This window comes from Sceloporus occidentalis, unplaced genomic scaffold, assembly GCF_023333645.1.
Source record: "Sceloporus occidentalis isolate IW3139 unplaced genomic scaffold, rSceOcc1.0.p SCAF_221, whole genome shotgun sequence".
Taxonomy (NCBI): domain Eukaryota; kingdom Metazoa; phylum Chordata; class Lepidosauria; order Squamata; family Phrynosomatidae; genus Sceloporus; species Sceloporus occidentalis.
In genome coordinates this window covers 1-127,167 of record NW_028317201.1, presented here as the reverse complement: position 1 = coordinate 127,167, position 127,167 = coordinate 1, and the positions used below count along the sequence as shown (strand labels likewise).

Sequence of the window (127,167 nt, the reverse complement as noted above, 5' to 3'; positions counted from 1 at the left end):
CCAGCGACGTATACCGCAACAACCCCCCCCCTCCAGCGACGTATACCGCAACAACCCCCCCCCCCTCCAGCGACGTAAACAGCAAGCTAATTCGGCATAGTTAAAAAAACGTGGTTTTATTTCTTTTTGTTCCAAACTGTCCGTCATGTGATATTTTACGTGACTTTACTCTGATCAAACACAACATCGAGCTGCTTCTTTGTGGCAATGGTAATAAATTCCTCCACAGACTTTCAGAGAGTGATTAAGACTGAGCCATTCTATTGTTTGCCATGCAGCATTATGATAAGGAGCCAATGAGTTTGTCTAGTAGTTCGGGCTCAGATAACAGAGCGATAACTCATGCAGATAGCTAACATGCAGCTGCCGGAAAACGTGATGCACAAACTCGAACAGAAAAAAAAACAGCACAATAGTTTTAAAAAGGTATTTTATTTTTAATCTGACGCTCATGATAAAAATAGCGTGTTTCCCTTTTAAAAGTGCTTCCAATAATCCTAATTTGTATTTTTTATAAAACATATACAGTCCGTAACCCAATGAGGGTTTAAGGCGAGGACTCTTAAACCTCTGCTGATAAACTGAATTCCAAATATACGTCCAGGGCTCTAATTACTAAACGAGGCAAAAAATGCCCCAAAAGCAGGTACAAAATAAATGTATTTTTTTTCTGGGACAACCATATAATAGTTCAAGCTTTTGATCCAACAAGGATAGACCCGACACGGACAAGACGTGAGCACCCGCTCGCCCTACCCCAATAACCCGCTTGTGATTCTAGAGCCACATAGACGGAGGTCTCCAAGAGCAAAGACCCCCGATGATTTTACAGCTCCCTGGGCCAGCCAAGGAAAGATCAAATGATCCCCTCTGCCTACAAAAGCCAGAGGAGTGAGCAGCTAACCGACAATCAGGACTGTCCCTCAAGAATCGTAACTGTTGGGAGGTATGCGAATTGTTAGACATGGCTACAACTACAATAGAGTCACTGATCGAGACTGAGACAAGCCCAAGGGGGCAATGACCTCAGTACAACCGCCCCCCTTCCACGCACAAATACCCCCAAGGAGGCTGCTGTCATAAGGGCACTTTTCATACACCCACTGGCCCTGGCAACCAAAGGCTCGCTCCTAAAATGCAGCCTGACAGGGGGCTCAGCTCTTATTCAAACTGACCATTACCTCAACTGCTCACGGCTTATAAACCCCAAACGCCATCACACCTAACGCCATCACACCTAACGCCATCACACCTACACGGACCAACACGGAACCATCACTACCCGCACACGGATCACAAAATACCCCTTCTCACTGAGATTCACAACAATACTACGGAGAAATGATCCTTTATTACACATGAAAAGACCATGGGGTATATTTACCCAAAGAGGTCTGCTATGACATCATAACTTCACTTTCCAGCTGTCACAGTTTACTAATACGTTGATGAGATAATGGAATATTTATTAATGTCGGGGGGCAAACCTGTAGGTGCCCTAACGAAGTACACCGGTTTCAGTGGTATTTATCTCCAAACACATCCAATCACAGGGGTAGGAAATGCCTGGTAACGGGGGCCGGCGGGCATCTATACACTCACTGCAACTCAACGTGATCCAACACATGGGGCAAAACAACTCCATTCTCCTGCTCTGGAACCAAATGCATCCTCTGCTATGATGTCACATCTACGGGGTATATGGAGTTGACACTCCTGGCCCATTTCTCTTTACTAGACCCATCAGTCACGGCTGAGTGTATTGAGAGCTTGTTTTTTTTTTGTTTTTTTTTACAGGGTGTGATGTCATAGTCACCCCAAAATACAAGGGAAGTGCTAGCAGGCCAGATATATTCACGCCCACAGACCCCTTAAATCCAGAGGGACAAAAACAGCTCCGCCTGCCCCAACACCGCCGACGTCCTGAGAAAAGGGGGTCCCAAAACCCACCAGAAGGTCTCGGGTCAGAGAATGGCTGCCAGAAGGTCCAATCGTGTCATCGCCCCACTCCAGAACCGGTTAACCTTAACGAATAAAGCTGCCGACCCAGCTCCCCCCCACCCCGATCACCGTCATCTCTCACCCATCGCACCGTTTAGCAGACGTAACCCACCATTAAAAGCTTCAGTCTCCGACATCACATATTCACCGTAAATAAGGCTTTCGGCGCGAAGTATAGAACATACAGAACGGGGGTTTTCACAATAAGCTCCCTTCAGGGCGCAAAATTCTCCACGTATGTCAGGAATGTATGTAAAAAACACACACGCCGACAGCTGTGCTCACAACGACAATCAACGTCGATATTCCAAAGTATGCACGGAACACACCTTACCCCCAAACCGCGAGCCACGCACTTACCCTCCGCGAACACCAAGGAACAGAACCAGACCCATTCCGCCCCAAGACTCACATGCGTGTTTAAATTCCGTCACTGCGTTAACCTCTACCACATCGGCTGGGCGACTGTTTCACTTATCTACTACTCTTAGTAAAAATGACAAAGGGGTAAGTTACACCTTTTAATAAATAGTACAGCCCTTTACCTATGTTGTAAACATGAAGTACAGGACAGTCCGAGTGTTTTGAAATGGTCATACGCGTGCGCTAAACACGCTAGGTACACGTAAAGATACGTGTAGGTTTTTATCGGGACAGACCTTACGGCTTCAGAGGATCAAAGCTTTAAAATACAAACAACGTGACTTCTTCCCGATTTGAGACGCTCGAGAACGCAGCGGCTGCAAGAAATCTAGAACCGAGAATTCTAGAGCGTTTTGGTCCCCCCCCCCCCAGATTCAGTTCTATTTGGTCCCCGACGCGTTCCTGTTTCACGCTCTCTCATCACCAACGCGCTCACCAGGATTAATACTCAGAGGCTAGAATGGAGCGTGTTAACCCATTGTTGTCTGCTTCTAGTAATGATTTACAGCTCGGGACGGACGACGTGTTAGCGGGAGAGACGTGAAGTTTGTAGAGAGGCAGGCAGGCTAGAACACGCCTGGAAGAGAGATAGGAAGAGGTGGGGGGGGTTAAATATTTTGGCCTACATAATATGGACAAAGTTTACAAAACTGGAACGAGGAAGAGGAGAGAGACGCAGGAGTGTGAGTGAGATGCACAGAGAGGGCGAGCAAGACACACAAACACACACAAGGGGGGCACACACAGAAGGGGGGGCACACACACACACAGAAGGGGGCGCGCACACAGAAGGGGGCGCGCGCGCACACACACACAGAAGGGGGGGCGCACACACACAGAAAGGGGGCGCACACACACACAAAAAGGGGGCGCACACACACACAAAAAGGGGGCGCACACACACACACAAAAAGGGGGCGCACACACACACAAAAAGGGGGGGCGCACACACAGAAGGGGGGGCGCACACACAGAAGGGGGGGCGCACACACAGAAGGGGGGGCGCACACACACACACAGAAGGGGGGGCGCACACACACACACAGAAGGGGGGGCACACACACACACACAGAAGGGGGGGCACACACACACAGAAGGGGGGGCACACACACACACAGAAGGGGGGGCACACACACACACAGAAGGGGGGGCACACACACACACAGAAGGGGGGGCACACACACACACAGAAGGGGGGGCACACACACACACAGAAGGGGGGGCACACACACACACAGAAGGGGGGGCACACACACACACACACACACACTAATCCCTTAATCTGTAAAATGGGGTGATGCCCAGATCCACCATACAAAGTAACCCCTCCCATCACACTCAGACCACGGGCAGTAATGGGGGCCTACATCCCACTACCTCGCTAAAATACCCCCCCCATGCCCCGATTCACGGAGACTGCCGTGTATAGATGCCCTGGTACCAGCACTCACCTTGTTCTAACCCCCAAGGGGATACTTCTAGGCTTCCGTCTCTTTTTGGACCCCCCTCACATAGAGGGGGGGTTCTAGGCGTATTTGGGGTTTCAGCCTGTGACCAGGACCTGCTTCTCACCATGCGAGGTACCCCTAACGCCCCCCAGGCCGGGAAGTTTGTGCTCTCCTTGGATTGAGGTTCACGCCCGGCCGGCACAGCTCCCTCCTCCCCTCCGCCTGTGTGCAGCCATCCCCGGGGGCGGGCACTGTCTGTACACCACAGTGTGTCACTCAACCGACTTGCACCTCCCACTCCCCGTCACTCAAACTATGTCTCCTCCCATATTGTCTACCAGTCGGCTAGGTTTCTAGCTATCCGCGCTCAAAACGTGCGCCACGCTCCGTCAATGGTGACTCCGATGGCCCACACTCCTTGTCACTCATATAGTTGAGCCCGCCTACTCTATAATAAAACCTGTCAATCCAGCTGTGTGCCCCTCCCACAGTGTGTCTGTATCCCCCCCCGTCACTCACATTCTCTGCCCTACCCCTCCTGTATCTATTTGCAGCCCACCCTGCCCGACCCTTAAGCGAAATATTACCCTGGAATGTAACTGCCCCTGGGCCTTCCTATTGCCCCTATTTGCCAGCTATCTGTCAATCTGTGCATTCCACACGCCACTCATTCAAAAGCCCTCCTCCACGGGCGTTACTCACCCTACTTCCCCTCCCCTAAGTCATTCAGTTTGTTGCCCCCTCTCCTACTTTCCCCCTCTAGTATAGTGTATTTACCCATTATATGCCCCTCATTGTGCCCCAGAGCTGCACTCTCTCCCCCTTTCCCTCCCCCAGCAACCAGTCAGTAACTCCCCTCCCTTGTCTCCATCCCCTCTTCCCCCCTATCTCTTCTTTATGTTGTACTGCCCCTCCCTCACGTGCATCCCCCATCACTTTCCTCCCCCTCCCCCCCTTTCCCTATCTGAGCCTCTCTTTCCTTTTCTCTCCTTCTTTCATTCTTCCCCAGTGAATAGGAGTCTTGATTCAGTGAAGGAATGAGCCATCCTTCTGTGCACAAAGAATGACACACAAAGATACATTCATCTATACACGTATATGATATCCAAGAACCTCTGCGCCACATGAGTCTCTTTATAACATGGATTCAAATAAATGGCATAGATTTTTATACTAAATGTTTTTTTTAGGTGAAAAACATCTATTTTACATAAAAAAATATTCAGATTTTTGCATTTGCTCATTATGTAGCCCTCTTTTCTCTCCTCAAACTTGTACATATTGAGATCCCTAACTCTCATCATACTCAGCCTATGCTGTGCCAGTGCGTCTGCCAGTTCCTTGATGTCACGAGAGGACATGAGAAGGAATGAGTCAGACCTCTCTACTTCACAGACTAGTAAGCCACAGACGATGCCGTCACGCTGTACATCCCCTAAAGCTGCAGCCGACTGCCAGCCGACGACTACCTGGTGTGACTCTCCGATTCCTGAATTAAAGGGCACCTGCCATAAAAAGATGACTTCTGGTCTGTAACGGGGGGGGGGGGGCTTTCTGTCCTCACGACGAGGTGGCGATGGTGTGTGTAGATGAAATGTGGTTTGCTGAGGCTTTCGGATGCCAGCTGCAGAATACCCAGAATGCACCATGCCTGATGTATAGGTGAGGTCAGGTAACACGTCGAGCTATTCCGTGCGTAGTAACTGCTCAGGAAGTGGCATCGTCCTGGATGCATAACCAGCCCTGTGTGGTTTTTAGAGGCAGAATGTTCCCAAATTCTGGAGAACACTGGAGAAACATGTATATACAAGAAGAATCCCCTGTTACCAGGGCCGTCACTTTGATGGGGCAAGAGGGACAGCTGGCCCAGGCTGAGGGGCATGCTCGAGTCATCTGGTGCCCCCACCTTCCATCTCCTTCTGCCTCCAGAAGTAGATATGATGTCAGCGCAGAGTAGTCCCCCCAAGAACCCTAGTTATAGCTCTAGAACCTTACATTGGTTGCATAAGATCTAGAGCACCTGGGGGTGGACAGGACGCTTAAAATGTAGACAATTAATTGAACGGTCACACAAATAGTGGCTTCGGTCTTCACATCATCAAAGACATGTCAGCTGCTGCACCTCCTGATCAGACAAAGGAACCATAAAGGCCGAGGACCTTTTAGAACAAGTTATAGAGACAAAAGAGTGGGTGGTGGGGAAACTTCAAAAGGAGCTCACATTTTCCTCGTATATACGTAATTAAGTAGAAGAAGGTGAAGCCCACACCTAGACGTAGGTATACGGGGTCACCATCATCAACAGAGCCTCCCAGGCACCGGCCAAAACACAATAACCTGGACATCTGCAAAGGCTGAGGAGGTGGTCAGCGTTCACACATCGCCGTGTCAGCGAATGATTGACCCTGATGGTCCACCAATTGCCAAAGTTGGGTGCTTTGTCTAAGACGTTGTGGGGTCAGTCTGGAGGCTGCTGTGTGTCCATCACACGGTGCTCGGGAAGAATGACGAGACCTGCGTTTCGTTTCTCTGTTCTTGGAAATCTATTTTGCGATTGTTGCATTCACATTTTCCCTGCCTGCTAAGTGCTTGTCTGAACACGCAGAGTGCTCCGCGTTATTTTCCAGTGCATTGCCTGAAACCGGAGACCGTCAGACAGCCCTCTCTTCAAGGTCTTCTTCTAACCCCATAGAACAGTTCCTTGGTGTTAAGGAACGTGCATAGACCTCCTCTAATAGGCACTTTGATATATTATGAAGACTGGCCATGGACAACAGTTTAAGAATCCCCAAATGTCGGCCCTATCTGTGGACCAGCGGTAACACGAGACATATCTTCACTCTCAGATGCCTGTCACTGGTTTTCCATTCCAGGGTTGAGTGGTGCTAAACAGGGGAGGGCTGGCACCTTTTGGCCTGTGGGACAGGTAAAGCTGAGTGGCCCCATCGGCCCCTTGCCCCCCCCTTGTAACTCACATACGCACTGGTGCAGATATTTACACACAAGCTCACATTTACACACTTACACTAAAACACACTTACACATACACATTCATGCTGACACACAAACACTCATCCACACACCCTTACTCTAAAAACATGCATTCATCCGTACAAGCATACTCCCTCTTCCCTTAGCCTCTCACTCACCCTGTTGCCTCATTTGCAGCTTTTCTACCTGGCTGCACTCACAATACATCCAAACAATAGGAGGTTGAGTGGGTGTGGGAATGTAGTTATTAATGGTGTTTCTCCCACTGCCTGGCGGCCACTATACAACGCATTTAGATGTTTTTTACACGTTTCATCTCTGGACCATTTTAACAACATTTAGACCACTCGGTTACCTCTCGGTAAGCATACAGCTGATTACCATACAGTCAAGTGGAAAGCTTTTAGGGTAGCAGACGGTACGAAACCTGAATTTTACCACTTCTGCGTCTCAGACACACGCAAACCATGATTAACCTTTTCAGCGCCATTAACCCTCTATCTGGAAGTCCGCAGTAATTAACCTCTTCCCTAGTAATCAGCCTATCAACTCATACATGGATAGTCCTGGACAGCGGGAATTATTTATACATCCTTAATAATTACAGGGCAGACCCTTTCCTGCAAGGAATACATCAGGGGCGTCCAACGTGCGGCCCTCCAGCTGCTGCAGGACTACATCTCCCAAAATGCTCTTTCAGCTAAGGGGCTGGCTGAGGAGTATGGGAGATGTAGTCCTGCAGCAACTGGAGGGCCGCACATTGGACGCCCCTGGAATACATAAACTAAGGGCCTCAATGCTTACAGCTTCTCATATTAAAACATTATGTTCCGTTACACATAGTGCCTCTCACACACTTACACATACACATTCATGCTTACACACAAACACTTATCCACACACCCAATTTTGCCATTTTTTTATGTTATACTTTGGGAGCCTTAGTAGATTACGATAGAGGTCTGGTGAAGATTAGTGGGATTTCGTACAGTCACATGGTCCTTCTTAATGCGCCCCATGCCTGACCTTTCGGTGTTTTACCCATACAATGAATCATATTTGTTGTGGATTAAAAAAAAATCCCCAAAGCATGTGATACCACCGCAGCGGCCAACCTCAAATATACATTACAGAATACACCGATTGTATATTTTACAATGATGATGGTCTGAGGTTCCTAAAATACATTTAATAAACGATCAATGGACTGACCTGGAACTCTTTATAATAAGGAATAAATCATTTCCTTCTCTATAACTAGAGATAAAGGTTATAAGATCATATACGCGCATGACATATACAACAATATCAGCACCCGTAGTGATAAATGTAAATAATAAATCAAAGACAGAGATGCGACAGCTACATTTGAAATTCAATCGCAAATTGCGATGGCTGAGAATAGGGGGCCGAGTCACATACACGTTATTTGGGAGACAATCTTATTTTTTTTTATTTATTTTTTTAAGAGGCACAAAACGATTTAATTGTGAATTAATGTGTAAATTAAATTGTATCATTGATGAAGAATATATATATATAATTATATTTACACCGATTTACCTATATATATTTATAATTATTATATTTATACTGATTTAGATATTTATTATATTTATACTGATTTAGATATATATAAAACAGCACAAAATAAATGTGATATTTAAATTAACTGTCTATATAAACTCTTATGTATTACACACATAAGGCATTCAATGCACTGAAACAAACACATTTTATTACAGTTTAATAATTTTATATAATGTACAAATTATAAAATAATAATAAAATAAAAACAAAGCAAAAAAACCCAAACTAGTTTGTGTTTTGTGTAGTATATGTGCACACAGATAAAATTGAGTGTTGAGTCTGCAGGAAGGGGCTTGGGATAAGTACCCAGCCCTTGTGAGGCTGCGGGGGGCTTTTGTCGATCCCCCTATATCACCGCTTCTTCTTTGTCTCTTTCTTTTGTTTCTTCCCAGGGGCTGCTGCTGGTATTTTGGGTTTCCTTGACACCTCTGAGCTTTTCGGTTCTGGTTCATGTTCCTGGAAGAAGGAAATACGGAATGGTTCAGTTCCAAAGTCTATTTTTGGAGGAATGACACATCCTTTCCCAATAAGATAGCGGAGATACCGACACACAATCGGCTGAATAAACACACTTATTCCATAGAAAAGCAGATCCCCGACCTACGGAACGATATTTCTCACCGTGTCGTGTCCTTTGCTTCCGGGGAAAATAATGGCCAGCACGCAGATCAGCTGGAAGATGGCACCACAGAAGAGCCCATAGCGAAGGAGGGTCTCAAAGAGACCTGCTTCTGGGATCTCTGGAGGTGAAAGGTCAAGCGGTTCTGGCATGGCGCAGGAGGGACTGGACCTGGGAGAAGGTGCGCAAATCACTACACGTAAGAGGTTAATAAAGAAAAACAATTCTGTACAAACGACTTGAGTAATTGCTTGTTAATGATGCTGAACACAAAAGTCAACACAGACAGAAAGCGCTCAGGAAAAAGCAGTAATTATTATAAAAAACATGTCTGACGGCAGATCAGACCCATTCAGCCCCGTCGAGTCTGTCTGATCTCCTGCTGCAAAGACCTTAATCAGTCTTAGATCCAGGAGCCATACGCCTGTCCCATGCATGTTTAAATCCCATGTTAGCGTCTACTACTTATGCTGGGAGGCTGCTCCATTTATCTACCACCCGCTCGGTAAAGTAAAACTTCCTCATTTGAAAGAAACTCTGTATTTAAATGTTTCAATCGCATCTCCTCTCTCTCTTCTCCAAGAGACCCCCAGTCTTTACCAACATTGCTTATCCTGCAAACCATTCACTATATATATATATATTTATTTATTTATATATATATATATTTATTTATAATGCCACTATATTATATATATATATATCGCAGCCGTCAGCCCCTGATATATCCCGATCTTTTAGTGTATGTTTGTTATGTAACTGGCTATTGAAATTGTACAGCGCTGCACTTAATAAATATATATATATATATATATATATATATATATATATACATACATACGGTATATAGACATTGCCTAATTACTTTGATACAGGCCTTATGCCCCCTTAGTTAATAAGAGCCCCTCCATGTCAGGGGTAGTTGGTATGGGTATATAAGTAGGAAGGGATTCGTGGATGCTGGGGCTATAGTAGGGGTTAATAAAACGGGTGTTGGGAAGCCAGGCAGTGGGTAACCATGGAGACCGCAATCAATATGAAGTGATACAGTGTATAGGGTGCTGGCTGGTACTCACGGGGTCAAACCGGTTGGCAATAAAAATATACTGTTATCATAAACTTACAGACAATGGGCATCCAGAGCTCAAACCGGAAGGCGTTCTATCTACAGACCGGACGTGACGCACCCCCGCTGTCACAGACGTAGCAACCACCCACGCTTACACGGTTGTTATGGAGCGTCTGAGCGCTAGTAACGAGACTAAACTCTGCCGATATGTCTCTGTTGATAATCAGGGTCCTGTCCAAATGGGTACGTCTGCCCGGAAACAAATATTGATTAAGGTTCCGCCATAATGGTTCCTGTAATAAATACGTGGCCATGCCGTTGTGTTGTGTCTCTTGTGTATAACGCTCGACGCAGTTCGCTTCCAATTCTATGAATTACATACTTTGGACGGTATGGAAAAAAGTAACCCTTTCACTCCCTGATACTAACGTTGGAATATCTGCTAAATGGCGAAAAATCATCCAGTTTCACATCAGTAGACATAGATTGGAATAGAAAATGTCTCTATAGTAAAATATTCTGATTCAGTTGTTTCATAAATAACCAAGATATCATTAAAAACATGGAATAACAAAGAATATTGTGCATAATATTATTATATATAATGTATCTGAATTCTTATTTTTTGGTCACCATTGGCATCAAAGTCTGTCTGTGCTGAGCCAGACCACAAAGATCACAGTGGATTCATTTATATCCCCAGATGATTTTTATCTATATTTTCTATATATTTCCGTTTATATTAAACAAATCATTATAATTGGATAATCAAGTTTGGGATCAGGCCAGGGCTGGCCACCTGGCACACCAGGCAAATGCCCCGCGGACTGCTGCCCGCCTCACCCCATACGCACCCGATCGGATGCTGCACGGCCACCGGCTGGATATACCTGGCCACGAGCCATGTGAGCATAAAACCATACCCAATGCTACCCATGTTATACAGCGCTGCGGAATATGATGGCGCTATATAACTCAATAAATAATAGTAACTCCTGCTCTTTATGATGCCCGCTCCCCCTACCAGCCTAACACCCCCAATTCTAAGCACATCCGCATCTCAAGTAGGTGAGTCAAGAGTTAACATGCAATTTAAAGAATGGATTCTTGTCGTTGTACAGCGCCGCAGAACATGATGACGCTATATAAAACAATTAATAATAATAAAAATAATAATAATAATAAATAATTCTCAGAGTTTAACCCCTTCGCGACCTTTGCCGGTTCAGGACCGTCATAACAAGAAGGTCACTAAATGACCTTTGACGGTCCTGAACCGTCAAAAAATTAAATAAGCTTAGAAAGTGATCAAGGATCACTTTCTTCACTTAAACGGCCTTGCTGCAATGCCTCGATGTCGAGGCATTCAGCAAGGCCGAGATCGGCATCGGGGGCCATGTCTGGCCCCTCCCCGGGGCGTCAACAGCCGCCATACATTGTATGGCGGCGGACGCCAGTTTTAAAAGCGTTTAGGAGGCGATCAACGATCGCCTCCTAAACTTAAATGGTGTCGCTGGAATGCCTCGATCAGGAGGCATCCAGCGACACCAAACACTTACCTCTGGGTGGGCTGTGACCGCTCCGGAGAGCGGTCACAGCCGCCGCTGCCGGTGATCTTCGCCATCAAGCAAGATGGCGGCGGCCCGGGAAATAAAACAATAAAGACGAAAAAGTTCGCTAGAGGGTCTCCAGACCCTCTAGAGAACTGGCTCCACTTGCTGGTTGAATACAGGTACTGCATTCAACCATGCAAGTCAATGGAGCCCAGCTTTCTAATCACTATGTGATTAGTAAAATATTCAAAAAAATTAAAAAAAAATAAAAAATGGAAAAAAAAATTAAAAAAAAATGTGCTAACATTTAAAAATAATTATGCAGTGATGTCACTAGATGAACCATCCAGTACCAGCAAAATGTGTAAAAAAATATATAAAAAAAGTATTAAAAAAATAAAATAAAATTAAAAAATAAAGTTTATTATTTTGAGCAAGTGCTAAAATTTCTCAAAAATCTCAACAAAGAGTTAAAATAAAAGCACTTCAAATACCCAAGGGGTGTCTAATATATAAAAAAAATGGCTGATGGGGTAAATTGGAGTGGCCTAGCTCAAAGATAGGGCATAGGTACAGACTGACCAAAATGGAGAAAAAAAGCGCACTTCCCAAATGTGGCATTTTAAATCTGAAACAACCCGACAAACCCATGCATGTCGGGTATCACTGCACTCAGGAGATGTTCCTGAACACACATTGGGGTGTTGTTTGACAGTGACATATACCAGAACCTGTATATCTATAACTAAAGTACAATTTGTGTGAAAAAAAAATAAAAAAAATTACTATTACAAAGTTTGACAAAGTGTAGTTCTATAATTGGTGCATGGAAAGGGTTAAAATAACAGCATTTGGAATACCCTGGGGTGTCTAGTTTTCAAAAATATATGGTTTGAATGGGTTAAATTGAGTTAACCGGCTTCAAAGATATTCCAAAGAGGAGAGGGAGGCACAATGACCAAATGACCACCTGAATTACGCATGCCCCAAAAGTAGCCTTTTACCAGCCAAACAATCTGACGAACCCATGCATGTGGGGTATCGCTGTACTCAGGAGATGTTCCTGAACACATATTGGGGGGTTGTTTGACAGTGACATATACCAGCACCTGTATATCTATAACTAAAGTACAATTTGTGTGGGAAAAAAAATAAAAAAAATTACTATTACAAAGTTTGACAAAGTGTAGTTGTATAATTGGTGCATGGAAAGGGTTAAAATAACAGCATTTGGAATACCCTGGGGTGTCTAGTTTTCCAAAATATATGGTTTGAATGGGTTAAATTGAGTTAACCGGCTTCAAAGATGTTCCAAAGAGGAGATGGAGGCAGACTGACCAGATTTGTTAAAAAAGATTTGGAAATCATAAAACGCTGCTTGTACTTATTGCCCTATAACTTACAAAAAACAGCAAAAAAACATAAAAACATTGGGTATTTCTAAACTCAGGACAAGTAGTAGAATCTATTTAGCTAGTTTTTTTACTTGCTTTTTTAGGTGAGTAAAAGATTTTTCAAATAAAAGTCATAAAATGTGGTTTTTTTTCAATTTTTCACCATGTTTTTTTAATTTTTTTTATAGTAAATAAGATGATACGATCAAAATAATGGTATCTGAAGAAAGCCCATCTTGTCCTGAAAAAAACAATATATAACTTATGTGGGTACACTAAATGGGTGAGGAGAAAATTACAGCTGAACACAAGCACCACAAAAGTGTCAAAACAGCCTCGGTCCCACAGGGTACAAAACGAAAAATGAGCCCGGTCCTTAAGGGGTTAATGTGGTTTTTTTACCCATTTGGACGGTGTTGTGAGGCGCCGGCCAGCAGAGGGGGCTGTAGAGCTGCTCACAGTATGCTGGTGTTAGAGGATTTATTGAATGGGGTACATGCCCCTCTTCTAATATCATATAATACTGCAGCGCCCCTCACCCCCCATCAGACACAAACTAAATGTATCCCTGAGAGCCAACCCCAAAAGGCCGCGGCCCGATGAGACCGGAAATAAATGCCGGCTTAATCTCTTTTTATCTCGTTTTACGTTTAAGGCTCTCGAAAACCAGTTTTGGTTGATTTATTTTGAGAGAGGAGAACAAGTCCTTTCCAACTACAACAAGTGGTCATAGTAACTACTGGGTCAGAAGCTTAGATGTAATGTAAAGGAAGTTATACATCACTGAGAAGGTGGAAGATAAGTGGAACAGTCTCCCAGCAGAAGTGGTAGAGGTTAATACAGTGAGGGAATGTAAACATCCATGGGGTAGGCGTATGGGAATCTAAGATGAGGCCACGACTGATTAAGCTTTGAGTCTTTACAGCAGGAGAAACGGGCCGAATGGGGCCGATCTGCCGTCAGATTCTATGTTTCTGCATATGTGGTTGGAGAGGCTGTCCCTGATTTAACCCTCTCCAGCGCTGCTCGGTTTTTATACACAGGTATTCCTCTCCTTGCCGGATATATATCTCTGTGAGAGACACCGAGTGCATCCATCCTCGCCTTCTGGCCGCCAGTCCCGCATTCTTCCAATACTTTCACATTCTGGAAACCTTATATTCGATTAGAACAATGGCGCAATACACCACCTCTGCCCGGCTCCCAAACATGCTGGGGCATCGCAGGACTCTTTAATCCTCCCGTGAGAGGCCATGCAGGGTGTGGAGAGCTTGTACATGTTTAATCCAGCCAGTGTAGCTGCCAACAGTCCTGAATACGCCAGAACAGTCCTAATAATGTGAGCACAATATCCAGTGTTATCCCATGTCATATATTATTATTATTACAACTTTGTGTTTGGGTGCAGGATAGTTGGTAGGTATGAAGGAATGCGTTCTTCATACTGCTGTGCAATAATTGACTATTGGAACGCCTCTAACCAAACACAATATTGGCTGAGGGTGATGGGGTTTATGGTGGGCGGTTGATGATATCCAGCTTACCAAACTCTAATCTTAACCCCCAAATACTCGAACATTGCTCGTACAATGACACTTATACAAAATATATTCATATACACTGATAATATATGTGTCACGTGGCTTTTCAGTGTCTCTCTCCCTTTTTCCTCCCCTGACGCCCCTCTTTTCTTGGAGCTCAGAATGTTTGCTGGGTATGAAGGTACCGGAGGGTTCTACTGCCATAAGAGCCCGAAGTATGTTGTTTACAAACAGCAGGTAATGTTTATAAATTAACAGCGTAAACAAATACACCGATACAAATAAACAAATACAAAGAAGACGACAAATTCAGTGACATAAATCTTTATTAATAGGTCACACAGTCACATTATAGCCCTGCCCCTGGCCACGCCTCTAACCACGCCCCTGGGGGGGAATCATCATTCTGTAATGTAAAGGGACAGGTGATGGCAGCCCTGAGAGTTGTCCTCTAAGCAGATCTTGCAACGAGGTGTAGAAACGGTCCATTTAACACAAGACGGTTATAAACCTCCATCAGAGAGACACAGAATGCCCCGGCGGATCGGCCCCATCGGCCCCTGTCTAGTCCACCTCTTTATTCTGCTGTAAAGACTCATCCCTCTATCAGTTGTTGGTCTCGATTCCGGAGCCGTATGCCTACCCCACGCGTGTTTACAGTTCCTCACTATAGTAGCCTCTATCGCTTCTGCTGGGAGGCTGTTCCACTTATCTACCACCCTCTCAGCAAAGTAAAACTTCTTGGCATTAAACCTAAAATAAGCGTCAATCATCTAAACGCGCTCCCGTTGAAAGGGTTGACCCGACTTTAGCGATATTCTAAATAACATTACTGTATGAGCTCGTGTTTTATATACATCCGGTCTTAACGCAATATTTTTATTCATTAAATATACTCTGCGCTGTACAAGGATGCTGGGTGCGTCTACACAATGAGCGATGAACTACCCTGTATAACGGTGCTGAGTATCTGCGCAGGCTGAACGTACTGTGCTGTAATCCCGATCCCTCGCCGTCACTTACAGATCTGTCCGAGATGTGTGTGCAAGTGGATAATTACCCCGCATATACGTCACCCCCTCCTCTTCTTCTGTCTCCAGTCCCCCAGCACCGGGGGTATATAAGGATGGGAGTTTTTATCTAAGAAAATCTAAAACATATATCTCCCGCTGGCTGCCGCTGCACGCACTCAAGGAGAGGAGGCGACCGTGACCCCCAAATCCTCATCCTAGAGGAAAGCAGAGGACGAGGAGGGACAAGAGGATCCATTAACCCCGACACTGTAAGTAACTCTGACCGGGGTCACATATTCCAGAGACGAATCTTTCATATCCCGCTTTGATTTAATGACATCTGAGCATCCCAGCGGCTGCCCTTCTCGCTGCTTTATCACAGATCAAACCTCCTGCTTGAATACAGGTGACTTCATTCGGAAAACCATTACCTTCTGAGATGTTAAGGTTTTCAATAGAATCTTAGTGACGGCCTAATGAAGGGTTAATATTTAAAGGGTCTTAGGCTAGCTCATTTAGAAATGCAGCCCACCAAATGCTACAGCCCGTCTCATGAATGTGCCCCAGAGCTGGTCCTCCAGCTGCTTTCGAACCACAACATAGTCCCATCCCGACCAACTCAAGGAGGAGCGCTAACAACTGGAACTGCAACCCCAAAACAGCCGGCGGGGTGAATGGAAGGCGGGTTGAACTTGGTGTGTGTTTTACTCATTGCATTATTACTGTAGAGGGGGGTATGACGAGGCTTAAGAAGTAAGAGATGACCGAACGAGGTCCTCTCCTCCGCTGAGATGGTCGGACGCTGATACAAATGTCTTCCGTTACAGGACGATGCACCTGTTCCTTTACCTGGTGCTGTTTCAGGTCGGATGGGGTGTTCGGTGCAACGTGCTGTACCCGGATTACAACAGGTAGGTATTCTACCCCCCGGGGCGCAGCGGAGCTCCCCCCGCACTCAGCCAGATACGTGGTGGCTTTAGAAAGGTGGCGCAAGAGAATGTTCTTATGTGAAAGGAGGTTCATCGATGACAAATAATAAAAAGTTAGCACAGGTATATATATATATATATGTGGGTTAGTGAATAGATGTAGGAGTTATGGAGAACAGGGTGCATCAGGTGAAACACTGGCCATCGGTCACCGGTGACACGGAAGCCCGAGCCAGAAGATAGACATGCGTCTGAGGAACAGGCTGGATGGTCTAACGCTCCTGCGCTGCACGTGTTAATACGTTGTATTTTCTCGGCGTAGTTACAATGTAACCCATCTCTTCGGCGAGATGCTATGCGTGCGCCGTCTCGAGTGGGGTCGCCTTGACCCTGCTTTGAAGATCCGCACCTCTTCCTCCTTCTTCAGAGCTCCATCTTCCCAACCAAACCTCGAAAGCCTTTCATCTTTGTAGCGAGTAATACAAGAAATGACAGCAATCATTTAAAGAGAAAGGGGGGGTTGTACGTAGCAACGGGAGAAGTTAAATCGAGTGGTTTTATGGAGTCATTGGAAGCTCTGCTTCCAGATGCAACGTGAAAAAAAAATGGAGAAGTCAAGAGGGCCTATAGAGCGGTAAAAAAAACGTGAGAGAGGGGGTTTACGGGCACGGCCGGGGGCAGAGCTGGCAAGAATCCACGTCGGGGCAAGTGGTCCTACAAAAAGCAACCCCAAATACGCTTCATGGATAAGAGACGCTCTCCACAGATACCAAAAGGGACGGTATCAGAGGCATGAAAGATCAGAGAAAGAGACCAGTCTGAGATGCTCCTCACACTCCATGTTATCATCAGGAACTAAAACTCACAAGAGGTTCAGGTAGTGGCCCAAAAGCCGACAGGGGCAGCTTATTCCCTATACCCTTTACCTGGATTGCGCAATAAGACAGTTATTGCCCTGCACAGCTCTCTTGGTACCTTCTATGTGTAAGAAGAACATGTCCTTCTGAGATGCTTTCTAGGTCTGACAGATCTTCTCCCGCAGGCTTAAGGCATGAAAGAGATAGGGTTTCCTTAAATCTTCTGATCCCCCTTTACAGGGGTATGGAAAGCTAGCGAGTTTTAAGGGGGTCCCAGCTGATCGCGGGGATCAAGATGTTGCATAGTCTTGGTTTTTGGGAACGGAGAAGGGTTAGATGTCAAGTTTACGAGGTTAGATGAAAGAAGCACTTCCCCGTTCCTCATAGAACACAACAAAGTAATAAAACAAGCTGTCGCATGAAGCTTTTACTTTATTGTTGGATTTAGATTGTTACTTCTAGGGCGTGCGTCACCATTCCGTGTGTTTTGTTTACTTGCAGTTATAAGCAAAACCCTAAATCCATCAGAGAGCTCCGTTTCCAGACAATGGCCGCGGGTCCCATGCAGAGTAACGACTGGTCAATGGACGAGCAGGAGGGCGACTTTGTGAGAGGGCTTTCTGAAAACAGGTGGGTTTCACAGCGGCAATCGCTAATTTCTAATGTTCTCACGCTACGCCGGGGCATGCCGACGCGCACGAGGACAGAGCGCCACACAATAATCACCCTCCATGGCTATACGATACAGTGAAATCTACCCCCTGTCTAGGATGGAGAGACACGTGGATGCCATATTTACCAATACCTACAGAAAGTTCCTGGGACAGATCTCGGCAAGGCGCTACTTACAAAACATGATGGGAAAACGGTTGGGGTGAGTAGGAGTCGGTGGGTGGGGACCCTATAAAGTGCATCTATTGGGAGGAAACATTGTGACCCCAAACACACAGATGATCTTCAGTCATACACATGAGCTCTAACTATTGGGGTATTTACAACACATGCATGAAAAGTGACACGGCCATACATTCGGGGAGGAAAGTTCTTTGCCGTCGGCTCTAAATATACATTTTCTCTGCTCCCAGGCAAGAAGGTCTGGATGGGAAAGGACAAGAACCAGGCGACAACGACAGGACACTCAGGGACGCCTTACTGGCAGCCCTGAGGGACAGGTGAGCTACTGTTCAAAGTCATTTTTAGGGTTCCCTACCATGTTTTTTGCCTGGTATCTCCCATCAATGAGCCTAAGGTAATCTGAACTAGAACTACAGGCGAACACAAAACCAGTCATTTAACAACGGAGGGCGAGACGGACGATCCCTACCTCTAGGGAGTAATAAGCGGATAGAGTAATGGATTCAGGCATTCCGAGCGGAGTTCTGAGTTTTATTCCTCTGAGCCCAGGCTGGGCGGTTAAATCAATAAAAGAATACCCATCGGTACTCTGATACCCGTGTACCCGGTTACAATACTTTGTGTCTTTGCAGTGACGTTCCAGAAAGGAGAGAAGAGCAGCCTCAGTATTACCGGCTGTGACCGCGTCTCCCCTGTCTGAAGCGATAAAAGGGGAGCCATACATTCTAGAAGAACCATTAAGACCGCGCCGCTTGATTCTCCTGGCACCAGAAGCTGCTGCAAGAACGAACGCTGGTGGGGAAAGTAAGGCCCCCCCGATTGCTTGGGGCTGATAACTTATTCAGGAAGGCAAACCAGGGGCTTTAAGATACTTTCTGCTGTGTTTGGAAATTCCATTTATGCATTCTATTCAATGTCCATCCGTGTGCCATGAAATGGTTAATGTATATATATATATATATATACATACAAGATCTGCATTTGAAATAAAACATTTTACTGAACTCAGTGGGGTTCGGAACTTTTCCTTGTACGGAGTAGCTTAGCATTCATAGCCTAGGAACAGGCAATACGGCACAAGCTATTAACCCATTGTATGGCTTAATAAACGCCACTCACCAGTTGCTTTACATTAGCCCCTTACGGCAACGTCTGCCATGTCACCTAAACCCCCTCACGTACCCGTCAGTACTGCCCATTAGTATCAGATGAGCAGCGACCGATTGGACATCCATAACATATGAACAAAAGGAACCATCTAGTAAAATTTCTATTTTTTAACTCATTTTCAAGCCCATTTTAAGTCGTCGATGCATTTAAAATAATAAATAAAAAAAAAACACGATTCCCTCTCACCTTCCACTTTATTGTCAGCGGTAAAAACATACCAATTCACAGATTTCCGTGTCCAAACCCCCCCCCCCCGCCAGCCCACAATGAAAATGAGTCCTACATCCCCCCCACCCCCCCGGCAATGTTCGAGGTTTCATTGGAGATCTGCTCTCCGGTCATCGAGTGGCTCGCCACCTCCCCGAGCTCGATATATTACGTCCGTGTAAATTGGCCATGATTAATTTCATAATGGCTTTGCCCGAGAGATGCAGTCACTGGTCAATCAGTGCGGGGGAAAAATAAAAATCGGGGGATGAAAAAAAAATATAGAAAAGAAAAAAAATTTAACAAAAACAGACTGCAGTTTGAACTTGTACAAATGTTTGAGTGAATGCTTCTTCATAAGTTCCTCTCCATTCTTGGTCTAGACTCATTTCTCCGACCTGGCAATGAGAAGAGACGCTTAGCTTCATATAACAAGGAAATGGTTAAATAGCCAGCCCCAGGCTTATCACACGCGTTCACACTTATAAATCCCGCTTTTTACAGAAAGCCACAGAACTGACACTCTTTTGGGGTTATGACGACACAATGTTATTAGTGAGATGCGGGAAAAAACGTTTCCGTGATTAAACAGGCATCTTTCTAAAAAAAAAAAAAATATATAACAAAATAAGGTTTGGGTTCTATTATCCCAAGTTACCCCGCAGATTGAAATGAATTACGTGAGGAATAAGGGATTTAAACTGTACGACGTACAGATTCGTCATGCCCGTCTGCAACTTGATACGCATTTGCAGTTAATTCCTAGTGGTGCCCAGGAGAGGATACATTGAATGGGTTACTGGAAGGGTTAATGTGTGCGACTGTCCAACTCAGACCACTGACAGGGTTATCGAGTTCAGCCGCAACCAGCACAGGAAGCAAGACAAGGACATCTGTTAGTGATGGAACCCTGCGTCGCATCGTGTTATACGCTCCTCTCACTCTCGGGCTGGTTAACGCGACGTAACCTTCAAGATCGTTGTGTCTTGTCTCCTGTGATGTTTACGGGTAAAGACTAAAATGGTGGATGAGGAACACGGCAGGCATGTGGACGGTGGAGCAAAGCATGCATGTTTTGGACGCTGGGGATGGTAATGGCACGAGGCAGGTTTGAAAAGGCAGCCTTACTTTACACCACGTGCTCCAAGATTACCGAAGCGTTCTATACTTTGCCAACCTACTGCTCTGCTCAGCCGCAGTCCTGAGTGGGAGAGGTGAGAGAGAGAGAGAGAGAGAGAGAGAGAGAGAGAGAGAGGCGAGGAGCAGAAGGTGAGAAGAAGGCATAGAAGATTGGAGGGAGAAAGCGGTCAGTACACGCACACGCCACTGGAAAATAATCGCATAGAAACCCGAGTGTTGTAAGAGAAGTAGCTGACAAACACACTTGTTGTGCCATACTAATAATCCAGGAACAGAGAAAAAGGTCCTAAAACATCACACTATAGAAGCAGAAACTGGCGTATACAGCTTAATCAACATAATTACGCGAGCAAAAGCCAAAGTACGATAACCAAGGGCAAACTGCCTGTGAGAAATCCTTCCCAAACCCCTTTAACGCCAAACCGACTGCAGGATAGAGGATTTTTCTCTGGATGGCAAAGAGCTGTTGGGCAGCGTGACATAAGCGGCTCGAGAATGCGGCAAAGTTACTTGTTTTACCTTTTGACTGCTTTGTGAGCGAGCATTCGGTTCCCCGCCAGGAAGGTGATGGAGCCCAAAATGGCCAAGTACTTCAAAGTCTGAAACATGTCCAACTGCGTCCAATACACATACATCAGGCCTAGCATGGCTGCGGAAACAGGGAATGGAAAATGTGAGACTTTGCCACAAACCCCGCTTCTCATTACGTGCCAGGATCGGAAAAGTCATCGAAATTCTGACAACCTGGGCCAAAACAGTAACAAGGAAAATAAGGACATTCTGCAAAATTGCGCTGGAAGCCTATTAAATATCTTATTTTATATCACGCTGCATGCAATCGCAGGTCTGGATTAAGATTAGTGACTCTTGAAGGTCCAGCAGGTCAATGTGTGTCGTTTTGCTGCAGCTACAATGGGGTAAATTCGGAGGTTTGTGCCGTTCTAGGCTGCGCGCTGGAGAGCACTGGACGTACCTGCATGTCCCAAGTGGAAAATGATGGTGCTGGGAGAGAAGCTGATGTTTGAGATGTTCACGCCAACCTTTACCCACTGCAGAGAGAAAAGAGCAAAAAAAATAACGGAAATATTTAACTCGCGCCCAGCGTACGTGCCTTTGGTGCAAGGATCTCATAAAGCAGGGTAATTAAACGTAGACGTTTGCTATTTGTGTTGGAAGGGTTGCCGTCTCCAATACACAGTAACTAATGACTGATATGGAGCAAACATACAATTACACTCCCTCTACTTCTAGTCAGATGCTGGTGGGTTAAACATTTTGGTGAATAAGAAGGTTTGACAGGGGGCCGGTGTATTGAGAGGAGGCAAAATTAGTGATACCCATTACTATATTACTCACAATGATGAAGAGCAGCAGCAGAGGAGCCACGACCAATGCAGTGAAGGTGTTCGACACGACAGTGGGGGGTCTCTTTTCAGGCTCCCTAAATAAGTGCTGGGAAAAAAAAAAAGTGATCATAAATTCATCTGGATTGTTGTAAGGGCTTCAGCTCCTTGGCACTAGTATCAGCGGTGTGTTCTGACCGAGGCATATGGAGACAGGGTCCCGGGTGGCGGCAGCCCCACCGCGGCATAACAGGGAGCCAGATTACCTTCTTGGGCGATCAGTCTCCTTGAACCGCGACTATTCAGTGGGCTCAAGGGGAGATGACGGAACTCCCCTATCGACCTATTAACACTTTGGAAGACTGTGTTGTATTCAGCAGGTATAATAAACTACAAAACTTAGCCCGTGGATGATGTGAGTTGTAATGTACCTGTGTATGATCTGTAACTAAGCTGGGACCCTGAGTCCGATGAGCCCGGCATGAACAGGACTTTTGTTTTCATTTGGTAATAGGGGAATCCCCTTGAATTTGGGTGGTGTTTAGAAATAATCTATAAGCACTTGTGTTGCTCTACCCCATGTAAAGCGCAGTTACCTGTATGTCTGGTTTGGGGGTAAACAGGTTCTTGGACTGGACTGGACTTGGTGAGTCCTCCTCAGGGAATTTAATAACCACATCAGCCTGGAAAAGAACATAAGGGATTAGCAACGAGAATCCATGACCCACTCCAACATACATAAATCCATGCAATCATTTAGAAGTACATACAACATTCCACAGGATGGGGTTCTCCAGGGTGGCATCTCCTACAATCAGGTAGAGCGTGTACGTTCCAGATGCAGAGTCAAACTCTGATTTTCTTTCAGACGGGTCAAGTTCAAACCTGTAGGTGTTCTTGGAGTCCGGCTCAGCCACAAAGACAACTTCCTGGCCGGTCTTCTGGTTGTGGAGTCGGACAAAGGTCTAAAAGAACGGTGGGGACGGAAATCAGTAAAGCCGACGTAACAGAACCAAACAAAACATGCACTTAAAGCCGTGCATGTTATCCAGAAGCTGTAGCTGGGCACTTCTGATGCTGGAACCAGCTAAAGGCACGATTTAGGTGTATTTAGTACCTGGTGTGGTGTGAGGGCAGCCCCAGTGTTCACATCTGTGAGCTGGAAGGACAGGGCAAAGTTCTGGTGGCTATCAGCAGTGAAGGAGCCTTTGGATTTGGATGGAAACACGACTCTGCGGAAAGAAATGTCTCTCAATCTCTAGCACCTGTTGAAGGCTCGCTTAATCCCCTGCACGGGGCTTGTGTTCTTACCTAACAGTCTTCGGAGACATGCTCTGGTCTTTGTCTACAACGGAGAGGTCAACATTTCCGATTCCAACTTCTGTAGACACTTTAACCTTGAGCTGTGACATGAAAACGTGGAGTGAAGAGAACAGTTCCAGTAACCACCCTCAGCCTACTCAGATACAGGCCAATATTATTGTAAACCAAAGCAGTAAGACTACATAGGATGTAGAATTATAGAAGAAATAAAACAAATATTTGTTGTTCACTGCGTTCACACATTATCACAAAACCCCACAAAAAACTAGGGATTTTTTTGTGAAAAACGTCCACTTTCAGAGAATATTTCCTGCAGTAGAGACCCCCTACGGGTTTACATGATTTCACTCAACTCGTCCATGTGCTAACTCATTCCTACAGCTGTCATCTCAAGAGGCTGCAAAATAGGAGACACAAGGGGCCGCTGCATCCTCTCTGCACCCCTCCAATTACATAGTGACAACCCAAGTGGATCATTAGGAGAATTAGGCCCGCACACTTCAAACACTGTGAGGTTTGGAAAGCTCTCTAGATGGTATTCGGAAGCACAATCACAATGACCGACCAGACTGATTAAAAAAACACTTTTGCAGAGACATAATAATCTCTACCTATTATTAGACTACAACTCCCAGCATGCTAAGTGTTACATAAGGTATACGGCCAATACTGGCAAGCCCAGGGTAAAACGCCACTCACATCCACTTGGCTTGCCATGTAGCGGCTGTCTCCCTCCACACTGATCGAGAAGTCGTAATAGCCGCTGGCTGGCTTGGCATCCATAAAGTTCAGCTCAAAAGAATCCCTGTGGAGGAGGAATAATGATAATTATAAGAAAGGTTTACTGAAGAGAGCCACAAAAACGTATACAGGTAGTTGGGATGAGTCAGGAAAATGAGAGCCGACGTGACATCATGGTTAATAGTGCCTCCAGTATTACGTTTAATGAGGTGGGCTGTTATATCGTCCCCATGCAAACCTGAAACTGATTGACAGAGGTGACTTAGTGGTCAGAGACAGACTAGACAAAGGTAATGTAGGCCAGAGTTTGTTGTACAATAAATACCGGAGAACGAGACTCACAGCCATTGTTCCTCTGCAAGCTAAGGCACAGGGTGTAGCGACAGCACGCAGCCTAAGTCACTCCATTAATACAATAGACAAACCCTTGAGATATCCATATCCAGTCTTACCCAGATGAAGAGAATGCCGCTTGTTGGAGGACTGTGGCTTTGGTGCTGGAAGATTTGGCATGGATGACCTTAACTTTGGCTTCGGTCAGGGGCTGAGAGAGGACATTGGTGACCAGCAACTGCAGATAAACGCAAGGGTTAGAGCAAAGTCTTGATGATAAACAACAACCGTATGTTACACCAAACTGTAACCAAGGGTATTCTGTAAAAATAATTTAAAAGATCATAAGGAAATGGTCTACACACAAGAGATATGCATATCTCCAAGTTATGAGAGGTATTTCATCTCACATGTTCACCAAAACATGCTACCTCCCATCCTCGATAGTCTGCCCCATTCAATTAGAAAATGAACCGAAAACAACCTTAATTAGCTAAAGATTGGAGACATTTGTCAAAGACATCACTGTAGGGAGTGTAAAGTGGGCCCCAAATAAATCGCCTGGACTTTGCTGTCCATTGGCCTGATAATTTTTGCCAAAAAGAGTTTGGTCGCTTACCCGCAGGAGAGGTTGTTTATGGGACACAGAGGCTGGGCCATCGGGCACCACAATAAGTGGGATATGGTAACGGTTGTGGGAAAGTGCGGAGGCTGCCACAGCCACGCTGAAGGCTTCTGAGAGGGAGTCAAAGTTCTTCCTGCTGAAGATTGCATTCATCAGCTGGACGATCTGGTCCTAAAAAGGTGGAAAGAATCAACGTGAAGAGCGAGAAGAGGTAAAGAGTCTGCCGGATACAGCTTGAAGATCAATGCAAAAAAAACTATTGTCCCAGGCTGCGCAAGCAACGGACAGAAGATAAGGAAATATGACCCAAAAGTCAGTGTAGCAAACAGACCTAGAGATTAAACAGCTCTACTCACCTCTTTTAGGACTGGCTCCACACCAACGTGGTCAGAGAGTTTGTATGTAGCAGCCACAAACAAAGCGGTGGCTTCCAGACCTTCCTCGAACTGCAGGTACTGACCGCCCAAGTCATCGAGACGTGCTACCAGATCCTGCGAGAGAAATCAGACAGGTCATTCTCCATGCAAGAAAATGGACACTTCCAATCGACTGTCGGCGTTGGCAGGGTAAGGATGTAGAGGGAGGCGATTCCATGAATGGGGTTAGCATTTTAAACTGCTTTCCGAATGCTTTGAGGAAAACGTAAGAGGGTGGTAAAGCCTCCCAGCAGAAGTGGTAGAGGCCAATACAGTGAGGGTATTTAAACAGGCATGTGATGTTTCTATTAGAATGCGAGTACATATAATTTAATAGTCAGATTTAAGGTGTACGTGCCAAAAAAGCCAATATACCGAGGGGTTCAAGATGACCAGACAGAAGGACCAAAACACTATAACCGGGCCCTAAAGACTACAGCGAAAAACGTATAGCAGAGGTTGAACACAAAGCGATATGCAAGTTTTGTTTAATGAAATCTATATACCTCTATCTCCTCGACGATGCCACGGAGGTCTGCTTGCTGGGACAGAAATGAAGCAGTGAGGAGGGCTTCGACGGTTCTGTAGAGAGAAGCATGAGGGTACGAGATGGTGAGTTCCTGGCAGCGGAGGGGTTATCGTGCGATTCGGAGAACGTGGTAAGTGGGACGGGCACAGCACACGCCGATTATTGTCACTTTATAGCGCCATTATCCTGCATTGTCATGCATATGAGAGCCCTCATCTTTACAGGCGCCCCCTGAAAGGGCAGTACGCACCTTTTTACGTGGGAAGGATCTCACCTTGAAAGGTAAATCATCCTACGTTCAGCTGACAGTGTCATTTCCATAATAATGCAAAAGGCTCTCCTGGGGGTGGCGGCGGGGGACACCTCAAGCTGAGACAGAATGACAGACCTGTCCACATCTGAGTAACGCAAGTAAAAGATTTCTGGGCATGACGGTTTTCTGCTGTCACTTGGGATACCGCCATTATCACTACTACAATGAGCGTTTTAAAGCGCATCTTGTAAATTGCATCTGCATTCCTACTTGGAATTAAACACGTTGTTTAGCTGCCCTATTTATATGGAGATTAGTGGTATTCATTACACGCACAAAGCAACCTCACGCAGAAAGAGATTGAGATTAACTTTTTATTGCCTCCAGCCCCGTAGGACGATACACAGAGCCACGTCGTGGAAATATTCTAACGCCGGTCCTGGGGGAGGCTTTTGTGACACTTCTTGGGAAGAACAGAACTCTCTATTCCTACCCTACAAGTTCCATGCAAGTCGTTTCTTTGCCCAGCACAAGCAGCTCAATTAAATTGGTTAAGTGTATTAATTCACTTGAGTTCAACCGAGGACATGGAGAATTACTGCCGGCGAGTCCGACACCTGTATATGTTCATATATTTCTAATCTTCCTGATCTTGGGCTTTTTAATGGGCTAAAAATTGCGATTGCCAAAGAACGGCTGAGAATTCTGGGGATTTGGCAACTTCACGCAGATAGTCTGTCCGCTTTCTTTGCTCGTAATGCACGCGCTCGTCTCAGCGCCAGGTTATCTGAATAATATAAGTGAGCGAGCAATCAAGAGGAAATTACTATAAGTGGCTTCGCTACACGGGTCACGCGTTTGACAGGCTTCTCGCTGACTACTAAATTGTCAACTTAAAAGGCACATTACCGCAGATTATTTCTTGGACGCCCCAAGGAAGAACCAATTCATTTGTCTAAAACAGGGACAGGAAAAAAACAGCCATCATCGCTTAGGACTGTCATGTCACCTGTGGGTCCAGGTAGACGCACAGCCATGAAACGTTTTATTTAAAGCAATAAGCTGCATTTTAATTAGACTGTGCACCCAGCGTACGTTGGACCAAGCACTGCTAATAAATAAAATCCATGGGCGAAGCCAGCAAATAATTTACATCTGCTATAAGGAGTATTTTAAGACATAAAAAAAAAAGGTATGACCCCAACCAAAGGGATTTACCAAATCATTTTATATTACCTTTTGTTTCGAGTGTTAACCAATAGCCTGCATTTTCTCCCCACATTTTGTGTTTACTGTACTCGTGGCTTTCATTGCAATCCATACATCATAAGCACAGCATTCAGTACCGCAACTATTCTGCACACTCATAAGATCCAAAACCCTCCTGATATTAATATTATGCATTTTTACATGAAACTCCTCAAAACCTCTATGCTAGTCTGACGTCTGGGCATCCAAAGAGCCAGGATACCTCCCGACACAATAAAATGTGGTATTTCAGGTTACCATTAGCAAAGTCCAGCCATTCTGTACAAAAAAAGTATACATATAAAACATTGTTTATGTTTTCCAATGTTAAATGTTTACAGTCATTTCTGAGGCCGGGTGACCATCATCCCACTCAACAGGAACATATGAAACATCTGCCCCATTGACTGACATGCATCGGTCCAGAATGATATAAGATCATTAAAGAATACTCAGACTTACGCCAGGACATTCTCCTCCTTGCTGAGTCGGGTGGTGAGGGCACCGACGACTTCTTGCGAGGCCAGGGGAAGGCCAAAGCCAGCGAGGGCTCCCACGGCATGGTATATTTGTGTGACCGAGGAGTCCTCGCTCACAGCTCCAAGCAGCAAGTCCCTGGTTTCATTGGAGAGTACCACCTGTAGGAACAGATATGTTAGATTAGCAAACCGTCCCCACCCATTTTTACAATGAACTAAATGTGCTGGGAATAAATACTCTTAGCGGGACACAAACGAGATCAGTAACATACTAATGACATCATCTAACACCAGTCTCGTCAGTCTCACTTACCTCACACTTGGATAAGGCCTGTCTAGATTGAGCTGCATAGAAGAGCGAATCCACGCTACTATAATCCACGTTGGAGCGGACAAAGTCACACGCAGCCTGCGTAGAAAGGAAAGTAATCAGATACTGAAAATCTTAGCCCAAAGAGGCAGCAGGAGGGAAGAAAAAAAAGACAAAAGTTACAGATTTTCAAGCAATGAATGGCCTGATGGCGATTAACTGTAATGTAGAGAACTGGCTACCACCAGAACTAAACTAAAAAACATACAAATAAACAAGAGACCATGTATGATGTGACAGCTCTCAGCCTGAGGTCACCACCTTCTCTGGGCGCGTGGGAATCTGTCCTTAATTTGGTGTATTAGAGGCCCTTTAATTCGGATTGCCGTGCCCTCTCTCTGTCCTGTTTTTTTTTTTCTGTTCGCTTCCTAGATGAGAATTGTTATTTTTCGGAATTGGCCCAATTTGCCATCTCAAACTTAAGAGGTTCCCCAGCAAGTGGAACTCGATGGACTTCAATGGTAAGCCTGTCCATTGCAGCCAGATTCAAGAGGAGCTCCCAATCCCAGCTGCCATGCGCTCCTTCTTAAACTCAGCTGCTGGGTCTGGCCACCACAATGAACACGTTTAAGTGGAAAGTTAAGATTAATCCCACAAGAGTTTAGGAACTTCCCAAATTTTATTGAATTTTAGCACTTTCCATTAAATAGGTTTAATGTATATACAGCCCTGTCAATGAAAACACAAAGCACCGCTCCATCTAGTGGAAAGTCTTGCAGTAGGAAACGATAGAGTGGTCTGCAAGCAAGGAGAATGTTTGCATGGGAAATCAGTCTTTTATTTTTAACTATACCAACTTTTTTTTTTTTTTAAACTAGCTTTGCGAACCCACCTGTTCATCCGGCAAACTGGCACCAAGCTGCTGAAACCCTACGATGTAGTAGTACGCAGACTGCAGGTCGGATACAGGCTTCCCCAAGGCTTCTTTCAGTCTCTCCACGTTGTCTCGGCTCAGGTAATGGCTGGGGGACAGGGCTTGGGTGCTTGCCAATAGCGCGAGGGCCCAGATGAAAACGAAACGTGGAACTAAAACAAAATAAATAGGATTAGGGAAAGAATAGGACCAAAAGAATTTATTTCATTCTTCTAATAGGTTCCCCGAGTTATATCTACAGGCTGAACAGAAGTGATGGGTTGCAGGCATTGGATGTATGATTGGAGTATATATATATATATATATATATATATCTGTACACTCAATAAAGTTACACTGCCCTGTGCATGCACAGAAAGCACTCCTATTGATTGCAATGGGAGCGTTTTCCTGCCACCGATTGGGCGCCTCAAACCACGGAGGGCCAGCAGGTTTGCGGCTACTACACCAGTTAAGTGGTTTATTCATGGTTTTCCCCTTCTTGTAAACAATGGAGATTAAAGTATTCGTAAAGTACTTTAATATGCATTTGGTTTACTGGGGCTGTCCCTTTAAACGGCCAATACAGCCAGCATGCACTTTAATGCATACGACGGCTTAACCTCCCTTTACGTTAATGGTTATTAATTCGGCATTCGGCCAGGAATCACAAAACACCATAAGACGCGTTCTTTGTGAGGCTGCACGGAGTATCACTCCAGAAACAGAAGTTTCATCTTTATTGGAGACGGAAAGCATTCAGTCTCGTTTTCCTTCTCACCTTCCTGCTTCTCCTGTAGCACACGTGCAACGGCATACACGGGAGCTGCGACCGCCACGCATGTCAGGAACTACCGTGTGCATGCGTAGGTATCTAAGCTGACCGCTACAGGGGAAAACCGTCGGGGGATGACCAGAAGATCCTAACGTAGCGCATGCGGTGCACTTTGCACATCATGAACGGGTACTAAAAATATTCTTGGGACTGGGATACACGTTTACTTTCTGTCGCTGCTTTAGGATCAGCCTCTTCTGCCGAGTCCGCCACCCCCTCAGCGATTCGTCATTTTCTACCCCGAAAGATTCCACTGTAGTTCTGCATTGTTTTAAATACACTGCTCTCTTCTGCATGGCATCAATCAACTTTATTTAAACATCTTGCTGGTGTCAGTAGCGGCTGATCATATATGATACATAGAATTCGCCGGCAGATCGGACGCGTCTGGCCCGTCTAATTGCCCGGTTTCCTGCTGTTAAGACTCAGACCTTAATCAGGCGTTGGTCTCGTCTTAGATTCAGCAGCCTATCCCATGCACAGTAACCTCTACCACTTCTGTTGGGAGGCTGCTCCACTTATCCACCATCCTCTCAGTAAAGTAAAACTTCCGGGTAATATCATACTTGGAAAGAAGCATACAATGGCACATGCTGGCCTATGGAGATGGCAGAAAGTGGCATACTCTGGGATACAGTAGATTACGACTAACTCCATGTTGCAGGGCCAGGCCTGCTGGAAGAGACAGAATGCATTAATATGGGAAGGAGGGAGTGACAACCCTTAAAGGACAGGGTCACTATACTGTGACAGGGCTCCTGGGGCAGTAGACACCGCCGGGCCCCACTGGCTCTGAGGGGGTAACACTGTCATACCCTGACAGGAGGTGCTGAAAGGCCTTAAGAGCAGATGCAGACAATGACAGGCGGCAAGCTTTATTAACACACAGCAGGTACCACCAGCCCGTCCACGGCTCTCAGCAGGCCCAAGGACCCCACGGCTCCATTCATTACCCCCGAAAAACCCCAATCAATACTCACCCGCCGCCATGTTGCTATATCCCACCCCTTGCAACGTCACTGACACACACCGGCTAACACTTCCGGCGCGACCAAGACGGACACGCGGAATAGGCGGGATTAGGGTACAACCAAATACAAATTTGGGGGCACGCAGGATTTAAGCAACTCGGAAACACATTGCCTCGCTAAAGATCACCATTTCAGGCTTTAGGTGGATATCGCGAACTCGAGCGACAAAAGGAAAGGAAGCAACGCGCACAGAGGACCGTGCTCTGATGTTTCCTCCCTACAGTATGCTACACATGGATCAGTCCAAGTAAGGGCGGGAACGTGGTGAGCATGTGTCCGTGTCTGATTGGACTGATCAGCTGCCTATCAAAGCAAGAGGCTGCGCTAAATCAGAACGAAGGGGATCGTCAGAGAGGAAGTAACCATTCACGTGCCGGACTGGATTGAGGGCGGGTCTGTATGAGTTGTGAAGTCACTCTGTACAACTAATGATGTCATGCAATTAATACAGAATTTATGATGTGCTGTTAACCCATAGCTCTCTGTGTATTTCAGGATCATTTACTAAACCAGTAGAGGTATAGAGAGGTTGACTACATTCTAACGTCAGAAGCCTAGTAGGCAGTGCATGCAAACCAGGTAATTACTTTGCAGTAATATGGAAAGTCGCCAGGACCAGGAAATCTTTCCGAACCTGTATCTGATTAAAAAAATTCATTTAAATAAATAGGTATAGCGCCATCATATTCCGCAGCGCCGTCAAATACAAGTGTAACATCATTAACATTCTGGGTTGAGACAGAACTCGCTGATGATGTCACTCTCTTACATCAATATTATTATATAAAACGGCATCATGTTCTGTAGCGCTGTACAATGGGTAGACAGGGGATAGCAAGTAGTATATGGATTATGAAGACCGATCCCTAATAAGGGGCAGGAAGCACCACGCTGGCCCTGTATACTGTATAGTTAAATCTGTAAGATCTCTTCAAAGTCTCTTAAGTCACCTAAGTCTTTTCTTCTCTAGGCTTTGACATGGCGGCGTCTCACACGGAGGTAGAAGGAGCCATCTTGACCGTAGTAAGATGCTTCTTTGAACACGCTAAAGCAGAGGGCAGGCGGGAAACACTGAGCTTTCCAGAGTTCACCATGCTGGTCACCAAAGAACTCCCGCACCTGATGAAGGACGCGTGTCTGGAGGAAAAGATGAAGGAGCTGGATATTGACAAGGACAACGAGCTGAAGTTTAATGAGTACTGGAGGCTGCTGGGAGAACTGGCTAAAGGGGTTAAGGAAGATGTCAAAGGCAAAAAGTAACGAGACGATCCATAACACCCACTTTTTACTAGAATCGGGGGAAAAGCAGCCACTGGGAATTTGCATTAAAAAACAAAAAATCCTCGGGGGATGAATAAAAACTGCATTTCAATCAGAATAATATATTTATATTGTCTATATATTTATTTTCTTCGCATGCTTTCTGTTGTACGCTTTGGTTAACGATGCAGCCAAGATGACCCTCCAGCCTAAAGCTCTACATCTAACCTCGTTCTCTATCTAAAAGGGTCCACGATACCTGCATTGTGAATCCCCCCTTGGTGTGACCACCGTCCCAGTCATTTATAGACCACACAGAGGTCCCAATCCAAATCAAATGGTTCATAGTTTGCAAATGTTATGTTACGGGGCAGGAACGAGCAGCTCACATCGAGATGTGTTTTAGAAATGGTAGCACCCATCTTAAACCGGGATTTCTTTGATTATTCCTCCCGCTAAGTCCTCTGCCGTTCTGAATGATAGCTCTTTTGGCTCAAGCAGTCTTTGTAAAGTTCAGGTGAGGGCATGTGAGGTGAGTTAAGGACAGGAAACCAATTGTTAAAATTGTTTTACCATCTCACGGCCCTCTTGGTTTTAAAACAAAATTTCAAGCAATTACGCAGATTAACCAACACAGCGCAAGCTATAGGTAGATTTAACAAACGCTGTGTTGTGTTGAGGGTGATAGTTAGATGTCCAGCAGAGGGAGCCCTCTGCTATGGGATCCAACTGCATGTCACTATGGCTGGTGTTCCATGTGCTCTGATGATTGCATTTGCTTTATGAATTTGATGCACCATGAGTGTTACTAAAAGCCAAGGTGCTGCCTGTATTACCCCTCATACCAACTTCATACCCCTGCCTGTGCATTAGGAAAGTATATTGTAGTGCAGTAGCCAAAAGCAACAGGCAATTAGCCAAAGACTGAAGATGACCTGCTTGATTTACTGCCCCAGACTGAGTTAAGTGTCCTATACCTCCCCTCCCTCTGCATACAGTTCCCCCAAGGGGGCTGATGTACCTTAAGTATCCATACGGCTATGGTATCCATAGTTATTTTGCCGCGTCTTTCACTTCTGTCTCGTCGCCCACAATATTCAGATACGTACTCAACAGCAACAAAAATATTTCAATGCAGACTGATGTTTCAACGCCATCGGGGGGGCATTTAAGGCCAATGTTACCCTTTTTTTAATTTCACGTAAACACATGGGTTGCGCAACTACCCAAAATGCTAATTTTGTTTAAAAAAACTATATATTAAAAAATAAAGTTTACATTTTTAAAAATGTGTTTTCTATATGTGAAGCTACATTATTCATATTTTCTTAATTATCCATATTGGCCGTTTGAGAACGTTTTTCAAACTTTGTACATCTGTGTCTCTTTTTTTTTTTTTTTCTACTTTCCTGTTCCGTACACTCCTTTTTCCTTTCTCACTTATTCCTCCCCCTCTTTTTTCTTTCATTTTTTTCCTCCAAATTATTTTTTTCCTTCTCTCTTTCTACCCTTAACCCTCCCTTACTGTTTTGTTCCTCCCCTTAGAAATGAATGTTACCTTTCTATGTGAACATGTGTTGCACATGTGTTCTATATGCAGTAATGTAGATTATGCTCCGGCCAAGCACTCTGCATTTACGTGTTTGTGTGTTTAATGCATGGTATGAGTTTGAGCATCTGTCCATTTTGTTTCCATTTTCAATCTCAGGTTTCATGAAATTCCTCCCCATTTTCATTGGTGACCCCCCCCAATAATCACCCAGTATCTGTATTCGCCTCTTCTCTTCCAATATTTTCTTCCCTCCCCTTGTCTCCCTCTCCCTTCTCTCCAATTATTATTCCCCCCACCTTCTTTTGCTGTCTCCGCAGGACACACAGGAATTTCATCTCCCCCTGCGGAGATGCAATCTCTTGATAGCCTCAAATTTTCATTCCCCAGAGCCTCAAATTAACCAAAAAACATAAACCAGAGTCCCTCACCCCCCCCATTACCCTTACCTCCCTCTTCCCCTATATACATGTCTACTTCACCTCCCCCCGACTCCCTTTTCACGCTAACGCTGCATTCTTGTGACCGACAGCTGAAAAATGTTAAAATTTAAAATACAGAGCTGGAGTCCCCCCCCCCATTCTTCACGGAACCCATCAGCCCCCTTAGTATCTGCCCCACAACCTAACCTCAGCTATATAGAAATGTGCACGTATACATCTGAAATTCATACACACGTGTGCTCTCGTGTACAGATAGATATATGTGTGTGTGTGTATATATGCATGTATATCACATGTCCTCTGCCGTACGTTGCACCTCACTCTACACATGCCATAAGCATGTGTAGAGTGGCATATATGGCACATACACAGTCTCAGGCAAGCTGCTGCGCAGGTACGCCGGTCACGCGAGCAGAGGCCGTAGCAGACCACGGCACACCTGCACACACGGAGCAGCTCTCCGCATCCCGTGACACACGCTCTGATGCGCAGCCAACGCTTTAATGGAAACCAGCGAAGCCAGGAGAAATTTACAGCTCCCAGGACGGAGCTCACCTCCATTCTCACTCTGACTTCCTGTTCTCCACATCCCCCCTCATCCCTCGTCCCTCCCTCACTCCCTCCCTCTCCCCATCCCCTCTAAATCCATGGCTAACCCAACATTTAAATCTATTTCATTTTTTTTTTAGCCCTGTCCTTTCTCAGATCCACTTTTTCTTTCTCTGTAAATCCCTCTTCCCTTCTCTCTATCTGACCCTCCGTGCCTCTTTTATTTCTGGCATTGTCTGCTTTCTGTCTTTCTGTCTCTCGCTTCTATGACTTTTCTTGTAATGGTTTCTTGGGGGGGGGGTGTCCTAATGTGTAATAAACTGGACACTTCTTACTCAACAGTAAAAGCATCTCAGTTCCCCGGGTGGAATTGTAGTAAAATCCCATAACCTAGCCACTCTTGAGCGTTTCTTCCCACAAGCTTACTGCACAACTTCTAAGCTCTCCATGCTCCTAGTGTATGAGTTTGAGTAGAAGGCACCTCCTGCTTCTCCTGATAATGAGGACAATGGATATAGCGTGTTGATCATCTGCGATCTTAGTGGCCATTAGCAAACCCTCCACTACATAACGCGTCTCCTCCACAAGTCATCCTTAACTTCCCACCCTTCAATTTTATTGTCCAGACACCATCGAGGCTCTTGGAATGTTTCATTGATGTTTCCACGAGCTAATGATGACGTTATCAGTAGATGATAAATTTCACCTGATAGATAGGCTGAATATATGGGGGACCTGGTCACTTCTCCAAGATGTTTGGTATCTGATCTGAAAGGAACCCACCGTTTCCTATACCTGGACCACAGGCTGACAACACGACATACTCACCCAATCTGGCGCTATAGTGTCAGATCCCAGTGGCTGGATATTCCTGGTGCAATGCTTTTGTTGCCTTTCTACCTCTGGTTGATGATCGGATGATATAGTGCACCATGCATCCTCGCTAACAAAGAATGCATATCAAACACCATGTAATATACATTCATTAAACATGTAGGGAAAAAAGGAGAAAGATCTGAGAAGGTAACAGTTTTCTGTTGAGCTCAATGTCAAGAGGTGCCTGGAAAAGCCATCATTTTATGTAAAATAACAAAGTGCCAATAAGATGATCTCATTTAATATCCAAATCCAATTAAATCCAATATAATTTCGCTCTTAAAGGAATGTTTGATTATACAGACCAAACCAGAAGGGGACATGAGTCAAGATGAGAGGAAAGGAGGTTTTAGATGAAGCAAGTAGACGGGGACCTTTCCATATAGAGAGGTGAAGTTATGGAATGTATAATCAAGGGAAGCCGTGATGAAAGATACAGTGGAGAATGTTAAGAAAGAATTGAACTTTTTGTTGTTTGGCAAAAAGGGGCACATATCCTGTTATACTAATGTAATTTGATTAAAGCTTTTGATCCAGGGAGTAATTTTACTGCCATTGTCGGGTCAGGAAGGCATTTGGCTCCTTCAATGAGCTTTTTGTTTTGCATTTTTTTTGGATCAACATACGGAGGAAATGGAAGTGGCTGGATATGATGAATTTGGTTCTTTTGTTTTCCTTTTCAACATCACCAAGTAGGCAGTTGAGCCTGGTGATATATATATAACTTCCATGCAATTCTGTAAATTGTCTGTGTAGGGATTCTGGAGATAGAAAGATGACCCTAAACATAGCATATTTATTGTTCTCGTGCATTGGTGAACATGTGGTCCGGTTGTTATCTTCAGCTTGGCTCATTTGATTTGAAGAATATAAAAAAATGTTCTTCCTCCTTAATCAAATCCCTCTGTCCCAGATCAACCAGCAACTTTTCCGGCAGCCTCCACATACCCCCTTCTCTCTGATCCCGCTCCAAGAAGAATCTCATAATAAACCATGCTACGGTCTGTCCGGCCCAGACCTGAGGCATGATCTCCAACATTCAGCTGTCTTAGCATCAGCAGTTCATCCAGACAGCTTATGCGTACAAGAGTACTCCCTTGATCAAGGATGATCCAGTTCCCTAGACTACAATATCCCCTGCAAACTCTTCCTGTCTGTCTTAGAACCAGAGATGTTGGATTTAAGAACAGGTTGCCAAAGTCTTTACTGGGGATAGACAAAAAACCCTATATGACCTTCAGAAACTGGATTACGAAGTTTGAGTGTTCTGGAATTCAAAACTTCCACCTTGTCCTCTTACATCGTTACCAGGATATTTCGGTCAATAGGTTATGTACTAAAGTGGTTGTACTTGTACACTTATCATCTCAGACGTTTTCTGACCTCTTCTTTGGACTACCTCCGAAGCATGGTGGAAGCCATCAATGTTTGGAGTACAAAGCAAAGCCTCCATATTTCTTTCCATCAGTAGTTGTCGGATGACTACCATATACTTATCACCTATAAAGGTCTTCTGGACAAAGTCTGTCCGGTCACCTTGGATCTTCTCTATTACCAGCATATTGAGAATTACTTCTGACTACCGTCCTTCCTCAATGCCGCTTACGTGGCTAGTTCTGTTGATGGACCCATGTTCCCAGGAACCACCACCTAGCTTGCTACATGTATTTTCTATCAGCATTTTCTGTTTTCACCACATATAAAGTCTGATGACTTCTATTACCACTGAGGACCTTTGATACCTTCCAACACAAACAAAGAATGTACCAGGTTCCTACATGGATTTCGCATATAAAGTTCCAAATATTTTATCTATTTTAGACTTTTCACACATTTAGGAACTTTTAAAAAAAACCTGAAAACACTCTACGTGAAACACAGTTTTATTTCACTGACTAATGGTGTTCCTCCAACCTTTCCTCCTTCTACAAACGTAGCCCAAAATATTCCATTTCCACTAAAAGATTATGGTCTTCTCTGTGGGTGATCTCTTCTATGTTCTTGTATCCAATTATTGGATCTCTTGTATCCAATTACTTCTCTAAAAACAAAAATCTATATTATCACCAGCTTACATGGCCTCCTGGAAACCAGTCCCCTCTCTTCGATATGGTATACCACCCATTATAAGTGTTATAAAACACAAAGTAACTTTGGCATTTGTGAGTCATCTGGCCATATAGCGTATTATAACATCTTCATCACTTATACCACAATCCTCTCGTATTCAGACCATAGTCTGATCCACCCGTCCTACCGCGAAAATGAAGGCCAGGTTTCAAAGGCAATATCGGTCCCTGCCTATATTTAAAAATTTATAGCCACAGTGTCTTCATGTAGAGTGTAAGCTCTATGGGATGCAGCCACATACACTAAAACACGTAACCTACTCATTGAGTACAGTAGCATATCATAGCGGATAATCAGAAGCCCTCTGTGCCTCAAGCTCCCATTACAGGAGTAATGCTAGTTACACCGTTCACATGCCTGTAATGTTGATTTTAAAACGGAAATATCATTAATTATGAAAAACAATGGTTTCCTGTAGTTTAAAATGTATATAATCCCACAGCCAGGCCGGGGGGGGGGGGATGCCTGATTGAAATGGTATGTAAATATTTTGTTAAGACATTTTGGGTAAGTATTTCACAACCTACCCATTTTAGCAATTATAGCCACCGCATAATGGAAAATGTGAAAGCCCGCAGCATTCAGTGTACCGATCCCTTTTTTTTTTTTTTTGGTATCACTCAACATTGGGAGCGCCCTTGGGTTTTATCTGCCGGGGAGAGATTTCCATGATAAATAAGTGGTATTTTAAGAGAATTTATATTATTTCAGCTCCCTTCAAATAAAATAAACATATTCTCAGTAACTTCTTCTAGGGCATGATCTGGACATGCCCATGAAAGTCTAAGTAAATTCTGTGCTCGCCTGGAAACCTGCTCTGTTTTCTTTATTCTGTATGTTTAATTTATCCTCGCTCCTTTAACGACTCTTTGAAATCTGGTGGGTAATTTTGAGAAAGGGGTACACTGTACCTTTTGAGGCTGCCAGACCTCCCTTTAATCTTAAGCATGAAGACCACGTGAACGAGACCCACACAACCTTCTCTCTGTTCTTTGACCGACGTATGACATCACACACAAACACAAACATGAAATTTGATTCTGAATTTAATACATTCCTTATGCACAACTAGAAAGGTACTTAAATCATGCAAACTCGTTGTGTCTATGTGACATCAACACTGAGTGTGTGTGTTAGTACACGGAAACCCCCCATCACCCACCACCTCTTCTAAAAAGATAGTGTGGAACTTCAGTATCCAAAACGGGATATCTATGAAGTTTTAGATGGGCTTATTTCTAAACTTTAGCCAGTAAAACAAAATATAAGCACTATTGCTCCTTTATCCATGGAAACATTCAGAGAACCCATGGCCCGGCCAAGCTACACATCCTAACAGGACCTTTGCCCAAATTCCTCACTCCTAACCAATTTTCAGCTACTCGTGCTAACCCCTTAGAGAAAGCTTGTTCTATAAATAAACGTTGAACCAAATAAGTACACTCAATATTTACCGTGGGGCAGATGTGCGAAAATGTCAATACTTTGGATAGCCGTGAAGTTGGCTTTTTGAGGCAACCGGATAAATTCAGCCAAATTATGGTTGGACTTTGCAGATTGCAGAATCTCGTATAAATTCCACAGTCCTCCCATGGCTTACACGGGAACTTTTAACTATTCATTACTAGTTACAAGCTGTCTTGGCCCCAATTGACTCAATGGCCATGGAGATGGTCTACAGTGGCTTAACTATAAAGGGTGAAGGACCCTTGACCACAAGTGGTCTAGGAGATCATGCAGTTTAAGTTCATACTTCAGTAAAGTTAGGCAAGGAAGCGAAAAATGAACATCCTGTAGTATTTGAGGCATAGAACTTCTTGCTCCTCCAGCTAGGCCACCAACTTTTGTTTGGATCATACCACCCTAGAAGGGGGGGGGCTGCAATTTTGTTTTGTGACATGACATGCCCTGTTGCATACTTCTGCCCTTGATAATGTAATTCACTTTGCATCTGTGGCATTCTGGGGCAGACGGTAATCAATCCTGTATGCATTGCATTGGTGGGATTGCATAATAAAAATCAACATTTCCAAGAAATGCCATCCTAAATCTATTAGGTTTGGCTCCCGGTGGTGGATATGTAGGCCCATGACATTATGGTTTCAATTATTTCATGATGGGGGAAAAAATGCTTTCTAATGAAAAATAGGATAATTCACTTGAGACAAAAGTTGCTTCCAAATATCCCAAATGTAAACGTTTAAAAAAAAAAAAAATTCGGAAATGCTAAGTATTTTCACATTTGTTGCAAATGGCAAATCGTCGGATGTTTCTGAACCGTAAAAAATTTCTTTAGAGTATTTTGACTGTGGTTTTAAAAAAAAAAAATGCCATGACGTCTTTCTTCCATTAAACCCTGGGATTTAAATTATGTACATTACAATTTACGACAGCAGAGGTGCATTTTGATTTTATATGGCAGGAGTGACTGATGGGTGGTGTCTGGTTGAGGCAGAGGGGCAGACAGACGAAAGGCCTAGCGGTGCAGATATCTGTGGTCCGGGTAGAGGAGGTAAGGGGTAAGCGTGCCAAGCCAAGGGAGGCAGCAAACCATCCCTAACGAGGAGCGCTACCGCTAAACAAAGGAGGCAGCTGAAGGAATGTGGGAATCCTTCAAGTTCTAGACCTTCGTTGAAGTGTGATACATTTCATATGGCCACATAGAAAAAAATTCAAGTCACAAAAGCTTTTAGGACCTCGGAGGTCCATTCCTCAGATTGAATACCTGAGCAGAGACTTCTTCCTCGAGTGGAATGCCCTTACGTTTTGAGGAGGTGACTTCTGATGACATATGTTTTATATCTTTGCCAATAAAAGGTATTGACTTGGACTAAAGACTCCATCTTCTCATGGGCCGATACGCCTGATCTTGTTCTTGATGACATACATATTAAAGTGCCTCTGCCCTCCTATAACAAATGTTCCACTTGAAGCTGGGAAATTTGATAAAGATGATATCTTTATTGGCTAACTGACGTACAATGGATTGCAAGGTTTAGAGGCTATCTAGGTCTCTTCTTCAGGCCTAAAGAAGAGACCTAGATAGGTTGGAAAGCTTGCAATCCATTATACGTCAGTAAGCCAATAAAGGTATCATCTTTACCAAATTTACTTTCTCTCTTGCCATGGCTGACACGCTCCAACTCCGGCTCTGCAGTAACCTTGGGTTGGCATTGATCTCCTGCATCAAACCTTTTCCAACCAAGTGGCCATAACATTTCTTTAGCACGTACCCACTAATAACCGTTTCCTACATTAATCACATCAAACAAGTTCTCCTCAAAAAAGCCCCCAACGATACACCTGTCCCAACATTTTCCTACACCAAAGAACCTCTTTTCTGGTTATGTAAAAAAAGTATAACGACCCGTGACACATTAAATGAAAGAGTTTTTAAATTTGGAGCAATCACCTTTGAAACCATGGAATGTTCTTACCAGATTTACCGCTTTTTTAAAATAAATATGTTACATTGTTACTTTAATCCGAAAGGCTCTCTCAATAGCGGCTGGCATAAGTTAATTGCTATATATCTTAAATTCTCTAACGTCGTCTTTCTGGCTCCTACATTTTATGAACCTAGATGTCTCAATTATTCTCCATATTTATCTTTTTTCATCACCTCGTCTCTTAACATCTCCGATATCTATATATTAAACTCCGTGAAAGGAAAACATTCCGCGTACTGCATTCTAACCATCTTACCTTCGGGCCAAAATTATAAATAAACACTGTCTTAAGTTCATGTGTTAACTGCCAAATAGCAGAGAAAATATGCGTTCATGGGAATCCTGGAAAGAATGCTGGCCATAAAAAAAAAAAACAATAAATATGAAAAGGGATGACTAAATCAATTAATACAGACCACTTTAGGAAATCATGTATCTGCACATCTCCTTCCAGGCTAACAGGAACTCATTTTATCATTTAACTTAATTAAATAATGACAAACCTTCTCTCAACCTTCTCATACGGAATCTTGGAGGACACAATGGTCATCCCACCAGCCTTCGTGTCATCACAAGCCGGCAGGATGAGCACTTGTGGTGCCATAAAAACAAAGTTAAGGTCAAAATGTGACCCCTGTGAACTTGTGAGTGTGGATTCATGTAGAGGATGGTCAAGATTGGTCAATGAATCAGTTGGGTATTCCATAAATTAAAGACAAGGTTCTCTTGAGCTCAGCGGGATCCTTCAACATCTTGGACTTTGTCCAGAGTTGCGCGTATGAACTGCTGGGCTCGTCTGAACTTGGTGGATATTCTCCATCTCCGAGTTTGGAGCAAATTCTCACTATACTCTGTTGGAAGCCTAGGTTCCTGAAGTCAGAGGTATAGCTTGTGAGGTTAAATCTGGTTAAATGTTTCCATATGGAGGAAAGGTGCAATAGATATATTTAAAACTGGAGTTAAATCATAAATATAATTTATAATTAAGATGTTTCTTATATTAGATATGACTACGGATTGAGTTTGTGGGACTTTTGCCTTCTACTGTGTTTTGGCACAAAGTGACCACCGATACGCCCCTCAGGCGTTGAGCGTTCAGAAGGAATGTCTGGGTCCCCCCTAAATGCGTCCAGCGCTCATTGGGATGTTATGAAGAATGAGACCTGTGAGGGCCGACAATACAATATCTGCAGACAAAATACTACAGCTCACCTCCCGAGGAATCCAGACAATGGGACAGGCATCTGAGAACTGCAAAGGGAGCTTATCCTTAATCCCAATATAATACAGATACACCGCTCTGCGTATAATACAGATACACCGCTCTGCGTATAATACAGATACACCGCTCCGCGTATAATACAGATACACCGCTCTGCGTATAATACAGATACACCGCTCTGCGTATAATACAGATACACGCCGCTCCGCGTATAATACAGATACACCGCTCTGCGTATAATACAGATACACGCCGCTCTGCGTATAATACAGATACACGGCGCTCCGCGTATAATACAGATACACGCCGCTCCGCGTATAATACAGATACACCGCTCCGCGTATAATACAGATACACCGCTCTGCGTATAATACAGATACACGCCGCTCCGCGTATAATACAGATACACGCCGCTCTGCATATAATACAGATATACGCCGCTCTGCGTATAATACAGATACACGCCGCTCTGCATATAATACAGATACACGCCGCTCTGCGTATTATACAGATACACGCCGCTCTGCGTATAATACAGATACACGGCGCTCTGCGTATAATACAAATACACGGCGCTCTGCGTATAATACAGATACACGCCGCTCCGCGTATAATACAGATACACCGCTCTGCGTATAATACAGATACACGCCGCTCTGCGTATAATACAGATACACGGCGCTCTGCGTATAATACAGATACACGCCGCTCCGCGTATAATACAGATACACTCCGCTCTGCTTATAATACAGATATACGCCGCTCTGCGTATAATACAGATACACTCCGCTCTGCATATAATACAGATATACGCCGCTCTGCGTATTATACAGATACACGCCGCTCTTTTTATATCCACCTGTGTATGAAAGAATGTGTTATACGGGGGATTCATTTTTTTTTATTATTTGGTGACATAAAACTTGCGGGTTGGACAGGAAATGACTTTCACTTTCTGTTCATTTCTGGAGGCTGAGGAGGATTTAAAGATCTGAGAGGAATTTCTGAAATGATGCAAGCGAAAACATAGAGCGGGGGAGAGAGTGAGCGCGGCAGGTGGAGAGACCCCAATGCAGGAGGGGAGAGAGAAGAGAACTAGAACTACTCCTGTTCTGCTTATCCCACCCCTGGCTGAGACTTATAATAATACACTAACATTAAGATATCAGATTTTGCCCCAATTATGATGCACAACTGTAGTACCGGTATATTGTTAAAGGGTCTCCGTAGGATATTTATATACACATCATGCCTCCAAACTGTCCCGTCCTGTCCAGTTCTGACTTCGCTACTCTATCTCGCTGTCCTGTTGAGCTCTACAAGTTGAGTGTCCAGTAGAAGGTACGCAAAATGCTTGTATGCTTCTTGGTGCCATCATATCACAATGTTCTGCCTGAGATTGCGTGGAACTCCACCGTATAGACGGGCTGGTTTCACAAAGAGATTTTGGGTCTCTCCAGCAGTATCATTGAGACCCAATAGGGCGACTTTACCCTAGTAAATTGTCCTAGGGGCTGCACCCCATCTGGCACCACTGCTGGTGACCCTTGGCAATAAGTTGGGTTGAACCCTTCCAATTTAGACACATAATGACTCAGAAGCGGAACAACAAACCATTCAGAAAATATGTGATGGAGCCATTGACTGTTCCGGCTTTGTTCACTTGTGTTCAAATAATGTTTCTTTTTTTTTCTTCTTACGGTAACTGGTAGGAGACCAGCAGAGACCTGGAACAGACTTCCAACAGTAGCTAAATCACTACAGTGCAGGACGTGACCCAGAGACCCCGAACAATCACTGAAGGTGTAGATAGGATTATTGAGAAGGCAACTTAGAGCTAACCGGTCTTGTGCAGAAGCTTAGCTATAGGTCCCGAGTCAGTTATTACAATGGGTCTCATTCTGTGGTTAAGCACCTTAAAGAGACTTTTACAAATTAATGGAAATAACCACAAGCATCTATAGGACCTGGTTTTAATTATTGTTTATTTTAGCACATGGTCGGGCAACAAAATAATATACCAACAGTACATTAGCTGATGCACTAATACGGGAGAGTCTGTAAGTATCTTGGGCTGTTTTGGGTAGAGGTCAACAAGCTTTTTAGGCTTCATTCTGCTAGTTGACTTCTGGCGCGATATCATTCCGTCACGCTTTCCCTTGCATATGGTCAGTTATTTGGATGCAATCCCAGTCACAAGGTCACAGGACAGCCAGGGCTTTCAAGGTTGTCCACACGTGTTCCTCTCCCAACTAACCTAAAAACAGCAACTTTCTCCAACATTAAAACATTAATAAGATGGTTGGAAGTTTTCTATGTTCTAGGAAGATCCAGGGTATTCTGAGTTTCTTTGGTAATGCCTTTGGAATTTTCCATCTGTCTGCACGGACTCTGGAGCTGTGGTTGACGGAGGTCTTCTTCTACCTACTTGCCTTGTTAGCAGAAAACCCCACACTTCTTAAGATGGCCCTAGACCATTTTACGGGGCCTGTCTTTGACTCTGCTTCATTCTTTTCCTTGTGCTATCCTGACACTGACGTGTGAACGGATGGCTTCTTTATAGTCTCCCAGTATTCAGTGAGGAGGCTGAGCCAAAATAATGAATTATCTCATGCTGCTTCCAGATATCAGTCAAAAAAGCTCGACCCTTACGTCTGCTTTGACTTAAAAGCTTATGGAAAATTGATTTATTAAAAAGGAAAAAAGGGATAACTAATAAAAGCATTTTTTTACCCCCATGATACATTGCGGAATCTAAAGTAACGTTCAACGCCGAAGACTTCTTCTAATGTAAAATACTTGAAAGGGTCTATCAAATTTTGTAGGTTGATTTTAGATACAGTCCCTTGTGATAAGAAGTCCTCCTAAGACAGGGACACCTCTAGATGAGAACCTATATGGTCTCTTGAGACACCTACCCCTGATCCGTGCTAAGTGATGGCTTGATCGTTTCCAGATGTGGGCTACTGTACATAGGCTACTGAAAGTTGAAAAGTGTAAAACATATGTCCTGTTTGGAAAGATCGGTAAACAACGACATCTGAAACCATCTGGAGTAAGCAGAAGAAGGTAGTCATTATTATCTAAGTAGCTATGCATGATGACTTCTACATTTCGTTGGGAAATTAATGGCAACAGGGTAATAAATGGCTTAAGCAGATGTTTGGGCTCACATTTGGTTTTGGGGCCCCATCCTGGAATTCAGCATAATCCTCGCTATACGCGGTCTACCCACCCGCCCAGCTCATAGACCCTTCATCCTTTGCACAGTCTACAGTCCGGGGTGAGCAAAGGGGCTTTTTTTTGGCAGAGAGCAGTCATTCTGGTGTAAATAGTTTTAAAAAGTGGTCTTGTGCTGTGGAACAATCTGCCGGTTCTTTTGTTCATTGCTACGGCGATAAGACCGGTTTTCAAACTTTGCACCTACATTCATACATAAAGCTCGATGTAGAGCGTGGGTGGCATTAAGGTGTTTAAGTATAACATTAAATCAATTCAAACCTAAAAGGATGGAGTGGTCAGAAAAAAAGCATTTCTAGTAATATACTCAACGGAGATAAAAGGATTGATAAGAATGAAAATAGCGGTGCTCCGTATAGAATGCCATACAAAAGCTATACTATTCCTAGAAGTGATTGGAATAAGCGTGTTATTCGGTGCAATCAACATAAGAAGATTCGGCTCTTTAAGTAGGATAAAACTAAACCATTAACAAGCAGGGCTGCCAGCCAGTTATTCGGTGTTACGATGGCCGTGGCAATCTGTCCATGGTAGGTGCCCTGAAGAAACGGAGCGGTGCGACCACCAATCACCCGGACACGAGGGAAGAACAAAGAACGGCCACAGTGATTGGTATTTGCATTCTGGCCAAGACTACAAAGGCCAGAACCCGGAGTTGTATTTCCATGACAACTGGGTGGCTACAAGTTTCGAACCTGTCAACTTCATAAATTAATACTCTCCCAACTTCATTGCTTACAGCAAGAAAACCCTCGACCGTTTCTGGTGGAAAGGGCCACCCCACCGATATTTGCCTGGGTTTCTGTATGGAGAACATGGAAGTGGTACAAGTAAAATCCTCTTAAATTTGGATGCAGTTATGTGGGGTGGGATGTTGTATTATTCTATATGTGGCTGCTGTCTTTATCACATTTTATGAATTACACGTTTTTTTACATGTTTTCTGAACTTTGTGACTCTGAGGTCTTTCTATAAAGTTTCAAGTTGCGTTGAGTTGACTCGAGCTGCCCGGCTTAACTGATTTGGCTGAAATTGAAAATTAAAACAACGTCTCTGTTCCTCAATTGAGATTGATTGCCAACTCAATAAAATTAAGACTTCAAATTCACTTTGAACTGTAGTGAATAGCACAGCAACCGGTCTATTCACAAAAAATCTTTTTTTCCAAGAAGCTCAAGGTATCTTGTGTTTCTCCTCATCATATGGAAAAAAGTGGACACACTGAATCCCCAGTCTTCCACCCCAGGTTGGGGATAGCAGATCCTTTCTTCCCTCCCTGGCCGAAGCCTAAGGGAGGACCATATCTTCTAGGTCCACCTCCAAAAGGAGGAAGCACCAAAGCTCCAAAGTCCAAGATGCAACCTCAAAGAAACAAGTCTACTGATTATTGGTGGCTGGAGGTTAAACCTTAAAAGCCATTTGGCATTACTGCCTCGCGCCTGGCTATCCTAACACTATTTGGTAATAGCTCTCAAGAGTAACCTCATAGATGTAAGTCTACGAGTATAGTTTATGAAGAACTGTTCATGGGATCATGGGAAATAAAGTTTAATTTGGATGATATTCCGGCCTACGGCTTAAATTGTTTGTCAAAGCTGAAAAATATAAAAATGAATAAATTAAAATAGACGTCTCTGATGTGACACCCAGTCAGTTATAATGGGCCAGGTAGGTCCGTAGCCCAGTTCCCCTCACTTGGTAACATAAATATTGTAGTATGACATCACTACTACTCGGGATTAATGGACATACATCAAAATGAAATATAACTCTAGACCACTATATACAAACCACTATTTATGATCTTCTGTTGGAATTTAATATTTCAATATATTTTTTTCTGCCTTCTCGTACCTATTTTTATTCTTTTATTTCCCCTCTTGGGTCCTTCACAATTAATTTTGCTTTCTTTTTTCCACTCTGCTTGATGTCTGGCTTCGTTTTCTTTCCTCCGCTTCCCCCTTCTCTCTGTTCCACTTGTTTCTCCTTCCCCATGTCCTCACCACTATTTTTTATTTCTCCCCCCCCTTTCTTTTTTTCCTCTCTCCTTTTTTCCTTTTGGATCAGAGTTCCGCATACCCGTAATTTAAGTGAGATAATAAAAAGATCCTTTGTTCTTCTAGTGACTGCCGGGGACCTGTGGGATTTAGGGGTGGAGGAGGGAGTTGGCCCCCATCTGGGCAGGATCCCAGACCTCTGTATATTTATTTATGTTTAATATTTTCTGTGAGTGGAGGGGGTGATTGGCTCACATACCTTTATTATGTATGACATAGTGACAGTGTATTCATGGTGACTGCCACCATATATATATACAGTGTATATCTGACCTGCTTACTGAATGTATATTGTATATGCACCCTGGTGTCCATATACATGTATGCTATAGGGACTTTGACGCTGTAAATGCATGTGCTATAGATGGATGGCCTACAAGCATGTAAAGCCAACATTAACGGTTTATGAATTGTATGCTGTGTGAAGCATGTGAGAGTTATGATTTGGCATGACAAGTAAATTGGCATTATCATTTTTTGGTTCAAAAGCATCCTCCCAACTGTCCAGATTTGCGCAGGGCAGTCCTGATTTCGCCACTCCATCCCTTTGTCCCACCGAGCTCTACCTCTGTCCTTCTTTTCGGGAGGGAGGTAGAGCTTCATGGGACAACGGGATTTAGGACCGTATTCCAGCGGTAGAAGTTTGGAGGAATGCAACAGGGTAGAAGTTTGGAGGAATGCAATAGGGTAGAAGTTTGCAATAGAGTGTGACTCTATAACGATAGCAGCTGGCTGTGTGAGTGAAGCCGTAGCAATGTCCATCCTGCGAGATCTCTGTGCTACGTATATGATTTATAACATACCGGGGAATCTGATGGGATGTCCATATCTGTGTTATACATGCGCATATCCTCTGCACCTACATATGTTCCCTACTAGTCTATTTCTGGCCCACAGCCTCTCTCACATTCCTACAGAAAATTATAGTTTGGGGGAAAACACAGGATTCTGATTTATTTTGTAAAAGGCCCAGACTAGGGGGATGAGCACATAATTAAGGCTGGCAGTGCCCAGATAGCAGAAACAAGGGGCATCCACACATCATCACTGACCTGGGCCGACGCTGAGCAAAGAAAATATTGTAGAATATTTTGGGACGGAGAGCGAAATGGAACAAGAAAGGGTGGAAGTTTGAAGGGAAGAGAGCCCGGGCAAAAAGAGGGAGAAATAAGAAAGAACCGACGATGAAAATAGAGAGGACAATGCTCGTGAATTGGTCATTGTATGAATTGCATGAGACCCAAACATTGCATGATTACATGCAACATATGGGGTGCCTGCTCACGCACCTCTCCAGGGTAGGTCCCTTTAACCCCCCACCTGCAAGGGGGGTGTTATGATGAGCCTGTGATTCCTGAAAGCTGCCATTGTACACCGCCCCCCCTCCTTCGCCCCGTACACGTCCTGAGGATAATAGGATCCATTGTGAAATTAGCGGTGGGAAGGTGGAGGGGGGCTTTACTCGGAGCGGGACGCAGGGGGGGGGTGGACCCTGCCCAGGCACGAGCTGGAAGCCCCCATGCAGGGGATACCCAGCAGTGTAGCTTTTACCCTCACCCCTCCCTGTGTCACCAGAAAACTTACACTCTTACCCAATTACCCCTTGGGAAGGTTAAGTTAATATTATTCGAAGTTAGAATAAATATTCTGTGTATGCGTTTAACTTTCCAGGAGCCAGAGAAGGATTTTTGAGAGAGATCTTAGTGGACGAAGCTCACGGCATAATACATGACAGTGTTTTCCCACCAGAGACATTCCCCTTCCTTAGAGCGTTAGAGCGCTGGTGCAGCGTCCTCATTAGGCCAATATATTATATGATATATTATATACCTGATTTAACAGGGTCAGTGCCCGGCCAGGGCTTCTCTATGATATAAGGTCAATATTAGATTATGTCAGACAACTTTGCTTCAACTGGAAGTGACGGCATGAGAGTTTCCATTATTATCCTTTATTTATATAGTGCCAACTATCCCCCAGCACTTCCTACAGTCCCTACACGCAAAGGGTCTGACAAAACAGACTAAGACGCACCGATACATTAATTAATGAGTGCTCGTCCATTACTTAATAGGACGATATGCTAACTCTACCTATGAAACCTAAATTATTAGTGACCCCTTTGTTTATGTGCCAGAGCGTGGTGTGCAATAGATAATGTAGATCCATATGGCAATGAAGGGGTTAAACATGCCATTGGAGCACTTTGGTCATGAATTCCCGCTTTTAACCCATTAAACCTGTAACCTAATTTTTCTTCTCCTTCGCAGAGCTGACACTTCATTGAAGCTGGAGCCCCGACCGTTTATGAAATATAAGTTATGGGGTATTTCTGCTGCCGGATGCCGGATCCCGATATTATTACTACTCGAGGTCTGTTTGCCAGAAATATGCAAGCGTTTAGAGGTGTTCCCTGCGCTGTGTAAAAATCTCACCTCGTTCCCAGCTGCGGCGGGATCGGGGTGAGGGGGGGTGCGAGGGGGGGGGTGCGAGGAGAGGTGCGGATTTGGATTGGGGTTGGTTGGTTGGTTGGTTGGGGGGGGGAGCAGTGTCTGGAATTTCTTTTCCAAAATAATGTGGAAAAATTAAAATCCCAGCAATAAAGCCCAGAGCTGAACGGAGCTGAAGGGAATTTAACTCTTTTCCGTCTGCACCGGGAGGAACGCAACGTTGGTTTGGACTAAAGGCTCAGCATCAACTATAGCAATGTTATAGCGTCAAGGGGGACCGGTAGTGCAATCACCATAGCAACCAATGAAATGTTCATACCGATGGCATCACCCCTTCTACTTTGTTCTTATATGATTCTTTATAGATTCGATTAATTTGCAGGCCCTGCTGTGTATTTAGAACGAGTCCACGTGCAGCCAAAATCTGCAGTTAGTGGCGAGTTTGTGGAGTGTGTCAGCTTGTTTATTATTGTTTACATGCGACAATATCACCCATAGGTGACATTCTGAAGGGTATTGTGAACTAACACTGATGGCTTTCCAAATTAGTGCCTTTTCCCTTTCTGTCCCCCCCGTTACATCTCCAAGGAAATAGATAATAACGTGGGGAGTCCATGCTTCCGCCAGCCACATCCGCCATAAATATTCTACCAGTGTGTGGGGGGGGGGCGACATGGGTGTGAAAGGGTTAATGGTTAAAAAAAAAAAAAAAAAACAGCCCGCAGACTCACTCACCGCTCTCCCCTAAACTACACCTTAACCCCAAACCCGTTCACCCCACCACCCCAAAATGTTATTTACTGCCACCACCAAGTTCTATTTAAGGTCTTAAAAATATCTAAGGAGCCTTCGATCACCCCCTGGACTGCTCAAACCCTAAAAAAAAAACCCAATTTGATAAAAAACTTAAACTTTCCAATTGGAAAAATGGTAATGTGATAATTCCGGCTATCCCCTAAAGTTCAAATTTATAGAAAGAAATGAGTAATTGATATTTAATCGAAACGCTCAACAGTAATGTTTACAGGGGACATTGAACAGTATAAAATAAACAAGGATAAAAACACAGAAAAAAATACACTTTTTTAAGTCTCTTGTCAGGATGATGACATAAACCCCACAGGGCCATATTTACTAAATTGTGATTTACGGGTGAGTCGCAGCCAGATGAAACACTTATATGATTTCAAGAATGTGTTTACTGAGATAAATGATTAATTACACACAATTCTTGGCAGATCTGTTAAAATAACAGAAACTTTTAAGTATAGTGTACCCCATAAAGATTCGGGATCAAGTATTACATGATTAAGAAATGGGGCAAATGGGGAGACTCTACCAAAACCCCTCTATTCATTTAACCAGGGAACGCATACATTTAAATGGACCCCTTAGTTCTCATAGTCATTAAGGTCCACGTAATGACGGAGTGTCTCTTTGACTCTTTGACTCTGGCCAGCTTGACCCGACTATCAGACTCTCTTTGGAATCTGGCAACTTAAATCAACCCAGCTCTGGAGGAACATACCTTGGAGAAGGTTCTGTTGAGTTCAGCAGTAGGAGAGATCAGGCAAAATATACGGTTCGAGGTTTTCTGATTGAAGAAAATAGTACGTATACGTTATTTAGTGACAAAAGGAGTCATAGTGTCACGATAAAAGTAAATAAGGAAAATGGATATAGCTGTATTGGTCCATGAGAAGATGGCGTAATTAGTTGAAGGTGATACCTTTTATGGGCCAACATAGAATATATCACATAAGCTTTCATCTAAGCTTTCAGAACCTAAGAGGTCTCTGGCTTCCACATTCCATCTGAAGAAGAGACATCCAAGGTCCCGAAAGCTATGATGTATCTTTTTGATGTTGGCCCAATAAAATGTATCACATTCGATGAAGGACACAACATTCTATCAACATTCTATCTTCCAGACAGAGAACGAGTTCTCAGGTATTGTGACAGAGGTTAGAGACGTTGTCATACTGCTGGAGCCGTGCTGTGTCCTTCAGCTGGTGCCTGAGGAACATATGGCAAAATGAGATGGTTGGGAAGGTCACGAGCAGAATGGAAAGTGTCTGGTTGTTCTCTGTCTCCTGGTGGCAAACCTCAGCTTATAAACAAAAGCATCCAGCGCAAAAAATAACATCCGCGAGACGGACAAGAATAGGCGGATGGAGCTTAAATCAACAGGCGAATGGTCCCACAGACCATGGTCTGTCTGCGTGTCTGGGGGGGTCCGTGTGACCGAGAGCACGGTGCGGTGTGATCATTGTCATTATCAGCCTCTTTACACATGGCAGGCAGAGGTGGAAATGCTGCAGTATAGAGCTGGAATGAGTATGACTATACTTTCCATGGTAGAATCAGAGACTTAGTATTACTCCGATGAGCATCATTCTTTTGGACATGGGTAACTTGATGAACCCACATGCCTCAGAATATTTCTTTCTAGCAGCAATGTGCAGTTTTTTGGTTAATTACCCTCCACATGCGCAGCATGTAACTAAGATGAATTAACTTAAAGGGCCAAGGGCTTCTTTGGGGCACAAACTCTCTTATATTTTAGTATAGGGATTTATTTTCTTGCATTTCTCCGGCCGAAGCTCCAGGGGTATGCTGGACCGGGGAGGTGGAAACACAGTGGGGTCATGTAACGGGAGGTTATAGGACCCCTCCATTAAAGGGAAGCTGCTTGCACGGCGCCCAAGTAGCTAGAACCTAAGCTACGGCTGTGGGTAAGGTAAGGAGATGGGAGAGGGAATGAGAAGGTAAGGGAGGGCGTAAGTATATATGTAAGGGTGTATGTATACGTGTTTTGCGTTCTAGCATGAAAGTGTATGTGTAAGTGTGTGAGCATGAGAGTGTATGTGTGTGAGCATGAGAGTGTATGTGTGTCGCAGTGTGTGAGCATGAGAGTGTATACGTGTGGGCATGAGAGTGTATACGTAGGTGTGTGTCTGCATGAGTATATAAGTGTATGCTAGTGTAAGTGTGTGTCAAAGTGTGCAAGTATAAGTGTGTAAGTTTGTGTGCGTACATATGTGTGCCAGCGCTTATGTGAGTTACGAGGTTGGGGCAAGGGACAGATGGGACCACTTTTTTTTACCTGACCCCCAGAAGGTGCCAGCCCTCCCCTGCTAGGCTCTTACACTGCGCCGTCCCGACAGATCTCTAGCTAATTAATCTCGCCAGCACTAACTCAATTAGGCCTTCTCACTACAAGCGCCTGATAGCTGGGGGAGTAAGGAACAGGGGAGTAATTAAATGCTTATTATATAATTCCTAATAGGAGAAAGAGAATGATGGAATGTGAAATCTTAAAAGAACTCAGAGAGCCACGGGGACACAACACCCGTTCTGCACCAAAGACTCGTGCTCTGCACTGTACAACAAATATAATAATCATCATATTAAAGCACGTGCAACACTGTAACAGCATGAAGGGTGACATAGTAGCGGTAAGCTGTATAATAACGTCTAGCCATGTTATAATAAACATAGCAATGTTATGGGGGGGGGTGAATATTAAAAACACGATTAAAATGGTATTTACCCAATTTAAAAACTTTAGAAACTTTGGGGGCTTTTCATATTTTTTCATTGGGCTCATATCCCACCCGCTGGATGCCCTCACTTTATATTACGCTATTAGGGATGATTCCAAGAGGAATCCTGAGGCTGATATTCAGTGACTCGGGAAAGGATCTCTCACCGGGGCTTAGTAACCTGATCTTTTAATTGTATTCCTCTATTCCATTGCTGAAATCATCGTCTCTCCAGGCATGTTCAGGCTGTAAGAGCAAAGGACGCTCCATTATTACAAAATCCTTTCCATGCATGTTTTGTGAGCATTCCTTTCGAAGTCATATTAGCTTTCATTAACAAGCCCCGATTCCGCCATCATCAGTATAAATAATATGTATAATGCCATATTTACCCAAACCCCCATGGACTCTTCTAAAAAAAATAAAGCTCTTATCATGTAAGATATTTCCATATTCACATTTTTGCTGGGGATATTTGGCATGTGACGCAAAAGCAGGCACTGATACGTCGTTGCCATAGAAGGGAAAATGGCTTCTGAAAAGTCCTGCTTTTATGTGATCAAACTTTTAGAAACAAACAAAAAGAGAATAATAAACGATGGATGCACTGACTTATTGGCTTAAGATACCAGGCAGTGCAATTAATGTTTTTGTAATTGGAAGAGATACTTTAATGTACAGATATCGAATAATAAAATTCTCCTTTGACAATGTAATACTTGGGGAGATGTTGTAACAATGCAAAACGCCATTACGTAATGCTCTGTACCACGCCTAGCGAAATAAATCCCATATACAAATGCATGCGTATGTCTGTAGGTGCAGCAGATGCTTACCCTTTGGATACTAGGCTTGGTCCACAGAGAAGAACAGCACACAGTACACAATATACAGTTCCAAACATTATATCAATGACAGCACAAAGTTAAACCCTGTTTGATGACGGGAAGGGGTTTATAAAATAAAAGCATTTTAGAACACCAGAAATCAACCTCCTTATCCAGCAGTGATTATTACTATGATGTGTGCTCCACGGGGACCATAGTCACTCATCAGATGGACAGGAACCTAACTCATAAACTAAGGGACATGGTGGACTTTCAGAACTAACAACATTGGCTCATATATTATATATCGATCTCTCTCTATATATAATATGCAGTATATACAATGGCTACATGTTACAGTACTATTGCTTCATTGTTAACAAATGAAGAATTCCATACATAACACACTTCTATACACACACAGAGTAATGGGGCTGCCTCCAGCTGTTTGACTATAATCCCATCACAAGCAGCTGTGATCATCATCAAGGATGGCTGATGATCAAATCTCCTTGTAGCTGATCACCAGAACTCTGGAGCGTTCATGAATTCCAAATTCCAACACACCTGCTCTTGTTCTTCCATCTGGGAAGCCCCATACACCAGGAAGGAATGTGGCTAAGGACATGGTCAAACTGTACTAATGATGATGAATGTCATAATTTTGAAACAGCTGGAAAGCTGCAGTTGCATAAAAACGTCCCCTCCAGGGACAGATTAAGACCAGTTGTGAACAGACGAGTCCTTCATCCAATTTATTAACACGTATGTACACACAGAGGTATTCCATTATATATCACGGCTTCATTCATATCCACACTGTGCCCCCCCCAGGACATCTATCCACTTTGACCTATTGAGAATATACCCAAGGTCAGATCGGACGCTAAATCATTTTTGAAGGGTAATTAAATACGTGAAGTGGGTTCAGCTGGTGAGTAACACAAGATGGTCCTTGAATTTTCACTTTTCACAATTAAATAGAAAATGTGCACTAATATGCAGCCAATACCCACAATCAGATTTCACTCTTAGACCGACAAGAAATAGAGTTATGTCATGGTATCCTTACCCGTAGGAAGTATCGAGAAGCATATGGCCAAGATGAGGACACCCAGGTTGACTACCTCAAATGGATTTAAACATGTTGTTACATGTGACTATGCTGCCATTTATGACCATAACATGTAGACACAACACACACAAACAAAAAAATAGAATCGTGTAGATCATACTACTGAAAAATAGACAAAAACTCAACAACACTGTCTCCAACAACCAGAGCCACCAGTACTTCATTCAACTCATTCATGTTTTAGAACACCAGAGCACCCAACCTGCCCTTTAAATATTCTTATGGAGAAGTTGTACTTTATTCCGATTATATTTAGGGGCGTAAAGTATTTCAATCATTTTTCGAGATTCCATTGATGACATTCCCCTTTTTGCCTCATTTGTCATACGATTAATGGTATGGTCCTTGGGGACCAATTACACACAAAAACAAATCCATGGACCTAAAGGCGTCTGAGAACCTGTGGTATGGTTGACCCCGGGGGCTCCTTCTGACAGCGCTGAGGACCACTTCAAATTGTGCTTAAGTCATAATTTAGTGATACTCATCAGGAATCCAAGCGGCTGTTATTAGTCGTACTTGACAGAAGAAACTTTTGCTGGAAATCTGGACACTCGATAAGCAAAACCTAATCACTAACCGCTCACTAATGGCTCTTGTCAGGAAAGGATTTCAGAAATACTACACTTGTATTAATCATGAATAATAGGAGAGTAACGAGCTGGAATGATTGAGTGGAAACCTCCATTGTTCATTAGCTGGTGCCACCTTCACCTCCAACGTGGTTGTGGGGTGGGGTGGGGTTTGCTTTTCCTACGTCGCTGTATATGTCCCGGGCATTAGTCCAGCACTTAATGTTCACATTAGTTAAAACATATAGAAACAGCGACCACTTACATGTTGCACAAGCAGGAGGATTGTTACAGGAGTTATTCAAAGTGGTGAGTCATGAACACAAAAGGGTTTATTCACTAAGCTAGGAGTTTGCATGTGGACTGCCGTGAGATGCCCATGGAAAACAAGTATTTCTCCTTGAGCAAAAACCCAGTGCTCTATACATTAATGTAGGCCAATATTGACAACAAAACAGGTTTTATCTGTTTATTTTCCTATAATCTCCCTTTATCTGCAGATCTGGAGGCCACCATTGTTGTCAGTCATGTGATGTTTTGGGTGAGTTTCAAACACCACACTGAGCCGATTCTTTATGGCAATGCTAATGAAGTCCGTTCCTCCATATATTGTCATTAGTCAGAAGTTCCAGTTTTGGGTAATTAAGACTGATACATTCTATTGTTTACCCTACGCTATATGATTAAGAGTCAGGGTGTATATAAGTCAGGGGCAGGCTGACCCCAATTCCACTGCCAACTCATGGCTTAGTGAATAAAACCCAGAGACTGGGGTAGTAAACCCAGCACAACCTTTCTAAAGAAGCTTCATAGGAGCATCATTGAAGTTTTCATGTTAAAAAATGATGTAATAATTTTAGGAGTATGCTGTTGTTGAATGGATTCATTACCCAGTCTCACCAGGAGCCGCCATACTCTCCACATTGCGATAATTATTCCTCCTTGATTTTTGGCCCGTTTGATGGGAACAGGTATTGGGCACAGCTTTCTTTAAGTGAAATAGTATTGGGGTACTAATCTATTGAATCATTACATTATAGAATATTCATTCTGCAAATACATCCAATATTAAAAAGAGAGGTCCACATTAACCCTTCATACCAGTCTTGGTGAAAGGAGGTCTGAAGAACGGAATGCAGGCATCTGGATGCAAAATGTCTCACTATACTATAAAATACAGATTTACAAGTCAACGGCATATAAGCCACCAGACTAAACACATACAGTATATACCTACTAGCTATAGACGCCCGGCTTGTGGCAGAAATTGTGTTTCAACCAATTACTCGGTGAGGGTCAGGTTTCATATCTCTGGCGCCCAGGAACCAGGATCATCTACAGCCTACCTGCAAGTTAATATGAGAACTGTAAAAATATCCTTCAGCTATAGTCCTATTGCCGTAAGGAATAAATATTTAATGTTTGCCGCAGAAAGTCTCATAAATAGTAAGTTATGTTATGATCATTATTTAATGTTTTATATAGCGCCATCATATTCCGTAGCGCTGTATTCATGACCACGCTCCAGCGAGTCCCCCTTAAATTGATTTTACGTATTTAATGAAACAATATACATAACCGCAAGAACATTACATATAAGCGCTGCGTAAATTGTTGACACTATACAAATAAAAGATAATAATAAATAATAATAATATTAAAATAGCATGCAGAGGGTTATAAGAACACACGGGGGTAATAGTCACTATTAGGGTATTAGGGTATTATAGTAAAAGATGAGTTATAGTAACACGGAGTAACAATAATATTTACTTGGAAATAACTGTATGCAGATGGGAACAGTAACAGGAGCTTTCAGAGCAAAGTAACAAGGATCACAGGGCTGCGCTAACATGCAGAGAGTACTGAGCGATTTGTACCATTTTGGGGGTGAAGGGGCAGATTCTCAGTCTAAGGCTGACTCCTTCCTATTCTACACGGCTGTGATCGTATAGAAATCTCCCAAATGGTGATTTTGCTCCCAGTAAGTTATGGTTCAAATCCCTGCTTGAAGGCAGGTGACTTAATTAAGCGTATCTTTAAACAATGACAAGTGAAGGTTTCCTGTATTAGAGCCATTTGGGTAGACATATAATATTGCATACTGTGTTCTAATATTTACTATTTACAGAGATCATATTGTCAGTCAGATATAGATGAATTCATACAGTCATAAAATAATATTCTGTGATATATAATACACATATATTATAAGAACAAATCATATTTATACAGATGTTAATGCCAAGATGATATCTAATAAAATATAGTGCCTGGATGTCTGTGCCCTATGACAACATTTACAAATATATATATATATAATAAGATAACATTTTGAGCTACAAGTGACTGATAATAACTGTATAACAAGAAAGATACAATAATAACATTCTTAAACTGAACTGAAACATTTGATTATTGACCCTGACATTGGAAATTCAAGGTTAATACACAGACACAATAAACTGGAATTTCACATAATGGATGTTAAGCTGGCATTACTTTGTATTTTATATTTATGTCACCCGTGACCTGACACTTCACTTTGACCCGGTCTTTGTTACCCCTCTATTGTGCATTTTTACCCCCCACCTCACCCTTTTCTCCCCAGACCCCCCCCCCCTCATGGGTCAGAACTGCGCAGAGAGAAATTCTCTGAGTGTTTTCTATAAGGTGCCTTAATCTCAGGAAATAGCAGGCAGGCTGGGGTAGGGAGAGGAGCCCCCCCTCTCCGGTGGAATATTTAAAAGTCTGTAGCAGTTCACGTGCAATGACATAAATCTAACCGTGTGAAGACTTATCGTTCTTACCAATCCCCATCCTCACACACAGTTTATACTGTACCTCCGTTCTTTATTAATGCCCCCAAGACTATTACTCTACTAATACCCACAAGAAGCTTCATCTGTTCCCATAAACCCCCATCCGTTCCACTACTGACCCCACACACTGTTGTGACCCAACCCTGTCCTGCCCTCCATGCCAACTATTCCATAGCCATCTCTGCATTATTCCCTACAGAAACATAGTATCGATGCAGGGGCTTCACTAGGGTTGGTGTCACCCAGTACGGTAGCTCATGGTGTCACTCCCCCCATGGACAAGACAAGACCACATCCCAGGTCAACAGATGGTGGCACTTCAGTTGTCAGCACTGCTATAACCAAGGCCAGCCCTACATATAGGTGTCTAGGGAACTGAGCTGGTGGAGGCACCACAGCCTGGCATGAGGTTTGGCCATAACTGTCCCCTATCCCACATACAAGACATTATCATTGCATCTCCATCTTTCCTAGTGGTCTCCAACTATTCCATCACACACACTTCACCATTCTTCCAATTCGACCTGTACTCCTGAAGCCCACCCAGCCGATCCAGCGAGAATAACCCACACCTTCAACACAAAAGTGTAGACTAGCGCCAAAAACCATGGTGTGATTCATCGCTACAACAAACATTGATCATCCCAAAACATTCATCTTTTTTCTTTGTGTTTCCCTTTTCGGTATCATATTCTGTACACGGCAGCCTTCTTCTGGCCGTAACCCATATAACGAGACCTTGGATACATTTAATATGCTGACCCCACACAAACACAGCTTTGTTACTATTACTTCATCATTCCCTGCCCCATTCTTGTTACCTATGTGGTAATGGGTTGGGTGGGCTTGTTCTGGGAATCCGGTACCACGTCTATTTGTTCAGGTGATGGAGCAGAAGGTGACACTTTGTGGCCATTGCGAGACAGACGTCTATGTTTGGTGACATTAATATGTGGAATTCCGTGTCTGTCCCCTGTATATCAGCTCAGCACACACCATGAGGTCATCTTGTCTGGACGTCATGTATGTTATGGTGAATAAGGGTTTGTGCAAAGTAGGGTGTCCAAGAGCTGCCCCCAGAACCTGTGCCGGGCAGGGTGTACTTGGGACTGGTCAACTGGTGGAACAGAATCAAGAGGGGTCAAGAGACAAATGAATGAGGTCACAAGATGAACAAAAAGAATGAATAAAGTCAGGATGGAATGCTATCTAGAAAAAAATGGACCAAAAATAATCGGACACATCTACACGTTTACTAAAAACGCAATAAAACGTAGAACAATCTGCAGAAGCTTCTCTTTAGTGAGATGCCTTCTAACGACTTCAAATGGGGTTCTTCTATTTTTATTATTCTGTGTCCTATTGGATAGGTTTTTTTTTTAAATTTAGTTCACAGTGAATTGCTTTTTATTCACTAAGACTGGAATTATCCCAGTGATTACCGCATCATTATTAGGAGTAGTTAAAGCTAATTCCTTTTATTGGGCCGATTTAGAAAAAGATATAAAGTTGCGTCAACTTTCAGGACCACAGAGGTCTCTTCTTAAGTTGAAATTTCCATCTGAAGAAGAGACCTCTGAGGTTCCTAAAGCCAATGCAACTTTACATCTTTTTCTAAGTTTCCCCAGTAAAATGAATCAACTAACTAACTAACTAACTACATCTCTGTTCAGTTTTCATATTGGGGAGAACTTCAAATCTCACTCTGTTAGTATAAAACCGCAACCTCTGTGTCAGAGAGTTGTGGGAGTTATAGTCCGCCACTAGCTGATAGGCAGGGATGAATTCTATTGGCCATTCCTCACATTGAAACATAGAAAACCTAGAACTCCATACGGGAGCGGAAAACAAAATCCGTCTTTTAACTCATCTGTCTTGTGTGTGTATGTATTAAACATGTGTTATGCGTGCTGGTTGTGTCGTTACGCATGCCGAGGTATGGGGACAGCGTGTGACACGCGGTGCCAGTCTGATCTCATGTTGCTGTTGGCAAAGTTAACGGAGCTCCAGGAAAAAGCAGAGAGAGGGGGCACGGTATTCTAATCTCGCTGACTCCTCCTACCCCTCCACCCAAATTTCCCCCTCCCCTCCAGCAGGTCTGGGGTATAGAGGGAGCTGTGAGGAGCTGACAGGGACAGAGGGACAAGGGGGGAGCGAGAGAGAGAGAGAGAGCTACAGAGCGAGAGAAAGTGAGAGGGATCGAGAGACTGACCCGAAAAACACAGGAGAGTTGGCCATATAGAAAAAGTACTACTAATTAAGAGGTAGAGAAATAATAGCCATTATTAGAGAGAATTCTAGGAAGAAAGTGAGAGAGGGAGAAAAAAAAAAAAAAAAAGAGAACAGAGAAATGGAAAGAGAGTCAGGTTGAGCCTCACGCAGCGACACGGGGACAGCGGCAACGTCCAACGCCGCCGCCACCGACACCAGCCGGAGGGCGACGGGAAAGTGATGCAGCGGAGAACAAACACCCAATACAGCGAGCGCCTCTCCTGCCAGCCATCACAATACTGAGCGCACCACGAAGAGAGACCCCCCAGGGGCTTGCGGATTAAAGCAGACCCCTCTGGAGTGTGCCGGGGATAAGTGGATAAGAGACAACCGCATCGAAGGGCAGCACGTTAAAGTTAAAGAAGAGACTCCAACTCACTTAGAAGAAGCCACAGAGCGGGGCAGTAACAGAGTCTCCAGCCCAGTGACTTATCCTCGCTATTACCCCCTTTTATTTCAGCATGGCGGGGGGCTTCTATATGCTCCTGTTTATGGTCTCCCTACTTTCCTGGCTTGGGGGGCTTCATTGGTCAGTCGATGCCAAAGGCACCTATTTCCCCCCTCCAGCCACAGGAAGGTTTATCCACAATTTGTACACGTCCGGTTCTCACCCCCAAATCCAGCATCACGGCAAACCCGTTGGAAAGCACAGGTAAGGGGGGGGCATTTTCTATAGCGGGGCTATTACCTGAGATGCAGGCACGGAATTTAATTTGTGTGGCGGGAGCGTTTTCACTAATCAGACGTGCCGCGGGTAACGAGCGTTTGGAAAATACTCAATACTCAAAAGGGTGTAGTTACCATAGCAACCAGCGACATGTTTCTGTTGAATGCTCCGCTATTATCACTTTGCATTAGACTTGCGCTTTATACATAACCCTCTTGTGTTTGACGTGTATGCGCAGATACTCTGTATAACTATGTTTTGTGATATATGCTGTCTGCATCGATTGCCTTAGACGTCCCTTTTCTTGATTTCTCTTTACGGCTCTCTTCCCTCCAAACTTTGATCCCCTGATATTTTCCCTCCACTTCTCCATTGCCCGCCAACGTCTTACCCCTAAATCTTCTTCGCCCAGGAATTACTGCATGTACGTCGTTGAAAAGAACATAACGTGCACTCTGCAGGATGGGAACGAACCGTATATCAAGGCCGAGTATATGAAATGTGCCTGGGGGCCGAAGTGTCCAGGAACCGTCATGTAAGTAACATTTAGTGGGTTTTAGTAACAAAATCCTCTTACTACTTACCTGCGGAGCAGTCATCCACTCACCTGCAGAGCAGCCATACGCTTACTTACAGAGCAGCCATCCACTCACCCACAGAGCAGTCATCCACTCACCTGCAGAGCAGCCATACGCTTACTTACAGAGCAGCCATCCACCCACCCACAGAGCAGTCATCCACTCACCTGCGGAACAGTCATCCACTCACCTGCAGAGCAGCCATACGCTTACTTACAGAGCAGCCATCCACCCACCCACAGAGCAGTCATCCACTCACCTGCGGAACAGTCATCCACTCACCTGCAGAGCAGCCATACGCTTACTTACAGAGCAGCCATCCACTCACCCGCAGAGCCGCCATCCACTCACCTGCAGAGCAGCCATCCACTTACTTACAGAGCAGCCACCTACTTACTTACAAAGCAGCCATCCACTCACCTGCAGGGCAGCCATCCAGTCACCTGCAGAGCAGTCATCCACTTACTTACAGAGCAGCCATCCACTCACCGCAGAGCAGCCACCCACTTACTTACAGAGCAGCCATCCACTCACCGCAGAGCAGCCACCCACTTACTAGCAGAGCAGCCATCCACTCACAGCACAGCAGCCACCCACTTACTTACAGAGCAGTCACCTACTTACCTGCACAGATAATTTGCCGAGTGACTCCATCTGGCAGAGCGTGTCACAGGAGCCGTGCCAAAAATCATGCAGATCATTAGCATCGCAACAGTAACCTGCAAGGCATAAAATGAAGAGCCTTCAGCTTAAATTATCTCCGGAACATCTCACGTCAACGAGCATTCTCGTGCTGGAACTAAAATGAATCTGCCGAGGCCGCATTGGAAGGGTTGTTGGTCAATGTGGCATTAGAAAATGTTTTTAAGGCTAGCTCTTTTTTGTGATGAGGTCCTCCAGTAAGGCTGGCACCGAATGTAAAGGTAGAAGTTCTTGGGGCGTCTAATTCCTGAATGCACTTTCTTTCTGTCTAAAGGTACAGAACATTCTTTCGACCCAAGTACAAGGTTGGCTACAAGGTCGTGACTGAGCTGCAGTGGCGCTGCTGTCCGGGACATTCGGGGGACTCGTGCCAAGATGGATCCATCCCTCAGCCTGGCTTAATGCAACCCTACGTGGGTCCCAAAGCAGCCCCATCGCAGAAGCTTTTCCCTCCTCCAAAGAGCCCCCCAACTTACTCCAAGCTGCAGTCGGAGACTCTTCCCAACATCCCTCCACAACCCAAGAAAACGGGATATGGTGAGTACCCGGCCACCTCTTACAATAACGTCACCAACTTGGGCTGCAAGTAGAAGAAATTCAATAGCGGTCTGGAAGCTGGACCTGGCAGCGGATCCGTTCTCCACATTCATGTTTCTCTTTAATATTTTGGACAAGGCAGCGGCCATCAAGTAGCGCGCCCAGGTTCTAGCACAAACTAAATGCAGAGGCAGCTATTATTTTTTTTCCCTAAGACCCATCCAACACAGCATTATTTCGCACCCCATCAGGGAAAATGATCTGTCACTTTATTCTTCCTTTACGAGTTTTAAAAGCAGAGAAACAAGACTTTAAAGTTCTTTCTGATGCTATGGCAACAAACCTCTCGTGTCACTCGGATACATTTAAGGGACTCAATTAAATGACACATTGTAACTTTGTCTGTAATGATTTCCGATTTAACTCTTTCAACTAAAAGCCATTCTAGACTGTGGTCTTTCCAATAAATAAATATTTATCAGCCATGACCACTTGGGCCAATGCAAGGGAACTTGCATTGGCCCAAGCGCAAGTAACCGCAGCGCTGTTACTAAATGCAAATTTCTATGTACATTCCAGACCGTAAAAATCTCGAATCCTCTAGCCATACAGTATAAAAACATGCCATAGAAAGCAACACTGAACACCCAGCACACGGGCAAACATGTACACTAGTGGCAATTTAACTCTTTCAACACGAAAGGTAGCATAACAATGACAACCCACTATGCTACTCCTAAGCTATAACTTTCACTGCTGGCTTTAATGAGCTTCTGCCGTGGCAGCAACTATTTATTTGTTTTTTTTTCTTTTTTTAGACATGCAGCGGTTTAGATGTTTTATATTTTGTTACATCTGAGATTGACGGTATGATCTTTGCACTCATTTTTTATTATGTGTTACTCCGTGGACACCGGTTCACAGTCAGTGGGGTCTATGTGCCAACCACTAACTAGTTAACTAATTTGAGACATTTGCATTCTTTTCCTATTTCTGTTAGCTAAAATTATGTTTCTACGCCTGTATGTTTCTTGCTTAAAATCTCAACACATTGGACAATTTTTCATACTGTTGCCTTAGTTGAGAGGTTTTGCCAGGTAGCTCAGGGACTATTGCTGAAACACAATGCGCATGGTGTTCTGCCAGCGTTTGGCTGGATGGAAGCTGGCTGAGGTTCCTGGGAGTGATTCAATTACAATTTCAGAGTCATTGGCTACCCCTGGTTAATACTGAACACCCCCACCATCTATAAACAAAATAATTAATTTATTTGAATTTAAATAATTAGAATTTAATTTATTTGAATTTAAATAAAAGGATATTCAAGTTTAAAGTGAAAAAAACCCCAACATTTCAAATTAGAATGGAGCAGTTTCCTTGGTATTTACGAGATGATTTTTGCTTCCTGTTCAGTTAAAGGTTTGTTTCTTTAACTTTCTTTTATCAAAATACTAATAGATTTTACAGTGCTCTGGAAGGTGTTTTTGCATTTTAGAACACGGTGCGTTCCACTCCTTACCCAGCGCCAAAAACTAAATTTGGTGGCAGCCAGTGGCAAGGCCAGCATTATCTCATGTCCTGAATATTTCTCTTACCCCACTTCTTATCAAAGGTTACCTGAAACATGAACAACGATCAGCCTCTTAATGATAAGACTAGATAAAACGTAATGGAGAGGAATAGTCATGGAGATGTGGAGAACAGGAAATTGGCCTAAATAGGATTTGACGGAAGTCACAGATCAGCTTAAAGCATTTTAGACCAAAGGTGTCCAAACCTAAGCAAAATCTTGGCCACATACAATCCTCCCTAAACACATCTGTAGCCGTGGATCAGTCGTTATGATTCCATATTGATTTATGGCTTTTATTTCACATCTACAACCTTACCTCACTTTGCCCCATCTTGATTACGGTAACTGTTTTAATTGTTCTTCGTGTTGTCTCACGTTTGTAACCTTTTTCTTTCCCCCAATAGGTCGAAAGTTGCCTCCCATGTTTGGAGAACGTTTGGACCGTGTTGAAGAAGAGGTCCGTCAGTTATCTCAGTCCTATGAGAACCTTCAGGGAGTGGTGAGCGGCCTTGGGGATTCTCTCCGTCTTGCCATCCAGGAGGACACCAACAAAATGATCGGCTCGCTGGTGAGCGCACCCAGTTCTTCTTCCCAGGCATCTGTTGGATTTGGGGTGATACCAGATGCTGTTGCCGAAGCTCCCCATATATCTGGGGATCTGTCAGGTCGTGTGGCAGAAGTCAGCGAGATGCTACGTTCTAAAGCAGAATTATTGGAGGAGGTAAATGGGATGGTTATGGGGCATGAGGCGCAACTGCAACACTTACTGGAAGCAGCAAGACCTTCACCGCTCACCTCCACCGAACTCCTGGAGCAGTTTCTAGAGAGCAAGTTGGCAGAGTCTCGTGCTCAGATCCTGGATGGACTGGAAGCCAGATTGCTTAAGATCCAAGGAACTTGTGATGCCAAGGTACAGGCAGTGCAGAAGGAATGCCATGATGGAGAAAGAGCAGCAGGACAGAGAATGCAGCAGGAAATGGATGGACGTGAAGTACAGTTGAAGAAGGAAATGTCTGAATTGGATGCCAAAATTCAGGGGCTCATTGCACCTGAGGGCTGTTGTGGGCGTCTGGAGTCTCTTACCAAACGGGTGGAAGAACTAGAAAATGCAATGCGCCAACTGACTGAGGAGCAGCGTACCCTCAGCCAAAGATTGGACATGGAGTTGACAAGGCTTGTGTTTGAACCTCAGGTTGGTGTGAGATTTGAGGAGGTGGAAGCCAGACTTAACCTCACCGAGGAAGGTGTCAGGAGATGCTGCCAAGAGGGAAGTGAGAAAGGCCATCTACTCGCGGAAATGGATGGGGTAAGAGCCTCTGTGGATGACAAAGTAAGACTACTGGAGGAAAGACTTCTCACCGTAGTGGGAGAACTTAGCAATGCCACTAACCCACTAGCTGTTGATGGAGCTGTAATGCCCCTGCTGGAAGCCCAGCTTAGCGGGTTGAGGAGAGAGGGTTTGGAAGGCTTGGCAGGCATGGAGAACCGGTTAACAGCTGTGGAGGAACTGTGCGCTGCTGGGTGTTCAGTACCTGGTGGAGATTCCTTTTTGGAAATCCATAGTGAGCTTGCAAAGTGTCAAGAGGAGGACAAAGATCTCCGTTCTCGTATAGGACGCCTTAATAATACTGTGTCCGATATCAAGAAGTACCTTCAGAGGCAGCACGAAGATGCCCTTCAAGGTGAGATCACCCTATTGCAGGTTAATCTACGGAGTGTGGGGCGATCTTTGCACGGCCTGGAAGAGACGGTAACCAGGTTTGCAGATACCGTGGTCCAGGTGAATTCCACAACAGAAGAGCGTGGGAACCGGCTGACTGAAGAGCTGAATTCCGTTCAAGGACAGGTCGATGGGCAAAGCTCTCAAATCCGCTCCAGCCGGGCACAGCTGCTCGGACTGCGAGGAGACATGGAAAGGATGAAGGCACGTCTTGCGGGGCAGATTGGCGGCTGTCAGCAGCTGGCACGGGATGTGAAGGGGGAGGTAGACAAATTTGAACAACGGGTAATTCAGGTGGAAAGCACTTGTGGAGGACAGGAGGTAAATGTGGTTAGTTATTTGGATCATGTCAATAGCACATTGGCATCACATGAGCATGATTTGGCTGCCCTTAGGCACGAGCTGATCAAAATTAACCAGGAAACATCAAGCCTTCCATCGCCGCCAACCACTCGAGCTACCACTGGAAGGAAAAAATACGAATGAGAGACTTTATGACTTGGGGAGAAAGGCTACGGGAAGCAATATGGGCCAATGTGGCCTCAGTGGGGACATGCAGGAGGATACATAACAAATATAGGACTTTATTTGGTTCTGGGGCAGCTATATTACTAACACTACCCTGTGCAAGGCCCTGGGGGCAGAATCTAAGATGGTGGGGAACACACAGGGAGACATTTGGTGCTCGGGCATTATTAATGTACAATGGGGGGGGGGGGTCTGATGACTTTCTGTAAAAATGTCCTGTTTATTTTGTTTGGTGCGCTGCAGGTGATCGGTTACTGTCTCATCCCGGTGTGTATCTGAAAATGACCATGCCCTGTGATGCTTTATTATAAACTATTTGAACTCTTTTCAGTCTGCTAGCGGTCCTTCATGAGGACTGGGATGTAAAGCCCAACCATAGGTTGCCATCACTGGTCTGTATGCTGATGAGATTCTAGTATGGGATTTTACAATATTATGTTATTTATTTAAGTTTGTTTGGGTCAAAACAAATATTAAAAAGTATACTTGGTTTACCAAAAACATACATACAAAAATAGTGTTTTTTCTCCCCCCATTCTTGTGAAATTCCAGGTTCGCTATATAGTCCACCACGTACGACAAGTAAAATAAAGTACACCTATGCTACTATGAATATGTTTAAATACGTGAAGCAGAGACATGCATGTTCGATGATGCTTATCCAAAGGACTGTCTGAGCATCATGGGAGATTAAAGATGTCACCCCGTCACAGTCAACATTAAATTAAACTTATAGAGCGCCAGCAGATTCCGTAGAGCTATTACAATCCTATTTGTGACGTCCGAAGTTTGTTCAACATACTACAGTGTGATGGCCCCCAAGCGTTAATATAGTATGCATTCATATCGTCGCACAGTGTACAGAAAATCTGCTTTTCTACATTTTTTGTACAACAGGTACCAACGCGTTTCTTTTCCCCTATCTGGTCCTACTGTAGATCGTAAGTTTTTAATTGTTACAAAGGCGCCACCTGCTGGAACCTGGTGGCATTACATTACTCCTAATTCATTCTCTTTTTAAAGTAATAAGTCATCGTTTCTCTAAAAAGGATGAATGCCTTTTACACGTTGTGTTCGCTGATCCAAGTTCATGTTTTAAAGGCTAACTGATCGTTGGAAAACCCTTTTTTTGCAATTATGTTACAGCCAGAAATTTCATTGTTTTCCATGAGAACAGCTAAGCGACCCTAAACTTTTGAATGGTATACCTGGAACATATTCATATTTTGCACGATATTTTGGCAGAATCCTTTTTCTTTTTTTATAGAAAAAAGTTAATTATAAAAAAATCTTGCATTAGTCATTCTTGATGATTAAACTGTAGCCTTAAATTCGTTACACATCGTTAGCGTCGGCGAACTAGTAATTCATTCACCGAGAGGTGGTTCTTTTTGAAACAAGGATGCAGAAACCAGAATTACTTATTTGTACAGCATACAAGTCAAACACAAGCCATGAAGAGAACGTTCATTCTGTGTGTTTTTATTCTTTTTTTTTTCACTTAAAGTTTCACATTATTTTTGAATATAAACTGTTGAGGACAACAGCAAAATGAAGGTTTTGTTTTTGCATTTTGATTGTTAATGATCCGGATTGATGTGTTGCAGTTCTTTTGATTCAACTAGAAATGTAAATATTTTGATGGATAGAAATAAACCGATAGTTTTCCAGATATTTGTATCAGGCAAGAAGCGTGTGTTTTGGATGTCTGTGTATTAGGAGGAGGGGAGAGGTAGGTGTCCTGATGTCTGTGTATTAGGAGGGGAGAGGTGGGTGTTCTGATGTCTGTGTATTAGGAGGAGGGGAGAGGTAGGTGTTTTGGATGTCTGTGTATTAGGAGGAGGGGAGAGGTAGGTGTCCTGATGTCTGTGTATTAGGAGGAGGGGAGAGGTAGGTGTCCTGATGTCTGTGTATTAGGAGGAGGGGAGAGGTAGGTGTCCTGATGTCTGTGTATTAGGAGCAGGGGAGAGGTAGGTGTCCTGATGTCTGTGTATTAGGAGGAGGGGAGAGGTGGGTGTCCTGATGTCTGTGTATTAGGAGGAGGGGAGTGGTGGGTGTCCTGATGTCTGTGTATTAGGAGCAGGGGAGAGGTAGGTGTCCTGATGTCTGTGTATTAGGAGGGGTGAGAGGTAGGTGTCCTGATGTCTGTGTATTAGGAGGGGAGAGGTAGGTGTTCTGATGTCTGTGTATTAGGAGGAGGGGAGAGGTAGGTGTTCTGATGTCTGTGTATTAGGAGGAGGTGGGACGTATGTGGTTTAGATTTCTGTGTATTTGATAAGAGGACAGTTGATGTCTCAGGACCTCTGCTTCCAGGGCTAGACTTGCGATCACGAAGCGGCCCTGTCACCTGACGGCTATGTTCTTTATGCTCACATAGTGCGCGGTCGGGCATGTCCCGTCTCTGATCGCATGCTACAGCACCTGATCTGCCTCTGGAGTGGCTGGCCGGGTGACTATGGGGCTCCGACGGCAAGTGGCCCACCTTATATTTGCCTGGTGTGCCAGATGGCCAGTCCGGCCCAGTCTACATCAGCGGTCACTGGCCGGTGAATTGCTAGGAGATCTGTGATAAATCCTCTTCGCTGACACTGGCCACAGTGTCCCTCCAAAAGGAGAATTGACCGAATTCGGAAGACAGCATCGCTGACCCCGCAGATGAGGACAGAGGAGGAAACATGACGTTCACCAACTCACACAGAGCAGAGTACCTAACGGGAGACACGCGGGGGATATGAATTATACGGTTAAAATAGATAACTGGGAGGAAGAATGGGTTTTAAAGTCTTAGTTTGTGTTATCATATCAACTCTCCTAGCAAACGGGATTCATTTATTCAGATCATTAACTAATTAGCACTTGATAAAGGGCAGGATCACAGCAAAACCTCCCTATAGCACGGCATAAAAACTCACGAGGACTTGAAGCTGGAGTTCATCTCCTGGGCCAGTTCTCCCTTTGGATTCACGGTGAAGATTCGCGATTCAGGTACTCCGACCTCCTTATAGGCCACAACGTCCTGCAACGGAAAATTAGAGTCCCATTCTTTCATTTTTAAAAAGAAGAATTGCACCAAAATATAAATACATGTCCTCTGTAACCTCCCTATATAATGAAAGAGCCCCGCTCCGACCGGTGGTGGCTCAACGTGTCTCTCACCAGGAGTTTAGTATTGGGTCCATAGGAACAGTCTGAAAGAAAACCCAAATTTTTGTACTGGCTTATCATATTTGCCCCACGATTACTAAAGGAGAGCAAACCTCTACGGTGACCCCTAAAGAATGGGCGGTCATAGGTTTGGTACACCTTGGAAGGTATTATGAGGCCTATGGTATGAGTAACCCACTCACTTACATTATGCCTGTTTCCAAAGGCAGCGTAAAAAGGCTGAGGGTCCGGGAAGAGCTGACGGATGTCGGAGAGGCACGAAATCTTAAAATGTTCCGGAGTCTTCAGGATAACCTCCCTGGAAGAAACGACCAGGAGTCGGTGAGAGATTCGCAGGATAAAGCTTACCGTGAATGGATGCACACACCACAACCAACCTGTGCAGGGAAGTAAAAAGACTGCTGGGAGACAGTAAGAGGGGTCCCGGGGGCAAAGAACAACCTCCTTCACTTATTCTCTGTAGAAAGTTCTTGGTGAGTTCAGCCAGACCCACAGAGCGTGCAGAACAATACACAAAGTTATAGCCATTCCTGGGAAAACACAAATTTGGTCAACGCAAAGGGAGTGGAAAAGCGTGTCACACATCTACAAGGGGACTCAAGGAGAGGGATCCATGAGGACAGAGAAGACACATAGAAGTAGAGTGGTATCGAGTTTCTAGCGATGTCAAATCAGAACGATATGTAAAAAGCATCACTGGTCCTTGTGTATAAACGAAGCTGGATGACGCTAGTACTGGGCTGTGGGACTAACCTATGGATGGCGTGGTACAGCTGGACAATTCCCTGTTGGGTCCAGTCCTTTCCAATCTGCGGTAAAATGTGGCCAAGAGCGTCAGACCTTAACGGGGGGAAACGTGTGAGTCATGGAGCATATGAGAAATAGAAACAACAACAAAAAAGAGAAACGCAGGTCAATTCAAGATATAGGCAGAAGCCTGACACGACAAAATTAACAGGGGGTTGCAGCGAGGGAATTAGATGCCGAGAGGAACAGCACATGCGGTATATGGATCCAGAATCTAAGAATCTAAGGATTTTCTAAAAACATATTCTTTCACATCTACTAAAACCCATCAATTCTATTATTCATGGCCATCCCAAAGTTTTTTGTAGTCCATAGTCAATCTATGCGCACAATGGCTACAGGATCTATAAGACAGGTGTACAAAACCAGATGAGCGCTTTCCAATTATGTGTGTTACAGGGGAAGTACAGTTAGCATAGGAGTTGCTACATTCAGAAGACTCGGTTATTGTTCACCTACCGGGTGACTGTGCCGTCGATGTCACTCACGATGATGCGGTCGTTACTATCCCACAGGTAGACCTCTGCACGAGTACGACACGTCCCCTGAAATTTTGTGCAGACGCTGAAAACAACCTCGTTAGCTCCATTCCGCAGGTTCAAGCGTTTCTTGGTGCGGTGGGGGTGGGGGGGGGTAAAGAGACAATTAGAAGTTGAAGGCAAAAGATACATTTGGTGGTGATTTGCTACAGAAAATGGAATTGGAATCCACTGCAAAAAAATATTAAATAACAGCAAAGAATAAAGCCAAGGGATAAAGTAAAGAATCATTGAAAATCTAGTACAGCGAAAGCAGAACCAATCAAAAAGTAATGTTCTCCCTACCAATCAGAAAACAATAGAATAGTGAAATAGGGTCATAAAAGCATGATAACGAGGTAACCAATGAGAACACACTCGGAATGTTCTCTCTCTTACTATTTGCTCTGACGTCAGACGTAGGGATCTCTGATACTGGGGGCGCTGGGCTGTTGTAAAGAGGGCTTCTGATTTTTCTTCTTCTTCGTTCTCCGCCAACCTGAAGAGGTACAGTGAAAAATATAAGAACAATGCTAAATAACCGAGGGGGGAAAAAAAAAAGAGTTAAAAGGCAGAAAAATGTGGAAGAAGTTAGAAAGGAAAAGTATTTAGAAAGACAAAAAACCCCATAAATCCTCACCTATGTTGGCTGGAATCTTCATTCTGTTCCTCGTTGGGTTTGGACACTTGCTGTGTGAGTGGGGAGTGATGAAGAGAGTGGGGTGACTGCCAGTGGAAGTAGGAGTGGTAAATAATGAATGTGGTGGTATAGGCGTTAGGTAAATCAGAGAGAAAGGAGGTGGCCATATGGAGAACTGAGGATCAAGCAAGCGGATCTAAACCTAAGTGTACAATCCATGTCAAAGAGGTCTTTTGATGTCTTTGACAGCTGGGCTGATTATCAAGCAAAGAGGGTAATTTGTAATAGAGAAACCGGGTAGGATGGGGTAATTAAGCTTCAGTGAGAAATCCCTGATCAGGACGCAACTGAGTGGCATTTAGAACAAATTTTGTGCCTCTCGGTCTTTGTTTTTGCCAAACTTAGGGTATGAATGGCTCCTGGGGCACAGCTACGGAGAGTACAGGCAAGCCCGGCACCTTGGAACCCAGGACCTCATCATAATGGCATTCAACATGTCTTCCATAATGATGCTAATTACATTCATATACAAAAATATAAAGCTTAACATTCTCACCGGTTGTTTGGAGAGATTTCTTCTGCGCCAGGAAAACCACCAACCACGTGACCTTGGAGGCATCTTTTGTTGTGAAAGTTGGTCAATGGCCCCCTAAGATGGCAAAGACAATTCAGTATGTAAAAATGGCAGACAGAGATTTGAAGAATACCCCCATAGGAAGTGATGTTACCTGGGGCAGCTCTCGGTTGAAGACTTGCATACACAGAATTATAGGGGCAGCAGCCGCCCAGTTGTAGAACCTAAACATAGATGTGTAGACAGAGATGTAAGCAGAGAGATAGGGACATTGTTACAATAAAAGGAAAAAGAACCTGCGATAAAGGAAACAAGACAGGGAGGCTCTTGCAGTGGATTTGGTTTGATGAAGGACCAATGTCTACGGTCCACTATCCACTTCCCCCATCCGAAACACTTTACTTATAAGCAGTACTTCAGTATAAGACTGAAAAAAATGGCAATACCAATAATTATAATAATAACAACAAGGAAAGGTTGATATGAGTAGCATGAAATGAAAGGAGGAAGACACAGAGAGAAAGAGAAAGAGCAATGGGGCAGATATAGGTGAGGAAAGAGAGAAAGGATGAAAATGTAAGAATTCCAGAAGTGTTCTGTCTCACTTGTCTTCAATCCGCACCACCAGCCTGGGGTCTTCTATGAGTGAAGGATTTTGACAGAATTCAAAGTATGATATCTGGTGTTTCAGGAATATTTCTGTGTTTGGAGAAGAAGAGGACATTGCTATGTGAGAGGTACAAAAGTGACTGGCACAGCTACAAGACACAAAGGGACAAGAGGAAAGTTCAACAGAAGACGATCAAGAGCTTCTACAACGCGCTTTGGATTCCAAACGTCTTAGTGGCAACCCCACCGCTTAGCTCTTCAACATATTTACCCATAGCAATGTCCCAGCTGTCTGTGAGGCCACCACAAAGTGACAAGGCCATAGAATCCTTCTGCTGGCATTCCAAGGTGTCCAAGTGTTCATTCAACGCTTGTTGGGAGACATTCTGCTTGTTCGGAGGTGCTGGTGGTGGATGGGGGTCACTGTAGGGACAAAAGCTGGATGAGAGTCAGTCGATTTAGATCTATGCCTCTAATATGTATGTGCATTCTTAATGTTCCTACTAGACTTGTGCATTCCTCTTCGGGCGAACATGAAAACGAACACGAAGAGTGCGTTTTCGTGTTCGTTCCGAAGACACGCCGAAGAGAAGACAGCGGCGGTAAAACGTAGGCGAAGACGAAGACACACACCACGAAGATCTTTGTGATCGTCTTCGTCTACCATTCCCCCCCCCTTCTAGGGCAGTGCGAATGAGCCTATTGGTCGCCTACAGGGACCTCCTCTGGCATCAACCAATTGGTTGATGCCAGAGGAAGACCCTGCAGGTGACCAATAGGCTCATCCCACTGGTCTCCCTCCCTGTTTAATTAGTTAAATGTCCGTACGAGCGACTTTATTGGTCGCTCGTACGGACATTTAACTAATTGAACAGGGAGGGAGACCAGTGGGATGTGCCGGGTAAGTTACGGCACCAGGAGTTAACAGTCTGTACGAGCGACACTATTGGTCGCCAGCAGGGGGCTCGTCTGCCATCAACCCGTATTAACCCCTTAACCAGGGAAACGAAGAAAAACCAAACACGAAGAATGTCCACGAATATTCGCCTGAAGAGAAGACGGGAACGGGAGAATATTCGCGGAATACGAAGATTTTTTTCTCCCCGAAGCCTAACACGAACACGAAGAGCCCCCTGGTGCCCAAGTCTAGTTCCTACTGACCTGTTAGGGAAGTAGAGAGACACTTCCTGAGATTCTGGGGATAGAACTTCTTCAGGTGCTGGATTTGGAGGTCCAGTGGAAAGTTCTGATTGTGCTAGTGATGAGAGGCAGGTGAATAACGCCAAGGGAAGCAACAGCAAAATAAAGAACATGAATACAAGGGTGGGATCATGTGGAGTTCAAAGTAAAAAGTGGAGTTCAAAGTAAAAAGACGATGTTACATTGAGTTTGCACGTCTGTAACATTTTTACATTGTATTCTTATTTGTTATACTAATCATTATAAATCACAGATAAGAGGTATGACATAGATCTACTCACTCTCCACCAATAGCTGGTCTCTCTGGTCCAACATCTCAGGTAGGTCAGGTGGATCTGCCAGAGCTTTGTGAACTTGTGAAATAGAGTTTTCTTGCTCCTTCGTGGGAAGTGGATCCCTTTGTTCCAGGATTTGTGAAGAACGGATCAGAGGGGATTCCTTGTTGGTGGGACTAGGGGGTGCAGACTGTGACAACTGCGGTGTCAATTCTGACCGGCTCAGCTGCAGAAGCAAATAATTAAGATGAAACAGGGAAACAAGGGCTGGAGGAACTATACATAGCTGTGCAAGATCTTTATTTTCACCTGTGGGAATCGCCCCCAGTCCCATTCCATGCTCTGTTCAGTAAAAGGTGAATTTGGGGGTCTCAGTTCCAGTTCAGAGTCACTTTTCGGTGATGGTGACCGACTGAAGGCATGCGGAGAGAGAAGTCAGAAGACCTTAAAAATCATAGGTTTTTTTTTGTTTTGTTTTTTTAACTACTACGCACAAACCATGCCGTCAAGCACTGCAAGCTATAGTGTCATCAATTCTTATATACTATAACACACACAATCACAGTCTCTGTGATCCCACCTTGGCATTTTACCTTATGTGTTGAATTGGGAGCTCCTCGTCAGAGAAGGCAAAAAAATCTGTAGACTGAGATGGCGACAATTGTTCTGGGACATCACAGAATGAGAAATACATGGAATCGCTGTCATGGGATGGGAGATAAACAGTGCAAATATCAAACTTCAGCGTGGCATAAAGTGGCAACACAGTTCACTCCAAAGAAAACATTTACAGATTTGTATTATTGTATTTGTCCCCTCGAAGGCAAGCAAAATCTATTTAACCCATGGCAACTTTGCCCATAAAAATAGGTAAAACTGTTCATGGCTCCAAGAAAGCTCAAATCAAGCCCTAGATCCCCCTCTGTTTGGGTTAAACTACATACAGTTACACTCTTCTTCATCTAAATTATTCTTGCCCCCTTGTAAAAGCATCCTCAGAGTAATTGAGAGAGATATACCCCTAACACCCCACTGTTATATGGCTGTTACATTGTCCCATCCCCTAAAGGAAGGAAATGCCACCTACCCATCGACACATCTCTAATTCACACACACAGCGTGGAACACACACAGTATATCAACCCTATTCTCAATACACCAAATATACATATTACTAATAATATCTCACCGAGCAGAAAATAAATTGTCCTGGTCCTCCTCATGGGTCCCAGACGACAGTTCTTCACTTATCCTCCTTGCCCTCTGTACCCATCGCTGTCTCTTTGTAGGGGTGTCTGAGGACGAGGGGAGGGCGGGGGGGTCCGCAGGTGGCATGGGAGGGTCAATGACTGATGTTTGGTGAAGTTGGGGAGATTTCTGGGGAAGGGGAGAGCAGGTGGTAGATGGAGGGATGGCTTCTGAGCACTGTAACACAACGAGAAGAGTTCATTCATTTCCTTCTATGTAGAGTCTTTCAGTGACTACTCAGTCCCAACTATTCCTTCTATGATAGGGGTGTCAAACTCCAGGCCTCGAGGGTGACTTTATACAATCCAGAAGTTTTGGATAAGTCTGCCCAAGTACAAAAAGCTCAAGCCGTGTTTGGAATAAGGAATCTTGGTCTGTCTGAAGCCTTCAAAACCTTGCTAGTTGAACATGACTAAGTATATCCTCTAGACAATGAGATACCACCCAGATACCACCCAATTCCGCAACATTTCCTATGATTCCCTTTAAACCTCCGTCCCCTGCACGTACCTCCTTAGTTTCCATCTCTTGCAGGAAAAAAGCTTCTCCATTCTCTCCAAGCCTCATCTGTAGGTCCACCGGCTCCCCATTCACTTCAATATCCACCTGGAGAGAGTGTTATCTGCAGTCAGTACATCTAAGATGTGAGACCAACCGAACAGGATACAAGGGGAAGTTCTGCCTGGTCCCATTACCCGGTGCCCCTCGCAGGCATGATTAGAGCAACTAAGAAGTGGACACAATAATCGTGTTGCTCCCCTACAATAACTTATACTTAAACTGAAGACGCTTACCCCCATTTCGGCAGAGTGGAGTATCCCCAGTTTGCCAAAGCGCACATGGAATGGAGAAGATCGGAAAGACCCGTCTGGTTGTCTAATAACCACCACATCAATGGAGCCGGAGAGAGTGGCTGGATTCACCCCGTTATACAGGTCCCTCACACGGCCAAGAACGGAGCCCGCTAACTGCCCGACGTAATTCATTCTCTGCACGGGAAAGAGAGAGAAGGATATCAAGAGACAGTGTGAGAAAGAAGGAGAGAAGACATAACATCGGTCCACTTTTACTGCAATAATCAACTTGGTCATTCACTAGTGGCTGAAATACAGTTGTCAACAAGTCCAGGAGATCACAGTAGAGAGGAAGCCTTTCCCCATCCTACCTCATTCATTGCCACATATATTATATTATTATCGTTATGCTCCAGGCGTAGCCAGGTGTCAGCTAGCTTTCCACCTGTATAGAAACTACTATTTCCATGAAACCCAGTCTAGAAATCAACAGATTCATTTATATTTGACATAGATGAGATCTTTGCTGCATTGGTGGCTCGAGCGATCTCCCCCCTTATTATTGTAATTCAGGAATAATCCGATGACGATACAGATTCTTGTTGGAAAAGGTCTGTAACAGGACAACGTACCACTAGAAACCTGATACTATGGGTACTTGGTTGGAAAGGATTGAGAACAGCCTGAGACATCTGCATCTGACTAACAAATTGTGGAATAAGCTATCAGGTGTCTGGAGCCTGGGTCGTGTCCCAGCCAGTGAGATCCACGTCCCAGCTGGTAACATCCTTTATTTAGATCTAAGAAACATTGCGGCTCCGTTGAAACGCAACCAGGAGGAATCACCCCGTTCACCTTTAACGCAGCCTGAAACGCTGGAGGATCAACAAGTGTCTTCTGTTCAAATTTCTTATGTTTCTCCAACATTCCGCTAAGAAAATGTATTCTGGTTTGACATTCTGTAAACATCAGCGTGCCTGTCCCTGTATCTCTAGACAGTCTCTAACACAAGACTAACTGACCACTAGGAGAAGGCTTTCATCTGCGATGAGCTACCCCCTTCTTTCCTATCTCCTCTTCCTTGTACATATTGAAATATGGAGCTTTCACAACCTGAAGTGAGTAAATGGAACAGTTGTGTCCATATGATGGAAGTGTAGGCTTCATTAGATGCAGATATGTTTGTGGCTCGAGTGGCTTATCTGTGGAGAGAGACAGATCTGCTGCTCTATAGATTGGGCAGACTGGGTGACTTCTAAGAGTCTTGGTATACCACCTCCTGGCAGTGGTCTAGCACATATGTGCTATCAGAGGCATAGTTCCTGCTCCTTCATCGTATCACACCAGGGAAGGGTCGTTGAGTCTCAGACTGCCCAGTCTACGTGACCATAGTCATAGTGATCACGTTTTTTCATGACTAACAGGGCTTGAGAAGATACTGAGAACCGAGGAGATAAAATTGCAACTCAAGAGAGCAGGACATATTTGATGACAGAGATGGACTGAGCAAGGGATGTGACCTAAAACAGTGTGAGGCACCTGGCACAGAGGGTACAATACTGAATGAGGTTAAGGTTGGAGGTGACTGATGCCCTATGCCAGTCATGTCCAGTAATGACCAGTAGTCATTGGGGGGATTCTACCTGTCCAAAGGGCAACATACCTCCCATGTGTCTCTGTTAAAGAAGGAGAAGTCCCTCTTTGCGACTCAAATCCATACACAAATAACAACCAACAGGTCTCTATAAGTACTTTGATATGCATTCTTCCAAAGTGGAAAAAAATGAAAAGAATAGAGCACAGAAATTGCGGCAATGCTGCAAAAGTTGGACTCTTCCTCCATGAGTTGACATTTGTTGCCACCGGTTGGCTGCCTGAAGCTGTCAATCAGTGGCAGTTAAGGGCCCCCATTGAAATCAATGGAAGGACTTTACACAAACACACTGGGGTCTGAACTGAGCCAATGCTGGAGCTGACTGTAGGCAAGTACATCAAGTGCAGAGCATTTACAATCCCCCCATTCATTTGCAAAACCGACTACATGAAAATGTAAAGAGACAACACAGCTGTCATATGTTTTAATGTGCATATGATAGCTGGAGTACCGCTTTAAATCAGTGAGTTTTCTTTAAAGTATCCTCACCAATTAAACTATACATTATGTAGGCCCTTCTTGCTGGAAAAATGTTCCAGTGTTACCTATTATAATAAATTACTTGAGAGAGTTAAAAACCCCAACTCTCCTTCAAGCTCTTCTGTAAGCTCTCCCGTTTAGTGAATACATACAGTAACATTGCACTACTGTCATCTAGTGGTAGAACTAGTGATTAAAAAAAGCTACGATCATGTGTTTATATGCTGCAAAGGGATACATTCTGCAAAAACGAATGAATGAATGAATAAAAACACTGATTGCTCAACTTTAGTTCTACCTATGACTTTTTGAGCTTGGTTATTTTTACAACCAGAACCCAAAAGACTTAAGACACCGAAGGGTCCCGTGATGATGCTTAACACCGATCTAATGAATGGTGCCCTCGGGAATACAGAATGACAATGAGACGTTCAAAGACGTTGATGTTAATGCATCATTGGGTTTATGCTGAGGTTTGAGCTCTGGGCATTGGTACATGATGGTCATCAGGGCCATACTACGGATAATAAGCAGCCCTTAGCACTTTAAGACTAGCGACCACCAAAAGTCATACACGCCGCCACCAGCTGGAAATGTTTATACTCAGGCAACGTGTGGCTGGGTGTATTTAGTCTGTGGCCACATTCTGCAGGCCCAATCTGCCTCTAGTACTTACTAAGTATGGGTAACAATTGGGCTCTACTAGCCATCGCGCCGCCGGGCATCTGACCAGAGTGCCACATGGCCAGTCTGGGCCTGAAGGCTACTCAGGTGTGCTGGTGAATGGCTGGAACACACTGGTTTGTAAATAAGTCTGTTAAAAGTTAAAGGTCATCCTTGAAAGGGCCAGGGTGGCCCTTTCAAAATGCATAGTGAAGTCAGCGAGTTAAATGCTAAGCTTTCCTGCCAACTCCTGGTTTACTGAACTCCTGACACCAAAGTGAAGTCAACATGTTTTGTGCAAATCAAAAAATAATAGCAATTAACAAATCAAATTGTAACTGGAGTCTAATGCCAGCACAAAGGAGTTGCAAATTATTGCAAATATCATTCAAAATGACATTATAATGCAAATCATATGCAGCAAAACAGATGCCATAATATTTAACTTCCAAATGACATACAGTTTAAGAATAATGCATGAGAAACAATTCAGACAAACAATAACACGCAACATATGATCAAATAGCATCCCTTTCTATTGTGAATATATATAAGCCAGCCATAACATTCTGACCACCTGCATAATATTGTGTAAGTCCCCCTTTTGCCACCAAAGCAGCCCTGACCCGTTGAGGCATGGACCTCTGAAGGTGTGCTGTGGTATCCGGCAACAAGACGTTATCAGCAGATCCTTTTGGTCCTGTAAGAGTCTCAAAGGATTATAGGCATTTGTGTTCTACCCAGAGACTACAACACCTATAATGTCAAGTAGAGATCATGCCAATCAGTTTTGGAGACCTGTTCAGCCTAGGGTGACCACATTTTATTTCTGCAATTCAGGGACACACTATAAAGAGGATGAGATCACACACACACACATATATATCTCATATACATACTGATTCACATGGGCACACAGTCATGTACACATAAAATGCCTTTTATATTAATTAGTAGGAAGCCTTGGGAACCATGTTGATTTCAGATTTAATAATACATTTATATAGTATACAGCACATACAGTCATTACCAGACATGAGCAGTTTCAGAAAAATTAACCCCTCTGTTGTCAGACATGAGCAGTTTCAAAGAATTAACCCCTCTATTACATTACACACACAGACACATACACACACACAGTCACAGAATTCTCATTCTGACATTGAGGCTGCCCAGGACCCGTTAGTTAAAGTTCGATTGCAGGACTGTCCCGGGCAATCCACGACCCGTGGTCACCCTAGTTCTGCCTTATTTTTAGGAGGAACTTAGTGCTTCTGAATTTTGAAACGCCACTACAAGGGCATGAAGTCTGCCATGAAGAAGATAAAGTGTAGCAAATGTATATCTTTCTGTCTCTTGTTTGTAGTGTAGTCATAGATTTATATGTTTCTATTTCTGGGACTTGCATTGACTTTTGGGTTACATTACAGTTTATGGGTAGCTTTCACAACATCGCCACCTGCTGTACAGCGGTCTGAACACTAGAGGGAGCTGTAATCTGGTAATCGTTGAGACCTTTAACACCCAAGGATCTGGCTGTGAATGTTAGCATTGAGCTAAGATCTCTGCCCAAATAAATGGACATTTAGTTTGTGTACTAATCTTATCTGTGCTGTTTCATTGACCTCTACTCCAAAATTCCTAACATTCCTTTGACCTATTATCTAATTATTGTCCATCCTGTCTGGTTGGGACTGTCCTCTTAAAACCGCTTTCATGGCAATGACTCTGCATACGATACAACCCCATCACTGCATTAGCCTGTCCTGAAAATCTGCAGTCAGGGGGTCCCTGTACATTAATACAAACCCAACGCTGTGTGAGCCGGTCCTGATAATCTACAGTCAGGGGTCCCTGTACATTACATACAAACCCAGCGCTGTCTGAGCCGGTCCTGATAATCTGCAGTCAGGGGGTCTCTGTACATTAGATACAAACCCAGCGCTGTCTGAGCCGGTCCTGATAATCTGCAGTCAGGGGGTCTCTGTACATTACATACAAACCCAGCGCTGTCTGAGCCGTTCCTGATAATCTGCAGCCAGGGGGTCTCTGTACATTACATACAAACCCCGTGCTGTCTGAGCCGGTCATGATAATCTGCACTCAGGGGGTCTCTGTACATTACATACAAACCCCGTGCTGTCTGAGCCGGTCCTGATAATCTGCAGTCAGGGGGTCCCTGTACATTACATACAAACCCAGCGCTGTCTGAGGCGGTCCTGATAATCTGCACTCAGGGGGTCTCTGTACATTACATACAAACCCAGCGCTGTCTGAGCCGGTCTTGATAATCTGCAGTCAGGGGGTCTCTGTAGATTACATACAAACCCCGCGCTGTCTGAGCCTGTCCTGATTCATTACTCATGATCTCTTTGTCCTATTAAGAACTTTAGAAGCTGGAATACACCCATGGGTGCAGATATTCTTTGCAGATATGAGATACCCCCCTCAGTTAATCATTAAGCATTAGACAAACAATGCTGGCGAATCGCGTGGTCCAGGGTGGAACTGGCTAAAGTGAAAGCACCCTAAATGCTCGCCACCACACCCCAAGTCCCCGCAAGACTGCAGGCTTACCTTGAAGCGATCCCTTATACTCTGCCCTGTCAGCACCTTCCTGGGTCCCACCCTTTACCTTTTGCTGGTGATCTCACCTGGGTCACTCCCACTCCACTCAATACCGGAAGGGATTCTTGGAGACGCAGGTAAGGGGCTGGGGGCATAGACCAAAAACATTCACGTATTTCAGGCAGGTTGAGTTTTGGAATGTTGGCCACCTAACGGACGTTCCCTCTAAGGTGACCAATCCAGCAGGGGAGACATTTATAGAAAGAGTCTGCCTTTCCTGTATACATCAGTCAGTAATTCCCATTATATACCGGCACACACCCATTAATGTATGTTCCTCTATACATCCCCCAGAATGCAGCTATATCTACTATAACTGCTTCTATTTACTGATGTGCATGGAGTGTTGTTGATCCATGGGTGCTTTTATTTACTACTGTTTATGTTTACAGCTATATTCTATATAGGTGCTTCTATATAGGTGCTTACTGCGCATAGATTGTGTTATAGAGACCTCATTGTGTACTGGTCTGAGATCACAAAGTTATTGATACATAAAGGGGTTTAAAAAACTACAGGAGGGGAGTTTATTTTCAAAAGAGGTCATTATCGAAAACTAGATGGCCAAGAAGCTCTAAGTAGTGGTAGATAAGTGGAGCAGCATCCCAGCACAAGTAGTAGAGGCTAATATAATGGGGGGGAAATGAGAGATGCAAGGGATAGGCATGAAGATATCCTGAATTATATACGAGACCGAGGACTGATTACGGTTTGAATCTTTACAGCGGACTAGACGGGCCGAAGGGGTCCGATCTGCCGTCAGATTCCTGATCGCTCTGTACCGCCTTATAGAGTAGTGTCCTCCATGGGTGCGTCTGATTACTTCTACACACTGCGCCCTCATACAGCTGTGCTCACCCCTGTCCCCATCTTACACACACGCACACACCACACACACACACTAACACTACACACACACACTAACACTTCACACAACCAGCAACCCCTTATAAGGCTTGTGGTCCCTGGTCTCTGGGGTGTACAGCCTTGTATAGAGGGATCCCTGTACACTGTCAGGCAGAGGGGCCGACCGCTATATAAGGCAGAATGTGGTGTGTTTGGGTTTTGATCTGTGTCTCCCACCGTTTCCTCGTCCTCCACAAATTCCTTTTCCTTCTATGGCCAAATCCCAAGCGGGAGGGAAGGCTGGAGGCTGGGGGGGAGCCGTCCCCTATTGGCTGCTCTCCTCCTCTGATTTTAGGACCCTGGGAAGGTTCACGCAGACTCTCCCTGTGTCTTGAGAGGCAAAGGAGATCTCCGAAGTCCACCTTTACTCCTGAGCAGGTAAGAGGGTCGGCGGCTTCACCCACTTCTTACGCTTTGACTGCACTCCACACGCCAGCCGCTCTCCCCTATCTATCCTGAACCTCACACGCTGGGCGATCTTTAAACTTTCTGCATGTTCTTTTTTTTTCATAAATACCTTGAATGCTTTTAAATTTTCTCAACCGTCTCACTGCTGGGGGGTTAAACAGCACAATTTAGTTAGCGTACCCCCCATACTTTAACAGATACTATCTTATTAGCTCTTGAGGAGTTGGCGATACCCTTTAGTGGTCCGCATATTAAAATTGCATAACCTTTCAAGACCTCAAAGGTCCCCCTGAAGAAGGAACCCCTGAGTTCTCACTAAATGGTATCAGACTTCCAATGGTCCTCCCATTCTGTAAAACACGGTACTCCTAGCTTCAATTCTAATCACGTTAAACATGTATTTGATGCTCCTTGGAATTACAACACAGCCTCGGACCTGCGCCATTGGAATATCATTATTATTATTATTATTATCTTGTATTTACGCAGCGTTTAATATAAATACAGACTTTACAATTATAATATTTATCTCCAGGAATTAGACCCAAAACCCACCCACATATCTCTAAACTACACTGGAATGTTAAGGACTTTGCCTTAAATGATACAAAGTTGCACTGAAGACAGCATATTATTATTATTATTATTATTATTATTATTATTATTAAGAATATTGTTTTATTCTGTATTATTATTATTATTATTGTTATTTTTTTATATATTATAAAAAAATATTTTTTTATTATAAGTATTGTGGCGCCTACAATTATCTATTCAGTCGTCGACAAATTGCAGCTTCAATTATTGTAGCATTCTTGTGATCGGGCAGGTGTTGGCTAGGGATCATGAGAGTTGTAGTTCAAGGGTTGGGGGTCTAATGGTTTGCCATGGATCCTTGAGAAGAGGGAATGGAGGAAGCCCTGCTAGCGTGACACCAACCATGTTATATCACAGGGAATCATCACTTTTACGCCTACGTGACCATTGGAACATGTGTGTAAAACGCGTTGGTTGGTGTAAGTTATATCTCTTGGGGTCGTTAGAGACTTGCCAGGGGAAACACAAACTTGTAAAAGTCACAGAATTTTCACATAGTACCGTTCGCGCATGAGGATGCCGTGCTGTCAGTGTTTCAATTGGTGTGTCCGGACAGTATACGGTATGCTGTTAGCAGGGTTGAAATAGAGTAGAACGTGCATTTTTTATCTTAAGTTGTTTATGGCTGTTTGTTGGAGAATGGCCTTTAGCTGGGAAGGTCTGGTTTAGGAGATTAGAATGGTCTCTCTCGCATCCCTCCCAACTGTCCTGCTTTGCAAAGTACAGTCCTGATTTTGCCAACCGATCCCGCTGTCTTGGCGAGCTCTTCTTCTGTCTTCAGGGAAGGGCTGCTTCTCCAGCAGAGTTGGCACCACAGGAGTTATAGTCACAGGGCTGTATGTTGCACGGACGTGTTACAAATGGATAGCAAACTTTGTCCCGTGTCCATAAAACATTTTATTGTATAGGTAACCCAATAGTTACCCGCTGTCCTGACTTTCATTATCAGGTGCATAATGCGCATGCGCAGTAGCGTTCTACCTCTTAGGCTCCGGCGATTACTCAACAATATAGGACTTAACTTCAGAATCACCCTTTAAAAAATATATCCCCTTTACATTTACCATGCATTATGCAGGGCCAACGCAGTCCATCTTACAGGGCCCTTCATAATGTATAGTTAATGCCGTGAGTTTCAACTCCCCTGTGGTTCACTGTTTAGTGAATAAACCCCTACAGTACACATTGAAGAGATCTGGCCCCTATCTCTTTGGAAATGTCATATTGTTCCCTAAATAGCATTGCCGAGCAGCTGTTCCCTGTGACTAATATGGAAATATTCAGAACTTTGAGCCTCGCGAGAAGCAAAACAGATCTGAATCTGGTCATTCCTATTACTGACAGGCAGCCAGATCTACTCTACTGCCACGCTTGTGAGATGACCAACACGTGTAACGTGCTGCCCCCTGCAGTATGCCGGAGGTAAAACCTTGTGGCAGGGAATCCACTATACATCCCACTTACTGCAGGGGGCAGCACTTTACATGGACTGGTCAGCAATATGAGAATCAAATGAATGCCCTGGAATAATGGCCAGCGTGGTCACCCTACTTATATTGTGCACAGATACACATTCTCACGCCTCTTTCATACTTCTCTTGCACACCCATTGCATTTCTCTTGCACGCTCATTCTTCCACTCTTCTCTGTTGCATTCATTCACCCACTTTCCAGCTGATAGAAATCCTGTGGCTGCACTAAGCAAAATAATAAGAATTCTTTCATTCATACACATTAAATCTCTTCTTTTTTATTGGCGAAACACCATTTTCTGTGTATTATATGATGAGCTGCAGTTTAGTGAGAGAACCAAGACTTCATTTACAAAATATTTCTATAGGGGGAACAGCCTTCCAGTAGAAGGGGTAGAGGTTAATAAAGCAGTTTAAACATCCAGTGGATAGACATACGGCTCAATCAAGGATGAGACCGAGGAGTCTTTACAGCAGGAATAATGGGCAGACTAGATGGGGCCGAATGGCTCTGATCCGCCGTCACATTCTATGTTCAACTATCCACTCCAGAATCTCAAGTTCCTGCTCGCTTATTATCATCTTTTATTTATATAGCACCAACAATTCCTGCAGCACTTCTTACAGTCCCTACATTCAAAGGGTCTGACAAAACTAGAACTGACAGACTAAGACAAACCGATACATTACGGGAAAAACAGCCCGAGACTTTACCAGTCTGCCTCCAGAAACTTCAGATTCCTAAACAACGTTTTTTTAACATGTTTGAGAAATCCTAAATATCTGGCGATTTGCAGCCTCCGAAAGCAGAGACGGACGCCGTTTATTATTTCAAATATTTACATCTACCTCCTGCGTGATATAGCATTTAAAGGGACTTTCAGACTTCTCTAGCAATTTAACATAGATAAGTGGAACTTCCTGTAAAACGTGATATTGATACTCTTTTATTGACAAATGTTCACATTCTGTGCCTTTCGCACCCACTTGCATCCCGTTAGACACGCTAACACGTAGGTGAGAAATGAATTTACGCGCAGTTGCGTCCATTTAGGTTATATGTAACGTCATTGCGGATTCCTGGGAATTTTATCCTCTTTCGATCAGAATTGCGACATTTATACTGAAATTAACCCATTTTATTGGCTTGTAGAATTCTAATTGCATTCCTGGATTGTAATTTCTGATTATGCTGATCAACGACCATTAAGTGGTAATTAGAAACAGATCCCCAACGCTGAAGCATGACCTGGCCAAAGTACTAATTGCGAGCAATCAACAGGAACATTGCCTTGGTTTCCATGGTGATAGCTTCCCTTTATCACTTTGCCACACAATTGATCTGGATATATGTAGCCCTTTCTTTAGTCTTCTGAGGAGCTATTTGCATGTGTAGGAGAACTCAGCTGAGATAACACTGAATCTCTTGGCTTGCTTGTTAATGATCTATTTTGAAGAGTTTCATACAAGTGGACATCAGATGTCCGAAAAAGGCCAAGACTTAGTATTTTACTCGGACAGTGATGGGTTCATGGTGAATCCACCATTATAAAAGTGTAGGATGGTTCAAGCATTATCATATGGAACCTTAGCTGGTCTAATACTTCTTTAATACTTACTATTTTCAATCAAGTTGTTGTTGTAGAATCATTGTGTAATAAGCTTCTCCTCTTTCCAAACCGTCTGCTCTTCTACAGATCCCCCAACAACCGCCACCATGTCCAGCAAGAAGACCAAGGCAAAGACCACCAAAAAACGTCCTCAGAGGGCGACATCCAATGTGTTCGCCATGTTTGACCAGTCTCAGATTCAGGAGTTTAAAGAGGCCTTCAACATGATTGACCAAAACAGGGATGGATTCATCGACAAGGAGGATCTGCATGATATGCTGGCTTCTATGGGTAAGAACTGACCTACACTGACTAGAAAACATAGGGTTTATCAAAGAAAGCAGGAGACTTGGGATAATTGGGAACTCACAGACATGACTATGCATTACTAAGGGTCAATCCACGCAAGGTTCTCTTGGAAGAAGGGCTTAGCTCAGCCAACATAAGGCATAGTGCAGTTAGAAAGATCACCACCAAGAACCCTCATCAATCATACTCTACATTATACAGGGCCAACCAACTCGTCTCGCAGGAAAGTTTATTGTGTAGGTCCAGTTCTAAGGAAGGCTTTTCAAACACTGAACCTTTAGAATGCATAAGGATATCTTCTACAAAACAAGGCACATCATGTCTGACATATAAGACAAGTTTTATTCTGGGTCCTCCAGGTAAGAACCCTTCTGACGAGTACTTGGAAGGGATGATGAGCGAGGCTCCCGGCCCTATTAACTTCACCATGTTCTTAACCATGTTTGGAGAGAAACTGAATGGAACGGATCCTGAGGATGTGATCAGGAACGCATTTGCCTGCTTCGACGAAGAGTGCACAGGTATGAAACATTTCATAATGTGGAACGCAAGTGGGTAATAGAATCCAGGGAAATACAGACCTCAGAATCTTGGGTTTTAGACAAACTTGGGTTCCACTGGGAATTTGCTTGCATTCACTACTTTAAACGGTTTCATTCTGGACTCCATTCCTGTCTTGCTTTCCACCTTCTTCCTCTCCTTGCCCACTCTTCCATCAAACCTGCCTGTTTTCTCGCAAATTAAGGTTTCATCAATGAAGACCACTTGAGGGAGCTTCTTACTACGATGGGAGACCGATTCACAGACGAAGAGGTGGACGAGATGTACAGAGAGGCCCCCATCGACAAGAAGGGCAACTTCAATTACGTGGAATTCACCCGCATCCTGAAACACGGAGCCAAGGATAAGGACGACTAGAATGTTTATGGGGAATGTGAAGGATGGTGGAGTCTTACGGCGGCAAAACGTGGAAGTAATTGTGATGGGAACAGTAGCACGTTCCTTCCGTGTTTTGCATCTGAAGGCTAAAGGCTTGTTAGCAAAAAAAATCCCACCAAAACAGTAGGGGCCATATTTAAAACACTCAAAATGATGAGGTTATGGTATGTTAGAGGGAAGTGTCCAATCACAATCCAACACAAGGGTCTTCTGATACAATTTTAACAAGCAAAATCATAGCCAAGAAGATGTTTGAAGAGGTCCATACTGGCTAATCACATATATATATATATATATATATATATATATATATATTTACCCCACACACAAGGTCTCAATAACTTTACTTGGGGTGGGGGGCTGTAGTGTTGGTGCCTACAGCTAGGTATAGAAGTCCAGCCTCGGCGATTTGCCTCTTTGTTAAAGTAATAATTCCTCTGACCTCAGCTCCTTAGATGTGAAAAGTCTTAATAATATATAAACATGAATAAATAAATACATTTACTATGGAAACGTGTGTGAAAGTAAATTAGATGCAACACATTTTTTTTGGAGTCTCTGGATTATATTTTCCACATTTAATATTTCTGTCCCCAAGACTGCATAATTTATACTTTTTCCACCCAGTGAATTGTATTTCCAACTGGAGTGGCAAATCAGGTGAGTATCGGGTGCAGATGGCCAGTGGCCCTACTGCCCCAAACAACCTCAACAGACATTAATGCTGGGGAGGAGATCATATACATTGAAGTGCATGTAAGGAATTGCGTGTATCTTTAAATTTCTCGGTAGAAGGATGGAACAGTCTCCCAGCAGAAGTGGTAGAGGCTAACACAAGACCAAAGACTGATTAAGGTTCGAGTGGGACAAATGGGACTAAATAGGACAAATGGGTCTGATCTGCCACCAGATTCCATGTTTCTATGTCCACAAAATGTACTTTTCCACTAATGGAAGTAGGTATCACTCTATGCATTGGTCCTCATAGATCCAATATTCCTACTTTTATGCGCTTATATCCCTAGTGCAGTTCTAAAACTGACCACTTGGGGGAGTTCGTTAAAAGCAACAAAGGATGGGCTAATTGTTCCGATGAGCAGAGCATTCCTTTGGTCGGTATTGTGATGTCACCACATTTACACACTTTGCACCAGAATCATTTTTTATAGCCTTTATTAGTGTTTATTGGTTTATATAGCACCATCATATTCCGCAGAGCTGTATATATTTATTTCCATAGCATGTGCACAAAAAAACATTGTTTGGACCAAATAATGATAAAAAGTGTCTAAAAAGTGATTCTAATGCAAAGTTTTAAAAGTGGTCTTATCACCATAGAAACAAAAGGAAACAGGCAGCAGCGAGATTTTATAGATTGCTATGGTGATAACACAAACTTTGCACTTTTTTGATATACCTTGGTGGGATGAGGGGTAAACCAGAATGTCAGGAAGGAGGAACGGTTTCACCCTGTTAATGGAATGGGTTTATAATCAGCATGTTAATTTAATCAGCGAACCTCTTCAAGGGGGGTGAGGAATGCAAAGAGGTAGTGATTGTCTTTCCAAATCTCTGCCATCTCCATTCAAAAGGGTGGTGGCTACAGAAAAATGTGTGAATGTCCATCCTTAGTCATCCAGGTACTAAGTGGCGGGGGAGGAGAAGCTGTTTGGATCTAAACTGCTCCAAATGCTAATATTAAGCTATACATTGCATAAGGACTTATTTTGAGTATGGCCCCCCTCTGAGCCAGGTTCCAGTTTAGGACAACCTGGCAAACACTATAGATGAAGGACAACCTAACTAGTGATTTCTGTGTTCTCCGTGTGAATGAGACGTTGGTGCATATGGGACATCGGCGACCAAGCAAAGAGCCTAAGCTTAAAGAACAATGAGTGACTAGAGTGGGTGACCTGGTTCCTTTTGTTTGGGAAAATCACCCCAACCTAGCAGCACATAATTAACCTAAACACATATATATGTGCATAAACACGCAGATACTAGTGATTACAAAGTGGCCCCATCGTCGCAGTTGCCTGCCAGCCAGTGTGCCAGATGGCCAGTATGGGCATGCATTGATAGATAAAACAGACATTTGTAAGCACATTAAGGGCTATCAATAAAGGGCAAAGTTCGAAATGTGGAGTAGTCACCATGGAAACCAATATTTTCTGTTTTTCTTCCAATATTTTCCAATTTTTGCACCAGAACATGTCTTATTATGACCCTGTGATATTTGCCATGTTCTCTACTCTCAAATATCTCCTTCTTCCTGTGTAACAGTCTCCAAATCTCCTGCCCCCAGCCCCCTCTTCCTTTCCTGCCTATTTCCCCATCTACCTCACTTCCATCCAGTCCACTTTTATCTACCCTGCCCTATTCTGCCCCCCCTCACCCCAGTGGTTTATCTGTTCTCCTTCATCCTAACCAGAAACTGTTACCATTTGATCTTGAATGAAACGATTTTGGGCTATGGCTTTATTTTTGTTCCGTGATAAGCTTGGGTTTGCTACTGCGTTTAGAGGTCATCATCAGAACCGACATCGCGCCTCAGTCTGAAGGCAAACACTTATTTCAAGAGATTCCAAAACCCAGTAGAGATTCATCATGAACCCAGCAGCTGCACGTTCTGCCGATTATTATATTATTGTTTTATATAGCTCCATCATATTCTGTAGAGCTGTACAATGTACAATTAGATAAGGTTGATACCTTTTATTGGAACACCAAAAAAAAGTTATGTTACAGAAGCTTTTAGGATTTTAGGAGTCTCTTGATTCCCAGTTTTGGCTAGTTTCAGGTTTTAACTCAGTGGCATCTTATCCATGCCAACAAAACAAAAGCCTGTTTAACGTGTTTGGGGCAGATGCCAGAGAAAAAGAGGAACACCATACCGACATGCAACCAGGGCGGACCTTTGGCAGGGTCACCCCAGTCTGAGAAACTGGTTTTTACAGACAACCTGGTAACTTAGGGTAACAGTAACGTTTGAAGTACATCGGTGTCTTTTCCTGGAACCCATGTAGAAATTCACATGGGCCCCTCAACATCCTTCAGGCCTTGGTGTGCCTGGGACATCAGTGAAGAAGTGTGGTGCCTACAAGTACTCAGATTAGAGATGACCTTAAACTGGCTGAAGTAGCACCCTTGTGTCATAAAATAGGCAGAACAGAGGCTGAGGACAGCAGGTCCTGGGAGAGAACGTCACATTGGTTGCCCCTTTGGGTAATAAGGCTCTGTGGTGCAACCCTGCTCAATGGGCTGGTTATAAGGGGAATATTGGATCTCTCCAATCAGCCTACTTACACCATGTGCTGAGCCATATGATGCCATACCCCAGCGTGCCAACCCAACAGAAAAACTCTACCAGAAGTTTTTTCATGAGTCCAAAAAGAAAAGTTTGTGAAAAGTAGCAAAGAGAAGGCAAAAGGAGCAGAGATGAATGGCCAGGGGGGGGGGGGGGGTATCACAAAATGTAGCCAGTGGCTACAGGAAGTTCTGTGCCTGGATGGCAGATAGGATGTTATCATCCCCAGTGTCAGATTTCACATGCACTCTGCACCAAGGGCCAGCATATAATGGGAGTGGGGGCCGGGCGAGAATGTGTTTGTCAAAGGAATTTTTGAGTCTTGATCCTCTAACTGGTGTAAACAGGTCAGCTAAGGGGGTGGAGGGGCAAATGATTACCCCTAAGAGGGGGAGGAAAATGCCTTAACTCATGTAATTCCAGAGTGTAGCAATTACAAGAAGCCCTTCTTCCCCTAAAATAATGGTAATTAAAAAAACCCAAAAAACTGTAGGATGATCTAGGCACAATTTTGGCCACAGATAACAGAATTTCAATTATATGAAAAACATATGTTTTATTGTATATCATGCATTCTAAAAGTAACTATAGTTTATGTTTTGGGGTTTCAGTCATCACAAAAATCTATCCATCAACAATGGTCAAGGTTTGCCCTGATTGCAAATCTCCATGAACTACATTTGTGCTGCATCTTCCCAAAAAATGTTCTGCGTATCCTGAATAAAATAGGAATAAAATAGGAATATAAAATATAGGAATATATTATGCATGTATGTTAAATGTATTTTATTATGGGAAACATGGTCCTTAATAATTATTGATAGAAATATATATATATATATATATATATATATATATATATATATATATATATATATATATATATATATATATATATATATATATTATTACAGTTCAATGCCTGTATCAGGCATGTCATTGGCTGGTCTCATCCTGTATGTACAAAGCGATGTTCCCGACCCAGATAAGTTTGTTCCTCCCCGGTACCATACAGCACAGGGGGCTCTTCCCATTCACACCAGTCAAACCCATTTAATTAACCTTAATGACATGCAGAATGTCCCACTTTTAAGTCAATCAAGTGACAGAAACCTGAGCTCCCATCACACTCAGCCAATCAGGACCTTTTTTTCAAATCTTGCCCCTCCCATGTCACATTGGATAGGAGGGGGCTTTTATCTGTCAGACTTTGGCAGCTATTTCAAGTAATTTGGTGTTATTTTGGGGTTTTCAGTTAAAACATCCCAGACACAAATCTTCTCACCTGCAGACAGGTAATCAGGATACAGGTACCCCCTGCAAAGGTCAAATGGACCCCAAGGCTGGCCAAGTTGAAGGTATGTTATACCAATGACCATGTGGTGTGGGATGTAAGTATAAGAGATAACACATAATAAGGGAATACTAATTTACCGTTGGTGGTCTCAATAGTTTTTGCACCCCTCATTACTCCTAGCCAACCTTAAGTAAGCATTTGTAGATCACAGGTATGTATTGGTGGTATAAATAGAGAATATCTCTATATTGGTAGTCTAGACACAATTACTCTGGGAAGGGCAGGAACTTTATTGTGTATATAAAAGCCACATGTGTTTTCTGTAAAGAAATCTCAAGAAACTAAAGCAGTTATTTGGGAAAATTGTCTGATTGACTGTCCCTTTAATGTTTTTTTTGGGGGGGGGGATGCGGTCCCTTTAAACACTCTCAAAGTTTAGTTTCTGAAGTGACAGCTGGGGAGTGGGGAGAGAAGAGGGGTTCCGGGAGCTCCAGTTTGTCCCTGAAGCAAAATGTGTGTCTTGGTGGGGGTGGAGAATTTAGGGGTACACTTACTCACCCCTCTTCTCACCCCAAGAGCTGACTATCTTCATACATGGATGCTGTCAGTAAGTAGACCATGGCTTTGTATGTTGATAGAGAAATCATGGAGAGGGGGGAGTGCGTTTGGGAAGTGTGATCCGCACGTAGCCACTGCCATCCCATGTGCTCCGCTTGTGTCTTTGTTTCACAAATATGCATTTACCCGAAATCCCTTCATTCTCACTTTTCCATTCTTTCCTCCCCACAATCACACAATTGTCTAAAGCTGCAATTTTCTGCTACAATTCAGGATTTTTTTAAAAACATTTTTTACTTAAATGTGCACATTTTAACCCTTGAATGTAACTGCATTTTAATTTGAACAAAAAAATGTAAAAAAAAAAAATTTTTTTTAAAAAAAATTAAACGCATATAAAATATAAGTTGAATGTAATGGATAGGGGTTATTTTTCTTGCATTTAACATGTTCTGGGAGATTGATCATGTAGCCAAATGGGCAAGGAGTGAAGATCTTGCACGTACACAGCCTTCCTCCTCCCATCAGTGTTTCTTTAACATGGGGAGGGGGGACCATTTGCTGTTGAATTAGTGGAATGGACATGTTTTAGAGGGAGAAGCCATTTATTTGCATTCCAAAAGTTAAAGGGCTGGGGGGGTTGTTCTCCTTCTTAGTGTCTAAATAGCATTATTCTGGATTAGTGATAGCTTTAGCTTTGTTGTCAGTAATTAGGTAGAGTGTTTATTATGTTGTTAGTAATATTTGTTATAATGTAACTAACTGATAGTTTTCTGAACATCATTGTTACATTGAAACAAATGTCACTGGGGATGGGGGTTATACTAGAACTGGTAACTTTTTAATTGTATTTATTACTGATATCAGATTAGAAATACGTTTTTTAAAGTATTGTTTTTTTTTAGCATTTGCAGTTTTTGCATAATGGTTTTCTGACAGCTGCATATTAGCAATTTGAATAATAGAATAGCTCGGTCTTAATTACTACATTACTGTAAACACTACTGATAGGTTCTAACATTTTACACCCCCATCTTTGTAGAATATCTCCACTTGAAGTGCCATAAAAGCTTTCCAGACAAAAATGGCAAAAGGAAACGACGTGGAAACCTCCCTAAAAAGTCTGTGAACATCCTGCGGGACTGGCTGTCTAACCATCGTCTAAGCGCCTACCCAACCGAGGAGGAGAAACGGCATCTGGCCAAGGAGACCAATCTCACCATGCTACAGGTGAGAACGTTCAGCTCTTTGTGTATTATGCATGTCCACCTTAAAAGGGGCAATAATGCCAATTCTTTGACGTGCCTGTTCCTTAACCCACCACCTCTTGGACCCACCACCTTCGAGTTTCTTAGTGTTTTTAGTTGGTAAGTCCTTCTACTCAAAAAGAGTGCCCCCTAGTGCCTGTGCACTTGCATGCATAATTCAGTGTTTGGCCACTAAAAGCAATGATGCTCAATTATCCCTCCCGTTTCAAGACGCATTAAACTTGATGTAAGTAAGCCTTCACTCTTTTTACATGTTCTGGAGGATGGCAGTGCATGTTAAATAACCAGTTTCTGTCTCTTTCTGTCTTTTGTAGATCTGTAACTGGTTCATTAATGCCCGCCGACGGATCTTACCCGAAATGCTCATGACTCAAGGGATAAACCCCAACTTGCTTGGCTTTGGCCGTAAAGGAACTAAGAAGAGGAGCCCACCACCATCTCCACCGTCTAGAGTTCTGGTTACAGGTTCTCTGCCCACCACAATAATTTCGGCCGTCCCTCTGGTGTATTCCATGTCTCAGCCTTTTCCCGCGTTAGCCACGCTCAGTTCTGATCTGCTGTTGCAGCGCGTCATACCGACCATCAAGGCGGAGGAGGGTGGTCAGTCGGTGCTGCTATCTCAACATGTCAGAAGCTCTACAAGCGAGGTTCAAATCGCGCAACCCAAGCCTCTTTCCCACCAAATCCTCTTTAATCCAGAAGAAAAAGTTAGTAAATTGCATATCTTGGCTCACGTGGCCTCCCAGTGTATGGAAGAGATGAAATCAGAGGAGGCTAAAAGGGAGGCTGCCAGCTCTGCGCTCAGCTCTCTTTACAACACAGAGTCCTCTCCTTCCAAATAACCCAACTTTTAGGTGTCTCCTATTCCTAACTCTCACTGAGTTACGTGGACAATTTGTGGACCTCCTTCTTTGGTTATGGAGCATTTAGATCAGATGCTACGATGAAAGATGACCTAAATGTGGCCTCCACCCAGCGTTCTTGAAAACTGTGATCTAAAGACGGTAATATTAGGCTGGACGGAGCGTGAGGTTTTAAAGGAGGCACATACCAGTCAAAAATATCCAGTATTTGTTTACATGAAAGACATTTACCTGCCCTTTGCCCGCATTGCTTGGCATGAGTAGAAGAAATAACCCAAATGGCATTTGTGACATGAAGCACCTTGGGACACTATTGGTGGGTTTGCTCAATTTTTGACTATTTCGGGGGGGAAATAGAGTTCTCTGGAAGGACGCAGACCCGCCCTTTGCACTTTATAGGCCTAGATGGCCAAACAAAACTTACACAGGAATACAGGGAGTACTGGGTACTATGGTTTCAGAGATGGTAAAACTGGCACAAAAGCCACCCTGATACTCGGTATCACTTTATACTGCTGCCTTGTTTATTACCCGTGGATGAATCGAGCTCCCTTATACACACTGTTTACATTGCTCTCTGAGCCCTTCAAATGTACTCATTATAAAATGACATCATAACACGGGCAGTCCGATCGGCCGGATAGCTGCCCAATATGACACGGATATTATGAATTAGAATTTAGAGCTTCTTGTTTGAGGACACGGTCCTAGCATGCGGCCGATGGATGGAGCAATACCTTCCTAAATCACCATCCTTGCTGAATTCTACAGCCTGTGTTCGGATGACTCTTGGTGGGGTGTATTCGCTAAGAGGTGCGCTGTCAGGAGAGTTGTGGTTTCATGGCTACTACTAGCCGTTAGAATGTCTGAGCTGGCCTTGTATCATTCATATTTGACTATACATCATACAGGGCCAGCCAACTCTTTCTTGCAGCAGAAGCTCACTAAGATTGGCTCTTCATAATGAAGTCAAGGAGCACGCACACCTCTCCTACAACCCCCCTTTAGTGAACAGATGAAATGTAAATATGAGATAATATGGAGTTCGGGAGCTTTGTGTACATGCAGGATCTTTGTTTAGTGGGGATTTAATGATTTTCCCTGAAGATGTTATTAAGCCATTTGAGGCCTCTTGCCGAGAAGCTCAAGACGTAAGACCCTGACAATATATAAACATATAGGGGTTATCTACGATGAAACAGCCTGTTTGTACAGTATTTCACGGGACATTATAGACGCCGTTCTGACAAAATGTGACAAACTCCACAATAGATTATCTGGAGCTTCTCTTCCTGACGCTGTCTGAGCTCAGAGCTGCTGCAAGACAGAAAATGTGCAACAAAGATGTGGGTCCCCCGTCCTGTTAGCAGGAAACTTGCACATTAAGCTCGGACGGACAGTTTACATGAATATTTTCTAACAATTATTTTTTTTGTAACTTTGTTGTATGTCTGTTTTTATACAAACTTTTTTTTTTTTTTTTCATTTAATCTTAGAGCTTCGCTCAGAAAATGCATTTTTAAAAAAGGGACATTTTGGTCTCAGAAATGTACCTTTTTTTTATTGGTCTAAAGCAGAATATTTTTTAATATTTAGACAAAGTAATTTTTTTTTCTTTTTCCCTATGAACGGTACATACAAACTTTTTTTTTTTTAACTGTGTGGATTGCAATTACTTGGAAAGATTTGTAATAAAAATATGTACATGGAATTGAGATCCATTTTTTTTTCTAATGGAAATGATAATAAGAATTAGCTAGAAAAAGTGTGTGTGAGTGAAACATTTTAAAAACTTTAGGAAATCATTCTTCCTACATCCCAAATAACATCCCAGTTAAAAGGTAGTGGTACTGGAGGCCTGCTTTAGAAGCTACCTGGGAGAGACTATATAGCAGGAAACCATAAAAAATTTAGACCGCGGACCTTAAGTTTTTTTCCAAAAACACAGAAAATCTTAAGGAAATCGTTCTTCCTACACCCCAAATAACAACATTGCTCACAGGTCATAGCTGCAACCAGAGCACCACTTCCCAGCAGCTGGTGGTCCAACAAGAAAGCATGAAGATCTCTGAACATCACCTAGGTCTTCAACTACTGCCAACCAACCTGCATGTTGCTACGACTCAGAGGGCCATATATTAATGCTGATAAACGTGTAGCTGTTACTAGACCAATGCTTCACAAGGAGGTAAAGGGTAGATTTTTTACTGTAGGGGTCCACAACTGCATCAAAGAGTAAGAAAGCTTACAACAACAGCACTGTGGCCTCCTAGTGCATGATGGATACTCTGCAGACCTGTATATAAAACCTTGCAGAGTAAAGAACTAGTTTGGTTACATCTGTAGTTATAACCAATGTGAATGATCTCTTTATGAATTAACCTGCAGTGAAGGTTTAAAAACAAAGAAATATAAATTGGTAATTAAGATCCTCACGTTAATATACTATATTACAATATACTACAAATACTACAACTACAAATGCGCTGTCCAACTAAACAAAAACATTAATTACACATTTAACAAGCTTTGTTCGGTTTCTCACACAAGAACCGATCACTGTGCATGTGAAAACTACAGAGTCGTTACAGAATATATTTCAAATATGTCTTTCAAACAGTCTGGGATCTGATCCTTTAGTTTTAGGAGTAGCAAAAAAATGTATCAAGACATCGGTGTCCTAATGTGATCAAGAACGTTATTATCACTTATCTTCTGGAGGGTTTCTTTTTACCCAGATATCCAATATATCTGCTGGTATAAATATCCCTTACTTTCAATCCTAAAACACCAACTACTGCATTACAGTCTTTTCCGTTATGAAAGCTTTGCTGTAGCTCAGTGGCAGTTTTTAAACCAAATGTATGTTGCCTTTAACTGATTTGGAACACAATGAGAATAAACTGAACGAAAGGCGGTGAATATGTTTGTTATTGAATAGTTTTAATATGTAACAACCTAAAAACATTATGCAGAAACCAGCTACATTTATAGAAATTAACAATCCTGAAATAAATAAAACCGCAGAAGGGAGAAAATGCTACCCATGCTCTGTATCTGGGAAACCACCTGCAAGCACTCCTATTGTGACCTCATAGATCCCATAGTGAATTATGACATCATCCTGGCAGCAAGCAGGTTGGTTGCACAGCATTCTATCTTCAGTGCAGTTGGGCGCTCGACACTTTCAGGCTGCTATTTCTTTAGTGAACTTGAAGTGTGGTTACCAACTACGTCAACAGCTACCAGAGAAGAAAAACTCACCAATCATTATGGCAGAGTGTTGTCTCTTCTCAGGACTAAGGTGGATTTTAAAGAAGTGCTGCCCCAGAAAACTACTCAAATATTTCAACAGGCTCAAAAAGACTTCCGATATCGTTCCAACACATAGCACAGGAGATGAAAACAGCGAGCTCTTGACAGACAGAACCTTTCTGCTGAAGCGAAAGAAAGAAGGTAGCAGTACAGAAAACAGAATGAGACTGAGGAAAAGGAGGAGATGTACTGCTAACCAGAGAGAGCAAAAACGCCTGTATATCAGGAAAAAGGAGACAACAAAGCGCAGAAGAACCAGCACAGGCAGCTATGAACATGAGCGGAAGAGGCATAGAAATAACGAGAGCCATGATCTGGGGCAGCAGGTGAAACCAACAGCAGATGCGCACCTGGAGGAGTACAGGAGCAGGAGGATGAAGGTTCCCAGGAAAAGGCGCAGAAGTGAGGAGGACTGCAGCCTGGCCGCAAAACGATTCAGGAACCTTCTCCCCATGTCGGTGTCCTGCTTAAGGTTTCATTTTCAACTGGGACAAGGGAGCTTTGGAAAGGTCATGTTGGCCTCAGTTCCTTCCAAGGATTCTTTAATAGCGGTAAAAATGATACGCAAGAGATCTATGAAGTCTCTGCACATCATGAGAGAGAGGAGGATTCTGGAGGTAGCCAGGAACAGCCCGTTTCTATGCCACGGGTATGCAGCTTTCCAGACAGAGACCTGTGTGTTCCTCGCCATGGAGTTTATGGCTGGAGGAACCTTGGAGTCTTATATGGATAGCGTTGGCTACATGACAGAGAACACAGCCGCATTCTACTCTGCAGAGCTGGTCTGTGGCATCCAATTCCTCCATTCCCAGGGCATCATTCATAGAGATCTGAAGCCGCAGAATATCCTACTTGACCGTGAGGGCCATGTCAAGATCAGTGATTTTGGTCTTGCTGTAGAAGGTGTTTTTGGAAGTACAGTGAGAGGACATTGTGGAACACGTCTCTACATGGCCCCAGAAATATATCTAAAGCAGCAGTATGGTGTTGCTGTCGACTGGTGGTCCTTCGGGGTTATTCTCTTCCGCATGCTTAACGGAACTTTTCCCTTCTTCACTGGCTACTGCAAGAAGGCAACTGTCCATTCTATTATCAATGGCAGGCCCAAATACACCAAGGCATTAAGCCAAGAAGCTGTGGATATACTGACTTGTCTGTTAAAGAAAGATCCTCAGCTTCGCCTCTGGATGACCGAATACATCAGGGAGCATCCGTTCTTTGACAGCATAAATTGGGAAGACATAGAGAGCCGGAGAATGCCGCCACCATACCAGAAGGCTGAAAGACCCAATCGCCGCTTCAAGAACATCCAACCCATACCACCAGCTTTGGAGATCACAGAGGACATTGCCTCTCCATCTAGTAAACAGAGCCTGTCTGAAACCTCCTCTTTATTTAGTGATCAGAGCCCGGCCGGCGCGTCCTCTTCATCGAGTGACCAGAGCCTGTTCGGCTTCTCCTTTGTGACTCCAGACTGGATGTTTTGAAGATTTTGTCAGAGCGATTCTCAAGACTTTCCACATTTGTTGTCTCCAAGAAAGTCAAAAATAAAAATAACCCCCTCCCCCCTAATTTTGGTTATAGTTTCCTTCCTGTTGTACAGTTACATGGTGCATATGACCTCACGATGCAGGCTCAGCCTGACATCATATGTTATGACCTTTCTTATGTGCAGATTGAAATGTCCAAAATACAACTGAATTTTAAATATTCTGCTTGTATCCAGGAATTAATATTAAATCCTATGATATATCATTTCAAAGGCTTCTTCTGGCAAAGGTAACCAGATTTTTTAAATTAAATTAAGATTTAATCCAGGGACATTTTTTCTTCAAACGATAAATGCAGTGTATTTGGTATGTGAAGTGATGGTATAATATATACTTTATTTCTCACATTTTGTCCTTGAAATTAAAACGCACTTCTTAGAATCTTTTGGGCAGGGCCGGATGCTGAGGAATTTGGTGGCTTTTTATGGAAATAAATAAAATAGACAGAATCTTAACTCCTCGGCATCTATGTGTACCGGATAAAGATGACACCGGTGCTCGGCAGATAATATAGGATAGAATTTTATGTGATGGGATTGGGAGTAATCAGTACACACAAAAAAGTCATCATCACAGGTCATAGCTGCAACCAGAGCACCACTTCCCAGCAGCTGGTGGTCCAACAAGAAAGCATGAAGATCTCTGAACATCACCTAGGTCTTCAACTACTGCCAACCAACCTGCATGTTGCTACGACTCAGAGGGCCATATATTAATGCTGATAAACGTGTAGCTGTTACTAGACCAATGCTTCACAAGGAGGTAAAGGGTAGATTTTTTACTGTAGGGGTCCACAACTGCATCAAAGAGTAAGAAAGCTTACAACAACAGCACTGTGGCCTCCTAGTGCATGATGGATACTCTGCAGCCCTGTATATAAAACCTTGCAGAGTAAAGAACTAGTTTGGTTACATCTGTAGTTATAACCAATGTGAATGATCTCTTTATGAATTAACCTGCAGTGAAGGTTTAAAAACAAAGAAATATAAATTGGTAATTAAGATCCTCACGTTAATATACTATATTACAATATACTACAAATACTACAACTACAAATGCGCTGTCCAACTAAACAAAAACATTAATTACACATTTAACAAGCTTTGTTCGGTTTCTCACACAAGAACCGATCACTGTGCATGTGAAAACTACAGAGTCGTTACAGAATATATTTCAAATATGTCTTTCAAACAGTCTGGGATCTGATCCTTTAGTTTTAGGAGTAGCAAAAAAATGTATCAAGACATCGGTGTCCTAATGTGATCAAGAACGTTATTATCACTTATCTTCTGGAGGGTTTCTTTTTACCCAGATATCCAATATATCTGCTGGTATAAATATCCCTTACTTTCAATCCTAAAACACCAACTACTGCATTACAGTCTTTTCCGTTATGAAAGCTTTGCTGTAGCTCAGTGGCAGTTTTTAAACCAAATGTATGTTGCCTTTAACTGATTTGGAACACAATGAGAATAAACTGAACGAAAGGCGGTGAATATGTTTGTTATTGAATAGTTTTAATATGTAACAACCTAAAAACATTATGCAAAAACCAGCTACATTTATAGAAATTAACAATCCTGAAATAAATAAAACCGCAGAAGGGAGAAAACGCTACCCATGCTCTGTATCTGGGAAACCACCTGCAAGCACTCCTATTGTGACCTCATAGATCCCATAGTGAATTATGACATCATCCTGGCAGCAAGCAGGTTGGTTGCACAGCATTCTATCTTCAGTGCAGTTGGGCGCTCGACACTTTCAGGCTGCTATTTCTTTAGTGAACTTGAAGTGTGGTTACCAACTACGTCAACAGCTACCAGAGAAGAAAAACTCACCAGTCATTATGGCAGAGTGTTGTCTCTTCTCAGGACTAAGGTGGATTTTAAAGAAGTGCTGCCCCAGAAAACTACTCAAATATTTCAACAGGCTCAAAAAGACTTCCGATATCGTTCCAACACATAGCACAGGAGATGAAAACAGCGAGCTCTTGACAGACAGAACCTTTCTGCTGAAGCGAAAGAAAGAAGGTAGCAGTACAGAAAACAGAATGAGACTGAGGAAAAGGAGGAGATGTACTGCTAACCAGAGAGAGCAAAAACGCCTGTATATCAGGAAAAAGGAGACAACAAAGCGCAGAAGAACCAGCACAGGCAGCTATGAACATGAGCGGAAGAGGCATAGAAATAACGAGAGCCATGATCTGGGGCAGCAGGTGAAACCAACAGCAGATGCACACCTGGAGGAGTACAGGAGCAGGAGGATGAAGGTTCCCAGGAAAAGGCGCAGAAGTGAGGAGGACTGCAGCCTGGCCGCAAAACGATTCAGGAACCTTCTCCCCATGTCGGTGTCCTGCTTAAGGTTTCATTTTCAACTGGGACAAGGGAGCTTTGGAAAGGTCATGTTGGCCTCAGTTCCTTCCAAGGATTCTTTAATAGCGGTAAAAATGATACGCAAGAGATCTATGAAGTCTCTGCACATCATGAGAGAGAGGAGGATTCTGGAGGTAGCCAGGAACAGCCCGTTTCTATGCCACGGGTATGCAGCTTTCCAGACAGAGACCTGTGTGTTCCTCGCCATGGAGTTTATGGCTGGAGGAACCTTGGAGTCTTATATGGATAGCGTTGGCTACATGACAGAGAACACAGCCGCATTCTACTCTGCAGAGCTGGTCTGTGGCATCCAATTCCTCCATTCCCAGGGCATCATTCATAGAGATCTGAAGCCGCAGAATATCCTACTTGACCGTGAGGGCCATGTCAAGATCAGTGATTTTGGTCTTGCTGTAGAAGGTGTTTTTGGAAGTACAGTGAGAGGACATTGTGGAACACGTCTCTACATGGCCCCAGAAATATATCTAAAGCAGCAGTATGGTGTTGCTGTCGACTGGTGGTCCTTCGGGGTTATTCTCTTCCGCATGCTTAACGGAACTTTTCCTTTCTTCACTGGCTACTGCAAGAAGGCAACTGTCCATTCTATTATCAATGGCAGGCCCAAATACACTAAGGCATTAAGCCAAGAAGCTGTGGATATACTGACTTGTCTGTTGAAGAAAGATCCTCAGCTTCGCCTCTGGATGACCGAATACATCAGGGAGCATCCGTTCTTTGACAGCATAAATTGGGAAGACATAGAGAGCTGGAGAATGCCGCCACCATACCAGAAGGCTGAAAGACCCAATCGCCGCTTCAAGAACATCCAACCCATACCACCAGTTTTGGAGATCACAGAGGACATTGCCTCTCCATCTAGTAAACAGAGCCTGTCTGAAACCTCCTCTTTATTTAGTGATCAGAGCCCGGCCGGCGCGTCCTCTTCATCGAGTGACCAGAGCCTGTTCGGCTTCTCCTTTGTGACTCCAGACTGGATGTTTTGAAGATTTTGTCAGAGCGATTCTCAACACTTTCCACATTTGTTGTCTCCAAGAAAGTCAAAAATAAAAATAACCCCCTCCCCCCTAATTTTGGTTATAGTTTCCTTCCTGTTGTACAGTTACATGGTGCATATGACCTCACAATGCAGGCTCAGCCTGACATCATATGTTATGACCTTTCTTATGTGCAGATTGAAATGTCCAAAATACAACTGAATTTTAAATATTCTTCTTGTATCCAGGAATTAATATTAAATCCTATGATTTATCATTTTCAAAGGCTTCTTCTGGCAAAGGTAACCAGATTTTTTAAATTAAATTAAGATTTAATCCAGGGACATTTTTTCTTCAAACGATAAATGCAGTGTATTTGGTATGTGAAGTGATGGTATAATATATACTTTATTTCTCACATTTTGTCCTTGAAATTAAAACGCACTTCTTAGAATCTTTTGGGCAGGGCCGGATGCTGAGGAATTTGGTGGCTTTTTATGGAAATAAATAAAATAGACAGAATCTTAACTCCTCGGCATCTATGTGTACCGGATAAGGATGACACCGGTGCTCGGCAGATAATATAGGATAGAATTTTATGTGATGGGATTGGGAGTAATCAGTACACACAAAAAAGTCATCATCACAGGTCATAGCTGCAACCAGAGCACCACTTCCCAGCAGCTGGTGGTCCAACAAGAAAGCATGAAGATCTCTGAACATCACCTAGGTCTTCAACTACTGCCAACCAACCTGCATGTTGCTACGACTCAGAGGGCCATATATTAATGCTGATAAACGTGTAGCTGTTACTAGACCAATGCTTCACAAGGAGGTAAAGGGTAGATTTTTTACTGTAGGGGTCCACAACTGCATCTAAGAGTAAGAAAGCTTCCAACAACAGCACTGTGGCCTCCTAGTGCATGATGGATACTCTGCAGCCCTGTATATAAAACCTTGCAGAGTAAAGAACTAGTTTGGTTACATCTGTAGTTATAACCAATGTGAATGATCTCTTTATGAATTAACCTGCAATGAAGGTTTAAAAACAAAGAAATATAAATTGGTAATTAAGATCCTCACGTTAATATACTATATTACAATATACTACAAATACTACAACTACAAATGCGCTGTCCAACTAAACAAAAACATTAATTACACATTTAAGAAACTTTGTTCGGTTTCTCACACAAGAACCGATCACTGTGCATGTGAAAACTACAGAGTCGTTACAGAATATATTTCAAATATGTCTTTCAAACAGTCTGGGATCTGATCCTTTAGTTTTAGGAGTAGCAAAAAAATGTATCAAGACATCGGTGTCCTAATGTGATCAAGAACATTATTATCACTTATCTTCTGGAGGGTTTCTTTTTACCCAGATATCCAATATATCTGCTGGTATAAATATCCCTTACTTTCAATCCTAAAACACCAACTACTGCATTACAGTCTTTTCCGTTATGAAAGCTTTGCTGTAGCTCAGTGGCAGTTTTTAAACCAAATGTATGTTGCCTTTAACTGATTTGGAACACAATGAGAATAAACTGAAGGAAAGGCGGTGAATATGTTTGTTATTGAATAGTTTTAATATGTAACAACCTAAAAACATTATGCAGAAACCAGCTACATTTATAGAAATTAACAATCCTGAAATAAATAAAACCGCAGAAGGGAGAAAACGCTACCCATGCTCTGTATCTGGGAAACCACCTGCAAGCACTCCTATTGTGACCTCATAGATCCCATAGTGAATTATGACATCATCCTGGCAGCAAGCAGGTTGGTTGCACAGCATTCTATCTTCAGTGCAGTTGGGCGCTCGACACTTTCAGGCTGCTATTTCTTTAGTGAACTTGAAGTGTGGTTACCAACTACGTCAACAGCTACCAGAGAAGAAAAACTCACCAATCATTATGGCAGAGTGTTGTCTCTTCTCAGGACTAAGGTGGATTTTAAAGAAGTGCTGCCCCAGAAAACTACTCAAATATTTCAACAGGCTCAAAAAGACTTCCGATATCGTTCCAACACATAGCACAGGAGATGAAAACAGCGAGCTCTTGACAGACAGAACCTTTCTGCTGAAGCGAAAGAAAGAAGGTAGCAGTACAGAAAACAGAATGAGACTGAGGAAAAGGAGGAGATGTACTGCTAACCAGAGAGAGCAAAAACGCCTGTATATCAGGAAAAAGGAGACAACAAAGCGCAGAAGAACCAGCACAGGCAGCTATGAACATGAGCGGAAGAGGCATAGAAATAACGAGAGCCATGATCTGGGGCAGCAGGTGAAACCAACAGCAGATGCACACCTGGAGGAGTACAGGAGCAGGAGGATGAAGGTTCCCAGGAAAAGGCGCAGAAGTGAGGAGGACTGCAGCCTGGCCGCAAAACGATTCAGGAACCTTCTCCCCATGTCGGTGTCCTGCTTAAGGTTTCATTTTCAACTGGGACAAGGGAGCTTTGGAAAGGTCATGTTGGCCTCAGTTCCTTCCAAGGATTCTTTAATAGCGGTAAAAATGATACGCAAGAGATCTATGAAGTCTCTGCACATCATGAGAGAGAGGAGGATTCTGGAGGTAGCCAGGAACAGCCCGTTTCTATGCCACGGGTATGCAGCTTTCCAGACAGAGACCTGTGTGTTCCTCGCCATGGAGTTTATGGCTGGAGGAACCTTGGAGTCTTATATGGATAGCGTTGGCTACATGACAGAGAACACAGCCGCATTCTACTCTGCAGAGCTGGTCTGTGGCATCCAATTCCTCCATTCCCAGGGCATCATTCATAGAGATCTGAAGCCGCAGAATATCCTACTTGACCGTGAGGGCCATGTCAAGATCAGTGATTTTGGTCTTGCTGTAGAAGGTGTTTTTGGAAGCACAGTGAGAGGACATTGTGGAACACGTCTCTACATGGCCCCAGAAATATATCTAAAGCAGCAGTATGGTGTTGCTGTCGACTGGTGGTCCTTCGGGGTTATTCTCTTCCGCATGCTTAACGGAACTTTTCCCTTCTTCACTGGCTACTGCAAGAAGGCAACTGTCCATTCTATTATCAATGGCAGGCCCAAATACACCAAGGCATTAAGCCAAGAAGCTGTGGATATACTGACTTGTCTGTTAAAGAAAGATCCTCAGCTTCGCCTCTGGATGACCGAATACATCAGGGAGCATCCGTTCTTTGACAGCATAAATTGGGAAGACATAGAGAGCCGGAGAATGCCGCCACCATACCAGAAGGCTGAAAGACCCAATCGCCGCTTCAAGAACATCCAACCCATACCACCAGTTTTGGAGATCACAGAGGACATTGCCTCTCCATCTAGTAAACAGAGCCTGTCTGAAACCTCCTCTTTATTTAGTGATCAGAGCCCGGCCGGCGCGTCCTCTTCATCGAGTGACCAGAGCCTGTTCGGCTTCTCCTTTGTGACTCCAGACTGGATGTTTTGAAGATTTTGTCAGAGCGATTCTCAAGACTTTCCACATTTGTTGTCTCCAAGAAAGTCAAAAATAAAAATAACCCCCTCCCCCCTAATTTTGGTTATAGTTTCCTTCCTGTTGTACAGTTACATGGTGCATATGACCTCACAATGCAGGCTCAGCCTGACATCATATGTTATGACCTTTCTTATGTGCAGATTGAAATGTCCAAAATACAACTGAATTTTAAATATTCTTCTTGTATCCAGGAATTAATATTAAATCCTATGATTTATCATTTTCAAAGGCTTCTTCTGGCAAAGGTAACCAGATTTTTTTAATTAAATTAAGATTTAATCCAGGGACATTTTTTCTTCAAACGATAAATGCAGTGTATTTGGTATGTGAAGTGATGGTATAATATATACTTTATTTCTCACATTTTGTCCTTGAAATTAAAACGCACTTCTTAGAATCTTTTGGGCAGGGCCGGATGCTGAGGAATTTGGTGGCTTTTTATGGAAATAAATAAAATAGACAGAATCTTAACTCCTCGGCATCTATGTGTACCGGATAAGGATGACACCGGTGCTCGGCAGATAATATAGGATAGAATTTTATGTGATGGGATTGGGAGTAATCAGTACACACAAAAAAGTCATCATCACAGGTCATAGCTGCAACCAGAGCACCACTTCCCAGCAGCTGGTGGTCCAACAAGAAAGCATGAAGATCTCTGAACATCACCTAGGTCTTCAACTACTGCCAACCAACCTGCATGTTGCTACGACTCAGAGGGCCATATATTAATGCTGATAAACGTGTAGCTGTTACTAGACCAATGCTTCACAAGGAGGTAAAGGGTAGATTTTTTACTGTAGGGGTCCACAACTGCATCTAAGAGTAAGAAAGCTTCCAACAACAGCACTGTGGCCTCCTAGTGCATGATGGATACTCTGCAGCCCTGTATATAAAACCTTGCAGAGTAAAGAACTAGTTTGGTTACATCTGTAGTTATAACCAATGTGAATGATCTCTTTATGAATTAACCTGCAATGAAGGTTTAAAAACAAAGAAATATAAATTGGTAATTAAGATCCTCACGTTAATATACTATATTACAATATACTACAAATACTACAACTACAAATGCGCTGTCCAACTAAACAAAAACATTAATTACACATTTAAGAAACTTTGTTCGGTTTCTCACACAAGAACCGATCACTGTGCATGTGAAAACTACAGAGTCGTTACAGAATATATTTCAAATATGTCTTTCAAACAGTCTGGGATCTGATCCTTTAGTTTTAGGAGTAGCAAAAAAATGTATCAAGACATCGGTGTCCTAATGTGATCAAGAACATTATTATCACTTATCTTCTGGAGGGTTTCTTTTTACCCAGATATCCAATATATCTGCTGGTATAAATATCCCTTACTTTCAATCCTAAAACACCAACTACTGCATTACAGTCTTTTCCGTTATGAAAGCTTTGCTGTAGCTCAGTGGCAGTTTTTAAACCAAATGTATGTTGCCTTTAACTGATTTGGAACACAATGAGAATAAACTGAAGGAAAGGCGGTGAATATGTTTGTTATTGAATAGTTTTAATATGTAACAACCTAAAAACATTATGCAGAAACCAGCTACATTTATAGAAATTAACAATCCTGAAATAAATAAAACCGCAGAAGGGAGAAAACGCTACCCATGCTCTGTATCTGGGAAACCACCTGCAAGCACTCCTATTGTGACCTCATAGATCCCATAGTGAATTATGACATCATCCTGGCAGCAAGCAGGTTGGTTGCACAGCATTCTATCTTCAGTGCAGTTGGGCGCTCGACACTTTCAGGCTGCTATTTCTTTAGTGAACTTGAAGTGTGGTTACCAACTACGTCAACAGCTACCAGAGAAGAAAAACTCACCAATCATTATGGCAGAGTGTTGTCTCTTCTCAGGACTAAGGTGGATTTTAAAGAAGTGCTGCCCCAGAAAACTACTCAAATATTTCAACAGGCTCAAAAAGACTTCCGATATCGTTCCAACACATAGCACAGGAGATGAAAACAGCGAGCTCTTGACAGACAGAACCTTTCTGCTGAAGCGAAAGAAAGAAGGTAGCAGTACAGAAAACAGAATGAGACTGAGGAAAAGGAGGAGATGTACTGCTAACCAGAGAGAGCAAAAACGCCTGTATATCAGGAAAAAGGAGACAACAAAGCGCAGAAGAACCAGCACAGGCAGCTATGAACATGAGCGGAAGAGGCATAGAAATAACGAGAGCCATGATCTGGGGCAGCAGGTGAAACCAACAGCAGATGCACACCTGGAGGAGTACAGGAGCAGGAGGATGAAGGTTCCCAGGAAAAGGCGCAGAAGTGAGGAGGACTGCAGCCTGGCCGCAAAACGATTCAGGAACCTTCTCCCCATGTCGGTGTCCTGCTTAAGGTTTCATTTTCAACTGGGACAAGGGAGCTTTGGAAAGGTCATGTTGGCCTCAGTTCCTTCCAAGGATTCTTTAATAGCGGTAAAAATGATACGCAAGAGATCTATGAAGTCTCTGCACATCATGAGAGAGAGGAGGATTCTGGAGGTAGCCAGGAACAGCCCGTTTCTATGCCACGGGTATGCAGCTTTCCAGACAGAGACCTGTGTGTTCCTCGCCATGGAGTTTATGGCTGGAGGAACCTTGGAGTCTTATATGGATAGCGTTGGCTACATGACAGAGAACACAGCCGCATTCTACTCTGCAGAGCTGGTCTGTGGCATCCAATTCCTCCATTCCCAGGGCATCATTCATAGAGATCTGAAGCCGCAGAATATCCTACTTGACCGTGAGGGCCATGTCAAGATCAGTGATTTTGGTCTTGCTGTAGAAGGTGTTTTTGGAAGTACAGTGAGAGGACATTGTGGAACACGTCTCTACATGGCCCCAGAAATATATCTAAAGCAGCAGTATGGTGTTGCTGTCGACTGGTGGTCCTTCGGGGTTATTCTCTTCCGCATGCTTAACGGAACTTTTCCCTTCTTCACTGGCTACTGCAAGAAGGCAACTGTCCATTCTATTATCAATGGCAGGCCCAAATACACCAAGGCATTAAGCCAAGAAGCTGTGGATATACTGACTTGTCTGTTAAAGAAAGATCCTCAGCTTCGCCTCTGGATGACCGAATACATCAGGGAGCATCCGTTCTTTGACAGCATAAATTGGGAAGACATAGAGAGCCGGAGAATGCCGCCACCATACCAGAAGGCTGAAAGACCCAATCGCCGCTTCAAGAACATCCAACCCATACCACCAGTTTTGGAGATCACAGAGGACATTGCCTCTCCATCTAGTAAACAGAGCCTGTCTGAAACCTCCTCTTTATTTAGTGATCAGAGCCCGGCCGGCGCGTCCTCTTCATCGAGTGACCAGAGCCTGTTCGGCTTCTCCTTTGTGACTCCAGACTGGATGTTTTGAAGATTTTGTCAGAGCGATTCTCAAGACTTTCCACATTTGTTGTCTCCAAGAAAGTCAAAAATAAAAATAACCCCCTCCCCCCTAATTTTGGTTATAGTTTCCTTCCTGTTGTACAGTTACATGGTGCATATGACCTCACAATGCAGGCTCAGCCTGACATCATATGTTATGACCTTTCTTATGTGCAGATTGAAATGTCCAAAATACAACTGAATTTTAAATATTCTTCTTGTATCCAGGAATTAATATTAAATCCTATGATATATCATTTTCAAAGGCTTCTTCTGGCAAAGGTAACCAGATTTTTTAAATTAAATTAAGATTTAATCCAGGGACATTTTTTCTTCAAACGATAAATGCAGTGTATTTGGTATGTGAAGTGATGGTATAATATATACTTTATTTCTCACATTTTGTCCTTGAAATTAAAACGCACTTCTTAGAATCTTTTGGGCAGGGCCGGATGCTGAGGAATTTGGTGGCTTTTTATGGAAATAAATAAAATAGACAGAATCTTAACTCCTCGGCATCTATGTGTACCGGATAAAGATGACACCGGTGCTCGGCAGATAATATAGGATAGAATTTTATGTGATGGGATTGGGAGTAATCAGTACACACAAAAAAGTCATCATCACAGGTCATAGCTGCAACCAGAGCACCACTTCCCAGCAGCTGGTGGTCCAACAAGAAAGCATGAAGATCTCTGAACATCACCTAGGTCTTCAACTACTGCCAACCAACCTGCATGTTGCTACGACTCAGAGGGCCATATATTAATGCTGATAAACGTGTAGCTGTTACTAGACCAATGCTTCACAAGGAGGTAAAGGGTTGATTTTTTACAACAACAGCACTGTGGCCTCCTAGTGCATGATGGATACTCTGCAGCCCTGTATATAAAACCTTGTAGAGTAAAGAACTAGTTTGATTACATCTGTAGTTATAACCAATGTAACATAGTTCATAAGGTTGAAAAAAGACCAAAGTCCATCAAGTTCAACCTATATACATATTGTGTCCCTACTGTGTTGATCCAGAGGAAGGCAAAAAAACCCTTATGAAGCAGATGCCAATTGCCCCATACCAGGGGGAAAATTCCTTCCCGACTCCAAATATGGCAATCAGAATAAATCCCTGGATCAACGTTCTGTCCCTATTAATCTAATATCCATAACTTGTAATATTATTGCTTTCAAGAAACACGTCCAGGCTCCTTTTGAACTCTTTTATTGAGTTTACCATCACCACTTCCTCTGGCAGAGAGTTCCATAATCTCACCGCTCTTACTGTAAAGAACCCCCCGTCTGTGCTGGTGTAGAAACCTTCTTTCCTCCAACCGTAGAGGATGTCCCCTTGTTATAGATACAGTCCTGGGTATAAATAGGTCCTGGGAGTGATCTCTGTACTGTCCCCTTATATATTTATACATAGTTATTAAATCCCCCCTAAACCGTCTTTTTTCCAAACTAAATAACCCTAATTCTGATAATCTTTCTGGGTACTGTAGTCCTCCCATTCCCCTTATTACTCTGGTTGCCCGTCTTTGAACCCTCTCCAGCTCCACTATATCTTTCTTGTACACTGGTGCCCAGTACTGTACACAGTATTCCATGTGTGGTCTGACTAGTGACTTGTACAGTGGTAGAATTATTTCCTTGTCGTGGGCATCTATGCCCCTTTTGATGCACCCCATGATTTTATTTGCCTTAGCAGCAGCTGCCTGACACTGGTCGCTACAGGTAAATTTACTGTTAACTAAAACTCCTAAGTCCTTTTCCATGTCAGTCGTCCCCAGTGTTTTCCCATTTAATACATATTCCCAGCCTGGATTTTTCTTCCCCACGTGCATAACCTTACATTTATCTGTGTTGAACCTCATCTGCCACATCCCAGCCCAAGCCTCCAACCTATGCAGATCCATTTGTAATCGTGCACTGTCCTCTATTGTGTTAACCACGTTACAGAGCTTAGTATCGTCTGCAAAGATTGATACTTTACTATACAATCCCTCTACAAGGTCATTAATAAATATATTAAAAAGAATAGGACCCAAAACTGACCCCTGTGGTACCCCACTAGCAACAGTAACCCACTCAGAGTATGTACCATTAATAACCACCCTCTGTTTCCTATCACTGAGCCAGTTACTTACCCACATACACACATTCTCCCCCAGCCCAAGCATTCTCATTTTATGTACCAGCCTTTTATGTGGCACCGTATCAAATGCTTTGGAAAAATCAAGATATACGACATCCAGCGATTCACCCCGATCCAGTCTTGAGCTCACCTCCTCATAAAAGCTGATCAGGTTAGTTTGACAGGACTGATCCCTTGTAAACCCATGCTGATATGGAGTCATACACTTATTTTCATTGAGATACTCCAAAATAGCATCTCTTAGGAAACCCTCAAACAGTTTACACACAACAGAAGTTAAACTAACAGGCCTATAATTCCCCGGGTCACTTTTTGTCCCCTTTTTGAATATTGGCACAACATTTGCTATGCGCCAGTCCTGGGGAACAGACCCTGTCACTATAGAGTCCTTGCATATTAGAAATAGGGGTCTGTCTATTACATTACTTAACTCCCTTAGAACGCGGGGGTGAATGCCATCTGGACCTGGTGATTTGTCTATTTTGATTTTTTTTAGGCGGCACTGCACTTCTTCCTGGGTTAGACAGGCGACATGTACTGGGGCAGTTATCTCATCCTGCTGTATATTACCTGGCATTTCATTTTCCTCTGTGAATACAGCAGAGAAGAATATATTTAATAGATTAGCTTTTTCCTGATCCCCGTCTATAACTTCTCCCTCATTACTTTTTAAGGGGCCAACGCTTTCATTTTTAACCTTTTTACTATTTATATAGTTAAAGAACATTTTGGGGTTTGTCTTACTCTCTTTGGCAATGAGTCTTTCTGTCTCCACTTTTGCTGCTTTTATCTGATTTTTACATATTTTATTTTTTTCCCGATAGCTTTTTAGTGCTTCCTCACTGCCTTCCTGTTTTAGTAGCTTAAATGCCTTTTTTTTGCCATTTATTACCCCCTTTACATTTTTATTTATCCACATTGGTTTTCTCTTGTTCCTGACTCTTTTATTCCCATACGGTATGTACCTTTCACAGTGAGAATTTAAGATATCCTTAAAAATCTCCCATTGAGTGTCTGTACTCTTGTTTTTGAGGACATTTTCCCAATTTACAGTGTTAAGGGCTTCTCTTAGTTGATCAAACCTTGCTTTCCTAAAGTTCATGGTTCTTGTGGCTCCTCTAAGAGTTCCCTTATTGAAGGACAAGTTATAATGTATCATATTGTGATCACTATTTCCTAGATGCCCCCTGACCTGCACATTAGTTACTCTGTCAGGTCTGTTGGTTAATATTAAGTCCAGTAGGGCGCCCCCTCTGGTCGGGTCCTGTACCATTTGGGACAGATAATTATCCTTACTTATAGTCAGAAACCGGTTTCCTTTATGAGATTCACAGGTCTCTGTTTCCCAGTTTATGTCGGGATAGTTAAAGTCCCCCATAATAACCACCTCATTGTGATTTGCTGCCTTGTTTATTTGCTTTAATAATTGATCTTCTGCTGCTTCCATTATATTTGGTGGCTTATAGCAAACCCCGATCAGTATTTTATTATTTTTCTTTCCATATATTTCTACCCATAATGACTCCACATTATCATTTCCCTCACATATATTCTCCCGCAGTGTGGCCTTTAGGCTGGACTTTACATAAAGGCAAACTCCTCCCCCTTTTTGTTTTTTCCGATCCTTCCTGAATAGACTATAACCCTGTATGTTAACCGCCCAGTCATAGCTATCATCCAACCATGTCTCTGTTATACCCACTATGTCATAGTTTTCTTCAGACATTATTAACTCCAGTTCGTCAGTTTTATTGGTCAGACTTCTGGCATTAGTAAGCATACAATTTAGAGGTGTATGGTTTTTTTCCCTATGAAGCCTATCCCTATTGACTATTCTAACCCCTCCCTCCGCTCCACCCCCAGGTACATTTATAAGCCCCAGCTCTCTATCTACACTATCTTCCCCTTCTATATTTTAGTTTCCCTCCCCCCCTTTACCTAGTTTAAACACTCCTCCACCCTTCTGGCCATCTTCTCCCCGAGCACAGCTGCACCCTCCCCATTGAGGTGCAGCCCGTCCCTACCGTAGAGCCTGTATCCGACAGAGATGTCGGCCCAGTTCTCCATGAACCCAAACCCCTCCTTCCTACACCAGCTTCTGAGATACTTGTTTAGCTCCCTAATCTCCCGCTGCCTCTCTGGTGTGGCACGTGGTACAGGTAATATTTCAGAAAATACTACCTTGGAGGTCCTTGCCTTAAGCTTGCTACCTAAGTCCCTGAAATCATTTTTAAGGACACTCCGCCTACCTCTCACTTTGTCATTGGTGCCAATGTGCACCATGACTGCTGGGTCTTCTCCAGCCCCCCCCCAGTAATCTGTCAACCCGATCCGCGATGTGCCGAACGCGAGCGCCAGGCAGACAACACACTGTTCGTCGATCCCGGTCTTTGTGACAGATCGCCCTGTCTGTCCCCCTAATAATTGAGTCCCCCACTACCAGCACCTGTCTGGCCTGCCCTGCGCTCCTCCTTCCCTCCTTACTGGAGCAGACACCCCTCTGGTGGTCAGAGGCAGTGACTTGCTGCAGTACTGCTAACTCTGCACTAACATCCCCCTCATCTGCCAACCGGGCAAACTTGTTGGGGTGTGCTAGATCAGGACTAGCCTCCCTGGCGCTTTTCCCCCTAGCCCGCCTTCTAACTGTAACCCAGCTAGCTGCCTGACTGTCCTGTACCTCCATCCCGCTATCCTCCCCCACCTCTACCCCCGAGAGAGCTTGCTCAGTGAGCAGCAGACTCCTCTCCAAGTTGTCAATAGATCTCAGTGTTGCCAGTTGCTCCTCTAGACTCAGGATTTGTGCTTCCAAATGAGCAACCCGCACACATCTCGCACAGCAATATGCACCCTCGAAGCGCTGATCAAGGATTGCATACATTGAGCAAGATGTACACCTGACCGCATTGTCAAACATGGAGGACATCTTGGCAATGGGGATAGCTCAAATAACTGGCAAAAACAGACAGTAAGGTGCAATATATATATATAAATATAAGGAATCACAAGGATTTATACTTTACCCTCCTTCTTGCTTTTTAACTCCTTCTTTGCTTGTAACTCCTCACTTAGAGATGTCACTTAGGAGATTCGCCCCAGCTCAGGATTCGCTTGTGTGTCCAAGCTAAATGCAACTGCAAAAGCCAAGCAGAACTCACAGAGACTTGATCTCTTTATGAATAATCTCTTTATGAATTAACCTGCAGTGAAGGTTTAAAAACAAAGAAATATAAATTGGTAATTAAGATCCTCACGTTAATATACTATATTACAATATACTACAAATACTACAACTACAAATGCGCTGTCCAACTAAACAAAAACATTAATTACACATTTAACAAGCTTTGTTCGGTTTCTCACACAAGAACCGATCACTGTGCATGTGAAAACTACAGAGTCGTTACAGAATATATTTCAAATATGTCTTTCAAACAGTCTGGGATCTGATCCTTTAGTTTTAGGAGTAGCAAAAAAATGTATCAAGACATCGGTGTCCTAATGTGATCAAGAACGTTATTATCACTTATCTTCTGGAGGGTTTCTTTTTACCCAGATATCCAATATATCTGCTGGTATAAATATCCCTTACTTTCAATCCTAAAACACCAACTACTGCATTACAGTCTTTTCCGTTATGAAAGCTTTGCTGTAGCTCAGTGGCAGTTTTTAAACCAAATGTATGTTGCCTTTAACTGATTTGGAACACAATGAGAATAAACTGAACGAAAGGCGGTGAATATGTTTGTTATTGAATAGTTTTAATATGTAACAACCTAAAAACATTATGCAAAAACCAGCTACATTTATAGAAATTAACAATCCTGAAATAAATAAAACCGCAGAAGGGAGAAAACGCTACCCATGCTCTGTATCTGGGAAACCACCTGCAAGCACTCCTATTGTGACCTCATAGATCCCATAGTGAATTATGACATCATCCTGGCAGCAAGCAGGTTGGTTGCACAGCATTCTATCTTCAGTGCAGTTGGGCGCTCGACACTTTCAGGCTGCTATTTCTTTAGTGAACTTGAAGTGTGGTTACCAACTACGTCAACAGCTACCAGAGAAGAAAAACTCACCAGTCATTATGGCAGAGTGTTGTCTCTTCTCAGGACTAAGGTGGATTTTAAAGAAGTGCTGCCCCAGAAAACTACTCAAATATTTCAACAGGCTCAAAAAGACTTCCGATATCGTTCCAACACATAGCACAGGAGATGAAAACAGCGAGCTCTTGACAGACAGAACCTTTCTGCTGAAGCGAAAGAAAGAAGGTAGCAGTACAGAAAACAGAATGAGACTGAGGAAAAGGAGGAGATGTACTGCTAACCAGAGAGAGCAAAAACGCCTGTATATCAGGAAAAAGGAGACAACAAAGCGCAGAAGAACCAGCACAGGCAGCTATGAACATGAGCGGAAGAGGCATAGAAATAACGAGAGCCATGATCTGGGGCAGCAGGTGAAACCAACAGCAGATGCGCACCTGGAGGAGTACAGGAGCAGGAGGATGAAGGTTCCCAGGAAAAGGCGCAGAAGTGAGGAGGACTGCAGCCTGGCCGCAAAACGATTCAGGAACCTTCTCCCCATGTCGGTGTCCTGCTTAAGGTTTCATTTTCAACTGGGACAAGGGAGCTTTGGAAAGGTCATGTTGGCCTCAGTTCCTTCCAAGGATTCTTTAATAGCGGTAAAAATGATACGCAAGAGATCTATGAAGTCTCTGCACATCATGAGAGAGAGGAGGATTCTGGAGGTAGCCAGGAACAGCCCGTTTCTATGCCACGGGTATGCAGCTTTCCAGACAGAGACCTGTGTGTTCCTCGCCATGGAGTTTATGGCTGGAGGAACCTTGGAGTCTTATATGGATAGCGTTGGCTACATGACAGAGAACACAGCCGCATTCTACTCTGCAGAGCTGGTCTGTGGCATCCAATTCCTCCATTCCCAGGGCATCATTCATAGAGATCTGAAGCCGCAGAATATCCTACTTGACCGTGAGGGCCATGTCAAGATCAGTGATTTTGGTCTTGCTGTAGAAGGTGTTTTTGGAAGCACAGTGAGAGGACATTGTGGAACACGTCTCTACATGGCCCCAGAAATATATCTAAAGCAGCAGTATGGTGTTGCTGTCGACTGGTGGTCCTTCGGGGTTATTCTCTTCCGCATGCTTAACGGAACTTTTCCCTTCTTCACTGGCTACTGCAAGAAGGCAACTGTCCATTCTATTATCAATGGCAGGCCCAAATACACCAAGGCATTAAGCCAAGAAGCTGTGGATATACTGACTTGTCTGTTAAAGAAAGATCCTCAGCTTCGCCTCTGGATGACCGAATACATCAGGGAGCATCCGTTCTTTGACAGCATAAATTGGGAAGACATAGAGAGCCGGAGAATGCCGCCACCATACCAGAAGGCTGAAAGACCCAATCGCCGCTTCAAGAACATCCAACCCATACCACCAGTTTTGGAGATCACAGAGGACATTGCCTCTCCATCTAGTAAACAGAGCCTGTCTGAAACCTCCTCTTTATTTAGTGATCAGAGCCCGGCCGGCGCGTCCTCTTCATCGAGTGACCAGAGCCTGTTCGGCTTCTCCTTTGTGACTCCAGACTGGATGTTTTGAAGATTTTGTCAGAGCGATTCTCAAGACTTTCCACATTTGTTGTCTCCAAGAAAGTCAAAAATAAAAATAACCCCCTCCCCCCTAATTTTGGTTATAGTTTCCTTCCTGTTGTACAGTTACATGGTGCATATGACCTCACAATGCAGGCTCAGCCTGACATCATATGTTATGACCTTTCTTATGTGCAGATTGAAATGTCCAAAATACAACTGAATTTTAAATATTCTTCTTGTATCCAGGAATTAATATTAAATCCTATGATTTATCATTTTCAAAGGCTTCTTCTGGCAAAGGTAACCAGATTTTTTTAATTAAATTAAGATTTAATCCAGGGACATTTTTTCTTCAAACGATAAATGCAGTGTATTTGGTATGTGAAGTGATGGTATAATATATACTTTATTTCTCACATTTTGTCCTTGAAATTAAAACGCACTTCTTAGAATCTTTTGGGCAGGGCCGGATGCTGAGGAATTTGGTGGCTTTTTATGGAAATAAATAAAATAGACAGAATCTTAACTCCTCGGCATCTATGTGTACCGGATAAGGATGACACCGGTGCTCGGCAGATAATATAGGATAGAATTTTATGTGATGGGATTGGGAGTAATCAGTACACACAAAAAAGTCATCATCACAGGTCATAGCTGCAACCAGAGCACCACTTCCCAGCAGCTGGTGGTCCAACAAGAAAGCATGAAGATCTCTGAACATCACCTAGGTCTTCAACTACTGCCAACCAACCTGCATGTTGCTACGACTCAGAGGGCCATATATTAATGCTGATAAACGTGTAGCTGTTACTAGACCAATGCTTCACAAGGAGGTAAAGGGTAGATTTTTTACTGTAGGGGTCCACAACTGCATCTAAGAGTAAGAAAGCTTCCAACAACAGCACTGTGGCCTCCTAGTGCATGATGGATACTCTGCAGCCCTGTATATAAAACCTTGCAGAGTAAAGAACTAGTTTGGTTACATCTGTAGTTATAACCAATGTGAATGATCTCTTTATGAATTAACCTGCAATGAAGGTTTAAAAACAAAGAAATATAAATTGGTAATTAAGATCCTCATGTTAATATACTATATTACAATATACTACAAATACTACAACTACAAATGCGCTGTCCAACTAAACAAAAACATTAATTACACATTTAAGAAACTTTGTTCGGTTTCTCACACAAGAACCGATCACTGTGCATGTGAAAACTACAGAGTCGTTACAGAATATATTTCAAATATGTCTTTCAAACAGTCTGGGATCTGATCCTTTAGTTTTAGGAGTAGCAAAAAAATGTATCAAGACATCGGTGTCCTAATGTGATCAAGAACATTATTATCACTTATCTTCTGGAGGGTTTCTTTTTACCCAGATATCCAATATATCTGCTGGTATAAATATCCCTTACTTTCAATCCTAAAACACCAACTACTGCATTACAGTCTTTTCCGTTATGAAAGCTTTGCTGTAGCTCAGTGGCAGTTTTTAAACCAAATGTATGTTGCCTTTAACTGATTTGGAACACAATGAGAATAAACTGAAGGAAAGGCGGTGAATATGTTTGTTATTGAATAGTTTTAATATGTAACAACCTAAAAACATTATGCAGAAACCAGCTACATTTATAGAAATTAACAATCCTGAAATAAATAAAACCGCAGAAGGGAGAAAACGCTACCCATGCTCTGTATCTGGGAAACCACCTGCAAGCACTCCTATTGTGACCTCATAGATCCCATAGTGAATTATGACATCATCCTGGCAGCAAGCAGGTTGGTTGCACAGCATTCTATCTTCAGTGCAGTTGGGCGCTCGACACTTTCAGGCTGCTATTTCTTTAGTGAACTTGAAGTGTGGTTACCAACTACGTCAACAGCTACCAGAGAAGAAAAACTCACCAATCATTATGGCAGAGTGTTGTCTCTTCTCAGGACTAAGGTGGATTTTAAAGAAGTGCTGCCCCAGAAAACTACTCAAATATTTCAACAGGCTCAAAAAGACTTCCGATATCGTTCCAACACATAGCACAGGAGATGAAAACAGCGAGCTCTTGACAGACAGAACCTTTCTGCTGAAGCGAAAGAAAGAAGGTAGCAGTACAGAAAACAGAATGAGACTGAGGAAAAGGAGGAGATGTACTGCTAACCAGAGAGAGCAAAAACGCCTGTATATCAGGAAAAAGGAGACAACAAAGCGCAGAAGAACCAGCACAGGCAGCTATGAACATGAGCGGAAGAGGCATAGAAATAACGAGAGCCATGATCTGGGGCAGCAGGTGAAACCAACAGCAGATGCACACCTGGAGGAGTACAGGAGCAGGAGGATGAAGGTTCCCAGGAAAAGGCGCAGAAGTGAGGAGGACTGCAGCCTGGCCGCAAAACGATTCAGGAACCTTCTCCCCATGTCGGTGTCCTGCTTAAGGTTTCATTTTCAACTGGGACAAGGGAGCTTTGGAAAGGTCATGTTGGCCTCAGTTCCTTCCAAGGATTCTTTAATAGCGGTAAAAATGATACGCAAGAGATCTATGAAGTCTCTGCACATCATGAGAGAGAGGAGGATTCTGGAGGTAGCCAGGAACAGCCCGTTTCTATGCCACGGGTATGCAGCTTTCCAGACAGAGACCTGTGTGTTCCTCGCCATGGAGTTTATGGCTGGAGGAACCTTGGAGTCTTATATGGATAGCGTTGGCTACATGACAGAGAACACAGCCGCATTCTACTCTGCAGAGCTGGTCTGTGGCATCCAATTCCTCCATTCCCAGGGCATCATTCATAGAGATCTGAAGCCGCAGAATATCCTACTTGACCGTGAGGGCCATGTCAAGATCAGTGATTTTGGTCTTGCTGTAGAAGGTGTTTTTGGAAGTACAGTGAGAGGACATTGTGGAACACGTCTCTACATGGCCCCAGAAATATATCTAAAGCAGCAGTATGGTGTTGCTGTCGACTGGTGGTCCTTCGGGGTTATTCTCTTCCGCATGCTTAACGGAACTTTTCCCTTCTTCACTGGCTACTGCAAGAAGGCAACTGTCCATTCTATTATCAATGGCAGGCCCAAATACACCAAGGCATTAAGCCAAGAAGCTGTGGATATACTGACTTGTCTGTTAAAGAAAGATCCTCAGCTTCGCCTCTGGATGACCGAATACATCAGGGAGCATCCGTTCTTTGACAGCATAAATTGGGAAGACATAGAGAGCCGGAGAATGCCGCCACCATACCAGAAGGCTGAAAGACCCAATCGCCGCTTCAAGAACATCCAACCCATACCACCAGTTTTGGAGATCACAGAGGACATTGCCTCTCCATCTAGTAAACAGAGCCTGTCTGAAACCTCCTCTTTATTTAGTGATCAGAGCCCGGCCGGCGCGTCCTCTTCATCGAGTGACCAGAGCCTGTTCGGCTTCTCCTTTGTGACTCCAGACTGGATGTTTTGAAGATTTTGTCAGAGCGATTCTCAAGACTTTCCACATTTGTTGTCTCCAAGAAAGTCAAAAATAAAAATAACCCCCTCCCCCCTAATTTTGGTTATAGTTTCCTTCCTGTTGTACAGTTACATGGTGCATATGACCTCACAATGCAGGCTCAGCCTGACATCATATGTTATGACCTTTCTTATGTGCAGATTGAAATGTCCCAAATACAACTGAATTTTAAATATTCTTCTTGTATCCAGGAATTAATATTAAATCCTATGATATATCATTTTCAAAGGCTTCTTCTGGCAAAGGTAACCAGATTTTTTAAATTAAATTAAGATTTAATCCAGGGACATTTTTTCTTCAAACGATAAATGCAGTGTATTTGGTATGTGAAGTGATGGTATAATATATACTTTATTTCTCACATTTTGTCCTTGAAATTAAAACGCACTTCTTAGAATCTTTTGGGCAGGGCCGGATGCTGAGGAATTTGGTGGCTTTTTATGGAAATAAATAAAATAGACAGAATCTTAACTCCTCGGCATCTATGTGTACCGGATAAAGATGACACCGGTGCTCGGCAGATAATATAGGATAGAATTTTATGTGATGGGATTGGGAGTAATCAGTACACACAAAAAAGTCATCATCACAGGTCATAGCTGCAACCAGAGCACCACTTCCCAGCAGCTGGTGGTCCAACAAGAAAGCATGAAGATCTCTGAACATCACCTAGGTCTTCAACTACTGCCAACCAACCTGCATGTTGCTACGACTCAGAGGGCCATATATTAATGCTGATAAACGTGTAGCTGTTACTAGACCAATGCTTCACAAGGAGGTAAAGGGTTGATTTTTTACAACAACAGCACTGTGGCCTCCTAGTGCATGATGGATACTCTGCAGCCCTGTATATAAAACCTTGTAGAGTAAAGAACTAGTTTGATTACATCTGTAGTTATAACCAATGTAACATAGTTCATAAGGTTGAAAAAAGACCAAAGTCCATCAAGTTCAACCTATATACATATTGTGTCCCTACTGTGTTGATCCAGAGGAAGGCAAAAAAACCCTTATGAAGCAGATGCCAATTGCCCCATACCAGGGGGAAAATTCCTTCCCGACTCCAAATATGGCAATCAGAATAAATCCCTGGATCAACGTTCTGTCCCTATTAATCTAATATCCATAACTTGTAATATTATTGCTTTCAAGAAACACGTCCAGGCTCCTTTTGAACTCTTTTATTGAGTTTACCATCACCACTTCCTCTGGCAGAGAGTTCCATAATCTCACCGCTCTTACTGTAAAGAACCCCCCGTCTGTGCTGGTGTAGAAACCTTCTTTCCTCCAACCGTAGAGGATGTCCCCTTGTTATAGATACAGTCCTGGGTATAAATAGGTCCTGGGAGTGATCTCTGTACTGTCCCCTTATATATTTATACATAGTTATTAAATCCCCCCTAAGCCGTCTTTTTTCCAAACTAAATAACCCTAATTCTGATAATCTTTCTGGGTACTGTAGTCCTCCCATTCCCCTTATTACTCTGGTTGCCCGTCTTTGAACCCTCTCCAGCTCCACTATATCTTTCTTGTACACTGGTGCCCAGTACTGTACACAGTATTCCATGTGTGGTCTGACTAGTGACTTGTACAGTGGTAGAATTATTTCCTTGTCGTGGGCATCTATGCCCCTTTTGATGCACCCCATGATTTTATTTGCCTTAGCAGCAGCTGCCTGACACTGGTCGCTACAGGTAAATTTACTGTTAACTAAAACTCCTAAGTCCTTTTCCATGTCAGTCGTCCCCAGTGTTTTCCCATTTAATACATATTCCCAGCCTGGATTTTTCTTCCCCACGTGCATAACCTTACATTTATCTGTGTTGAACCTCATCTGCCACATCCCAGCCCAAGCCTCCAACCTATGCAGATCCATTTGTAATCGTGCACTGTCCTCTATTGTGTTAACCACGTTACAGAGCTTAGTATCGTCTGCAAAGATTGATACTTTACTATACAATCCCTCTACAAGGTCATTAATAAATATATTAAAAAGAATAGGACCCAAAACTGACCCCTGTGGTACCCCACTAGCAACAGTAACCCACTCAGAGTATGTACCATTAATAACCACCCTCTGTTTCCTATCACTGAGCCAGTTACTTACCCACATACACACATTCTCCCCCAGCCCAAGCATTCTCATTTTATGTACCAGCCTTTTATGTGGCACCGTATCAAATGCTTTGGAAAAATCAAGATATACGACATCCAGCGATTCACCCCGATCCAGTCTTGAGCTCACCTCCTCATAAAAGCTGATCAGGTTAGTTTGACAGGACTGATCCCTTGTAAACCCATGCTGATATGGAGTCATACACTTATTTTCATTGAGATACTCCAAAATAGCATCTCTTAGGAAACCCTCAAACAGTTTACACACAACAGAAGTTAAACTAACAGGCCTATAATTCCCCGGGTCACTTTTTGTCCCCTTTTTGAATATTGGCACAACATTTGCTATGCGCCAGTCCTGGGGAACAGACCCTGTCACTATAGAGTCCTTGCATATTAGAAATAGGGGTCTGTCTATTACATTACTTAACTCCCTTAGAACGCGGGGGTGAATGCCATCTGGACCTGGTGATTTGTCTATTTTGATTTTTTTTAGGCGGCACTGCACTTCTTCCTGGGTTAGACAGGCGACATGTACTGGGGCAGTTATCTCATCCTGCTGTATATTACCTGGCATTTCATTTTCCTCTGTGAATACAGCAGAGAAGAATATATTTAATAGATTAGCTTTTTCCTGATCCCCGTCTATAACTTCTCCCTCATTACTTTTTAAGGGGCCAACGCTTTCATTTTTAACCTTTTTACTATTTATATAGTTAAAGAACATTTTGGGGTTTGTCTTACTCTCTTTGGCAATGAGTCTTTCTGTCTCCACTTTTGCTGCTTTTATCTGATTTTTACATATTTTATTTTTTTCCCGATAGCTTTTTAGTGCTTCCTCACTGCCTTCCTGTTTTAGTAGCTTTAAATGCCTTTTTTTTGCCATTTATTACCCCCTTTACATTTTTATTTATCCACATTGGTTTTCTCTTGTTCCTGACTCTTTTATTCCCATACGGTATGTACCTTTCACAGTGAGAATTTAAGATATCCTTAAAAATCTCCCATTGAGTGTCTGTACTCTTGTTTTTGAGGACATTTTCCCAATTTACAGTGTTAAGGGCTTCTCTTAGTTGATCAAACCTTGCTTTCCTAAAGTTCATGGTTCTTGTGGCTCCTCTAAGAGTTCCCTTATTGAAGGACAAGTTATAATGTATCATATTGTGATCACTATTTCCTAGATGCCCCCTGACCTGCACATTAGTTACTCTGTCAGGTCTGTTGGTTAATATTAAGTCCAGTAGGGCGCCCCCTCTGGTCGGGTCCTGTACCATTTGGGACAGATAATTATCCTTACTTATAGTCAGAAACCGGTTTCCTTTATGAGATTCACAGGTCTCTGTTTCCCAGTTTATGTCGGGATAGTTAAAGTCCCCCATAATAACCACCTCATTGTGATTTGCTGCCTTGTTTATTTGCTTTAATAATTGATCTTCTGCTGCTTCCATTATATTTGGTGGCTTATAGCAAACCCCGATCAGTATTTTATTATTTTTCTTTCCATATATTTCTACCCATAATGACTCCACATTATCATTTCCCTCACATATATTCTCCCGCAGTGTGGCCTTTAGGCTGGACTTTACATAAAGGCAAACTCCTCCCCCCTTTTTGTTTTTTCCGATCCTTCCTGAATAGACTATAACCCTGTATGTTAACCGCCCAGTCATAGCTATCATCCAACCATGTCTCTGTTATACCCACTATGTCATAGTTTTCTTCAGACATTATTAACTCCAGTTCGTCAGTTTTATTGGTCAGACTTCTGGCATTAGTAAGCATACAATTTAGAGGTGTATGGTTTTTTTCCCTATGAAGCCTATCCCTATTGACTATTCTAACCCCTCCCTCCGCTCCACCCCCAGGTACATTTATAAACCCCAGCTTTCTATCTACACTATCTTCCCCTTCTATATTTTAGTTTCCCTCCCCCCCTTTACCTAGTTTAAAACACTCCTCCACCCTTCTGGCCATCTTCTCCCCGAGCACAGCT

General features: G+C 43.4%; 6 protein-coding genes and 1 pseudogene across 7 annotated transcripts; 4 read left to right on the top strand and 3 right to left on the bottom strand.

Annotated features, from left to right (window-relative positions):
* Window positions 1–8,804: 8,804 nt before the first annotated feature.
* On the bottom strand, window positions 8,805–9,224 carry LOC149277005 (protein MANBAL-like). Its single transcript, XM_089503173.1, has 2 exons — window positions 9,075–9,224; window positions 8,805–8,909 (listed from the first exon to the last, which is right to left on the bottom strand). The coding sequence occupies exons 1-2, from the start codon at window positions 9,222–9,224 to the stop codon at window positions 8,805–8,807; spliced, it is 255 nt and encodes an 84-aa protein (XP_089359299.1).
* Window positions 9,225–20,809: 11,585 nt separating this feature from the next.
* LOC149277004 (dolichyl-diphosphooligosaccharide--protein glycosyltransferase subunit 2-like) lies at window positions 20,810–31,138 on the bottom strand. The gene is made up of 17 exons (XM_089503141.1): window positions 31,129–31,138; window positions 29,293–29,486; window positions 28,404–28,499; window positions 28,074–28,249; window positions 26,088–26,163; window positions 25,522–25,656; window positions 25,160–25,336; window positions 24,660–24,778; window positions 24,166–24,271; window positions 23,455–23,546; window positions 23,261–23,375; window positions 22,914–23,108; window positions 22,740–22,826; window positions 22,157–22,252; window positions 21,774–21,849; window positions 21,320–21,449; window positions 20,810–20,861 (listed from the first exon to the last, which is right to left on the bottom strand). Exons 1-17 carry the CDS (start codon window positions 31,136–31,138, stop codon window positions 20,810–20,812), a joined length of 1,932 nt encoding a protein of 643 aa, XP_089359267.1.
* Window positions 31,139–32,157: 1,019 nt separating this feature from the next.
* Window positions 32,158–32,439, top strand: LOC149277003 (protein S100-A13 pseudogene; annotated as a pseudogene).
* A 28,794-nt stretch (window positions 32,440–61,233) lies between these two features.
* LOC149277002 (EMILIN-3-like) lies at window positions 61,234–67,839 on the top strand. The gene is made up of 4 exons (XM_089503140.1): window positions 61,234–61,241; window positions 62,656–62,778; window positions 63,798–64,060; window positions 66,038–67,839. The coding sequence occupies exons 1-4, from the start codon at window positions 61,234–61,236 to the stop codon at window positions 67,837–67,839; spliced, it is 2,196 nt and encodes a 731-aa protein (XP_089359266.1).
* A 2,596-nt stretch (window positions 67,840–70,435) lies between these two features.
* Window positions 70,436–78,638, bottom strand: LOC149277001 (phosphatidate phosphatase LPIN3-like). Its single transcript, XM_089503139.1, has 16 exons — window positions 78,567–78,638; window positions 77,712–77,906; window positions 77,428–77,523; window positions 75,676–75,895; window positions 75,356–75,449; window positions 74,466–74,617; window positions 74,191–74,284; window positions 73,740–73,809; window positions 73,012–73,061; window positions 72,771–72,870; window positions 72,313–72,461; window positions 71,800–71,886; window positions 71,424–71,576; window positions 71,233–71,344; window positions 70,794–70,897; window positions 70,436–70,589 (listed from the first exon to the last, which is right to left on the bottom strand). The coding sequence occupies exons 1-16, from the start codon at window positions 78,636–78,638 to the stop codon at window positions 70,436–70,438; spliced, it is 1,902 nt and encodes a 633-aa protein (XP_089359265.1).
* A 9,595-nt stretch (window positions 78,639–88,233) lies between these two features.
* Window positions 88,234–89,356, top strand: LOC149277000 (myosin regulatory light chain 2, smooth muscle major isoform-like). 2 transcript variants are annotated; one of them, XM_089503126.1, is made up of 3 exons: window positions 88,234–88,420; window positions 88,798–88,959; window positions 89,184–89,356. In XM_089503126.1, the coding sequence occupies exons 1-3, from the start codon at window positions 88,237–88,239 to the stop codon at window positions 89,354–89,356; spliced, it is 519 nt and encodes a 172-aa protein (XP_089359252.1). In that variant the 5' UTR covers window positions 88,234–88,236. The 2 variants fall into 2 exon arrangements, with proteins under 2 accessions (XP_089359252.1, XP_089359251.1); XM_089503125.1 differs by lacking the exon at window positions 88,798–88,959 and having other exon boundaries at window positions 88,237–88,420.
* A 4,658-nt stretch (window positions 89,357–94,014) lies between these two features.
* LOC149276999 (uncharacterized) lies at window positions 94,015–96,649 on the top strand. The gene is made up of 3 exons (XM_089503128.1): window positions 94,015–94,042; window positions 95,582–95,769; window positions 96,122–96,649. The coding sequence occupies exons 1-3, from the start codon at window positions 94,015–94,017 to the stop codon at window positions 96,647–96,649; spliced, it is 744 nt and encodes a 247-aa protein (XP_089359254.1).
* The last annotated feature ends 30,518 nt before the right edge of the window (window positions 96,650–127,167 follow it).

Excerpts from the sequence above, each read along its gene's own strand:
- LOC149277005 (XM_089503173.1), bottom strand. The coding sequence starts at position 9,224 with ATGCCAGAACCGCTTGACCTTTCACCTCCAGAGATCCCAGAAGCAGGT. Across the intron at positions 8,910-9,074 it reads GAAGCAAAGGACACGACACG|GAACATGAACCAGAACCGAA; the intron begins GTGAGAAATATC and ends TCCTTCTTCCAG.
- LOC149277004 (XM_089503141.1), bottom strand. Across the intron at positions 28,500-29,292 it reads CCAGTTTGCCGGATGAACAG|GCTGCGTGTGACTTTGTCCG; the intron begins GTGGGTTCGCAA and ends CTTTCTACGCAG. Across the intron at positions 28,250-28,403 it reads AGGCCTTATCCAAGTGTGAG|GTGGTACTCTCCAATGAAAC; the intron begins GTAAGTGAGACT and ends CTGTTCCTACAG.
- LOC149277002 (XM_089503140.1), top strand. Across the intron at positions 62,779-63,797 it reads AAGTGTCCAGGAACCGTCAT|GTACAGAACATTCTTTCGAC; the intron begins GTAAGTAACATT and ends TTCTGTCTAAAG. Across the intron at positions 64,061-66,037 it reads ACCCAAGAAAACGGGATATG|GTCGAAAGTTGCCTCCCATG; the intron begins GTGAGTACCCGG and ends TTCCCCCAATAG.
- LOC149277001 (XM_089503139.1), bottom strand. The coding sequence starts at position 78,638 with ATGTTGGAGAAACATAAGAAATTTGAACAGAAGACACTTGTTGATCCT. Across the intron at positions 73,062-73,739 it reads TCAACCGAGAGCTGCCCCAG|CAAGTGTCCAAACCCAACGA; the intron begins GTAACATCACTT and ends CCACTCACACAG. Across the intron at positions 70,590-70,793 it reads AACTCCAGCTTCAAGTCCTC|GTACTCTGCTCTGTGTGAGT; the intron begins GTGAGTTTTTAT and ends GTCTCCCGTTAG.
- LOC149277000 (XM_089503126.1), top strand. The coding sequence starts at position 88,237 with ATGTCCAGCAAGAAGACCAAGGCAAAGACCACCAAAAAACGTCCTCAG. Across the intron at positions 88,421-88,797 it reads TGATATGCTGGCTTCTATGG|GTAAGAACCCTTCTGACGAG; the intron begins GTAAGAACTGAC and ends TGGGTCCTCCAG. Across the intron at positions 88,960-89,183 it reads CTTCGACGAAGAGTGCACAG|GTTTCATCAATGAAGACCAC; the intron begins GTATGAAACATT and ends TCGCAAATTAAG.
- LOC149276999 (XM_089503128.1), top strand. The coding sequence starts at position 94,015 with ATGGACCCCAAGGCTGGCCAAGTTGAAG. Across the intron at positions 94,043-95,581 it reads CAAGGCTGGCCAAGTTGAAG|AATATCTCCACTTGAAGTGC; the intron begins GTATGTTATACC and ends CCATCTTTGTAG. Across the intron at positions 95,770-96,121 it reads CCAATCTCACCATGCTACAG|ATCTGTAACTGGTTCATTAA; the intron begins GTGAGAACGTTC and ends TGTCTTTTGTAG.